Source organism: Echeneis naucrates, chromosome 20 (assembly GCF_900963305.1).
Source record: "Echeneis naucrates chromosome 20, fEcheNa1.1, whole genome shotgun sequence".
Taxonomy (NCBI): domain Eukaryota; kingdom Metazoa; phylum Chordata; class Actinopteri; order Carangiformes; family Echeneidae; genus Echeneis; species Echeneis naucrates.
This window is the reverse complement of record NC_042530.1, coordinates 12995018-13139196: the sequence shown is the minus strand read 5'-3', so window position 1 is coordinate 13139196 and position 144179 is coordinate 12995018. Positions and strand designations below refer to the sequence as shown.

Genomic DNA, 144179 nt, shown 5'->3' with positions numbered 1-144179 from the left:
CCACTCAGTTTTAATCATGTGGAGACCTGCCAGGGATCCTCCCTGATTGGCCGCAGTCAGCTAGTGACAAGGTGTAAAAGGTTTTACAAGGAGTCTGGTGGTCTGTTTGTTTTTCTTCCACCTTCTTGCACAACATTAAAAAGGCGCTCAGTGAATACTTGGTGGGCCAGAGGGTCACCAGTTCACATCCCATCACAGACAAGGAAATGAGGAGTGTGGACCAGTGGATGGAGAGGTGCCAGTCCACCTCCGGGGCACTGCAGATGTGCTCTTGAGCATCTGTGTGTGTGCATATATACATATATATATGTGTGTCAGAGTGTAAATTTAATTTCGTTGTGCACAATGACAACAAAGACCTGTCCAGGGTGACCCCGCCCTCAGCCAGAGTGAGCTGGGATTAACTCTAGCACCCCCCACAACCCGGAAACGGAAAAATGGTAGAAGATGGACGGATGGATGGACAATGGCAATAAAAGATCCTTCTTCTGATTGATAAAACTGCCCTCTTCACTCATGCTATCTAAAAATGTATTTCCTGAAGTTCAACGAAATCTAATACAATTGATTCACTTGTGTGGGTGTGGGGAATTAAGTACATGCAGTATTTAATTTATATCTCCCCTCATTGGGTGCACTTATAGATGAAATGTATAATCACTAGGCCTAAAAAAAGATGATGGTACAACCTGCAAGCTAAATCAATTAACTTCCAGTTAGTAGGTCACCAGCTGTGCTGCTTTATTCTGAAGTTCAATGAATCTCAAGCCCCCCAAGTCACTTCTGTATTTCTTTTCTACATACTACTGTATGTAACGCTGGACAGAATCAAAGAATGTAAATACAATATAGCACACAACTTTTCAGTACATTTCAAGAAATTTTCCACTTTGTGTTTTCAAAAACTAGAGGACTCACTCCCGCTAAGAAAGATTTCTGTTAGTTGTTTGTCTCCGAAGGGCGAGTCTTGTTACATTGCACAGCAACCATTAATGATGAGCTGTGGGATTGAACCTGGAATATCATCTCCATGTAGCACAAAAAAGCCTTTCTTACAAACCTTGTACTGTGCCAATTTGGTCTTTTTTTTTTTTTTTCTGTTGTTCCGTGCACCATTGTGTACACTGTAAAACAGGGTATTAAAAGTGCCTGCGATAAAGGCTGACATTCTGTCAGGAGGCTTAAATATCAGGAGTTGACTTTGGAGATTATCTGACAGAGTCATTTGCATACAGACACTTCTGACAGAATCGATGAAGCACAGAGCTTTCACTCTCCGCCTTGCTCTATCGAATGTTCCTGAAATTTTCATAAAGGAGAAGACGCTTTCGTGTGCAAGGGAAGTGGCATGCGTGACACCACGTATGTGCAATGATTACGAGCGCTGCTTCAACATCAGTTGAAGTTTCGCGATCAAAACCGGCTCACCGCCATTACTGCTGACGGTCTTTGATGAATAAAATAGTATGCAGAGATTTCGTAATTAATGGAACATCTTTCTAATAAAAACCTTTGACCCTGATCATATTCTTTCTCCTGATTTCAAACTGTTAACAGAATTCAGGCAGTTGTTTCTGAAAACTTAAAGGGTTTATATTTTACTCTTGTCTGATGTTTTCATAATTTTTTTTATATCCTTATACTAGTAAAATAGTTAAAGCTCTTGATTCTCCTACGAGCTTTTTAAGATTTATCACCTTTTTTGTTTGACCGTTTTGAGTAAATCACCGGGAAAAAGTGAAAATGCTATGTCACCTTATACGTTTTCATTGGAAACAGAGAGCAGGAGACAAACACCCTTAAACATGCTGAACATGAAGCCTCAGAATGCTAAATCGCACCGTCAGTTAAATGTTAATAAAGTAATGCTGTGCAAGGCTGTAAATGGTTTTTAATACATTTAGGTTATATGACCCCAGTTGAAAGTACCGTGCTTGTTACTGGGTAACCGTAACATGGATTGCAATGAGTTTATAAAATTGTAGCTAGTAAATGAAACAAAAGAAAGGTGACTGGGTTCAGGTGAGCCACGCTGGGTTCCTGGCAGGAGACCAGACGGGGTAGGTGAGTGTATTGTTGTGCCATTACAACCTAAAAGCTGATCTGATGGCTACTTTTGAAGTTTGCTTTAGTTGTTGAAGGCTTCTGAATAATTAAGGATGGAACAACATTATTTGGCAAGATTACAAATAAGTGGACGTAAGTGGAACAGGTGAGAGCTGGAAAGTTCACATTTTTGAGCAGATTCTTATCCACTGAAAAAGCATTCAGTCTTTCCGTGGCTGTAGCTGCAAAACAAAAGAGTTTATGGAAAAAAAAAATTCAAAAGTCTTTCAAAGTAAAAACGCTAGCAACACCAGAGAGACTATAGTCATTCACATGCATTTCAATGAATTTGTCTGTTCAAAGTTGATGTCTTTCTAAAAAACACTTCTTTCAAGTTTACAGGCATTCTGAATTTATGAATTTGTCATCTTCAAGCTCAAGCTGAGATCTGATTTATCTATTTCTTTATTTATTTCCTTGCAAAGGTTCCTCTAAAAACAAAGGAGACATACAACTTTTTTCAACAGACTGAATATTACTCTTCGTGACAAGTAAACAGATTTAGATTCAAACACTGCTTTGCTGAAATTAGTGTGCACTTCATGTGTCTGATACGAGAAGTCGCTCTTTTTATGGGAATATAAATTTGTCTGGATGTCGCCGCAAAAACCAAACAGAACAAATGAATCTCACAGTGTGTGGCGAGGGTTAGGGTCATATGTTTTCTTCAGACTACAACATATTAAATCGGTGTTAAAGTGGCAACACTACTGAAAGGGGTCACCTGATGGCAGAGGTGGGACCAGGTCACCCTCACTGAAGTGTCAAGTCACACCGTAGTGAGTAAAGTCAGGCCGATGATAATACACAATAATTTGCTTTATTTCACTTAATTGCCATTTTGAAAGAACTTAAAAAAAAAAAAAAAAAAGAATTATAAACTGTCTTCTCATTTAGGTCGTGAACGCCAAGACTCTGGGAACTTTTATTGATGCCGTTGCGTACCACTAAGGGCTACTTCCACCTGACTGTGGCTGACACACACAAGCACTCACCCACACACTGGCCCCTTTTTGAGAGACGGCCGCGAGCGCTATCATTACTCAGCTGATCAATAGCTTTGAGCTTTAGTCAGAGAGCAAAGCAGAGCAGACTAGAATCAACATCAACAACAACAAAAAAGTGTTTTTGTGATTGTGAGTCATTGCTTGTCATCATATTTTGAGTCACGAGCAAGTCTCTTGTCAATTCTCAACGTCCACATCGAGTTTCAAGTCATCAAATTCGCTTCATGGCATAACTTTAAGAGGACAGCCTTTGCCACCTCCAATACTTTTCTAAAAGCACTCCACTCTGTCTCCTGTGTTTCATTTTCATTACACTATTGAAATTCCCATCCCACCTTTTGTGTATATGTGTTTTTGTTCACCTACTGATCTCAATGAAATGCTGCTACAGAAGGGAGACTAAAATAAACCGCTGATGTGCTGAGGAACAAAGACCCTTCACAACTTCAAAACCAGGACGAGCCTCTAAATGTTCTGATGTTATTGACTCACAAATAAATATATAAACTGACATTAAATGCATTTAGACAAAGTTTATATAAAACTACCTGAATGTAAGGAGGCTATATGTCAGCTCTCTGGTATTATTCAGAATGTAAACAACAGACTGTCTGACTGCGTCCTGTTTTGCTTTTCATCTTCTGTTTTATGTGACTTATCTTTTATGTCTGTCTGTTAATTACTCGAGATTGATTAATTTGTTTATTTTTCTGCGCTTTCCCTATCTCGCAATTCTCACGAGACAGTCACCTAGTCTTCATTAAAAATAAGTTCAGAAGTTCTTTACCTGGGTAAATAAAGATAGACTAAAAATGTGGTTATGAAACTGTGCTGACATGAACACTTTTGATCATCACTGTGTGCCTAGTTATTCCAACATTTAATATATTGCATGAGATGTCAGACAGAAGCAGCTATGTTCTAACGCTTTCATTTTATAATTCTATATACTAATTATCTACTTGGAGCTTTTCAGGCTGGATATTGTTGTTTTGCTGCAATATCATAAAATGCTGAACATTTAATTATTCAAATATAATGTTTAATTAATAGCAGCATATCTAAAGTAAACCTAAAGGGAAACTGTCCCTTTATTAGTAGTAATGGGATGGTAATAGACGAGGTAGGGACTGGTATCACGTCGGAATTCTATTTACATCTAATAATTTTCAACACATTTGCAGAAAATTTAAAGAAAATGGAAGTTAATCATTCCTTTTACATTAATTAATTTTTCGGGGGGGGGGGGGGTCAAATCTCAAATAATGAAAATTAATACAATGGAAGTAATTGATGTAGTTCATCTGCTGTTTTGTTTTATGAAGAATGTAAATCGGAATACTAGCAATCTTCCTGAGTCCTATCATGAAGCAGTATGGTACGTGCTGTGGCTATATCTCCTTGCACTTCTCGCAGGGAGTAAATAAGTTGTGCGCTCAGTGTCGCCCATAAATAAAATCAAAAGCTGATCCAAGTTTTATGGGCGGTCACCACGCACCATGTTGTAGTTTATGACAACGGTACTACACAAAATTTTGCATGCTCTTGGCCAAAGTTGGCCCTCACTGCTTTCTGGTGCAAGTTGTTAGATATGTAGCTGTGCCGTTGGATCAGTGAATCATAAAAAAAATAAAATAAAAAAATACAGGTATTACTGCAAGAGGATGCCAAGGGAGTGATGAATGACTTGGTACAACCTTCATGCTTCATGCCTTCAGACAGTGATCTCCTGTGTCCCATACAAAGATGGAGGCCATCTTTCATGATTAAAGAAGGAAACAACTCGGTATGCTGGAATAGTAGTAGTCAAGAATCCTTGTCAACAGGTTTTTTTTTTTTATTTTCTTTTATTTTTTTAATATACAAATTATACATATAGAAGATACGGCTGCCTCGCAAGATCATAATGTACAATAGCGATTGTAGTTTTTATGACTTAGCAACCGCGTGAAGGTAATATTTCTTCAGAAGGCTTTCACTTTGTAAACGAACCAACCTCTATTGTGAAGAAAAAAAGCCACACAGAGGCCTCTCTAACACGTAGAGTACCCTTTAAGATAAACTTGGGAAGGTCAGGGCCTTGTGTGTCCTGTCACTGCTGGTGAGGGGTATAGGATCATTTTCTTTAAAACAAGAAAATCCTCTTTACAGCTCATGTGGGCTACGAATAATAAGAATTATCACCTCAGTATCACCTAATTCATGAAAGGCAGGACCTCACTGGCAGATGTGGCTTGATGTGACAGACATTTTACAGCTGTTGGGACAGGCAGACCGAGCAGTCGTACGATGGGGTCACTCGCAGCAGTCCTTTGTAGATGCCGTTTTAGTCTTCCGTTTTGATCTGACGGGAAATGACGCTGTGGCTGTTAGCCCTTACAGAAGGCATCAGGTGTTTCAGAACGCGGTTTCCCAAGGCAGCTGGCCCACCGAGCTTTCCTTTTGATGAGGATCCGAGACAAGAATGCCGTTTGTCTTGCACTGCAGACCAGATGACACCCAAACTGTAACTAATGCCTCTAAGCTTACTGCGCCAGGAACTCATTCTGGCAGCTGAGCCGTGCAAAATCAATGTCTGTGCAATCAGAAAGCCATGGATAAAGCTGTACTGTACAGCATCCTAAAGATTCTTTAAGTACCTCATGCTAATGGGTAATATATGTGTCCAATGTGTGGAAGACTCCTTGGCGACATTCTGATTAAGCTATAAATTGAAGAGCTGTAATCACACGTTATCCAAATTATGCATACGTGAAAATGAATTTATAAAAAGGTGGATTTGACTTTGGCATAACCTGCTTTGTATTGGTCAAATCAATTAATATCCTTACGTTTATGCTGTGTGGTAATCTAGGTATCTCCCTTTTTGTGTGCTTATTTGCCTTCTTCTATTTGTGTGTGCGTGTGTGTGTGGCGTGTGAATGGGAAAGGCATTTTAAAGCCTTTTTAAGAGAAGCACAACACAAATGTTGCCACTTTCTCATTTGTGCAGACTTGGAATCAGTGAAGCAAGCTCTAAATACAACGCTGACAAATCATAACCTTTTAGAGCCAGACAGGGAAAGAAAGATCGGGAGAGGGAGTATCTGATGAATGTAGGTTGCACTGTTTCTCTGCTTTGGTCTCCACCAAGTCCTCAGTTGAACAATTTCACCAGAAATTCCAGCGGTTTCTGAAAGCTCAGACATTTAATTCTGAGTATTCTTCTTTATTCAATATTCTAATGAGAAGAAGAATATTGCTTCACAGGCAGTATAGGGTCATTGCAGTAATGCACTGTTTCTGGAAACTGGCAAATCAGCTCCTTCATTGTTTAATACACTCTAATAACATACTGTAAACTGTCAGGCATTGAAAGTTCTAAGTGTTCTGGAAAAAAAATGTGCAAAAGCACTTACTCACGGGCCACTTTCTGATCCTTTTATGGTTAAAACAAGCAGAAAGTCCAGGCGGACAGTTTGAGACTTAGGCGTTAAAGTGTTAAATATCGGCTTCTTTAGCAGACGATACCAAACAATTCATTGCGGCTGCAGCTGTAACAGGTAGAGAGCGTCTCACTGCAACCCAAACTAGCAAGTATGCGCAGATATTTTCGTATAGCCACTAACCGCCGACTGACCCCTTTTCCTCTGCCAGTCAAATTTTCCTTTCGCTGCACAACTGCAGGGATGTTGTCTTGTGCATTTACAGAGCACACACAGCGAAGCTGTGAGAAAGTGAGCTGCCAGTTGCTGAAAGATTTGCCAATGTCTCATCTCTGGGTTGGCGCTCCTGTGAAAGCGCCGGAGCCTCCGTCACCCCCAAACGATGATTGTGTGTGTTTAATACTTATTCTGTCATTCCGGAGCGCAGGGTCGGTCTGTTTCTGCTTTCACAGCGCCATGCTGGGCAGTTGACAGGTCTGCTCGCAGTGTTTTAGCGGGAAGAAGTGAAGCAAAAATTGGCATTTTCACCCCAGTTGTCTGTTTGCTGTTTCAATAACCAAAGCTAATGAGCCAATGGGCCAACTGCACAGTCATTTGTCCCGCGCGTGCATGTTGATCGTTGCCCTTTTTTCCGGTGCAGAAAAATGCCAGATACTAGCATGTAGGAGAAAAGGTTGTCCTAACGTGCTTCACCGTAAAACACACATACACACACACACACAAGCTGTGGCGAGCTGAGGAGAACAGCTGATCTTAGTTTTCTGTAAGGTCATCATCATCATCATCATCAATGCAGACACCTCTCCAAACATTTCTATTTAATTGAATGTCAATATATACAAAAAGTACATCTTTCATATACTTATATACTTATACATAAGTGCATCAACCTTTGTGAGTAACAAAGTTGTACAGTATAAATCCAAGTTTTCACATTCATGAGACCTACCTGAAAATTTGGACAAACATATTTGCTACGCCAGATTATGACATCTGAAAAACACCATCTTTATTTTATTTTTTTTTTTCTTGTTTGTTTGGTTTTTTTAGCTGGCATGTTATGCAATGCCAGCTAAAAAAAAAAAAAAAGAAAGAAAAATGCAAGCAAACTAGACCTGCAAGGAAAAACAGGGGTTTTATCTTTTGTGCTCTGTTCACTTACATCCCATTGTGATTTTCATTTCCTCATGCTTTGCACACAAATACTGTAAATGCAAATCTAGACGCACACACCGAGACGCACACCATAAACAGTGTCTCCAGGCACTTAAGGTGTTAAGAGAATATCAGAGCATCGGAGCAGTTCGCTGCCTTTTTCTTATCTTCTCTTCAGACCTCTTGTGTCCTGATGGTTTACAAGTTCTCTCATGCCTGTCTGATCTTCTCGTGACCTTTTCAAAGTTATACATACAAAATGAGATTCTTTCCCTTCAGGAATGTACCATTCAAGAGCAATCTTATAACTTAGAAGACACTTTCCAGCACTGCAAGGATTTTCAAATGCCCATTGAGACATACTGTGCATGATTTCTTTCTTTTTCACCCCCCCCCCCCACTACCCCACCTTTTTTCTGCTTCACCGTTTTTTTTCTTAGTCGTTCTTCACTTGGACTCTACATCTAATATTGGGCCAAGATTTCAATTTGTTGTTTGACCTTTTCTCAGCTACAATCTTTGGTAGAGTGCAAATAGCGGTGTGCACCTAGGGCTTTAATTCTTGTTGCTCAAGGAGTCCATCTCAGTTCTTCAGACGAGCACATCCCATCACATATTTTGTTGCCTTGGAAATATGGCCATTATTTAAAGGTATTCGGTACTCGCTTCTACGAGATTAGGATCTTTACAAAATAATGCTTTCCTACGGCTGCCTCGCTCAGACCCGTAATCGCATTCTGACTGCTTTACATGACCAATGGCATTTTCATTGCGCAAATGCAACACGGATCATAAATAAGATTGTTAATTTTTGCCCTGCTGTTTGTGATGACAAATCACCCGCCGTGTAAACATTGTCAACAGATGGCAAAATTACTCAAGCGATGGTGAGCCTGATACTTCTGGGAGGTGTAATGGCGGGGCTGTGTCTGGCAATGGGATGCTAAGTGATGCAGGGCTCCATTCTTCTCAGCTCAGCCTTGGCAAACAGCTTCATACATCATATCGACATCCCTCCTCAGACAGATGTGTGCAGAGGAGAAGACGGAACACATGCTACTATTACCTCAGATGGGTCTCGCCAAAAACAAAGCGCGGGATGGATATTTCACAGTCTCTGAGCTTGACAGGCCTCGGCAATAACAGGGCTCCAAGGGTGTTGAGCGTGTGTGTGTGTAAAAGTGAATGAGAGGGTGTGTATGCACCCCATCTTCACCAGTTGCGCCCAGATTTATCTGTGAGGCTGTTCATGAAGCCATCGCTCGCAATTACCCATATTTTTGATGAAGTGGCACACATAACGCAGTCAAAAGCGTAACGAGGTCGTATTTATTTGTGTTTTCTGTTTAGATTCTATTGCACTGCTCTTTGACTTGTTCGTGCCTCATCCTGTTTCCCCACCAGCTCAACACTGATGTTCGCATAGTTGCAGATTATGGGTAAGACCAGCTAATGCTGCGCTGGGCTCTTCGGCTCCATTGATTCGTAGCAGCTCATAGCATAGCACGAAAAGCAAATTTGTCATCATTGCTGTATGAAGTCTGAGCATACTAAAACCATTAAGGTCACTTTGACCTTGGACAAAATGATTTTTCACATTCTGGCCAAATGGAAAATTTTAGAAAATATTGCTTAGGTCCTAAGGTCTCAAGCAAAAAATAATTAAATAAATAAACAAACAGCAAAAAATAACTCTCTTATTACCCTTCAATTAGCACTTCTTTAGATCAATAACTTCATATGGACTACACAGATGAAGCTGGCTTCAATCCGCCGGCGTTGTGATTCTAACGTCTCAGCATAAATGCTCAACAAAGTTTTCATTTGAAACAGTGTGAAGGCAGGAGGAGGAGCACAGATGCACCCGACCAACGACTGAACATTATATTAACACACGATGCAAATTCTTTAGGCAACACAGCTGGAGTCAAAGTTAGGAGGCGAGATGCAGCTTAGTTCTCCGGTTCAGGTTATTTTAAGACATAAGAAACCTCGTTTTCAAAGGGACTCTAAAGAGTCAGGGAAAAAGGTTGGGTCCTGAATAGAAGGATAATTAGGTATTCTCTGCAACAGTAATTATCCTGGTTGTTTTTGACAGCAGTAGAACTGAGTGCCTGTCTTTGCTGTTGCTTCCATCTACTTGCAGATGTGTTGCTCTTCTCATCCTGCTGAAGAGAACATTTGATTTTCTGGCTTTTCCAGTGGAGCCTTGCCACGTTTCATTATTCCAGCGTTCTGTGAAAAGTGGTAAACAGCCCCACATGAATGATGATCAAATATGTGCAAAGGAGCTGCCGAGCCTTCTCAGTCATCTGCACATCGCATCAGATTATTAGCACCCGTACGTCGGGAGAGAAAACAGCTTCAAACCCAAAGGGTAAATGAACCTTTTTGAAATGTTTTCAGACAGAACACACCGAGAGATCAGTGACAATCACAAAAGGTTTTCCCTATAATTTAGCTTATCCGTCTCTGTGATTTGACTTCACAGTTAAAGACATCCTTCATCCAGACCTTTCATCATTAACAAAAAGCAATTTGGAGACCAGCTCTCCAGAGAAGTTTAAAATTCTAATCTGAGCCCACCACATTCACCTATCAAACCTGTGACGGTAATTGTCAATTGAAGCCCTCAAGTGTGGATCTCTCAGTCTCTGTTGCAAGACACTGGAGCAAATCTAGATTTTGCTGACTGATGGGCCAGATGAGATAGAACTGGACATCACGGACACAGGCAGAACACAGGTGGAGTTCATGCAATGCAGCTGTCCAATCTTCATTATGGATGAACGTGATCTACTTTAGTGCACTACTAACCCTGCATTAACCGATCGTAATTTGAAATTTGTAATTCTAATTAAATTCTAGTCAAATACAATACAATATATGCCAACAAGCAATCACCATAGAACATTTACAAAGGATCATTTGTCCCCTTCCAAATTAAAGAAAAGATTACACATTTTGAATGTTTTAATCATTCCATAATTCAATTTCAATATTAGAATGCAGCTCCTATTTTTATCTTTTGATAGTGTAAAGTTAGACAAGCCTCTGAGATCATACTTCCTCTCCCGTATCGAGAACAAGTTTTGGATGGTTTCAGGAAGGAGTCAGTAATTGTCAAACAGACTTTTATCATTCTCTGTGTAGTTGCCTTCTGTCTATATCATTTGCTGAGGCCAACTTGAGCACTAATATAATAAAAACAAGATTTCAGGTGTTGGAGCTGCTTTGACTGATTAAATTGTTAAACATTCATCAGAATCAGAAATATCCAAAACTTTCATCAAATTACCTGCCGGATATCCTCAGTTCACCTTTGTCAGTATGACAGTGTTCCTAAGCGCCACAGCAGCGGCAAAGGCTTTTACATTTGTATGCAGTCGGTGCAAAATGAAATGCAAAGTGTTTTTACTAGTATCAGAGCAGCACAGTTGTCATTTTCCAGGCTGGTGGCTGCATTGTAGCGAACACGTGCCCATCTGAGCACCCATGGACTCGATGACCAATTGCACAAACCTTTTTTTTTTTTTTTTTTTTTTACCCACTGCTTTAAAATACTAATGCACCAACCATACTCCTGACCACCCCTCATTTACAGAGAAAAACGGGTTTGGAATTGTTTAAAAGGTGCATTATCAAGACAGTCAATGCGCAATTACTGAGGTGGCAGCGTAGTGCACACCTGCAGCCCGCATTGAAAATGTGCTTTAGCTGTGTGGATGTGTCAAATGGAACATGACAATACATAAAGGCATTCTTTGTGGCACATTGTGCATCACCCTGTGTCATGAACATGGGCGTAACTGTGGCTCTGTAGAAAAGTGCTCTGTCTTCCCTCGTGGTGGGAAATGTGCCGCAGCATTTCCCACCTGTCACCTCCATTAAATTTCTTTGAGGTTTTTTTTTTTTTTTACCCTTCTCATAATACCACACAAAAGATGTTTAACATTGTGTTGTTACTTTTTTGTAACTTTTTCCGCAGTGCATTGATTTGCTCAACCCCTCGGGGTGCACAGAGCTGCTGTGTGTAAGTGTGTATGTGTGTTTGTGCTTGTGCTGGGACAGGGCTCATGGGTCAACCACAACATATAATCAACTTGATACGAATGGAATCTAATTCTCTGCAACACAGCGCAGTTGTAAGAGAAATCAACCATGGTCCAAGCACGGCTGGCTTTTAAAGAGAAATGAGAGGTAGTACTCTGATAGTTTTATTGCATTTAACAACCAAAACACACATGAATAAAAAACAGACGAAGTAAAACCTTTTGCGATATGTATGTTCTTTTTTACATTTATATACTACTTTATATACTTACTTGCAGAAATATGTAATTGTTTGACTTCTAATTAAAGTTCAGGTGCAGGGTTCCTGAGTATTTGCTGGGAGTTGTAGTTTATCTCTAACTTGTAGTAATTGGGAAATGAAATGGCACTTGCACGCTTTCTTAATAAGTGATCGCATTTCTTTCATTGACATAACAATTTAAATGGACTTAAAATATAAACTTGTCCAAACACAACCTCTTTATAGCTTCCCCGCTCCCTTCCAAAAACTAATTTGCACACACACACACACACACACGGTTTGGAAGCTTATGGCCTAAAACAAATGGCAGATTCACTTGTAACTGCTAACTATCAAAATTAAATGCATGTGCAACATTAGCTCTCACCCACAAGTCAATGAACTGTCACCTGACAGTATTCGCCTCTTCCTTTTCCTGCAAAAGGCATTTTAGAGTTTCTGCATACTCATGTTTGTGTGTGTGACACACACACGGCGGAATGGTAAATTGTTACGCTCACTCTTCCAAGGGCCTCAATCCATCTCAAATGGAAACAAACGCAGTGATTGCAAATGAACAGCCCAGTTCTTCAGCAGTTTTTGGCCATCATTGCCTTTTCTGCCTGGAGGATATGCTGCGGTTGTTTCTGTTTGAATACCTTTTACGAACTCTAAGAGGAATTTTTTAAAATTCAGTCTCTGCGGCTCTGAGTGCTTCCTTCCTTTTTATTTCATAACCGCGGCAGAGAGCAGGACACTTCCCCAGTGGCGTGGCTGTCACCCTCCTCTGGGATCCCTGCACATATGGATGGAGGCCTTACTGAGGCTTTTCTAATATGGCCATGAGTCGCCTGCGATCCCTTTTCCTTATTTCCTCTGAGATTTCACACTTCTCCTTTTATATAACTAAATCTGTTTGGCAAGAAGAAAGAAAATCAGCTGAACTCCATTGTAGACACAACAAAGAAGTAAAAAGAACATAAAAGGCAGCAGTTATTCTTGTTGATTAGATATCATCCTGAACCCTTTCCGTCCATTGAGGACAGGAAATCAACAGTCGACCCCTGTACGCTCTAAGAACTGAAGAGAATACTAATAAGGGATTACACTGGGTGCTGCATGTGGTCTAAATTTTGCACATCATAGTAGTAGCAAAGCCACGTCCCTGCAGCCACAGCCTCAGGCGAGTGTGATGAGGAAAATGACGCCAGCTTGTTTTCAGCACTTCTCATCAGTTTAAGAATGTAGGGCAGGATGATTAAGAGGCGTATGGAACAAGGGAAAATAGCATGCTGTCTCACTCTGCTGTTGTAAACACATCTTTATTGGCCGGATTACATTCTTTTCCTCCGTGCGGGGAGCTGATCTGTTCATTGTGCTGATCAGAAGAGGCAACTTCAGTCGGAGGTGCTTGTTAAGAATCCATATCATTATCTTTCTTTGCCCCCTCATATCAAAGTATCTGAAAGTGACATCTGAAATGTCACAATGGTAACAGAAGCAAATCTTCTTTCTTTTCTTTTCTTTTTTTTTTTTCTTTCCACACCACAAAAAGAACAAAAGTGTGACTTCAAACTGTGAGGTCGTTGGCTGTGACTTGCTTTTCATTTTTTTTCACAGCTCTCATTTGGAGAGACAACATGGTGGGAAAATGTTTTTTCAATACAATCTGCAAATTGTTTAAAGAAGCGAGAAAACTTGACTGATGTTTGAAGAATTAAAATTTTTAGTACAACCTGCGTTACCTAGGTAATATTCACATTTACTTGGACGTCATTTCATTTTAAATCTGTAAGGTGCTTGTTTTTGATTCGTGTTCATGGTCTGAGTTGAAACAATTCATTTAATTATTTTTTTTTCTGACACCCCAGCCTGTTCATTGATTTAATAAAAAAGCTGTCAACTAAAAAAAAAAAAAAAGATAATAAAAAATAAATAAATAAATAAAAAAACAACTTCTAGTCACACAGACAGCCTGATTTAGGAAAATGTTACCGTAACGGAGCAATATGTTGAATCATGAGTCTAATGCAACATAACGTGTTTCAATTTCTTATCACTAACAATAGTAATGCGTCACTGGTAATACCAACTATATCGCTGCTATTCAGTGGAAAGTCACCTGTAACTGCCTCCACCCACACGGTGGGACCCAACTGTAACGTCACCCACTGCTTTAAAACCACGGGTTTATAATTTTGCCATCACCCTTTTGTTTTTTGAAAACAGCACAAACCACATTTGGACTAAAAGCTTGAGCTGCGGGCAAATGAGGAGTAAAATTGGATGTTTCATGTAATTTCCTCTAAAGAGGACCACAATAATAATAATAATAATACAAAAAAAAAAATCATGACTTCCTGAAGTGGGGTGAGAGTGGACACAAAGGGTCATAGACCTCAATATAGTTGGACTTCTTTAACAACCGATGGAGTTGCAAACCTGATTGTCACTAAATAGAATGCTGGTATAAAACTCTTAAATAATTCACATTTTCTACAAACATTTAATGTCACTATGAGTAGATTCCAAGCTTTACAATACAAGTCCTCACAAATGTAACATTTCGTAACTATTGGGTAAAAGTTGCTGCTTTGTGAACCAGTTCTTATTCTCTGCCTATGCAACCATGAACCCTGGCCTAGCTCTGTGGGCTTGTTGAAAAAATTGGGAACTTGTCCATAAAACGTAAATTACGATATTCACCAGCCAGAGGTGCGTTTCACATCTTCTTCTATTTGGACAGAACACCCAAAGGCCTGATAGGCTGTAAAGGCCGAAGTGAGAATCAGCAGTGCGGTCCTATTTATTCTCCACCAGTCCATCTTATCCTGTTTTGGACGAGTGGGATGTTAAATGTTTGCCAACAAATGAACCAAGTGTCCTGAAAAAGATGGATGGACAGCCTTGATGTGAAATAATCTATCTTCACATATATGTTTCCACATGGCACATCTCCTCATGTGTCGGACGATGCCATGTGAAGCAAATCCATCATATCAGGTAATGTAAAACATATAAAAACGTGATTTTCAAAGTAAAATATGCTTGTTTGAAATTTTAGTTTGATTGTTTATTAGACAACCTTAACCCTTTACTATTCAGAATTTGTGAACACGAAAAACGACTGCACTAAATATGCACAGAGTGGCAGATTTAAATTGTGCCATGGGACACGCCCACCGAAGTCTGGAAGTGTGGACACTGCTTCAATAAATGTGTCAGAAAGCAGTTATTTAGCAGTGAGTTAAAGTCTAGAATTTGATGATAATGGTTTTAATATCATTATCATCCCAGCTTGATTAGATACCCAAGCGAAAAACTTAAATAATTCATATTTGATTTCATTGTTATTTACTGATATATGAAGTGCTTCACTGACCTCGCTCCCATGAATCCTTTGTTTTTATCGCCTCCTCTATTCTCTGCTGATGTTCTGGCGGCCGTGAACCTTCTCTCGAATCACTACGTGAGCCAAAACCGATATGAGAAATTATCCATCTTCCATTCTGCTCCTCCAGACCGTCGCTGGGGCCGCTGCCGAGGATCCGACACTGTAGGGACATGAGGGATCGCGTTTTCAACTGAAGTGTCCGGACTCAGTTGAATAAATATGGCTCACGATCGGGGTGATGCTGTGCTAACCATGGCGGTGACATTTCTACCAGATTCCATAGCTGCAGAAATGACATTTTCACCGGTGGCGATGATGCCTCCAAACACTGCGCTGCTGTATATACCCACAGGCGGCGCCTCTGACCCTGGCAGTGACCCGCAGTGATAACATTTCTACCCATCTTTTTTTATATTACTTTCCCTGTGTTTGGACTGTGGCAGCCTTGAGTTTTTCTTCACTTAATTTAATATTAGCTCAGTTATGTCGAAGAGATTGGACCCTGAACAAGTCAATTTCTCTTTTTTGGCCAATTTGATATTTTACTTGAAATGTTGAGCGGTTACAAGTAAAGGGCTCGACATGGACATTTTCTTTTTGTGTCTCTCTTCAGGTGTAACATGTACTTATTTTTTTTTTTTTTTTTTCAACCAATCAAAAATGGATTGTGTTTTTATTTCTTAATGAATTTTAAATCGCTAATTTGAGATAATAAGACACAATGCATACAGTATTTCTCAATAAGTTAAAAATTAAAAGTGAATGAAATGGGTTAGGGTTAGGGTTAGGGCGTGTAATGGCGTGTAACCTTTTGACCCTGAGAGCTTCACTTACAAAACATTTCAAATTTTATTAACCATAACAAACTGATTAATCGGTAAAGAAAATAACCTTTAGTTAGGCCCTATAGGACGCCCTCAGTTTCCAAATCAGCTTTTGTAGACATGCTCCCTTCAACAAGGCTCCTCGGGCTGCTTGCTTTTTTTTTTTCTTTTTCTTTTTTTTTTTAAGGTGGTTACATAATATCCCTGATTTGTTTATCACCAAGCACAGTGTTCTTTTGTGAAACATACTGTGATGTTGTTACTGTTTGGTCTGCTGAGATTTAGAGACAAATGTGTGTTTCTTTCCACGATTAGACATTTATTTTCTTCTATTTAGCATTTTAGCTGAACGCACACGCACACACATATTTGTGTGGGTATGTGTTCTATGTGCCTCGATAGGTTCTGGTGAATTAGATACATTTGCTGATGTCTCTGAGGGCAAACAATTGTTTTCCAACCTCTGTAAGTTGAATCACTGTTACATTTGGACACCACTTTTCCGTTTCCAGATTTGTGATTTATGATTTTCCTCTGCTCAACATTTCTGTTGACTCGTTTATTTCACGGTGTTCATCAGATTTCCGCTGCTTTAATCCTGGTTTATGCTCAGTTGGCCTTCCAGGTGTGTGGCAGCAGTGCCTGGCCCACACCAGAGAGTAAAAGAATCAGCATGAATGAGTGGATTAAGTGGAAGCGAGTGGTTTGTTTTCTTTTCATTGCGGTCTCACCTATCATTAGAGTTTCACTTTTAGTTAATGGGCTGTTAAGTTCTCGGAGAAGTGTGATAAGAGGCAGGAATAATGAAGTTAAAATAACATTTACGCTTCCCTTAGGTTGATTGAATCTTCCCTTTAGCTGATGTTAATGGTACATACTGAGCAGTATTTAAGCTGAGGAACCAGTGCACCTGTAAATCTCTGGCAGGTAAATCATTGTCATGTCCATTTAGGTCGCCTTGTTTGAAGTCATACGACTGAATCTTCGAATCGTGCATCTACTTCAGAGGGCTTACCAGACTATGGGATATGAGGAGAGCACCTGCAGCACCTATCAAACCTTTATTGCAATCATAAAAGTACTTTTACATCCTTCTAAAAATGTTATCCACAATTGAGAATTATCGCTCAAAGATGGAAAGAGAAAAGAAATCATATGACCACTGGACCAAAAAACAAGGTGTCCTCATTGTTGTTATCGTATCATTTTGTATTTGTTTCCGATATTTCTTTCAGTCAATGTGTACGAAAATAGCGTTCCGACTTTTTGCTGTTCTGTAATGATTTTTTTTTTTTTTTTGTGATCATCAATGTAGTTTTAGATTTCATTTGTGCATGCGTCATTTTTCACATCTTTTTGAGTCCTTGAGTCTTTATACTTTGTTCTTTGTTCACCTGAGGGAAAAAAAAAAAAAAAGGATTTATGTACTGAGTTTGTGCCAAAAAAGATTTTGTGCATGAGCTGTGGGGATAGCACAGAGAGTGCTGCACAAAGACAGAAATTAATGAGTAGAAAGTTGTTAGAAATGAACTAAAACGAGCCTGGAGGTTTTTGTATTATATTACAGGCAATGGATTCTGGGTTTGAAGTCTTTGTGTGTGTGTGGGGAAAACTTTTTTTTTTTGTCTTGTTTCCATGTGGGTTTCCTCCCGAAGTCCACACACTTATGTCAGGTGTGTTGGAAAGTGCAGAGTGAAGAAGTTGCTTTGTCGATATAGGCCGTGGCAGACTGGAAACCTGACCAGGGTCGACCTGCGGGAACGTAGTGACAACTTGAAACCTTGAAAATTACTTTCCCTTTTTTTAAACAACCTCGCCAAATCCAAAGTTCATGTGCTAATTTCACGAGGCTCATGTTTCAAAGCCTCCGTAATCCACAGCATCATTATTTGTTGGTGTGGATGGAAAGAAAATGAGGGTTATTGTGTTCTATGGGAGAATTATGCCTTTCATGCTAATTGCAGCAAGTGTTAAGGATTTAAGGATTAAGCATCATATATCAAAAAGAGAATATAACACCGTGAATGCTGACCTCGTTCTCTACCTCGTGTTTCATTGCTTTTTTTTTTTTTTTGTAAGCAATTCAATCTTTTTTGTCGGAAATTTCAAAAATATTTGTAAAATTTTCGCAGGCGGTGTTTTAATTTATTTTTCCTTTTTTTCTTTATGTGTGAGGACAAACGTAACATGAATTCCACTGAGCACTTTCTCAACCTTGCCGTCCTCCTGGACGATTGTCAACTGAAGTCTGTCGACATCTCAAACTGTCACACGACATGATCTTTTCGTACAGGATGCCCTGAATGTATGTTCTTTAGATTATTGCACTTTACACTTGAATGTAGTATTGGCTGAGTTTAAAAGTTTTTCATTCATTCATCTTCAACCGCGACTCCGTTTCTGGGTAAATGTAAATGTCAACACGTGCTGTAAACTGTTGCTGACTGTAGCTTTCCAACTTGCCGTATTTCAGTTTGAAGCTTCATACACCAAGGTATTTAAATCCATCAGAATCCGTTCACTCTTCTGCAGGATGACATTTTCTCAGGTGGCACGTTGAAGGGCAGCAGGAGAGAGGCTAACACCGCATGTAATGAGTCTGTCCCAGACATAACTGCAAGGATGGCCTCAAGTAAGCAATATTTTGTGTTAATTAAAATTTTAATTAGACTCTCCCTGTAGCCAGACCTACACTTGCAGTCTCAGGTCACTCGATCTAACCTCCCTTGGACACCACAGATGCCATTAAACAGCAGAGCAAAAGCTTCCAAGCCCTCTCACGTCCATGATTTGACATGTTGGAGTTAAACAGAACAATGGAAATACGCTTCACTGTAATTATGGCCAATTTTTTTACATAAAGGGGGAAATATTATGAACTTTATTGAACTCAACTGACGTGATTTGAAAGTGAGGTGGAGCAAGGGGGTTACCCTTTTGCTTAATACCCAAAGTCTGTTTTATACTTGCTCTTTTCGCATTGTGAAACTCAGGTCTAAGGTTGCACCAGAGGCCCATTCTCTGCAATGTAGCTGACTAGAATACAACCTGTAGGTTGAGTAGTTCATCAACAGCAAGCAGCGTGCCAGGCCGAGGTTGTCCTAATTACAGCAACAAACATGAGGGCTGTCTCGAGAGTGGCGCTTTTCCCTTTGTTGCCCATAATAATGGTTGTGGCTTGATTAAATGTAGCAAAAAAAATGCTGATGGTAATGACGATTGCAACACTCTGTTGTCATGGTTACAATAATAGCAATGTTGGAAACTCGTGTTCACAACATAGACTGCTGCTTTGATATGCGATTGAAACGCTGCCCCCCTCAATATTTCTTATTGTCATGTTGTGTTTCATTGACGCATCCATCCATCCATCCCAGCCCTGTCCGCGATGTTGACTTGGCTACTACAGCCACTAGAAGTTGCCTGGTAATAAAATGTAGTCACAGCATTATGCAGCACATTACTGGTTCATCAGCAACACATTAGCATTTTCCATTTCTGTCCATTAGTAATAGTCCGTGTCTCTGCAAGACATATTACCACGCTGGCAGCGCAGGGAAATGTCAGAGTGCAGAGGTCTGCGCGCACAAAGTGGATATTCTCAGCAGCTAAGGTCCAGTTTAAGGTCCCACCATAAGCGATAACAAATTTTAACAAAACAAAAATTTCCCAAAAATTAAATCAACTAAAAATTGCTACAACCATTCTCCGGTTGCCCGAGCAGATAGTAGTGAAAATGAATCAAACATTATCTGTGAGAATCTTGCGCATTTTTATTTTTGTTGCTAAAAAAGACATATGTCTAAACTGGCACTTAATATAAAGTAGCTGATGAAGGCGAGTGTAGTTAGACTAATGACAGGGTTGTTTTTTCCTCTGGCTTGACTAAAATAAATCGGCTATAATATTGAATCAATTGTATGTAAATGTCCACATATGTGGAGAAGAAAGTTCAACCAGTGATATTTGTTCTCTTTGGCCATGTAAAAAAAAAAAACAAAAAAAAAACAAAACACTGATTTATTCTTATTGCCTTAAGCTAACCAAGAATATCTGGTTGAGTCAACACTGTAAATAATTTCTTTGCCTTTAAATTTTGGGGAAAGGCAATAAAATTTGAGAACAGATACTTTAAAACTCATTTTCAATACTCAAAAAAATGGATCCCTGCGGAGGTCTGAGTTATTGAATCTAGCTAAAGGAATATACAACAAACAGAAACTGGAGTTCGCCGTGGTTGTTAGAGAACAAAAGTGTCGTGTTCCAGGTTCATCAGAGATTGTGATTTTGGTTAAATGTAGATGAACAATATGTCCTCATTACATTTATGGAAAAATGGAATCCAGTTTCCCAAAGAAAAAGATCTAATCCAATTTTGTTGAAATGAAACACTATTTGTACAAAACAGGGTTGATGTGTGAACCCAAGCAGTAACTTTTAAGAAGGCCAACTAATGATGTATTTAGTTCTCTGAGTGATTGTACGGTCAAAAGGTGAGAGTTTAATCCATCTTCTAAAGAGCCAATTCGGCAGCATTGGTTCCTCTGACTTCAGTCAGCCTTTGCTGTCAAACATCTCAGCCATATATTACCATTTTCTGCAAAACAAAAGAAAAATTCATACACCCCCTCTTTAGCTCTGCTTTCTTTTTTTTCTTTTTTTTTTTAAACCGGGGATAAACCAGGTACATGGCTGGGCTGTGCAGGGATATATCAAATTGGGGGCTTAGGTTTTAGCTTTTACTACAGGCAGTCTACCAATGTCTGACGTCCTGGCTGCTCAGGAGGCAGGAGAGCAATTTGACTACACTGTGATAGAAAGACACATAAGGCTTCCTATAAAAGACTTAACATTCAAAGTAGACACAGGTTCCAAAAAGTGAAACTAATACCCAAGTGCCTGAAACCTGCAGTCTCTCCAACCGTCATCAGAAGGCAACTCTGTCGATTGCAAAAAGAAGCGCACTTGCATAGTAGGCTACGCAAATATGTCCCTACTTCTCACTTGATTTATTACCTCAGTAAATGTTTTTTTAATGTGTTTATGGTCTCAATTGCTAGTCACAAGTCTCATTTAGTGTAAAACAATGTTGAATTAGTTTTTTCTTTTTTTAATGATGGTCCCATTTAGAGGGAAATGGACCATCAAAGAGGGTATGCATTTGGGTGTGGCTTCAGACTTTACCAATCCAATCGGTATACAGTACAGAGCAAGTCAAATCCACCCCTGCCTCCTCCTCAACCCCACGCCGCGAGGCGATGGTTTGAATTGCAAATTCAACGCTTTAAAACTGCAGCCGAGATCCCAACGGGTAATGTCATGGTGGGTTGTCACGATTATCATGAGAAAGGGAGGGAAAGATAGAAAGCTCTTGTTTCCTGAATTCAGGTTAATAATAATTAAAGTTATTATTGGGCGAGGGCAGGGTACACCCTGGACAGGTCGACAGTCCATTGCAGGGCCAACACACACAGAGTCACCAATTAACCTACACATGATGCCTTTGGACGGTGGGAGGAAACCCGGGGAGGACATGCAAACTCTGCACACAGAGTCAGATATAACCCTAACCCATCTACAGGCAGGCACATTTGAAAATATATTTTATTGCTGGAAGCTGAAAGACTGTAAATATATAAAAAAAAAAAAAAAAATGAGCAAACAGTCAAATTACACCGCAATTATCCTATATTAGTTTCCCGTTGCATCAACCTTGTGTTTTGCTAAATTACCAACCCTGCCTCATGTCTCTGGCAATATCTGCACACTACATAAATACAGTCAGTCATAGTCAGACACATAGCTCGCACAGATACAAATACAAATACTTGATTTATTGGATGTAATGAAACTGTTACTGTCAACATTTAAACCTCTCCATTACAGTCGGGAAGATCAGTAATTTCTGCCACAGATGATGCCATAAACAGATTTTTACAAAAACACCAGCCAAACTATGAGTTAACTGCGGGAAGTGTCAGACTAAATGGCTTCATAATCCGCCCTGCAGCCGAGACAGGAACAGAAACACATTCCTGTCCTTTTCAACGATGGAGCTATTCAGTACGTCCACCAACCTGGTATGTGACGTCGATCACAATGGTAGTCAATGAGAATCACTGAAGGCAATACAAGGTCTTCCCAATGGCAGCTCTCCTATCTGAAGTCAGTGATCAAAATGTGTGAGGACGTGGAGCAAAAGGCCGCCCACGAGGTGACAGACTGAAGGAAGAAAAGAGAAGCTATTGGCTGTGCCACCTCAATTATATGTTGTGTGCAGCCTCACCCTATACCTTCAGAAGGGTGCTGGAGGTGGTGTGGGAGTTTAGTCAATCAGTCTAAATGTGCTTTGTAGATCTGGAAAAGGCTTACGGCTGTGTCCCTGGAGGTATCCTGTGGGAGGGGCATGGAGTATGGGCTGGATATCCTGCTGCTACTAGCTTTTTGCCACAGAATTTCTAGGCACAGCCAAATAGCAGAAGGGGTAATGTTTGGAAGCGTTAGGTTTCCATGTCTGCTGTTTGTTGACGATGTGTTCCTATAGTTGTTGTCTGCCAGTGACCTCCATCTTGCACCCGGATGGTTTGCAGCCAAGTATGAATTGGCTGGGATGAGAATCAGCACTTCTGAGACAAGAAGGTAAGGGTGTTCACGCTGGACCAGGGAGGGGTCACCCCCCTCACCACACCCAGGAGCAGGAGATGGATAGACAGCATTGCAGTAATGCGGACGCTATGCTGGTCCGTTGTGATGAAAAGGGTGTTGACCCACAAGGTGATGCTCTCCATTTACCGAAAGAGCGAGATCACAAATACAAATGAGCTTCCTCTGTAAGGTGACTGGCTGAGATGGGGTGAGGAGTTCAGACGGGAGGGGCTCAAAGTAGACCCGCTGCTCCTCTGCATCGAGAGGGGCCAGTTGAGTTAGTTTGGGCATCTGGTCAGGACGCTTCTCAGGGGAGGTGTTCCAAGCATGCCCATCCTAGAGGAGACCCTGGGGTAGACCCAGGACCTGGGAAAGAGATTACATCTTTTGGCTGGCTTGAGAGCACCTCGGGATTCTCCCAGAAGAGCTGGTGGGGGTGGCTGGAGGGTGAAGGTCCAAGTTAAAGGGCCGTCTGGGTTCCCCTCCTGAGACTACTGCCCCCGTGACTTGGACCCATATAACCAGTTGAAGACAAAACGATGAAACACTGTGTGTGTGTGTGTGTGTGTGTGTGTGTGTGTGTGTGGGCAGAGGTAGCGGAGCAAAGTAGGAGAAAAATGGCCCCAGCCCGCTCTGCTCTAATTAAGTATTACAAACAAATTAAGAGATGTTGAACAGCTCTCAGATGCATTACTATATCCGACTATTAAGGTAGTTTTCCCAGCAGTGGTCACTTTATAATAATGACAAAGTTCGCACGTCAACTTGAAAACAGTTTTTTGTCAGGCCCTTCCTTATTCACCCTATTCGCAGTGTCATCACTGTCTCCTTAAGTGCTTAAACATGCAGACTTGCAGTACAAAAGGAGGAATAATGGCTTCGGTTTACAGGCTGAAAATGAAACAGGCTGTGCAATGTTTTGTTCAACAATTTGTTCCTTAAAGTCAAACTGCCTCCATGTGCTCTGAATGACCGCGTGTACGGGTCCCTTCAATTTTTCTCTGAGGATTCTGGGCACAGTGTTAATGTGCACGGCAGTTCTCAGTGATTTTACCACAGCAGTGCGTAGACAGCAGGTTCATTGCACATTCATCTCCTTGCCAGAACACAGGACTGACATTCAGAGGGACCGCTCGTCATTGTTAAGGTGGCAGGATCAGCCGACTTTAGCGAATCAACGACTTTCATCACTTTACACTGTAAGCTTTTCAAATTTTGGTTTGTCACTTCACACAGATAGAATCTGCACAATCAGAGCTGCAGGTCGAACGAATCTGTAGGAATGTTCCGCATGGGGAATTTAAATTGACCAATAGCGATCAGATTTAATAATGGTGGCCTTTAAAGGCTCAAGCAGCCACGGAGCACATAATGATGGGCTCGCTGTGCCGCACATTCATTTTTCTCCAACATTCTCTGACAGATGAAACGCTGTTGTTCACCACAGACAGTTTGCAGACAGATATTAACCCAGCAATAGGTTATTAGCTATCGCAGTCATTAGCGGGTAAATTCCAAACTTGACATTTTCTATCTAAGCTCATTAGCTTTACCATCACGAATGCTTCCTTGGGGAGTTATGACTATAATTTTATGTCTTTGCTTTTAGGTAGCTTATAACTTCTCTTTACAGCTTCTGCTGAGTAAATATTGTGGATATTATAATGCAAGTCACAATTTCATTCCCATCCACAACCTTTCTTTTCGTGGCTCCACCTGCGCTGTAGAATTTTTGTGACCTCTGTAAATTGCTTGACTTTCAGGCCGAAGAATATCAGAAAAATATCTCTGATACATTAAGTGTGTGGTTTTAAATTGATATGTAGCAAGGACAGAGGCAGGCCTCGCAAACAATTTTAAAGTGACACTGTTGCTCAATAAATATTTTAACTGCAGCAAAACAACTCCACAGCTGAGAGGTCCAGAGGAAAAAAGAAACAGGACTGACCAACAAATAATTATTCTGACTGTCGATTTTAATTTTTTCTAAATTTAATTAAAATTATTGACTTGATGTGGGTCTCAAATTAAAGAACTTTTCTGTTTTTCTAATGTTTCTCCATCCTCATCGACACTCATATTTCTTCTTTTCTTTTTAACCTGTATTTTGGCTCTCAGTCGGGCAGGAAACGAAGACAGTCGGTGATAAATTACTTTTTTTTTTTTCCCCCAGGGCTGGGATTTTAGGTTTAATTTTTATTTCAGGCAATTTTGGTTTTAACTTTTCATCATAATAGAAGTTCCCCTGCATAACAATAATATAATTAGCCCCGAACTATTTTCAGATTATTTTATTTGTTGTTTTTTCTTTTTTTTGGATACATTTCATAATGATATTGCTGATAAAAACTGCTGTAGTCAAACAACATTATTTAGTCCACATAGTTCCTGTGAGCATTTTTTTTTTTTTTTCATATTGTTATCGGAACGTACATCAACAAAAGACAATAACAAATTAAAGTGCTCAAATTGGATCATTGTAGGTCAGTCGTGAAACTTCATGTGTGACAGTGATCTGAAAAGTCGCTCATGGTTTAATGAATCTTTAGATATGCCAGTTTTTTTTACATCCTGTTCTGTACTGGCCCACACAAATGCAGGAGATGTTTTTGCCAAGTTTTAACTCTTGAGAAATATATATGTGGTTCCCTGTGGCTTGCTAGATAATCCAGTTTTAATCAGGCACTGCGTCAATGAGAAAGCTGCAAAAGGACAAACGGGCAATCTTTTCATATAATGGGGAGATTTGGAACCATAGTTGTTAATGCTTTTCACTGTCAGCGAGGAGTGATATTTGACCTCCTTGCATGGGCCAGGCTTACGTCTAATTAGAACTTAAAATTGCCTTTAAAGAAAAGAACTGTAATCTTCGCTCACCAAACCCCTGTAGCCCGCTCCGCGTCTTGCCTTGAGCTTAAAGGTTTCCAGGCTACATTAACGTGAACTTCCATAACACACCCAAAGCTCCTGAAAGTGGTCGAGTTTCATGGAATAAAATCAACAATAATGATGTTGTAACCCCCCCCCCCCACACACACAAAAAAAAATAACTTGTGATAGACTGGATATTAGATGTGCGTGTTAAGCATGAATCTTTGTGTTTAATCCCAATAACCATGGTAGCTTTTCATCAGTGTGGAGCCCAACAAGTAGGTCCTATTCCACACGCTATCTTTCCAGATGCCCAGAATGGACAATCTGAACACTGGCACCTTTTTATTAAATTACATTATTTAATAATACAAATGTATTTGGAGGCATTTTTTATTTTTTTATTTTATTTGTAGTTGTTTCGTCCCGCTGCTCTTCTTTTGTGTGAAGCTAAACACACTATAAACGAAACCCACAGTCCTGATAGCAGCATCAGTTGTATACAAATGTATAAATGCAAAATGTAAAATGAGGACGTGTCCTTTTTGACTGGGACAAAGATGTAGAATATGTTCATAATTGTCACATTCAAACTCCTCTGATTGTCGTGTTTATATCTCTCCTACAGTGGATTAGGTTTCGCTGGGAAACCATTTACATTCATGTGACACCTTTTCAATAGCTTCAATGTGGCAAAACAACCTTGAATTGATTTGACAGGAGGGTTTCACTCTCAAACTCTCCTGTGAATGCAGTTTGCTCACTTCACTCAGGTCCCTATGGCAACCTGCAAGGACTGAAAGAAGAAAGAGGAGGATTTTGCTGGAGGGGTCCTCCATAGTGCGGGGCACTTAGATTTAGAAGTGTAGCATGGCTGCATGCTGGATACAAAGATGTAACAGTCTCTAGACTCTGTGGTTGACACACATACGCACACACGCACAGGCACGCACACGCACGCACACACACCCAATCATAAACAGACAAACACGCAGGAAAACAATACGTGTCTGTCCCCACTTCTATAGTTTAATGAGGCTTCATATTCTGTCAACACTCATTCAACACTCAATTCTCCCAGGCTCTCTCTTTTTAATCAACACACCCACTCACTTATAGCAATGCAGCACATTTCCATAACTGCCTTCAGACTGCCTCATCTGTCTCTCCTGGTGAGCTGAACTTGCAGCTTTGTGTTCAAACAATTTAAGGTGGCTGTTGCTGTTGTATTCAGTCGCTGACATCCATCCCCTGTCTGCCACAGTACACCTTTGGAGGATATGTCAATGTGATTTTCCTCCAAATCCTCAGGGGGTTTTGTAAATCCCACAGCACTGTGGGATGCTTAGCGTTGATGGGTCCGCATAAACACATTTCCATTCCTTTTGGCATTTTGTAGAACAAAACAATCAAGCAAGGGTTAGAAAGTCACACGGTACATTATAGTGACGGATCCCTGAAAGCCCAATAAAGACCCTTACATCAATGCCAGTTTCTATTGATTACTTTTAATGAGTCCAAATAAATAATGCAGGACGGCTCTCTCTCTCTCACACACACACACACACACACACACACACACGCACACACACAAACTGGAAAGCAAAAGAAACTTTCGTCAAGTTTAATTCCCTTTAGTTACATTGCTCCTGGAAAAAAAAAAAGAGAATGATTAGCACTCCCAGCAGCACCAGTAAAAACACGCAGATCGTCCTTCACCCTGATGAGTCACATGTGTAAGGCAGATTTTGGGAAATCATGTGGAAGTTTTGCATTAATTTTATAAGTGATGAGTAAAACCTTTTCAGTCATTGCTGAGAATAGGTCATAGATTTTGGGTTAGAGCCCATTTGCTCGGATAAAAGGATCCAGTTTATCATGGTCCCTTCATATTCTTGAGGAAAAGTGTCACATCCAGAGGGTCACAGTCGCACGAGGGGGCTTACCTATACAAGCAGGGCCTTTTCACCTGTACCACACTTCTGACTAATGGCGGCTTATCTCAACAGCCATCGGTCAGATTTCTGTGAAATGCTGTATCAGCGTCTCAACCATTTTCCTCCGACAGTCACGTCGTTTCCTGGCAGAGACAATATTTAAACAGCGTTAGTAAAGGCAGAGCTTGACTTTGCTGCTTCGTTTGTGTCTCACAATCACTTCCCAATCCCTCAGCTGTTGGCGCGCAGCCATCAGATGTACAGTAGGTCGACCATGTGTCCATCATAACCTTGACATTACATGCTCTGACGCTAATAACTATCTCAGATTTCGTGACGGCCGCCTGAATGAGCACAGCCTTTTATTTGTCAGAGTAGAATAATTTGCCGTGATATGGTTCAGTTTCTTGACATGTCTCTGCCAGAAAATTCAAATAGATTTCCATGCTTTCCCAGGTTTAAAAAAAAAAAAAAAAAAAAAAGAGTAGCCACATTGCCATTGTTCAGATTTTCAAAACAACCAAGGAACAAAGTCCATGTATTGTGACTTTGTGAGTAATGGCTGCTGTCTCCCAGAAGCCAAGACAGAAGCAATGTGACATTGTTGTACTACCACAAGCCCATGTAGGGAGGAGGTTCACAAGAGCCATTATTGTAATGGTCATTTGTAACAGCTCCTGAAGGCACCGACCAAGTTGGGGTCTCTAAATGGGCAAAGCAGGCGATTGACTACCTGGGGGGTGGGGGCAAAACCCGAGGTTGATAATTTGTTCATTGATTTGATTAATCGTAACTTTATCTGAGAACATTGGGGGGGGGGGGGGGGGGATCAATACCAGAAGTGATGTGATAATGGCCTTAAAACATTACCTAATTGAAAAAGGGGATCCCGAGGTCAAATTCTATTTCAGCAGCACTGTTGGTGCGAGACCGTCCAGCTGTAAATAATGAGCTCATTGATCGTTGGTGCAGAGCATTATAACCTCTAGCTAGGTGTCATTTCAAGGGGACCTCTTGTGGCTGTAGTGAGGAAGGGGAACGGGTGGGGAGAAGCATCAACGAAACATCTTCACTGTCTTGAAAGTTTCCACGTGAGCGGCGGCAGTTTTGCGTTGTTTTTATTGCCCTTGACTGTTTGACTTTAACGAGCAAAAGTCAATCTAATTTGGAGGATGTTCCTATTTTAGCCCAAATCCCAGCGTCTTCCTAAACCTGAGCAAGCCATGATGGCTATCAACGTAACCATGGCGATTAGAACAGACCAGACATCAATCTTTGTAACTGCTATAACTTAACTTTGGTATTCCTGCTGCTGTAATCATGCGATTTGGTGATTTGCAGCATCAGAGGTTTTAAAAATTGCCAGCAGAAAGTCCCTCTTCCCCCGGACCCTTTTATATCAGACGAATTATAACTTTGTGAATACGATGTCAAACATTGAAACAAAGTTGTATAAGCTTAACATCGCAGCTTTAAGGAGACACCCGTGTGGCTCTGGACTTTAAGGAGGATCAAGTCATGGCCATTTTTTTTTTTTTTGGCATTCTTTCGAGGGGCAGAAGCAGCATGCCTCATCTCCTGTTATTCATGTAAGCTGTCTGCCCTGAAACTTCCAATCAATTCCACTTTTCTAACCTTTAGGCTGCTGCACTCCTACAGTGCTCTTATGGTTAGATCATCCCCATTTTTTCAGACATTGAATGTGATCGTTTGCAGTGTGAGGATACAGATGAGAACATGCACATGCTGTATTATCAGTGGGGGGGGGTCACGCAGAGAATCTTGTCTCTACATTTTATGTATGTTTATTTCATGAGCATATGAAAATGTAAACTTTAGTGATCTCTTGCTGCTGTTTTCCTATTTCCTTGACAGCATGCGCACACACACAAACACACACACAAAAAAAAAAAAAACCTATCAGATCTTGGCCAGCAGCACTTCCACAACACAAAATGTTTCAAAATGTAAGATTAAGATACAATAATGTCTACATCCCCTGTTTCTTTGTGAAGCAACAAGACCCTGATCAGAATGCCGGAGGTGGCCGGCTGGTTTCCCGGCTTTGCCAACACGCATAAATAACTGTCATCACTTGCTGAAGTACCAAACACAGACCCAGGGTTGATTTTCTATTGTATCATGGGCTTTTTTTTTTTTTTTTTTTTTTTTGGTCCTGTGCCTGATTTGAATTCTGAGTTCACTGATTGAGTAAACCTGATTAGTCGATATGACACTGCCAGATACATTCAGCTCCAAAGAGGGCCCCCCCTTGCTTTTTTTTTTCTTCATCCCTCCTCATTTTCCATTCCTCTATCTTGTCTTTCAAACAGATGAATGGATGATGAGATTTGACAGGCCCATTTTTGCCAGCAGAAAGGTTGTTTCCTCTGTCTGAGGTTTACACTGATGAAGGCTGACTGCCAAAACCAAGAGAGCTGCAGCAAAAACAATTTGCACCATCACCTACAAACTGTTGCTCATTTCTCCTCCTCAACTTGAGTAGCACACGAATCATTGGTGAGGAATGTGCTGTGCTCAAGAAAACTGTCAAATCCATAATCATCTGTTTAGTAGTTACTTTTGCTTGAGAATTTGGCTTGATTTTATTTCATTTTTTCGCATTTCATATTTACTTCGTAGTTAAACACATTACCAATCATACTTCAATAATTGTGGCGTTGTGTAGAATGCCCAGCCTCTTCATAAGATCTGTGTACATCTACACATTTAATGACATTTAACCAGTCCTGGAATACAGGTGTTTTCTAAAGACACTTTTCTCCCTCTCCTCCTCCTACCATTTTAGTGTTACCGTGACATTTCATGATCAACTTCTGTGTAATTCCCTCTATTATGAATTATTAATATTTTAATTCAGTTACCATAAAGATTAATGCTTTGCACACATAATCCCATTGCAATGACATTTAAAGTTTACTTAATTTTGTCTTTGCATTGAAGTCTTTGGAGGACTATTCAGTCCGACCGCATTAATGCCAAAGCAGATGTGAACTGTGTTTTGTAATTGTAAAAACTCACATTAAAGTCCATTAGAGGCTCATTCATAAGGTTGAGCTGAGTGCCCAGTGCATACAGAAACAAGCAAACAAGTGAAAAAAAAAAAAAAACGTCTTCATTAATTTGACAATGCATGATGATGCAGTGGGAACACAACCGAACAGATAAATGCCCCGTGAGCAGGACTCACTGTGAGTGACATTTGAGTTGTGTTCAAATCCTGGGGAAGACATGGTTCACAAACGCATCCAAAAACCTTGAAGGCCGACCTCAGACTACTTGCTTCACCAGCTGTGCCCACCCGAATGCAGCTCCTGTCACCAAATAACCTTAAAAGCATGTATATTTATTTATTTAAGTGGATTATTTGAATGCCCTTGGTTTTAGCAGTCACACTGTTAGCTGATGGTTGCAGTTGAAAGCCCGAAAGTCGATGTTTGCCGCCACATTTTCATGCTGCAGTGAATCTTAGGGGATGGGCTCGGCTACGAAGGAGCCACCTGATGGAGCACTCATTGCCGAGTTTTTATTATCCGCATTTGAAGGAGTTTTCAAACTAGAACAGACTTGTTGCGTTGCTGAGATGATATTGGTCCTCAAATAAAGCTTTGAAATGATGCGGCCCCTGAACTGGAACACAACTTTACTTTTGAATGCTTTGTGACCTTTGAAGTTACGTTTTAACGGCTGCATATACATCGCTTACTCATTTCCTCCCGTGTCTCTGTGTCTCGGTATTTGCGGCGTCTTCGTCCGTTTGCTGGTTTTGTGTGCATTTGCAGTGCATTCGCTGTCAACTTGATATTGCCTTTTTCTGAATTTGCTTGCACTTTTGTCTATTTGCATTCATTTGTTGTTTAAGCTGCAGTACCTTGAGCGCTTTGGGCTGCAATGCATTCAGCCTCAATAAGTCAGCACGGTACATGCTTTTAATTTGACAGTGCACGCCGTTATGATAACATATACAGTTGGATTTAATGGAACGCTATAAACTTAAGCCTAATGTGAAAGCTCCCATTTCTTTACACAGCAGCTACAACTCAGTCAAGGCATTAAAATCAGGGTTGATGGTGAAGTTGCCAAAAATCCTGCCAATCAGCAGCAGCGGCACAATAATCCCACGCAATTACTTTAGGAAATGCTTCCTCTTGTCATCTATTACTGCATTCCCATTTGGGTTTGCTTCCCTGTCTGGTTGTGCAAATGAAAAGGCCGACTGAATTTGAGAAACATTCGCACTACAAGCAGCTGAAAAGTGATTAAACTCACACAAAAGTAACTTTTTCTCCTGAGTTTGAAACTGGGCCAGTTTTTGGCACAGTCAGCACTCTCTCCAGTTCACCCGCTGCACCACCCAGTGTGTTACCAACCAAACAGATGGAACCCCTCAGTGTTTGAATTTCATCTGTGAAAATGATTTATTTAAATATTATTCTGATATTGTCATTATAATACAAACTTGTTGCAATGTTCCAGTACAGAAGCCTCACACAATACCAAAGAAAAGAGAATTATAATTCATCAGAATTTTTGACAGCTCAACAAACAGACAGGACCGCATTGAAATGAAATACAGTAGAAGAAACAAATACATCTAGAGTGGATGAGTAGCGCGGCATATAAAACAGAACAGGAAAAATGTGATGTTGCTGAAGTAACATCCCTGGATGAAGGAACTGCTGCTCCTGCCGTCACTGTGAACTCTTCTCCTCTTTGGTAACAGAGACCTTGTTGCTCGTGAGCACTTCAGCCTCCATCAGAACCAAATCTCACAACCCAGTCCCAGTTTTTTGTTGCTTTTTCTTTCTTTCGTTCTTTTTTTTTTTTTTTTTTTTTTACTAAGCATCACTTTTCATCATTCTAATCACAATATCCAAGAAACCGAGACTTCAATTGTTCATTCATTGTTATTCAATACATTGCAAAGGCCCACGGTGAAGTGAGTCCTATAGATTAGGATGAAAGCTTTATAAAGGAGATGTTTCTAATATATATAGATATATATATATTTTTTTTTGTCAAATAAATTTTTATCCAAGTTCATTTTGAAGAGATGAAGACCCACTTTGGACTTGTTAACACTTGAATATGAGTACATGACACCATTGTTACAAGTACAGAACATCACTGGCCTCTGCCTTTTTAAACTTTTTTTTTTTTTTTTAAAGAAATGGTAACATGCTGATTATTTCATTTACAAGTTGTACAGATCTGTAACTTTATACATGAGGGCTGGACAAAGTCGACATGCCCACTCAAACTGTGCACACTTTCCAGTACAATCATCCCTCTCTCTCTCTCTCTCTCTCTCTCTCTTGAAACGTAAGCTTTACTTTTTTGTTAATTTGTTTTTTGTTTTTTTTTTCTGCAAACTAAATATTCATATTACATAACATGTCCCATTTTCACAACGCAGCAATCTATTCCCCCAATCACAGCAGAGTGGCATATACATATGAAAGTGATGCTAGATTAACTGTCCCAAGTATACACCCTGAAGCTATGTGGAACTTGAGACATTAGATAGGGTTGCCCGTGTCTCCTACCTGGGTTGGAGGCTGATGATCAGGAGACCCCCCCCCCGCCCAAAGGTGATCCAGGACGCGTGCCCCCATCAGCCTTTTTAACCTTGATGCTGAATCAGCAAGTTTCACACCACAGTTCTTTGGGAATGCAGTACAGGGGAGGGAGGGGAGGTCTGGGGGTGTTGGGGAGGATTGGGATTGTTTTTGTCTGCAAAGCCGAATAAAAGCATGAAGTGGCATGAGCATCCAGCTTTCTGAAAACTCACGGCACGGTCATTTTTGGCAATTGCATCCTTTTGAATGAATGTGAAGTTATACGGTACAACTCATGAGCAACTAGATAATCATGCTTCATGTTCTGGGCATCAACTGGGCAAGATAAAACTGAAAAAATAAATAAATAAATAAAATAAAATGAAATAAAATAAAATAAAATGAAATAAAATAGAAAAATAGGGGTGTGTGTCGGGCCCAATGTCTGCCAAAATAAAATACTGATTTCATTGCAGGAGAAACTGCTGCAGGCTGGATAATATTCACTTACAGTATAACTCTTGAAACATAAATCAACTATTCTATCATCTATCAATATTTCGTTTGAGTTTGACTTGGAGCGTTTGCATTTCTAAAAGATGGTGCATAATTTCACTTCTTAGCTCAAAAGTTAACAACAACAAAAGAATCCCATTCATTCTGAGGGGTCACGGCGTATCGTTCGAGAACTGTTGCGCTAACAACACCAGCGTTTGCGTCCGATTGTCGTTTTGCTTATAAATGCTCTGTGTGGATATATCATCTGAAAACAAAGCTAGAAATATATATTACTGTTAGAATCTAAGAGTTTGATTCTCCTAAGTATGGGTCACCTAAAACGTGATGATAAAACAGTCTACTTTCTGGGTTGCACCCTCTCTCATGTCAGCATCCAGCCACGAACACCTGCCTGTCACTGCTACAGTATGTGCGTGTGTGTGCGCGCGTTTGTGGGCTTCGGTCCAAACATAACACACACTTGCACTTCACTCACAATGCAAAATGGTTAAGTGTGTGTTCTCCCTCTGTTATATTGAGACATAACCAGGGAAGTGCAAGGGATTGAAGCATGCCACTTTCAAAATGGTGCAGGTCAATTAAAATTAATCATCCAATGGTCACATATCAGGATTTTGAATGACTCATAAATTGTCACATCCTTTTTTTTTTTAATTCCTACTGAGGATGCAATACAAAATAAAATGACAAGGGACAATTAGATTTTCTTCTTCTGCTTTTTTTTTTTGTTGTTTTTTTTTTCCACACCAAAAGGTAGCACATTAAAATAAAACTAAATTCAAACATACTGTAACACTGAACTCCATGTAAATGCTCCTCTCTTGTAAGCCTCCAGACCAAAAAGCATGCATATGCATCAATAACAAGATGTAAAATTATGCGCATTAGATCATTTGGATGCCCAATACAGCTGAAAGAAAAATGAGCAATTTCACCTCTTTTTTTTTTTTCTTTTTTTTTTTATCCCAATGGTCAATGTCAGAAGTCTAAATTAACATATATTTGACTTTCTTGAGTTTATTTGAGAGGGGGACAGAGAGCCTGTTCACAATGGAGCTCCATAGCAAATATGGTGAGTGTCAGCTATGTGTACATACAGCACATACAGTTAATTCTAGGTGTTTCAAATAAAACAGATATACATCTGGAGTCATATATATTACACAGATATAGATTCTCCTTTTTTCTTGTTCACTTTTGAGCAATGAACACATGAAGAACTGGAACATCGAAACCATAAGAAAGTCATTCTTCTCAGTGAGAATTATCCAATAAAGATACAGAGTCCGTTTGCACACCAGAGCGCTGCACGCCGGGTGGTGTTGAGCCGACGTCTGTACAAAAAGGTAATCCAACTGCTTTAAAGGTGACTGGTGTTTACAGTGGCTAATAACAATGTGCTGGGTGCAAGAGCAGTAGTGGTGGCTGGGGAATGAGGGGGCCAACTGTGCTGTCCGCATTTTGGGAGGGGGGTAGGGGAGGGAGGAAGAATAGGTGGGGGGGGATACGACAGGCAATGCTCTCCTTCACTTTGAGAGAAAACAGAAAGAAGGGGGGCGTTGGGGAGGGAGTTGGGGGGTGAGGGGTGGGGGGGGGGGAGATCTGGGAGCAAATCATATCAGTTATTCAAATTATAACAAGGCATCCCTCACCAAGCCACACGCCAGAAGGAGGACAGCCAGTCCATAGCTGCATGATATTCTTGTACCTGCAAGGAGAAGGAGCAGAAGGTTAAAAATTCATGACGAACATGGGAAATATATGTTTCTGGCCGTTCAACCGGATGACTAAGAAAATAAAGGAAAAAAATATATACATTATATAGATATTTAAAATTCAACACAGAGCAGCAACAGTCAACTGAATAGAAAAGACTGCTGAAATAAAAATACTTATTTCCACATCAGTGTCTAGCCACTGATTAAAGCTCTTCATTATTGCATTTGCTCTGCAGCAGCCAATGTGAGGATGTGGATTAAGTGATAGATCTCTAAAATATAAGACGAGTTGTAGTGATATATTTGCTGTCTTTTTCGGCCCACGAGGCACTCAAGGAAACGCCTCATTGGCAAACCACGTTTCTTGCAGCACACTTGTTATAAAATTCCTACTATGGTTGCGGTGAAAAAAATGACAATACAGGATGGAATATCTGATGTGAAAGTCAGATGAACAGAGGCATGTTTATCATTATTTTATCAAATTCCCATATGAGTCTCGCACTCTTCCGCCTTTCACATTTCACATTATGCAGTTATGCAGTTTCATTAGATGTCGACTGTGAGGCTGCAGCCGCCTGTAGTATCTGTCAGCGCTGCTTGGCTGCAGAACAGCGTGGCTGCTGATACTTCCACATACTCAGGCATCTGGATTCCTTTCTTTTCGGTGGTAAAAGCATAAAATTGAAGTTGCTCGTGAAACTAACTTCAGGTGTGCTCCTGCTGTGTTACAGATGTGCTGCGTATGAGCGTGGAGCTCGAGTCATAGCTGCAAAGGTAGTCATGCCATGATTTACACATTCATATCTACAGGTGCGTGCACCGTGCCGGGGCTGCTCCGTGGAAATCGCAGAGCTGGAATCAGAAGAAAGTGGCGCAGCATTTGCCAAAATCTGTAAATGACCTTGCGCTTGCGATGCTTAGACTTTATTCATTTTGAACTCACATATTCACACAAATGCCTGTACGTTTACGAGACGACCTGCAAAAGAGCATAAGTGTCACCAAGCAACTTAAAGTAAACAGGCACTGAACTGCTGTGGTAAAAAGTTACATGGGTAGCTACCGGCATCTCTGCCCTGACAAGCTGCTATCATCGCTGCACTCGGACTGTTTACTGAGCATCTGACACGACTAACAATTGCAAACTAGAAAACGTAGCCTCGTCAGCCTACTGTTTGATTCACCTGCGTCTTCAGGAACACTGAACCTGAAATGATGAGAGCAGAGAAACAGATGACAACCGTACAATCCCACGCAGCAGAGTTCTGTCGACTAGAAAAAGTAGCTTACTCTCCATCAGCAGTAACTGCTTCGATGGGGGGAGAAATAGAAGACCTGGGACAGGAGTGAAATGAGAGAGAAGTAAGAAGCGAAAGAAGTATGAAGCTGTAATCTTGTGAAAACAAGCCTGTACGCGGGAAACAGAAAATGAAATTTTCTCTAAATCACATGGCTTTTATTGGATTCCAGTGTCAGACCACGAGATGTGGTTCGAAGACAGAAATCGGCGATGGTAACGCCTTGTTCCTCAGGGCCTGGCTCAGGATTGTCTGTGCTCCTGAGGATTTGTGGGGCTGAAGAAAGGAATGGGTAAAAAAAAAAAAAAAAAAAGGGAGTGAGGAATGGAGCACAAACATGGAGGGCTTTGACCCCTGACCACCTCCCGCCTCCCCCCCCAACCACATCTAATTTAGCTTGAGGTAATCTACAGGAGTGGCGCAGAGGTGCAGCAATCACTCTGGGCCAAAACATCCTTCACACAGAGAATAATTAATCAGCCTCCAGCTAAGAGTCAGAGTGGAGCATCAATGGGGAGACAGCGCATAGAAATGTGCAGAAAACATGCTCTAATCCAGCATCATCGAGCTTCTTCCCATTAATCTGCTCAGCAACGGTACACCCATAGTCAAAGATGAACCGCTTTATTGTGTCGGGTTGGATGATGTGGTGTTGTCCTTTTTTTTTTTTTTTTTTCTTGGACAGAGTCACAGAAACAAAACTTCAGCCAGGTTTTCCTGCCCCCTACCGACACCCAGCTACCCCAAGCAATGTGCGAGACTCCCGAACAGTTGCCAGATAGTCTTATGCCATTTGGAACAGCGTGTTCCATTTTGCCCTGAATCAGTCAGTCATCAATCAGCATGCCCATACTGCTGTTTGTGTGTCTTTATGTGTCTGTGTGTACGTTGGACCCTAATGGTCCTCCTGCCATGTTTACTCCTTGCATAAGAGCAAAATCCGTTCAAGTTTCTGCATGAACTTGCCGTAACATCCCATTCAGGGTCCTACTCTTCATCTGCTTGGCATCTATCTATGACTATAGGTCCTTTACAGAACAAGGTCATCACACTAAAGGAACAAGAAAGCAAACATTGACTTCAATAACTGATTATACATCCTTTGGCACCAATAACCTCAAGCCAGCTCCGCCATTAGCTGCTGATCAGAGCTGCACCGTATCCACCGAGCGTTGCTTCAACTCAACTGTTTCGGGCGTAATTGTTCCCATTTGATTATATTAGTGTCTTTGAAAATATTCTTCAGTCAGAAAGCTTTTACGACTGCTGGACATATTGTGTTGCTCTCTTCAACCTGCCTTTTATCGGAAAACTTCCTGTTATTTTACTTTCTCGGCACGTGCAATCGTATCTTTTCATGTTCGTTTTAAATACTGGTTTCCTTTATCCTGCAAAGCACTTTGTCAAGCTGGTAAGCGCTATTCATTGGGATATCACAATATATTTCACTGTGTTGAAAACAATACGTTATTGCCCAGTTTTTGCACATGCACAAGTCTGATGCTCATTTCTTTGCTTACTCTGAAATATACCTTGGCAAGCGACAGGTAAAGCTTTGAGCTACATACTGTTAATATACAGTAATAATAATAAAAGAACCCTGTGGACTAACACCGCTACCCCACAGTAATATTTTATATTGTCATATTCTGGCTGGACTGTATCAAGATATTAAATTTTGTACATCGCCCAAAGCTTTACGCTGCTCCCTATGTCAGAGTGGCACGCTTTGAGAATTTTGCAGATCTAGCTCTGTGTCCCCTCCACTGAGGGCCTGTTTATTGCTGTTACTCCTGCTTCCAGACCGTGAAAGCATGTGCAGCATGTGGGCTTAAATAAGGAAAATCCATCATCAGCCACAGGCTGGAAATGCTGCCTGAATTCTTGCATTTGTGCAATCCTGCACATAAACACACCACTATTAGTCAGTCAGCGCATGTTTTGGAAAAGCATGGTTGTTAACATTTGTTCTTCGCAGTGTGAAAGCTGCAAGCATTTAGGCTATGTTGGTTTGTTCACTGACTGCATGGGTGACCGTTTTTGTAGATTGCATCAGGGAGGCATTCTAATAAACCGGAGGCAAAGATCTCCCACCACAGAGCATAGTTTAAGATTCACAGCTGATTGCACCAAATCATTTGTTTTCCAAACTGCAGAGAGGCAAATATTCTCTTTGTGTCATTTTCTATGTAAAATATCTATTTACTCCAACTATTATAATTTATTCAGCATGAGCCAAGATTCACGCTGTTGATTGACTGCTAACATGCCATGGGGTGAAATCCCAAGTCTTGTATCTGTGCAAAAGACAAGAAAAATAAATAAAGAAAAAGACAGACCTGCACAGATGGGCTGCTGAAAGACCGGCTAACATTAAATTGATGATTCATTGCTCCCTCTTGCAGTGTGTTGAAAGATTGCAATGTATGAAGAAGTAATGGTGGTCAATTTATGAATTCATTCTTAACTTAGAGGCTGGTAATATTACATATTTTAATAGTGTCATCAAATCCCACCTAACATGTACTAACGTTTACATCCGCAGCCTGATTTATCTCACTCCCCTGTGCCATCGAGTACCTCTGTTGTCCAAAGACGATTAAAAACACATCAGCGAGCCACACTGTTGCGCTAAATGACACTTTCCTTCATCATCATGAACACGCCGAAGCTCAAGCCACAACCAAACGCGGAAGAAATATCCACAGGCAGGGCTAGGGCTAGCAGGGCTTGGTCATAATTACCCATAACACAGAATGATGGGCTGCTGCAGGCTGCACAGCTGCGTCAGTCCTAACATCTTCCAGATGAACTCATAAAATCCTTTGAATCAGCCCTAAATATGGCTGTCACTTCCTCAAGAGTCTGGTGACCAAGCAACACTTGTCGTAGCGAAGAAGGGAGCTCTCTGTTCGTGCGTTATTGATTGACTGTTGTTGCGTATTCCGCTGTTTCATATGGAATTTGCAAAGTAATATTTCTGCTCGGCAGTCTGGAAAAAACAAGGACAATAAAAGAAGGTGTGTGTGTATATGATCTTATCAGGTAACAAATTTATGAGGGAGGTGGAGTCGTGAAATCTAGTAAAAAAAAAATGTATATATATATATATATTTATATCACCTTCGCTGTCAACACACCATCTTATACACATAGCTAGACACAACATCATTATTCAGGGCTGCGGTAAATTTTTTTCTGTCTTGTTATCATACATTTGTGCATCTAGAGGACTTCATCTACATGCAAACACACAGATGGCCCGCGGATTTTATGTCTGCATGCAAATTATGTAGGCGTCAGAATTTAACGCGGGTCATACAGTCTGTCATATCTTATAGAACTGTATCCGTTGCCGTACTGTTTACTCAGGGGAGAATTTAGTTCCTCATCAATGGCTTTCTTTCCCAGTTTTGTCTGCTGTAATGACACTGTACAATACGATTACAATACTACAAAAGTCTATTCAACTACTTTTTCCATTGTTTCGCTGATGTTCGAGAATCGTCCAGCGTCTGAGCCAGGGAAGGAAATCTAAATCTTTTGTCAGATTCACAATACGATAGCGAAGATTCTTTTTTCTTCTCTTTTTTTTTTTGTCTCTCAATTGCAAATCATTTCAATCCCTGACAAAACCTGATATGTTATCGATAAACCAAATCAAAAACAAAAGTCAAAGTAATAACGGAGAAATGGAGGCAAAGGGAGATAGCTGAGCTGACTGCTCATCTCTGCTGCCCCGTCAGACTCCACAGCAGCAGTCTGTTCAGATAACCTTTAATACTGTTTCCACCCATTTTGGGTTGGAAACGTTTGAGAAATGCCTACCTCTCATCCAAGGCCAAAAACATCTGTGAGTCATGATAGTTGAAAGGAGAAAAAAAAACACCTTTACAAACAAAATTTAATCTGGAGATTTCTGATTTCTTCCTCTAACCCCACACTTGTTCGTTTGTTGTTTTTTTTTATATCTTCTGGTTAGATGTAGAGAAAAATGAATACTGAACATACCAGAGGGAAATATAGCTCAAAGACAAGTTTATCGGTGATGTGATTTGTATAATTTGATTATTTTATGTTGGGTTGTGTGAACCACCACGATCCTACCATATTCCTTAGCCCATGAGGGATTGGTGACGGGTTGCAGCTCGGCATGCTGATGCGAAGGAATTCCGGGAGTAGCTGTCTGGTGGCATACGGCGGTGAAAATGGTTAAAATTAAACACCCACTTCATTGATTGGACCTATTTTTGTGGTAGCATCAGGAAATAAATGTATGGATAAGCAATGACGACGGCCCCTGCACCAAATAATCCAGGATAGCACTTAAGACCTTCCTAAACATGAACAGGCAAATTTCAGTCTGGACATATCTGAACAAACTCCCCGAAAACTGGCGGTCTGCTTCAGCCCTCCAGTCTTTTGAAGCGGGGGCCAATAAATTATTGTTTGCTAGTGCCTTCAATTAAATGAAATTTCATATCTTCTTCTGCACTGTAATTGCGCTGCGATTTTTTTTTTTCTTTTGCCATTGTAGATAATTTTTGCTCTCGATTGAATTTTAGTTTCTGTGCAGTCACTGTGCAACACAAAGAAACTTCCCTTCATTTTCTTCTCTAAATACATTCTGAGAACTGGACCCTAGTCTTTGTGGATTTTTATTTCATGATGTCACCAAGTCCCTCGAAACCTGCATTGGTTTTTGACTCAAGCACAACAATTGGTTGTTCCTAACTTGTTCTCACTTATTTGCATGCATCTGGCGTGAGACCGTTTGTTTTATCCATGGCACTGAAAATATATCTCGGTCCTCCACGTACACTGTCTAAAGCTATTACTCTCACATATGAAACACACGCATTCCTCTCGCTGCTGCGTTTGTGTGACTTTTTTTCTTCAAAACAAACCCTGCCAGTGAGCATACCAAAGGTAAAGGTTCGCTCTGTGCTCTGCTTCGATGCTATTTTTGGAAAACAACAAAGGGAGACCGTTGCTAAATTATCATTGTTTTAGTACACCACCGTGCATTTTAATTGCTGAACAGAGACAAAAGAGAAACGATTGAAAAAAAGAGAAATCTGCAGTTCAACTACAGTTAGAGGTGATCGTATGAATACCTTTATCCATATAGATATAAAAATCTCCACCTATTTCCTGTCAGAGTTGGCTCGGCAAGCTCCCTGGTTCTTAACGAGTGACATGGGTGAGAGAGGTTGAAGCCAGAGGAAAAGTGAGAGCTCTGTGGGAAAAAAAAAAAAAAGGTTCTATTGCAGAGATCATTTAAAGATGTCTGAGTTCATATGATGTGTCAGGATTACTGAATGGTGTATGATGCCCCTTTTCTAAGCCTGAATTGTGGCTTTCATCCACACTGTGCGGACAGTGGGTGCTGAAGACTGAATTATCTGCAGGTGTAAATTGTGAGTGTATTTGAGACCTTTCAGGATTTTTTTTTTAAACTGGGGAGTGAATGGACTCGCATTTTATGCTTGCTATGTTGCACTCACCCTAACACGACACTTCGTGTTTTGCCAGAATGTTTTCGGCTTGGTGAGATGGTGGTGCAGAATATCGATTCCAGGCCAGAGGGGCGGTCGGGTTCAGGGAGGCGGGGAGGTGAATCACCACAGCACCTCCATAGGGAGCGCAAACTGGCTTGGTGCCAGTTCCATCTAGTCCTGCTGATCCCTGGCTGGATGGCTGGCTAGCTGACTGTGTCTTTGACCCGCTCCCTTACTTGTCTGGTGGCTCTGTTATAAAGCTCCCTGTCTGATTTGCTTGTTGACTGATACACTCCCAGCCTGACTGTCTGTCTGCGCCATGGCTGGGTTTTTGGCTGCGTGACTAGTTAAATACAACTGGATGCCATTACTGTGCAGCATGACTGTTCAGCTGTGGGTGAGGCTCAATGCGATAACAGTCTGGGATGTGAAGCAAAAGCTCCAGAGAGACTATTCACTGCTTTTGAAAGCAATTTTAGCCAACATTACAAAAAAACATTTCCCAAGCCATATACTCATACCTGACCTGGGGAACATGCAACAGATTGTAGCTTAATGTAAAAGGTCCACCATGGAATAGTTTTGCTGGGTTTTCAGTCCGTTTCATGCGAATTTCCTTTCTAAAAAAAGTGCCTCTTTCTACTCTTACGCCATTGCAAAGGGAGATTATCTATTGTCAATATTCATTTACTAAGGACAGAAACTTAAAGATACAATAAAGCTGGTACTGCAAAAATAAGCAGAGCTTTCAAAGAGGAGAAATTCTCAAAAGGGAGCATCCATTCTATCTTCTATCGCTTTTCCGTTTCCAGGTCACGGGGGGTGCTTGAGCCAATCCCAGCTCACTCTGGGCGAGGGCGGCCACACCATAACAGGGGCAACACACAGAGACAAACAACCACTCACACTCACACTCAGACCTACAGACAATTTAGAGTCACTAATTAACCCAAACATGATGTCTTTGGACGGTGGGAGGAAACCGGAGTACCCGGCGGAAACCCACACAGGCACAGGGAGAACATACAAACTGCACAGAAAGCCCCCAGGCTGGGAACCGAATCCATGACCTTTTTATTGTGGGGCAACAGCGCTAACCACTACAACGCTGTGCTGCCCTCACAATAGGACAGAAAAGTAAAGTTTAAAAAAAAAAGTTAATCTGGAGAAGCCCCTGAACACATCCCTGGGAAACACCAACCACATGCCAGGCAAATATTGTAATACTAATAATAACTTGACTCTTACTTGAAAACACATGACCAGAAAAATAAATAGACCCCGGGCGCCTTTTGTATTCCTTAGTGTAGCATGCCAAATTGATTTTAGAGCAAAAAAAAAAAATCACTATATACCGGTTGTGCTTTTAGTTTGGAAAAGGTGCAACTGCAGCATATAGTATAGTGTAGATTCTCTGAAGGGAGGACAAACACCAGCAATCAGTATGACCCAGACCCAAGTTATGACTGCAGGTATCCTGATTATAAGTCCATATTTCCATTAGTAAGCCAATATTAGTAGAGCTGTGATCCTATTAGGTTCTGCTGTTTGAACCAATATTGATATTGTTGCTGTTGCTTGCCGGCCGCATCTGCCAGGAGATCCTGTTGTATCTCAGAACTAGACTTTTTCTTCACAGTGCATTTAGAGCCTCAAGACAGATTTACGTGCACTCACAAGGCATTAGTTTGAGAAAGGACTGGCCAATGGAAGCACCCACATGAATTTGAAGTGACACACTGATATTGTGCGTGACTGCTCAAGCAGTATGACGGCAACCTTTTAGCACAACCGCAATGAATCAGTCACTGTCTGGCTAATAATTCCTGCTGTTCCGGACCACCTAGTGGACTGATGACTCATTGGTGTTCTTTCGTGAGACGTACACAGTCAAGGCAGTTTAAAAATAGATATATATGGTGATTCATAAACACAAGGACAGTTGTTTTTTTTTTTTTTTTCTGGATGAATGCTTATGCAATCAAGAGACCATATTTGTTTTTCTTTCATGCAGGAACCAGGTTTGCCTTAGGGGTGGGGGGACGAGTCTGGCTTAGGGGACATTTTTCTTTCCTCCCGCTCCCCCTCCCACAGTCAGCTCCGGTCACCTCTGAGCTTTGAGAGAACAACACTGCCAAGAACGATGGAAGCTGCACTGTGATCTAACAGCAGCTGACACACTGGTGGGAAGTAGCTGTGAAAAACCACTCCGTCTCTGCTGCCTCTGCTGCGGCTGCTGCAGCCGCTCCACCAGTCACAGCCACATTCCCCCCATCTAGAAAGCGCCTCATTGTTTACAGATGCAGCAATGCGGAAAAGGAAAATATCTGCACTCTCCCAGGTTTAATTTCATCTCAGACCATTTACCTATTGTTCCTCATCTGCCTCAGTCTGAGCAAAGACGTAATAGAACTCTGTCGCCCTCAGCCATAACACCTCTATGCTGCTCAGAGAAGGTGGCCAAGGCTGCCTGAGCAGCTACGGAGAGGCATTTATCAGTGTCAGACACACCGCACAGAGGGCTCACTGCAACACAGTTGTCAGCATAATTTGGCTGCCTCATAATCTCCAACTCTGCAGCCCAGGGGATTATTCAACTTTTTACCTCTATTCAGCGGCAAGTAATATCTTTCTGTGTCTTGCTTCAGGGTGCAGAAGGCTATCTGAGCCCAGGCCACAGCTAACGTTGTGTTTGAACTGTCTGACCGGTTGGAAAATGACTGGCATTTACAGATGAGAAGGAGCAGTACAATTATAACATAGTTTTATGGGGAATTTTAAATATTGCCACGAGGTAATGAGAGCAAATTTACATTGAAACACCTGAGGGCAAAATGTAGCCTGCTGCACAGCTGACTGGCTGATTAGCTCTTATATGCTGAAGTCTACTAGATAATAGAAAAATGTGGACATTACCAAACCGTAAAATAGAACATGCTCTCCAAGTCCTAAATTAGACTCAGTACTCATTGTTAACTCACTTAAGATATAATATGTATTCAATGTTTCTGCAAACATCTGTTTTTGTCTGCTTAGTATGACAATCCTGCCATATTGCTTCTTAATATTCTCAGTTCTTGTCAATTATGGCTGAAATAAGGCAAGTTTCTTTTTCTATGTTTGATTCAGTTTTCATTGCTCAGTGTTGATGTGTTTGATGGCTTATTAAAGAAACATGTTTACCCTTTCTGAAAACCCACAGCTTCTATTTGTGCACTGTTCTGCGTAAAGTCGTTGCAGATAATGTCCAATCATTCCAAAACTCCATTGGGAGGTGGATTGTGTTTGTGGTTGTTTGACAGTGACAGTGAAGACACTGTTGGCTTCTTGAAAGCATGACTGCTGCGACTGCCTCGGTAACCCTGGTGACCAGAGATAGCACATAGTGTATGTTTGATCTTCACCTTGTCGCTCTAATTAGAAAAACATATTTTCATTTTCACACCCTAAATTGTGGATTTTTTGGAAACAGACAAAAATTATAGTAGCTGGCAGAATATTCTATATGAAGATTTTGTTAATAATTATATTCCATATTTGCATTGAGGCGGGAGTCTGCATTTGTTACCGTCCGATTTATTATAATTTGGACAACAGTGTCAGCTCAGACATTCAGACATCCCCTCTTGGCTGCTGCTGGTAACTATTATTAATTGCAAATGAAGATCATTTTCTTGTTATTCTGTGCACACATGCAGATGGCAGCAAGTGGCTAAAATAAAGGTTTCATTTGATTTATTTATATTTCTTTGCTTGGGTTATCAACACATGTAACCGTCTCATCAGACACAAATGTTCAAATGCTCAGAAAATGACACCCATCACCCCTGACTGAGCTATATCATGGGCCAAACACGAATATTGTGATTGCAGTGAGAACGAAATGGTACCATTGTCCTTCGTCCAATACAGTAATGTCGGAACATGTGCAGTGTAGCATCTTCTGAGTTGCCATAGTGAGTGCAAATATGCTTGGCCAGTGCCGCACTAATTAACTTGACTGTCCTCAGCTCCCTCTTCATGACTTGTGTGTTAAGTTGCCGGGACATAAAAAAAAAAGCAGAATGACTAAAAGAAAACAGCAGATATTCTTGGTGTTTCTCAGTGTCTTCAACAGCCAAACAAACATGCATTCTCCTCAGTGTCAGGCAGAAGCTGCGTCTCCCAATTTCAGGGGCTTCATTGTCAAATTCTTACCACGGTGGAATCCAGAGTCTTTTCCACAAGGTAAGTGGATACTGTTTCTCGTGGCTTACGCAAAATAAACCGTATAAAAAACATCCGACAAACAACCTTCATACGAATATCGAAAACACAAAAAGAGCGAGACACACAGTTGTGCAGTTTGATAAATCCACAGGAACAGAAGAGAGAAGCATAAATGCTCAGTTAACAGGAAAGGTAACATTACCTGAAACAGCATTTCGAATTATGAGTCCCGTGAAAATAATCCACTGTGCATGTAAACTTGTGTTTTTAGGTGTGCAATACAAACAAAACAATTTGCACGTCGTTTGGACAAATACCAAAATGTGAAGCCAAACTGGAAAGGGCAAAACTGTGCTAATTAATCAGTTTAGGTTAGCAACCACAAACAAAACAATACCGTCCCGTTGTCTCAGAAACATGACAAAGCGAGTGTGACCCACCTATCAACCAGACAGAATAACCTTTACAACTGTCTTCATGCATTTTGACTCTTTCCACCGTCAAGGGTGGGCCATCACAAGTGCCAGGATGAATCCACGAACAGGCGGCGGTGGGCCCACTGTCATGTGCACTGCTCTGCCGGTCTGCCGGTGGACTGGGAAACATTCATGGAGCTGCTACTGTCTATTCTTTCTGTCATTATCAGGCTCCTCAGCCATTTCTCCTTCACTGAAGCACAGCTGTGTTGCATCAGTCCATGCACTTGCTTTTGCTGTCTGTCTCTCGTCCGCAGCCGTCCCAGTCAATCCATTTTAAAACTAAACTACAAACAGTATGGCATCACCGGACTGATGGACTGCTCTCTTTCCTGCCCCCCCAGGTAATCTTTAAATTGACACTATCTACTAGCAGCTGCCAGATTTATCGCCTCTTCGTTTTCCACTGCCCTATTTCTCCCATCCCCCTCTACTCCTCTTCCCAATTTCCCAAATGTTATCACTGTACAAAGCCAGGGCTGTGCAGGAACACAGACAGGGAAATCAGTACTTTCGACTTTATTAATGTTTGTCCAATCTGAATCACTGGGAACACGACTGAATCGACGAAAGAGCTAAATGATCCTCTACAAGCTTGCTGCTCGCTGGCACCGTCCGAGCATATTTGCACTCACTATGGCAACTCAGAAGATATTACACTGCATATGTCTTTGAAAGGGTCCCGACATTACCGTATTGGATGAAGGACAATGGTACCATTTATAATTTTTTGCAATATGCTGAACGTAATTACAGACTTGGTATTAAAATAGACTGCCAGTTAAAATATGTGCAGGACTTCCCATACAGTCATACTCCATTAAATCTAATGAATTACAATTGTTCATGTTTCATAAAAATAACTGTAAGCCAGTGTGTGTAGCAATTTTATATTATTGTCATCTTTCAAATTATTAAAATGAATTCTGCAAGCACTAGAGAAGTCCTGCCTTAGGATTTGACAGCTGCTCATAGGGATGAACACTTCTAAAATATAGCTGGAAGCCTGACCATGTAGTTTCTCAAACATAAACAGTAAAGTCTTTTCAATTTTAAAATTCACGAGGCAGCCAGTGAAGAGACACAATGGAGTGGAATGCTTTCTCATCTCTTAGAATTTGTCGAGAGCCTTGAAGCAACATTTTGGGTACGCTGGAGGCAGGCACTTCACTTGTAGCTGATCCCTGAATAAAGACTCTGGTCCAGTTCGATGAAATTAAATACAAGCCTGTTTAGATAGCTCAAAAATATTTCATTTTGACCGCAATGCTCAGCCGAAGGAAACGGGACTGCATCCACCTCATCAAAAATCATAATAACATTTATTATTATAATTCCACTTCTTAACTTCTACACTTGTAGAGAAATTAAAGAGGCTAGCCAAACCACGGTGCTCCTTGTTGTCGTTCCAAACCAGCGTGCATACCCGTGAGCCATTGCAATGACTTGATTGTGGCTGGTACACAGGTTCCAAAACGTGAAACGGTTCAAAGAAGAAGGAAGCAAATAGGACTCAATTCACATGTCATTCAACGGCGACATGTGACTGCTAAAATGAGCAGAGTGCACCCAGGACTAGAGGACAGGTGGTTGGCCCAGTGATCTGCTGACGAAAGCTATGACCCAACAACACGTGAATCTAAATGATTTTTATTCAACATGACACACATGACCCTGTCCAGAAATCTCCTTCAGTCTACGTACTTCAGAACATTTGCCCGAGTCATAGTTAGAAGAATGGCAACTCCCATCTCGAACAGTTAGGATGACAAAACCTGTTGCTGACAGTGCAGGGTGAGCGGGGGCATATGGCTCAGGCGGTAGAGCAGTTTCCTGGCTCCCCTGGGTGACAGGAAAGGCATCAGGCTCAATGAAATATCTGGATAGTGATCTCTTGGGTGGGTTCAGGGAGGATAGATACTGAGAACTTAAAGCTCTTTACACAATTATCAGGGTGGAAAATAGCAAACCAAATGTCACACGCTTGCGTCTCTGTTTAGTTTAGTTAGCTGCCCCCAAAGTCAAAGCATATTCAACTTTGACTTTTTTTTTTTTTGCTGAACCTGAAAAACACTTGCAATCTTACAATACTCTGAGGTCACTGAACTGTGCACCTGCACCTTTAAACCTTATCACATTCTTGGCAGAAAGATATGGAAGACTGTCAGCAGCGTGAAAGGGCGATCCGCTTTGTTAAGAGGCAGATGTTAAATGATGATGCATTCCTGCCACCTTGCAAAGTAAACTCAGGCTACCACTTATAAGGCAGATGGCGAATCGATACAAAAGACTTGATTGAATACTTGTCCCTATTCCAGTTTAAGTCACATTTTTTCAGCTTGAACTCTTGGTCTGCAACACCTGCATTTCGTCTTAATAGTTCTAAGACAGCAGATGGTCTCCACAGAGGCTCTGACACTGTACAGCTCCTGCAGACATTGAAGGTCCTGCTCTCATCGGCTCGACAGGATCGATCACAGCAGTGTGAACATTTTTTGAATGTTGCAGGTTTATTGATCTCCATCAGTTTGCCTTGAAACATAGTTACCTTTTTGATGAAGGTAGGCTGTTTTCTGTTTTCTCAAGGCACCATTTTGCACTGAACTGTTGCATAACATCATCACAACATCGAATCTGCTAATTCCTTTGAATTTCATCCTACCAACCGTTTTATTTTAATAGGTGGTTCAGTAAAGCTCACAAAACACATCAGGGCGGTTTGTTGCCATTGTGATTCCACGTTTCAAATAAATTCTCTGGCTACTAGTCTTTTTTTGTGTTCCAGTGTCCTCATTATATAACCCTCCTCCCTCCAGGGCCTTACCTGAGTCGGGGTTGTGTTTAGCTGGTTTGGAGGATGTGTGAGAGGTGGAGGTGGAGGCCACCCTCTGGTCTGAACTCATGCTGTCCTGGCCCAGAGGTGAGCTGGACTTTCTCGGCTTCTTGTCCGTCAGGTGCAGTGGGGAGCTCTTCTTGGAGGCCGGCAATGGTCGCCGTGGCCTGGCTGTGGTGTTGACCTTGAGCCAGGCTTGGGCCTTGTACTCTACAATCTCTCCGTAGTTAGCTCGTGTCACCCGGCACTCGTAAAGTCCTTCGTCATTCTTGCTGACTCTGGAGATCTGAAGCTTGTGTGAGATGTCGTTGCCCTGGACTTTCACTGTCTGTTAGAGTAATTAAAAGAGAACACGGTGTCAAAACATCAGATGGCATTATATAATACAACAAGGTCCCACGCCACATTTCATACCACTTTCACAAACTGCTGCTGTGACATTTAGATACTCATATCCTATAAGTATCTCTCCTGTAGTACATTAAGCAAATTCGACCTATATGAATATGGCAATGATTGTCATTGGTAGACGAGAGGACAGATTTAGTGGCATGAGAACTCTGGACTATATTCTTCAATTGGTGATGTTGGAGCCAAAATCTTTTACTTACAGGGATTGAGCATTAAATCGAGAGCTGTCTTGGGGATATAATGTGAAAATCTATCACGCTAATTTTATATTGTGATTTTGCCAAATACTTGACAAAAGAAAGTATTTCAACAACACTGCTTTATTGTAATATTGAATTATGTCCTATTGCATCAGTGTAATGATTGAATTGAAAAGCATAATACAACCAGAAATTGAAGGTATAGCTACCTTATTGGGAATCATAAAGCAAAGCCCTCTTTACTGTCTTTTTTCATTGTAACGTTTGTGCATATGGCATTTCCGAATGAGCTCACTAACTGAACCATTAAAGCAGGAGGAAGCATTTGTAATAACTGTGAGTTGAATAGAAATGTTTAACGGTAGTAGCAGATTTTTTTTTTTCTACCCTCACTTACATTTCATGAAGGTCTTGGCAACAGCTGTTCCAAACAAAAACAGATCTCACTATTAAATAAAGTGGATAATAAGGAATGACACCCACGCGTTTGCTGGACTATACGTCATACAGCCATTGGATAAAACTGGTTTGAATAATGTTACATTGTTGCTGTAGTGTTTTCATTACAATTTAAACAACAATCTTGTGATAATCGTAAAAGGGAATTTGATTTCATTGCTTTTTCATACCGTTTTCTTGACTATCAATGCTGACAGTAACAACAACGTTGTACTCGTGTTAGCTCAAGTTAATTGCAGAGATTTGGGAACATGATCGCTGCAATTAATGTCGCAACTAGAAAAAGGCTCAACTGTTGGCTTGGAAACATCCCTCTCTGCTCTGGAAGCAGATGACTGCCTGTGTTGCACACCACTTCCACCTTCATTATGGTGTTACTACATCTACTGGTACAAAATTACCAGACAGGAGCTAAAAATACAGAGGATAACCACACCATGTAGAACTGAGAATCTATGTCTATGCAAAAACTCAATGTTAAATCACTAACTATATATGTATATATGCTCATTTGTTATACTTGGTAATTTGTACCTAAAGAGGATTTTGTATTGCAATCGTAAATAGTGTCGGGAGCTCCTCTGGGCACGGCATGCACATACGGAGTGGCAGAAAAAAATAGGCCGAGCCAGTTGCTGGCCCATGAATGTAGGAAGTGAACCACAGTGACAGTAATAATACACTGCCGCTGCTTTCCCTGATTAGCTCCTTTCTCCGGTCGAAGGTGTATTATTTAGTGAAATCAGCTGGTGTTGTGCTTGCTCAGTATGATGCGTTGCGAACTTTGATCGTGATGGCATATGGTGGAAAAGTACTCGGCTGTGGCACTATGGGCACAGATTTGGGTCAAAAAGATTTTGAGCTTATCAAGAGATGCTTCAATGTAATGCCATAGCTTGCATTTGTGAAAAAAAAAAACCAAAACTATCTGCCTTCTGAATTGATTCTGCATTATAATGGACTGTCATTGTCCGATCATTCAAGTGTGAAAGAACTGCAGAAGTCCTTTTCATATTTTCACAGAGAATCATCAACACAGATTTTTTTTTTTTTGTGTGCAAATGATTCACATTTTGCTTGTTTTTTGTACTTCTTTTAACACATTTGTCTATTTTTTTTTATTTTACATGTTGTGGATATGAACTGGAATTTTTTTTTGTTGACTTCTTTGTTGCTACTCTGAGCCCATATTACTGGGAATACACAACACGTTCTACAACTCACACTTATTTTCGTCCCCTCGTCATCGGGATCAGGCTCTGGTATCATCTCCATCTGGGAAGACAGAAAGCAAGAGAAGGAGAGTATTAGCAAACTGAGCTCATCCTGCTGAGTTCTGAGGACAATTTCTAAGATGCATTTCATGTAAGTCTTTGGCCAAACTCCATAAAACCGAATGACAACTTTGAGAAAAGAATACATCATCAATCCTCTGAAGGTTACAAATCTTTAATTCCACGCTAGATACCAGACACCAGACTGAGTGGCTGTGTCCTTAGTGCTCTACCTTTAAAAATACATTCCCAAAGATGCCACTCTTGCCACTGTTTTTGATTTATTTTTAGATTCTTTGAGTGGCTCTGCAGAGAAATTAAAGGCGGCCACCAGTCACGACGGCAAATTCAACAAGAACAACTAGTTCATACCAGGATGCTGTGAAAAACTAACAGCTTCCTGAGACAAATTATTCCTCAAAACCTCCATCATTTTCTGCACTAAAAGTAATACGACCCATAAAAACCTATGGCAAACATTAAAATGTCAGAAGACCGGGAATAGGTTTTCAGTGGAAAAAAGAAGAAGAAGAAAAAAAAAAAAACAAGCATCATAGCTCCCGGGCTCAAGAAAGGCCTGTTTTAGCCCCAGTGGCATAATTCTAGCATGGTGGTGAGCACTAAGCCTACAGCCTACATCATGGACTGGGCATCATTTTAGGAGCTATAATTTATTTATCCCACATTGGATGCCAAATGGATGCATGCCCGGAGAAATAGTGTCCTGCCTACAAAGCTGAAGAAGAGCAAGAGTGGCGCAGCAGAAGAGTCTGGAGAGAAGGAGGAGGGAGAGACAGGAAATGGAAAGCTATTGGCTCTTTAACTAAGACAAAAGAAAAGAAAAAGGAAGGGCAAGAGAGGGGTAAGATGGCTACTTATGAGCATTTGCTGGGGAGAGCGCTCCTTCAAGTACTGTAATTACCTCGCAGGAACCGAGCACTTTTCTCTGGAGGATGTTCGGCAGACAGGTGATTAATGAGCAGAATTAGGATCAGTAGCTTTCCCTGTCTGCGTGTACGCATGACTCTTACATCTCGACTGCACAGATGGACCTGGCATCCTCTATTGTATCAACGAGACGTCTTTAATGGCGAGGCAGGATTAATTGTCCTCAGTGTTTGGCATTGGACTGTTTCAAGCCATCAATTTCAACCCTGTCTTTTACAAACTTCACAGTGGTTAAAAGGGCTGGGTGTGGAGTCTATATATGTCACCTGAGGAGGTACAGCTCCTCTGGAGGACAGATGCTCTGCTCTGGTCTGCATATAGTGGCTGCCGCCCAGTCACAGTGATTGAGATGATCAAGCAAAATGTTTTAATTGCCTCTTATCCGTTTTCTTACAGAAAATCCTTTGGGGCTATTAAAATGGCTTTTCACCATTCACCAGCTGAACTCTATTACTTTCCCATTCCCAGCATTCAATAATTTGTGCATCTTCTATTATATAAAATAAAAGCTTTTAATTCTGTTGTATTTCAACACAAGCAACTGATTGTCGTCGCTCCATTAACTGTTTGGTTTTGTGAAACTGACAATAGCTAAACTTTCTACCATGGTATCAAGATTTTTTATCTCATTATTGTAAAGCAGGTCAAATGTCTGTGTTTTTAAACAGCCTCAATCCACAGAGAAATGCACACAGCCTGTATTCAGACACTGAGCCTTGAAATAAGCCGCCATGACTTCCTGTTATTTTGTGACGTCACAAAATAATGCCCTCAACCATGATCCCCAGCATGACTCAAATGGAATAAGTTCAGTATCCGTACAATCTTTTTTTTTTTATTTTTATTTTGTGGCCTTAGAGATAATTCCAATATCAAAATATCAAAATATCAAAACTACCCAATCAAAGGAGAAATTAAGGGACACAGAATTCCCCAAAGGAGATAATAAATTACATGGAATATGACTATGTCTTGTGATCATAGGAAACTGAACCTCACACTCCAGCTAAAACATGAGACATGAGAGAGACCAAATAGAAGAACGTTCTACACATCGGCAAGGCAATCACTGTACTCATCAAATAATAATGTAATTTAGGATTATCTCAGCTTGTGCTCTAGTTTTGTATTGTTAAAAAAGCCACAATGAGAGTTGAATGCAAAATGAGATTTGTGGGTGAGCTTCAGATGTCAAATGTAACTATAGACAACATCAGTGAGAACTTGAAAGGTATCCTGTCGAATCTTATCAAAGTCCTGCTAGAATAAACTCTTTAATGGTGATATGTACTGTCTAAGTGCAACTTTGTGTGTTTTCCACTCACTTTGATTTCATTGTGCTTTTAATCATTGCAAACTCCTCTGATGCCAAGCGAGGAAGAATGCATCAAACGCGCTAGCTACTGGTCCAAGCATCCCTGTGTTCTTCAAGTGATTAGCTGCAGTTGTACTTACAATGAACATATTTGATAATCCAGTTCCAGCTCTGCTACGTATAGCAAATGCAAAAATGGCCTGAAACTGACCCACTGAAATTGTAAACACTTGCTTTCCAGTCCTGCAAATGATTTAGCATGAACACCCCAAAGGCTACTGGCAAAATACCGGATTATCGTCATGCAAATGTAAACTCATATGCTGGCAGGTAAATAAACATTTGCCTGCCTTACTTTACCAGTGAGTCTACTTCATGTCCTGCATTATTTGATGTGTTTCTATTATGAAGAAAAGTATCTGTTTGTGAAGAGTCTTGTCTGTATTTGTGATGACTAATACATCCAATATTTTTCTTCAGATGAAAGATGGGGCCGGTACTCACCTAATCAAATTAAGCCCCAATGTTTTCTATTAGATTTCAGGTATAATGTGGGATATAAAATGTAAACAAATATATTTATTTTGCATTTTAGCAAATATCTCCTGAGTCTGCCTCCTACCACGTCTCTAAACCCCACTGTCCAGGCTTTCCTACAGTAACTAAGTGTATAGCGCAGGCAGTGGATATTTCAGTTATGTAATTACTGAATGAGTACTCTTAAGATGCTAAATATCCTCAATATGAGAATAATGTGTGAAAGATATCGTCCACATAGTGCAACTTATTCATCCGAAAGACCATCCCTTTCCCCCAGATGCCCCATCTTGGACAATCGTGGTCATCTTTCGTTTTTAATGGAAGTGACAGCCAAGGGATTCTGCTTATGTTCTATTCTATGTTACAATGACATTTTGAAGATAGTGCAGCATCATGACTGAATTTAAAATAAATTCAGGAGATGGTCAAAGGCTACAGACGCTGCTATATTGTTGATTAACAGTTAGGCACAGCAACGAGCGTTTAAGAGTGTTATCCTAATCAAAGAAAGTAGGGTTTCCATGCACAAAGGAAGCAGATGAATTAGGATGCCATTTACTTTTGTAACCTTTTTTAAAAGTTAGCATGAGCAAAGTCAAAGTGCATGCAACAATGATCGCACTGCGTCATTTAAACACTGGAACATCAAACCAGTCGTGCAACATCAGCGACAGCAGCATCAGGGCTAATCACACGCATCTGTATTTTAAAGCACCAAAGGCTATGACCTCATGCTCTGTGCGTGAGATCAGCGGGGGAAGGTTAAAAGGAATGAAAATATGAATCACCTCTTGTTTTTGTCACAATCTCTTCCCCCTGACCATGCCCGCTTTGAACACAGACTGAGAATACATGTGTGCCTAGGTTCCCCTCCGGAACTGTACACGCCAAGTATCGAAATATATTTTATCCAAATTTACACTTGAAGACACTAAAACTAAAATAAAAGAATAAAAGAAAGAGATAGAAAAAAGAAAAAGAGCTGCTGTTTCATGAATCCATTAGTCACCCAGCACTAGACAACTGCAATTAATTGCTGCGTAATGAATGTTCAATATGAATCAAGATTCTTGACATTTATCATATGATCTGAGAGAAATAAATCCGGCAGTCAGATGTTGCTTCATGAACTTGAAATGAACAAATAAAAAAGTTTGAAGCCATTTGTAGCTAATAATCTTTTAACTCAGTCAATCTAAATGTGTACCTGACAAATGTTGCCTGAAGTAAGTTTTGGGCCTGTGACAGCAATGTGAAAGTTTTCAATGACACCGTAGGAGGAAACCTCCATTATTTTCCCATTTATATTTCATTTCTATCGCATGAGTGCCTTCCGAGCCAAAGCCGCAGCCACTTGCAAGTATCTCAATTTCAATCGGTTGTCTCTTTATTGCAAAACCCCTCCGCCATGACACTCTGCTATTCTTCATACAAATCTCAAATTGACTTCTTGTAAAATGTGCTCCACAATTATTGTGCATAAAAAAGCTTCATTGAGTTGCGGGGACTAAATTAACGTCACATGAAGAAAAATGGTCATCATTTAAACAGAAATATAGACTGCCCGACCTGCTTTTCTGTGATTGTATTAGAGCTTTTACTGTGAAGGGATAGAAGTTTAACATAAGAGCCCAGAGCCTGGACGATAAGGGCAATAAAAATCCAAACGCTCAATAGTAACAAATATTTGAATGAATTTGTCCATCAATCATTGGATTTACAAACACTGAGAGGAGTTTAAACTCAGGTCACGTATGTTGTATGACACATTAAGCCTTGCCAACTTATATTATAATGGAGGGAAAGGTGTCAGTGTATGCTGCAGTGAAAAGCTTATCATTACCATTATATGACAACGAAGTAGGAGTATTACAATGCATATAAAAAAGTGCTTTAAATTGTCTTGGTGAAAATATATGAACTACTTCAGATGCCTCTGTGACACTGTGCAGATCAAACATTAGAATAATGCCAAATAAAATGTCACTATGCACTGTTATTTTCTAGGGTGATTTCCATGTACTTGTATTTATAATGAGCTCATTTTTATATTTATATTTTTAGTGTAAGAACAATTCCTGGGTTTTCTGTCACAGTGAGAAATTTGTCTCACAGAGGAACCCAGCTCTCACCTAGATGTCTCATTTGATATATGATTGGCAGACAAATTACCACTCAGTGAAGGCGACCTCCCCACATCTGTGAAGACTCTGGTTCCCTAACAACCACACGATGATGCAAGTCTTACAGTGAGTCATTCTGCTCCTGGCCACAAAATAGTCTGGCTGCACATAACACACACACACACACACACACACACACACACAAAGAAAGAAAGAAAAGGAAAAAAGAAACAGGCTATATTTTTTAGATGTTTTTGAGGATTTTGTTGTCTTTTGTGCTAGAAATTTTCCACCTGTTGAGCTCCTTATTGATATGTCAGCAACAAAGGGAGAAACAAACGCACTGCCCTCTCAAAGATAATTGCAGACAGAGGGTAAAAATTTAGAAGTAAATGCCGAGTGTAATGTTGTGTTTCTTCTCCATGCATACAGAAGGTCGATTACCATGTGTATGGCATAAGTTGGGTTTTGGGGAAAAATAAAGATTTCCCATTAAACCTCCTGGTTTGTGTGGATAATAAAATGATTTATAATTGACTAGCATTAAGTTGCTCCAGTTTCAGGATGTGAGTATCGTACGTGTTGACGCATTGTGACTATGCGTTTTGGCCAGACATACACCAAATCACATTATATTGTTTAAACTGTAAAAGCCAGTGGGAAGAGAAAAAAAAAAAAATAATAATAATATATATATATATATATATATATGTCAGCTTCTGACTTTAATTGCACTGAGATATGGGACATTTCTGACTCACATGATAGCTCCTAGTTGGTGAGAAGAACTGAAGACATGTCAACAAACGCTTGGCAGTTACATGAAAATAAAACTGAGCATGAGTATCTATAACACCAACACAGTGAAATCACGTATTATTCATATCTGCTTTCACTTATATTTAAATAACAATATTTATTTTTAATCAAATAATAAAATAAAGAATGTATTTTGTTTAGTGTGACTGCAAGGTTAGCTCTGGGGCTTTAGCTAACTACCTTCAAGTACTACGTTAATCATGCATTATTAGGTCATAGTTAATGTTACCTACAGTTTTCTCCATAATTAGTGTTTTTTGTTTGTGTAATTTTGGAAATAAGAGTCAAAAGAGGGACCCCAAAATATCCATATCAATTAAAGGTTAACCTCACTACTCTCTTTCACTATTTCTCTTTTTCAGAATTTTATTTATTTTTTCTGATTTAGAATTTCAATAATAGAGGATGCTGATGAGTTTGCAAACAACCTTTTTCATGTTGATGATTCGCAACCTGATATCACAAGACGCCTGGTAAAGCAGAGTACTCATGTTGCATAGAAAATGGAATGAATACCTCACAGATGTACACCTCTGCCACTCAGTAAGGATACAGCTGTCTGCCCAGTCTAATATGTATTGATTAGGGATTTAGATGATTTAGTGAATAGTATTAAGTGTATTTTTAGCATATGGATTCCTAAGATATATCCATAAATGTCTTAAAGGTCACGGTGAACTTTCCCTAATGCAGAGTCATAAGGCATGACAAATGTGTATAACAAATAAGCAGTTTGCTGATTTGTGATAGTAATGCAACAGGGATTTGTTATGTGAACGCTTTGAGGTCATTCCTATTGTTTTTATGTTCACATTAGACCTACGCACGTTGAAATGTTTTGTACTGGCTAACATATTTAGATCTATAAATAGATAGATGGTAAAAAAGAAAAAAAAACTGTGACTGCAGTACTTGAATACCTTTATACAGCCATTCTAATATCTCTTGGCTGTGTTCCTTGCACATCTGGATCCACTGTGTTATTAGGCTGCTTTTTTTTTTTTTTTTTTTAGCTGGCCAAATGTGTTTAATGTCACATAATGTCAGGAAGTCTTCAGTGCAGCGTCCCTCTGGTTTGATAACAGATGTAACGCTGGAGATGTAAAACATCGCGTCTTGGCATCAGCCTCTCATAATCAAAGAGCAAGAATTTCTTTGCAGAGCCGACATTATCGCTAGTGCTCAACGACAGAAGGAGAAAAGCATCATGAAAGGGGCCGAAATAACAGTTTGTCCTCCCACAGCAGCAGGAAATAAAGCAGCATCTGGCGTAACAATATGATGACATGGTTCGCACAAGACAAATAACCGACAACTGAATGTCCCCCCAGCTGATTTTATACCTGCACACAAACTTTGATTGAAAGCCATGATTTTGTTGCCTTTCTCTGAGTGATGATAAGGAATGTAAGACTTCACAAGGTGAAATGGAGGTAGATGACGCAACCAAAACGTCACCAATTGCTGATGTTTAACAATGTAAGCTTATCTGTAGGGATTATTTTTCTCCTTCCTGGTGTTGAAAAAATACATCTGGTGGAAATAGCGCTGAAGCTGGATTGAGAACAACAAAAGATTTTCTTTTCATCCAATTTGATGGACATAAAAGACTGTAAATAAATAGAATAATCTTCTTTATTAGACTTGTAAAGAGATGGCAACCGACAGAAGACAAGCAGGCCAACGATCTAACAATAGAAAAATTAAACACAAGGATTTACACTGACTTTTACATCATCCTGTAAAATACACAGCCTCAAGCTGAAAAACAAGAAAATGTCGTCATCTTAAAAAAAAAAAAAAAAGGATTGCATATCTGAAAGCAGAATAGATCAATAGCAAGATGTCAGACTCAATCTGCACAGCCTGCGGGTTAGTAAGTTTAGTTTTAATAGTTTCAAGTTGAAAATTATAAATTGAGACAACAAAGAGAAATCTAGAAAAAGTGCAATTTACTGTAGGAATGTGCTCTTTTAGTAAAAGTAAAAGTCTGTAGAAATGAAATATTTCACATGCAAGTGTTGGTAAGAAATTGTCAGCGGGGCGAATGTTTCATTGCTTCATTGACATATAGTGATGTTTAAATTATATTTAACTAACGGGTTCAGCCTCTTTTTAAAATGATCCTTCAGGGGTTAAAGCGAAGCAAGCAGTGCAACAAAAACATTTTTAAACATTAAATTCAACTCCCGATTCAATTCTCTGTTATGTCATTGAAGGAAGGCATCGCGAAACTGAAGTCTTTAGAGTGGCATCATCAAATGGTGACATGGAGCACTTGAGGTATTCTGACAAATGCATTCAAAAGTGACAGCACCATTGTGTAACCGAAAACACTTACTATATACTATACTATAAGTAAATTAAGTTATAAGGAAATTTTATATATGTTCCTCTATCATGTCCTTAGCAGACAGAGGAAGAGACATTTCATCGCAGCTGCACTTTAAAGGCCTATTTTTTCCACTTCTAAGAATTTAAACCAAAATGAATCTCCCCCATTTCTTCTCTTAAATCTATGAAGGCTTAGGGTTGCTACACTTGTGTTGCCATGCTGAAACTGAACTTCTGCTGACTGAAAATACCCGGGAAATATTCCATATGCAATCCTGTGAACTGTATAAAGCGGAATTTAAGACGCATTCTCCACTGCTCTCTCTGAATTCCTGCGATCCAGCCTTAGCACAACTGTCACTATAGTTTGTTTACTTACTTTGATGCTAAATTATTCATCTTGTGGAAAAAACAAAAACAAACCCCTAGGGCAGGGGTCTGCTACCCGTAGCCTTTTTATCCCTCTGCCATGGCTCCCTGTGGCTTTGATAAAATAATGTGAATAAATAATAGCTATTTAATTGAAATAAATTTGATTCTATTTAGTTATTTTTTCCCCCAATGTAATGCTTAAGATTATAGAGATTTAGGTGAGCTTGCAACATTATATATATATATATTGTGTCGATCGAAATAACCGTCACCTGTTGCTGACAGGCTGGTGACTTATTTTGAGCTCTCGAGCCCCATTAAGCTAAGGTAGGTTTTGTGGCTCCAGGGTGGTTTCGTTTGGTGGGAGCCACACCCAAATTGCTCTTTTAATGCTGAAGGTCGCCAACCCCTGCCCAAAGGGCAAAGAAACGGATGAGCAACCACTCACATGTAAGCTACCAACAAATTGACAGTGTATTGGTACTCGATGACAAGTCCCCAAGCGTGATGGATGTGTTCAGTGTTTGGATGCCATCAGGATCCATTTAAGCCTGGACAACTTAATCATGGCAGATGATGAGTTATGAATGTTGCATGCATTTCAAATCCAATATCCTCCGGCTGCGGCCCTCTTGGGCAGTGCCCCCCCATTCGCTTGGAGCGAAGTGAGGTCGTAGTGGGCGGGAAGTTAGAGAACAGGAAGCGCAGTGGTGAGCCGAGTAAAGTGTTTCCAAATTACAATGCTCACTGACTCTCACTTGAAGATGTTTTGGGTCTAAGCTTAGTTATTAACCCTAATTACATTCCAGGGCTGACAGGGGTCCCCATTCACACGCAAACACTAATCCTCTTCACACCCCATTGATTTATGACAACAGCTATGTTAATTACATGTAAAGCCCGCAATTGTGCGTGTGAAATACATGAAAGTAGTTGAAATGCGTACAACTACTCCATTACTTTATCCAGTGAAGGGGAAATGATTCTTTGACAAGCCAATGCTACGGGAATTAGAGACCAAAGGAGAGCTCTTACTGAGATGGTCTCAACGGGGGAGAAGATCCTTCCATGGACCAACAAAATGCCATAAAAGTTTCATGATGTTCCCTCTTATAGTATCAGCTCAGTTTGTGACACCCTCACACAATATGCTTTGGGCCCAATGCTCCAAGATGTGAGCTGTGTTCTAAAGTCTATCCATGACCATCCCTTTTTTTTTTTTTTTTACACTAGTCACAAAACCAGCAAACTCTTAAAACCAGCTTTATCTTTGGTGTTTATTGACACCAGCTCCGATCAGCAGCGATTTCATTTTCATTCCGTTCCATGGCCGTGACGTTTATCAGCGCAAACAAAGGTTGCGAACAGACCTATCACCTGCCCAGCACGCTGCTGTTCTAAAGCTGATATAATGCTATGGAGGCTACACCTTCTGCTGAGAGTTAGCTGCAGCCCGTGAAATAAAGTTTCAAAACACACAGTCACCCACTGAAGCATCTCACTCAGAGTCGCCGACACTTACAGACGCACCGACCCGGGAATTAGACGCAACGGATCCATTTTAACAGGCTGTGGAGCAGCTAGCAGCTCACTCTTTGAGTCTGCGTCTGAATGTGTGTGTGTGTGTTTGTGTGCTCTGTAACTTCATGCCATGATCCCTGTAGTTCTGTGTCTGTGTCCTCTCAGTAGTCACACAGGCGTGTGAAAGTGTGAAGGGAGTCACTTGTTCTTTGTTCACTCATGCGTGCTAATTTTGGTGTAAAAACAAAAGGTTATCAGTATTAGAATCCTTACAGCTTCAGCAAATTGCACTTAGTCGCCTGGGCCTGCTGGCATTCTTTTAGCTCCTTCATCATCTATTTACATTCCATCAGTACCGGCCCACTTAGGCAAAGCCCTCTCCTGTCACACGGCATGACTTCATAATGTGTCTGTAAATGAAAACAAACAAAATGCTAAATTATATTTTCCGACGAAGATCTGAGAAAGCCGCAAACATTAAGTTTAAAGCGACTTCACCTTGGGAGGGAAACAGAGAACACAGCAACACAAAAGAACTGCATATCACAAGCATCACTTATCCAGCGGTGAGCCAAACCAGATGTAAGATCTTTAACTCCACACTTTGGTTCTTTAAAATAATGTGAACAAACTTGGTCATTATGCGAATCCACCCTCTGAATCACCATATTTCTTTTTTTTTTTCCCCCCTTATAGGATTGTACTACACTGGAGCGTGGTCACTGTGCTAGTGCCTGCAGCTGTAATTACTCGTTACCGTAATTAAACAGCTGTTTTTTTGCTCTTGCCTTGTGTCCTCAGCAGAAAATTCTAATCAGTACGTGGAGATAAAAATGGCATTTTATTCCGTCTCCAGTTGCATTCTTCCACCATCCTGGTTTTTTCTGAACCTTTGGGACATGCAGAACTTTCCACTGAGAGCCTGCTTTGCTGTGAATTTGAAGCAGTCTCAAGGGAGTTGCTGGCTTCTTATCCATAAGATGCTTCATGGTGAGTTGGACAGTGGAGTTGGCACATGAGGCATAAGGTGTTACCTTCCCCGTTTCACAATGAGGAGGCAAAGAAAAGGTACTGCTTGTTCAGCAAGAAGCACATCTGTGTGAAATGCTGTTTTTTCACCATTTGTTATGTTGCAGCTTTACCTGAAAATCATTTAAATTCAATGTTTTTCCCTCATCAGGCTACACTGAGCACCCCATAATGACAGCGATAACACAGAATTTGAAGTTTTTTGCAAATTGACTAAAATAGAAAAACTGAAGTATCATGTGAACGTACGTTTTCAGACCCTTCTCTGTGGCAGGTGCTGTCCACGTCTTTGGATCGCCTTTGAGATGTTCCTGCACCTTCAGTGGAGTCTAGCTGTGTTAAGTTAAACTGATTCATAATGGCACATATCTGTCCTTAAAAGGCCTTACAGCTAACATTGCATCAAAGCAAAATGAGAGCCACAAGGTCGAAGGAACTGCCCAAGGAGCTCTGAGACAGAATTGTGGCAAGGTAAAAAAAAAATAAATAAAATAAAAATCTGATGAACTTAAAGTTCCTAAGAGCACAGTGGTCTCCATAATTCTTAAATGGGAGTAGGTTTTGGTAACTGCCGAACTGAGCAGGGGAGAAGAGCCTTGGTGAGAGAGGTAAACGAGCCCAAAGATCACTCTGGCTGAGCTCCACAGATCCTGAGTGGAGATGGGAGAAAGTTCGGGAAAGGCCACTATCACTGCAGCCCTCCACCAATCTAGGCTGGCAGACTGACCTGACGAAAGTCTCTCTTCAGTGCTATGCACATGAAAGACCACATACAGTTTGCAAAGACACCTAATGGACTCCCAGACAGTGAGAAATTAGATTATCTTGTCTGATGAGACGTGCTTGAGCTCTATGGCCTCAGTTCTAAGCTGTGTGTGTGGAGGAAACCAGGCACTGTTTTTCATTTCAGCTGCAGGGACACGAAGGCTGGCCATAATTGAAGGAAAAATTAACGGCACAAAGTACAAAAATAACCTGGATGAAAACCTCATCCAGAGTGCTCAGGGCCTCAGACCAGGCCAAAGGATCATCTTCCAACACAGTGACGCAAAGAACACAGCCACAATAACACAGAAGTGGTTTGAGAACAACTCCATGAAGGGCCAGAGCCACTTACACCCAAGTGAACATTCCAGTGAACATTGCAAACAAGACCTGAAAACGGCTGTCCACCACTGTTCCAAATCCAACTTAATACAGCGTGAGAGGATCTGCAGTGATGGAAAATTCCCAAATCTAGGTGTGAAAAACTTGTTGCATTATTTCCAGGAAGACTCGTGGCTGTATTATCTTAAAAGGATGCTCCTGCCAAGTAGAAGGTCTGAAAACTTTTGATATTCCAGTTTTTCCTCTTTAATAAATTTGGAAAATGTCGACAGTTCTGCGCTTCTGTTGTGATCGAGTGCTGAGTGTTGACCGATAAGCGGAAAACTGAATTTAAACGATTCAAGCTTAAGGCTGTAATGTCACTAAAGGTGAAAAATGTGATACTTTCCGTATCCACTATACATTCATACATACAGCATGCATGAAGATCAGTCTCACCATCTGTTCTAGTTTACTCTTGTCTACATTTAATTATATAGTATTAGTAATTATGTAAGTATTTCACATTTTTTAATAGTTGTATGAGTCCTCAGAAAATAATTATTCCAAATGGATTTCCTCCATGAGTGATATGATCATATGATTTCCAGGTTAGTGGATGTAATAAAGATTTCCCTTGATTTATTTGTGGTAAAGTGTATCTTGTGGTTTAATAACAACACATCCATTCTTCGTCTTGAAGACTCCAGGTCTAAGTCCTGGCATGAGGATGCAGTTTTTTTGCCAGATCACAACAGTATTTCTTTGGGCTGTCATGAAGTCCTTCAAAACTCTGTGCCAACATCAGTAGGCAACAGCACAGTGTGGGCTTGCTTCCTGACAAACATCAAACCAGCGACAAGTGAGATTTGTAAAAAGTGTTATTTTGGTGGATGCATACGGAGACATGACTTTTCTTCGTCTAAGACCCAGTAATTATCTGGCCTGGTAACGTAGCGTTTGGTTAGTCATATCCTTTCACAGTATTGGGTAACATCATGAACTAGCATTTTAGATATTTTTTTCCTGATGGAACTGTGAATATGTCAGATCAACTGTGCTGATTTTTTAAGTCGCACTGCTGAGGGTTTATATAAGCACTGAAAAGGGATTTGACTCACCATAAAATATTTGCGTGAGCTTTTTGCACACAATAGATACATTGGCACGAGAAATGCAAGGGGTGACAGGAAGCCAAGGAAGTGCGGAGTTAGGATGAAGTTGTTTGGATGAAAGCTGAAAGTGGGATTAATGCAGGCCAAGCAATCAGCCTCTACTGACAGGCACATTTTGCACTAGTTTGGATAAAATGTGAATTAATTAAACATTTAAATAAGCAATAACTGGAAGGTTGCCAGAGGAGGGCTAACTCTCAATAATAGTGAACTGCAGCAGACCTCTTTAAGTCAAACTCATCGAAGGAGAGTGCCAACTCGCGCAGCAGCCCCCAAACTCTGCCTGTGCAGAAAGCGAAACTGCTTTTTTGGTGAGACAACATCACATGAAAATGAGGAGCAGTCACCTACTTATGGCCGAGCCTCCACACCGACAAACTGGGCTACACAGCAGGAGGAACCTCTCCTGGCCCCACCGCGTCTCATAAAACCAATTCCCTGGTGTCAGAGCATCTAAAAGCCGGATGTGGTCCAGGTGATAGTCCAAAGTGAACTCCCACAGGTAAATGTACAGGCTGGCAGCACAAAAATCGAGGTCATTCCAGTGACTGATGAGGCCATACAAAATCTTTCTCGTCCACATAAAATGGTGCAGTTATGTTGAGCAAAGATTCTACAGAGGGCTAGTAAACAGTAAGGGCTAATATATCTTTTGTCCTACAGATATGGTCCCCAGCGTAATTCATCCACAGAGAACTACCTATCCCCTGCTATAAACAGGCCGCTTCATGCTGACAAGTCATTTCAACTGTATGTCACTACTTTTGATCAAAAGAAAGATCACATAATCAGTCAACAAGAATGATATAATTACATCTACAAAGAGCCTTGATCTCTTCCTCTATGAAGCCATTGAATACTTTGATGACCTCAAGACATAACTGGGTGCTAACTCATGACAGGCTCATAAAAGTAAGTTATAGTTGTGACACCCACTTGTGTACAAAGCCTATCTATCACAATATTTCTGGTTATGCTGATGGAGCGAATGCATCCTGAGCACCCACTTTGTCAGTGACAACAGAGGACAAAGTATCTTCTTTGGGCACAGGCAGACAACTCATAAGTGATAACCGCCGCAGATTTCAGGGCAAATCTGCTCACCGTCTGTCTAGATATTTTACTGTGGGCCAAAAATGCCATCCTGCTGACAGTATCAGTAGAGAAAATCTCAGGGGTGTCCCTATTCATACCTATACAAATGATCATAGCAATCCATGTAGCATGTGTTGAGATGTTTTACTATGAAGCAAAATGATGTGCCGACTGAACAGTAAAATCCACAGAGCCATTCTGCTTAAATACTTAAATATTAGAATATGAAACTGTGATTGATTTTACAGAGCTAACTGGAGTGAAGTTTAGGGAAGATTGGTATATATATGTATATATGTATAATTTTTCAACATTGACTGTTTTTTTTTTTTAAAGGAATCTACAAAATAAATGCACAGCAGTTCCTTTGATTTATTGATCCATGTATCCAGTCCAGCTTTGTCCTGAGATACACCTGTCTGCATTGAAACACAGATGCGATACTGTTTATACGTTGTGAGAACAGAAGGATTTTTGAGCTGTTATGTCCTGTTGTTGCTCAGTTAAGTCTTCCTCTTTCATTATGGTGGAAAACAAATCAATTGTCTTTTAAAATTATGTTTATGTTTTATCAATTTGGCTCAAATAAAAGAAAATTGAATAAAATCAAATATACAGTGAGTGACTTTGACTTAAGTGCTCTTTCCTTCCTCTTTCCTAACCCTGCATTGAAACCAAACATTCAGAATTGGGAGTCTACCTTTTGTGGGCATGTGGAAATGAAAACAAGGAAAAGATCGTGATGAAGAGGCATGGGAATTAGCATGCACTTTCCATGAGCGGCTTCTAAATAATGTGGCTGTTTAATTTTTGTCCTGGCTGGCAAATCCATTTCCAGGGAGACAAAAAGTTGAAAAGGCATGGCTGGAAATAAAGGGGCAGAGGTTGAGGCAGCCTCAGAAGAATACTGAATGAAATGAGAGACACTGAGAGAAATGTCAATTGAAGTCGACGGCTAGAAGAATGACAAAGTGCTTACTACTCGCAATGGGAATGCCTGATGAGGGTTGAAAGGTGACATTTGAGAACGGCGAATTGTGACAGCTCTAGTCGAGTTTTTAGAGCTCAACTACTCTATTCTGTATGTTGGCAGCTTCAACTGACAACTGTTCAAAAAAAAAAAAAAAAAAAAAGCAAAGATGTCACATCAGCCAGTCCAACATTATCTGGACTGTGGATCCCTCATTGTGCTTTAGGAAACACCTTTAGAGATTTTAGATTTGTCTCTCTCTGTGCACAGGCTTTACCACCAGCGATAACACAGAACAGCATTTAAGTTCTACAAATGGGGGAAACTGAGTCAAGTGTGGCCACCGAGTCAATACAAAACCTTTTTCTCATTCTGCTTGACTTTGTGGTTTAGCAAGTCACTCCTACATCGATGTTTAGATGTTTAGTTTAGTGTTGCAGTGCCTTATAAAATCAAATTGAACTCTGATGTCTCTCTGAGGAAACCAATCGTATCAACTCTTTACTTTTCCTTTCTTCACCAGAAACATTACAATGCATCAGCAAAACTCAGATGCAAACATTTTTAAATTTCAAACCCACTTACTAACAGCTCACAAAAACTCACAAAAGACTGATTTTGTGACAGGAGTGCACAGTCATAACATAACAGAAGCCTGTAGTGATGGTGCGGGCCTTTAAAAAGAGCCATAGAGGTGGTACAGTAAAGGGTACAGCACACGAAGAAGGTCTTTGAAATAACTATATCTCAATTGTAAATGCAGCCTAACAAGGCAGTCAAGTTGAATCAAGCTGAATGATAATTAGCACTGTGTGTCAGCAAAGTGAAAGTGCAGAGGAAGGCTGGCAGCTACCGTCATCATGCACAGAAAACACTTTTTCTAAGCCACATGTACAAAAGTAGGAGTTGTCTAGGTAGCATTTTGTCCTGTATTGATAGGACATGTTGGTTGTTTTTCCCCACGGATGCTTGGACGACACATTCGAAATGGAAGAAGAGTAGGTTGCCCCGATTCCACCGAAATACTCACTATATTATGTATGTGCATCCTGATTCCACTGGTTTACAATACTCCAGAGGAGATTGTGTGTGTGTCTCAATTCAGCACTGTGGGTTTAATGTTTACTGAAGGAAATCCACATTACAACTGCCTAGGATTGCCAGAAACACGGAGGGACGTGTGCAGAAAGTCTACTCAAGTTTATGCAAAAGGCCGTATGACTTTGTTCAAGGGCGACAATCACAGGCAATCAGCCTGTTTAAAAAAAAAAAAGACCATCTGTTTCGTGAAAGCCAGTAATGTCTTCAAACCACACAGTGTGAGACAAACAGTAGATCAGGTTATGGATGACTGTTCATGTTTGTGATAGACACTTTAAGATCAGAAGGTCAGATGTAAATTGGTCCTGGCAATGGCTTCGTCATCATCTAACTAGTTTCATCAACAACATGGCATTCTGTGATCTTTAACAACTTCAAAGCCGACATTTTTGAACAAAACGATGCACAGAATCTATAATAACACACGAGCAGAAGAAGTAAGGTAAAGAATTATTCAGTGAACCAGTACCTGGATCTCAGGATTTTAATCCAACGGCCAAACTGAATAAAAGCTGAACCTGAGCTTCCTTAAGCAGCTTGCAAAGGATACTGCATTGATGATAATGGCAAGTTAGACTAAACATTAAAATATCTTAAATGTGCTCCAGTTTGCCGTGTCCGAGAGAAACAACAGAGTTCGCTTTTCGATGCACAGCACACTGACACTTCAGTGTGAATTAATACTCTTGTCAGTCAAGAACAAAAACAAAACCGCTGTGTGATGATACAACATTTCACAGAGTGGAGAAATGGGTGGACTGATGGGACGTTAAAATGTGTGATACACACAAGAGAGTAGTACCAGCATGCTGCCTCTTTTGATTATCAGCAATCTGTCACTAACCCCACTTAAATCATTCTTCCTGCCCTGCAGATGAATGTACCCAAGTTTATTTTTGCTTTTTTTTTTTTTTTATCCAAAACCACGACCTTCCTTCAAATAAGCTAATTTTATGCCTAATATTAAATCTGAGAAAATAGCTCCATCTCACTTCGAACTCTCCTTTCTTATGTCATAGAGCAACACTTTTTCTCTTTCATCTTTAAAAACGTAAGATGCATGACTGGATTGTTTGAATGCTTCTGTCGTGTTGCAATGTCAAGCTCTTCCAGTTGCTATCTTTTGTGTCTTGTGTCTTTCAATTGAAACCTTTGGGCTAAATTATGGAGATCCGTCCATCTTCTATCGCCTTTCCACTTCCAGGTTGCAGGGGTCCTGGAGCCAATCCCAGCTCACTCTGGGTGAGAGAAGGAGACATCCTGGACAGGGTCAACACAGGGTCAACACACGGAGACAAACAACCACTCACACCTTCAAACAATGTAACAATTCACCCAAACATGATGTCTTTGGACGGTGGGAGGAAACCCATGCAGCCATGGGGAGAACATGCAAACTCCACACAGCCCGGGAACTGAGCCCGCAACCTTCTTATTGTTGGGGCGACAGCGCTAACCACTACGTCACCCTGCTGCCCTAATTATGGAAATCTGAACAAAAAACATCAGCTCTGTGAATTAGCTACTCAGTGTTGAAATAGGAAAGCCTGCAAAACATTGTATTGTTTGGAAAGCAATAAATAGCAGGGAAAAGGCTTGAATTATTATTAAGATAAAGAGAGACTGCATTGGTGGGGAGAGCAGTTACACAGAAAAGTGGTTAGCACAACTAGAAAATTAGAATCCAAGTGATTATTACCAATTTCTATGCTAATACGTTCCATATTTTGCGCATTTCTAGTGTTTTATTAGTTTGGTCAGTCAGAACCTTTGCTTCCTGACAAATGGCAAGCCCATCCACAGCTAATAAACAGTAGCCTACAACCATAGCTTGGTAAATTTCAACAGTCAACGCAATTGCTCACGTTCAGCTAGTGTTGAAAGAAGTCAAGAAGACATTTGGACTAAACTGCTCCAGCTGTCCTGCAGCCACAGTCAAACAACATTGATAAAAGGCTTTAATAATATGAGGAGTATAGTAGATTTTAGATAAAGATTCAGAATTATTAAATCCTGCAAAATGGGATTGGGGTGGTTTATTTTTAGTCCTTATGTTTCATTATAGGCGCAGGGGTCTGTGGATTGAGCACTTTTATTATCATCACATTATTTCTGATTTATGACAAAATATTTTATACAACGTAGCGCCTTTAACTTTTGCAAAACCTTGATAAAAGAAATGCTGTTCTTTTGTCTTCAAATCTAATATTGTATCATCTGATACTATTGAATGGCATAACAGCAATACCACAAGTCCACAACTCCCCTTCAGAGCCGCTGTTCATAAGGTAGCGTCCCTCCAACGTCCTGAAACATTACAGACAGCTACATTTCTGACTTCATACGCTGTTTACCAACCAGTTGGATACGTGGGGCTTCTTAGTAGACAAATTCCAAAGAGAGGAAATGGAGGCAGAGAAACTATAATTTGCAACAAAAAAAAAAAAAAAAGAAAAATGGAAATACCTTCCTCTGAGGAAACAGCATACATTGTGTTTTTCTGTTCTGCTTATAAAATGTGTTCTTTCAATATTCCCTGCTCTCTACGGAGGCTTCTTGGCAGTAGTCATTTCAAGCGACATGGGTTTGTGTGGACTAAACCTGCCCTGTGGTTTATTGTGTCCCATATCTCAAATGCAGAGAGTTACAGCTCACTGATGGGCATTTATATTTACAGGCCAGTGGCCAGTGTTTAGGCTGCTTCTCATGGACTCAGACATGTTTAGCTATGTTAATCTTTTCCAAAAGGGGATTCAGATAGCGTAACAAAGCGTGGATGCTTTATCCACTGAAATATGGACAGTTCTAAATTAAATTTTGTGTTGTTTCTCAATATATCGCTTCCTGTCCTGTATAATTGTTTTTCTCTACTTAATTCACAAACAGTATTTAATGTTTTGAGGGTTTTGCAGAGGTTGAATCCAGTCATAGTCCATCTTTGGTACCTGGGTTCTGATACATGTTTGGTCCATTTACACATGCCTACCTCGAGTACTATTTTCTACGGGTCAGTTTTGATTTGGATCAAGGACTATTCATCTAATTTCTTCAATTCCTCCAAGACAAATACGAAAAGTCTCAGGGCTTTAAAAAGACCCATGTCCACTGTGCTTCAATTTTTTTGTGCGTTAACATTTCATGCATCGTGTTATAAAACTGTTATAAACCCCCCACCCCCCACCCAGCATTGTAGCGGTATAATTTGCGTGGTTTGGAAGCTGTTTAGAAGTTGTTATAAATGTGTCTCCATCCACACTCTATTATTCCTTCCAATGCCTTATGCATTGTAATCAATGCCAGGCTGATTGAAGTGGTGTCACCTTAACAGCGCTGCTGTTTTTGTTCTTTCGTTTGAAACACGTTTGATTTTGGTCTCTAAATTTGGTTTGTATTACTTATAAAGGCAGGTTTCTCGTATTTGCCTTGCAGTGGTAGCCCCTTGGTGAATTTCTATGTGCATCCGGTTCCTTTGAAAAAGCGATCAAAGTTGTGCAAATTATGTGAATGCACATTTGATCCTCTCCTTACTAGAAGTAAGTATGAAAACCATGTAACTAATTCACCTCCACCAGTTACTCTACATGTTGGAGCAGCCAACAGTGTAGCTGTGGCATCTTCAAAGTCTTGAAACTCATCAATGAGCAGGAATGAGCTATGGGTGTAAAATAGGTGTATATAGTTAGCATATTTCTAGTCTCAAGTTTTATTTATTTACCGTATTTTGCAGTTCATAAGGTGCACCAAGTTATAAGGTGAATGATAAAACATAAAAAAGCGAAGCACAGTAGGTGCTGGTAATACAAAAAGTGGCGGAGGTATGTTCACCGATTGGTTTATCGTTGCCAGCGACAGCAAACACCTGAAGTTACTGTGACGTTGGAACAACGTTGTCTCCCAACATCTGATTAGAATTGGATTATGATATGGATTTGGAAATTGGGTTCACGTTAAAAACCTAACGTTGGCTTGACGTCTAATTATGGTAAGGTAACATTGACTGAATGTTAGATGATGGTTGGTTGCCAGCACTGCATAATTAGTTATCTAACATTGTCTGACGTTGCAACCCATATCAAACCAAGGACCAATGTTAACACAACGTCCCTGTGTCAGCTGGGAATGCTCCGACAATCCATTAAGCGGAATCCATTAAGTCGCACTAAAACATTTTGACAGATTTTTGAGCGCAGTGTACCACATAAAATTGGTTCAAGGTAAGTAAGCACAACAAGAATTCATACATAAAGTGTGCCGGATTAGAAGGCGCACTGCCGATTTTCGAGAAAATTTAAGGATTTCAAGTGTGCTATTTATTATTAACACAGTTGATGTGTGATCTAATCCAAAAATCCAAAACTCTCAGGTCATTGTGAGAACAAAATTGGCAGCGTTCGAGGTTGGGGTGGATGGAAAAGGGTAGCATGTTTAATTCCCATATAGAAGTAGATGTTTATGCTGTTATTGTTGCTATATTGCGATATCACGCTGATAGCCATGCTGTTGTTATTGTAGCCACAACAAATGGTGAGGAAGCAACCAAATTCACCAACTTCTCCCCAAGCTTTTTCTTCCTAAACCTAACCACGACTGTTATTATAACCACAAAGTTATGCACACTGCTCACGGTGCAGGTTCAGCACCAAGGTTCAGCACAATTGTCACCGTGTGGGTGCTATTTCTTTTCCATTCCTGCATTCCTGCTGCACCAGAACTCAGACAATAAAACTCCAGACAAACCCCGACCCACAGCCCGGATTCTGAAGTAAATGTCAACGCTGGGAGTTATTGCACTGTTGATGGAGTGGACTTGAGATGGTAATAAGAACTGTGTATGGCCGACACAAAGTTACTAAATTAAAACTTCGGTAACAGAAACAAAAGACAAAACACAATTTGGCTTGGTTACTGATTTGGCACATTTAGTTAAACAAATGCTTAAAAAAAAGCCCTGAGTGATGATGTGAAAACTGTAGAACCTAAACAGAAAAATCACTTTGTTGTGACGTGAATATAACTATGACTGAAAAAAAAAACAAAAAAAAAACACAGCACGCCTTTTAGTATTTTCAGAAATCAACATTTCAAAATGTGCAGCATGAGGAGGTAAAAATGATAGCTACAGACAGTATTATTAAAATGCTCCACAGTGCAGCATTGCTTTAGGAATTAAATTGTCAGTGTTATCATCTTTATCAGGGATAAGGCTGCAGAGAGTCGTGTATGCAAACAGAGCAATTCTCTCGCTTCTTGCAATGATAAGTCGAGGTCGCAGAAAAGTTTTATCACTCAGAAGTTTGATGAGCTGCATCGCAACGTTTTACCAGGGCCTGTAAAGCCACCAACTTTTGTTTAGAACAGGTTTTTAATCAGTGAAAACGTGAAGTGACAGATAAGAGAAAACAACTGTCTCTCAGATTGGTGTTTGTTGGTCAGCTGGTGAATTCTGAAGGAAACAGATTTCTGTCTGCTCTCTTGCTCACTGTGTTTGTGTGTGTGTGTGTGTGTGTGTGTGTGATCTGGAGTAGTCTGTCAAGAAATCAACTGCACATTAGGACCTCACTGCAGTAGCAACCCAACACATTTAAAAGATGGGGGACCAGTACTATGTTGTTAAAAACTTCTTGCAACCTTTGATGCATTTTGTCACATCCATGTTGAATAATTGTTATAATTCCATGATAGCTATTACTTATGCAAAGTATAATAACTGTCATTATATTATCATAGTTTATGGAAATGAATGGGCTCATCAGTATAATATTAGGGGCTGCATTTTTGTCACTTTGACATCGGGGGGTATTAATAGATGCTATATTCAATTATAGGTTTAATTAGGATTCAAAACAAAGTTAATTTTAGCACAAGATTGACACAAGTCAACAGGAGGAGTCATATTGATATTGTGGCAAGTTTGGATTTATGGAGATAAAGATTTTGTTTGAAAGGGCATGTTAAAAAAAAAAAAAAAAAAAAAGGCTTCTTTTGTTTTAGCGTTTGAAATTGAACAATAACCCCAGAAGCGTTTCAAATCACTGTTATTTAACAATTGCTCCGCGGGTTGGAGTGAGACCTTTTTAACTTTTTCCTCCTGTGAACCACAGCCAGGGAAGGTATGTGTGCTGCCTTACTGAGAGGGTGTGCTCCAGAGGTGCTTTGATTCCATAAGCAACAGGCCTCTTTAAACAGATTAAAAAAAAAAAAAAAAAAAAAGTTTGCTGGAGAGAGAAAGAGAGCATAAAAGAGGGAGAGAGAGAAAGAGCGTGTCTCCGCAGAATACTTTGCCATGAATCCATTTCAGCTTTGAAGTTCACATCCCTGACTTCAGAAGGTAATAAAATAATTATCACAAAATTTTCCAAAGTTAAAAGGCAGAAACGATGGATGGATGGGGAGAAATTGCACTTAGAAGTCGCATTTGCTTAAAAAATTGTGAAACTGCTAATTCTTGCAAGAGCTATATTCCTCATGCAAGAATTAATTAATTAACCCCCTGTATAAGGCATATCAGGCATATATTACATCATTAAAGCCTTATTTGTAAAACATTTTCATAAATCAGAGCAAGCACTCATATACTGCGGGTATTAAAGCTTTCACTCAGTTCGGCTATCACGGGGGATGAGCCTCTCCTGTCCAGACCCACAAATCCTGTGGCCATCATCCTAACAGATAGCTGCTCTATCTGTAAAGTTTAATGGCATGTTGCTTGTGGATAATGGATGGCGTTTCAATCTGAGGAGCAACCTTAGACAACTTCTTCAAGTCTCTCATTGGCGGGCATTAGTGTTTTAATCAATTTTATGATGTAAACGATCACATCAGCCCGGGGAGATGAGGAGTGTTGGGGGGTGGGTGGGGGGGGGTCCTCAGGGTGGGGTGGCTGATGAATGGGCATAAATTGAGAAAAAATGAACAGTATTGCCTGTTTTTGCAGTTATGACCGGGGAGGTTTGACTTTAATGATGTGCTGTTGGAAGTGCTGATTAATTGCAGTGATGCGCTGGAGTGGGCTGAGTGCTTTTCTTTGAAATAATAATGAAGAAAAAAAAAACAAAAAAGACAACGCTTCCAGTAAATCTGCTGGCAACACATCTCAAAACTGAACTGATGTGAGTTTCTGCAGTCCCTGAATGTGACTGTGGTTCCTTTGTCTTTTTTTTTTTTTTTTTTTTTTGTCGTGGGAGAAAATGTTCCTTTTGACAACACTTTTATTCAGTCATTCATCTTCTACCACTTTTCTGTTTCCGGGCCGCGGGGGTTGTTGTAGCCAATCCCAGTTTACACTGGGTGAGGGCGGGGTCAGCCTGGACAGGTCACCAGTCCATCACAGGGCCAACACACAAAGACACACAGAGACCAACAACCACTCACACTCACACTCAGACATACAGTCACCAGTTAACCCAAACATGATGTCTGTGGACGGTGGGAAGAAACTGGAGTATCCGGAGGAATACTCACACAGGCACAGGGAGAACATGCAAACCCCACACAGAAAGGCCCTAAGGCCTGGGAATCAAACCCATGACCTTGTTGTGCTAACCACTATGTTGCCAAAATGCCATCAAAATCTAATTCATGATTTATAATGTCGCCACTACCAAAGCACTAAAATCTCTTAAATTCAAATGTAATTAGCATAATGGCTTAAACTTAGCAAGCATATTCAGGCTCCCTCATGGATGAACCCTTTCCATTCACTTCATCCTCAGGCCAAAGCAATAAGAATAATGTGTGATGATCCTTTGGTCGTTTTGTGGGACTATTACCTAGAATCCATATGGACAACTTCCAGATCCTGCCAAACCAACCAATTTTGTTTCCAAAACCTCCCACATCCTTCACCAAAAAAAAAAAAAAAAAATACAGACTAGGTATAACAGGTATAATACTCGCACTTTGATGAAGGTGTTGAACAAGTTAATTTGTGACGGAAAAGTTGAATTGCTCGTCGTCCTGCTTTTACAGAATCCTTGGAAATGGTGCGGCATTGTTGTCAGCAGTCATCAGATGCCCTTATCTCAACAAAACTGAAACTCAATCTCCCAACTGTCCGTCAACAAGGAAACAATCCCTTTAACCTAACGTTTACTTCAGCGGAATAAAAACCTTTGCTGCACTTTTGTATCCTCCAGCACTTCTCGCTTATTGATGTTATAACATATTGAGTTATTTATTTATTTATTTATTTATTTATTTTGTATAAAAAAAAAAAAAAGTGGATATTTTTTATTTGGCTTTTTTTTTCCTCACATGTTATACGATGAGCTGAAAATAGAGCATTTGATGCTGCTCGTTCTTGTAAACAAAATGATGCCGTCTACTGTCGCTTCATCAGCGTTTCTTGAAGATTTGTAATTGATCTTTGCAGCTTTTAATGTTGTATACTGGTATCCTGAGAATGGTGAAATCCAACTGTCCGTTTTGGATTTGCATACACACATTATTATGCAGCCATCAGCATGATTTCTACTGCTGTCTGTTACTGCTGTGAAGAGTAAAAATGAAACAGGTAAGAAATAATGAGGTAAATATGGAAGTGGAAAAAAAAAGCAGCACAGGTGGAAAAGGCTGTGGAACTAATTATGGATGCGTTCTTTCTGATCTATTAAAGCTAATAGACAAATATAATAATTTTGCCAGATTACTGCATATAATGAACAATAATTTTACTTGTGTCCTTTGACGACATTTTTTTGGAGATTTACATGAATAAAGAATATCAGTAGGGCCCTGCATTATAACCTTGTCTTCGTTTTTTTCTTCTGACAATCTTTAGATTCAACATTAATAAAGATAATAATCAGCAGGTTATTTGATAGTATCGGTATTTAACTGCACTTCACACTTCTGCACCTTCGGCCTGAGGGCCGACGTGTGAACAGTAAGGGCTGGGGTTAGGGGTTAGGGTTAGGGTCCCGTTTAGCAGTCCTCACTACTCTGTGGGAGTCTGAGCTTCATGGCAGTAGTACTGTCGTATCACACGCTGATGCAGCTAGTCAGCATGCTCTCGACAATGCAGCTGTAGAAGTTGCTGAGGATCTTAGGCGCTACTTTGGTCTTTTTGCAATCTTAGGCAAAGTGACCAGTGGTCACTTTGGGTTTAATGTCACTGCATTACCAATATAAACCCCACCGCGCTCATGGTGATTGATACTTACACCATCAAGCAGATGTCAGCAATTCGCTTTGATCGACAGTTTGAAATTACTTTCTTTACTCACCCAAAGTGCTTTCTGTCTGCTTCCAACCTAAGGACAGTGAATCAGTAATTGCCACTGCATCCCCACTGCATCCACACACACACACACACACACACACACACACACACACAAGGACTTTGAAGACCAGAATATAGTTTGAAGGAAGAAAATGAAAAAAATAAATAAAATAAATAAATCTGACTGCCATTGACCTGGGACTGATATTGCTCTGTCAACATAAAGTCTGCAGTATGTGTGTATCTAATTATTATAATTCAGCCACGACTCATTCGCCGCAACAACAGTTTTGCATAAACAAGGACTGGAGAACATGATTGTATTATCGCTCTGGCTTGAATTATTCCTTCAATTTCCTAAAATAATGGCATGTAGTTTTGTCTAATATCCAGTCACACTCCCTACAGTAATAACGCCTTGGCAGCATACATGTCAGTGCTATGGCATCTCATCTGGGGTTATGTAAGTGCAGCCCACAGATAATTCTTAAATAAAGCATCGCTAGGAGTGCAATTCCAGGCCCTGAATGCAAAAGTGGTGCTGCTTCATCATCTGAAGCACACAGTGGAAAATTGCCTAAATGTTAATCCAGCTGTTGTATAAGATTGTGACAACTCCTATCCCCCCCCTACACCAGCAGCAGTCCACTCTGTTTTCCTTGACAGCTACTCTGTTTGCCATGGTAACATTATTTTTCCAGACAAAGAGGTAAAGATGGGGAAAAAAAAAAAAAAAATTGGTGTTGAAAGTAATTCAAATGAAAACCCACAGGATCAGACAAGATTTAAGTGGCCATTCAAATTAGGTCTGAGGAGTTAGAGTGGAATGAATGTGGAGTCTTAGGTGATGAAGCTGTGTCACAGGATGAGACAGGCTTTAAATGGGCTCATGCCTGCCTGCCAGAATAGAGAATCAAACATAATGAAAAAAGCTATACAAAAAAAAACCCAACAACTCAGATGTGTGACAGGCTTTGTTTGAGGTGACCCTGACCTGCTGGAATCCAGCATTGTGTCAGGTTACACTCAAGGTCAGTTATGTGGTATTTTGATGTTAAAATCAAATCGAATAACTGCGTAATTTGTAAAACGAAGGCCAGTAATTCTAACCCACCATGAAATAACACCCAACCCTGCAGCGCTTCGCAACGTTTAACCATTTGTTACTTGATGTTTGGGGTTTTCGACCTGTAAAAACCGTGTGCCAGCTCTTGCACGCACTGTTTCATAACCAGTGGGGTACACCAAAATGTACTTCAGAAACTGAAAAAGTTACAACTACATTTACACTCATTACATATTAAAATTCTGCATCGGGCTGCCAAATGGCTGACAGATTGGATAACTAATCGACACAGGCACATACTACTCTCCACTTGATAATGTGTCTGGAAAATTACAGTACTGACTTGAGACCAGCTGCACAATCGATATCCAGAGTCTCAAGGTAGCAATGTACCAACAATATGCCTGACCACACCTCATAAATAAGCACAAATACTGGTGTAGAAAATGACAACTATGCAGCTCTGTCACAAGAACACTTGTGTTCCACATTGCCCATATAAATAAAAGACTAAGGGCCCTATCTTTGCCAAATAGGTCATTTTATATTTGAAAAGAGGAAACCAAGTAATACTTCAGACTCCCTCAAGTTTCCTCATGTTATTGGTTATTGGAGATGACGACCCAGCTGGATGTGCTTCACTATCTGTTCTTATTTCTTTGTGGTATGGGCCAAAAGCAGAATACTGCTTAATAAAATTGTAAATTGAACCTTTTCTTTCTTTTTACTATTTATTGAGAACTTTCTGAAACACTCCAGGAGTTTTTGGGTGTCAGTCATATTTAGTTGAGGTTTCCCCAGAACTCTCTCCTTAGGTCTGTGTGGAGAGAATATTAGTCCCATTCACATACTTGCACTGTCATTCATACTTACATGAATGTGATGGGATAACTGTTTCAGCCCAGGACTGGATGATCCAGCCTTCACCCTCACCCTCAATCAGGTTTAAGCTCTCACTGCTTAGTTTAACATAAAGCAGTATATGAGCAAATCTGCTAAATATACTAAATCCAGTCAGTTCAACAGCACAAACACTGTACATACTCAAAACCTGGTTAGATTTGGTATGTATTGCAAAACTGGGACACGGTTCTGTTTTGCAAAAAAAAAACGCCCCAGTTAGCTCTTTGTGTTGCCTGCCTCCTCCCTTTAACAGGCACTGTCACAGTAAGCAATGTTCAACAACTAACATGATGCTCCATTTAGAAAGCTACATTTACCTTAGTAAAGGTCTGTCAACAATTAACTGCAAACACAAAGCAACCTCGAGTTCTACAATATACACTGCTGAATGATGATGCTGTATGAAAAAGCAATATTAAATCTAATGATGTTGCTGTACTTTTGGATTTAAAAGAAACAAAAATATACTTAAGGATCTTATTCCTTATTCCTTATTTCCTTATTTTAAAAACGTTTTTTTTCCAAGTCCGAGTTATTTGTTGCCCCCTCTGACCGCTGTCATAGCATATGTTATTCGAGTTAAAAGGTACCAGCTGCAAAACATTAACCACACAGCCAAACCCAAATAAAGCCACTGTGCAGAACGATCCAAGCTAATTAACTGATTAATAAGAACCTCTTTAGAACGAGACGGTCACAGAGCCCATCCTTTGGATCCAAGAAAACAACTGTAATGGGTGGTTAAATCCACATTATTTCCATCATTTTTATTTCTGAGAAAGACGAAAATGAGACACAGACAGTGGGGTCATTGTTGATTGCTGATTTACAATAAATAAGAGGAGAAGCAGGACAAAGAACAAGAAAAAAAATCGAGTGATTATTATAAGGAATCCCATCTAGAGGGCACCACGGCGGCGTAGTGGTTAGCGCTGTTGCCCCACAACAAGAAGGTCAGGGATTTGGCCCCAGGCCAGGAACCAAACCTGCAACCTTCTTACTGTGGGGCGACAGCGCTAACCACTACGCTGCCGGGCTGCCCTTCAGGGAAGTATTTCATCAGATGGACACAAAGACACTGGTGGTGGTCAATAGTGTTCATGTAACTCTTAGCATGTGTTGTATATTTAAGTGGGAAATTGCTTTTTACTTTTCATGCTTGACCCCAGGACTGTTTCTCTGTCATATTTGAGCTTTTTATAAAGAACAACATGAATTGCAAAGTGGTATTACAACAGATGTGAGTGTCCTGCCACACAAGTACACTGTGAATTCATCCAGTTTAGGTAAAATAAACTGAGGTATTGGCATGGCTCAACACGGAGTAGGAACAGAACATATAATATCCTCACAGGAATTATGGGTAATAAAATCCATCAACACTTTTAAAACAACAGCTGCAATCTCCTGCTGTCATTTGGAGGCGCTAAAGTGAGACATGGCTATGGCACAGCATTAAAAATAAACAGCCTGACATTTTGGGAGATACACATTGATTGCCCATCATACCCAGAGTCAGATGAGTCGATCAATATCATTTTCATCTTAGTGCAAACACTACACAGGCTTAAGGAGGAGCTGTTAGTACGGCTGCATCAATGGGGAAAATGCCTGCCAATTACACCTGAGCTGCCCCCCTTTTCATCACGCTTCTTATCAATATATAGAACATGTAGCTCCTGTTTGACATTAGCATTATTAAGATGAAAGCTAAAGCTTCTGAATTTTTTTTTTTTTTCCTTTTCTTTTTACCATACTGTAATAAACTGTACTGACGGGTTTGCATAACTGAGCAGATTAAGAAAATAGATAAAAAAGAAGTATAAATGAAAATACAAAACAATTACTAAGCACTTATAAAGTGAGCAACAGCCGTTTGGTATGCAGGAGATGCGTCGAGGGCAGATAGTTTATGCAGTAGCTGTGTCTGGGTTGAGTGGATTTAAGTACATGGGTTTACACAGGTTTGTAGTCCTGAACAGTCTCAGCTATGGTAAAGGCCTGAGGGGAAAACATGTCAGTCTGGTGCTACCTGTTCTGCTCAAAACAGAACTTTGTAACACCGCGCTGAAGTGAGTTTGTAACAGTATTTAAGGTCACAATACTTTAATCTTGAGTCGCTGAGAAGGAAGAAAGGGGAAGCTTACAGTAGTGTCCAACTTATTTTGGGGAAAGCAGTCCCAAACCTAAGGAACCCCCCACACACAAAAAAAAAAAAAAAATCCAACCCACAGGCAGGCTATCAGTAGATGTTCCCCAAACACCTCACATGCACGCAAGGGATAGACACTAGCTGCAGTAATCATTATCAGGGGCCCCACTTTGCCAACAGCAGTGACTGTGTAGTATCTTTATGGGAGGTGAGTCAAACGTGCCAAAATGAGAGTGCGAAGGGTCCCTTTTCCCATTTGAGGGAGTGCGGGGGGGGTTAAGAATTTGTCTGGTTTGCCCCTCCTCATGATGGACCTCTTGTCAGGGGTTGGGTTTTATGAAAGATGTTCAATCCAATGTAATTTGCTTGAATTGAATTAGAATCCAGGCAGAAATCTCATCAGAAATTCATCATCAAAATTACATTCTAAAAGAAATAAAAGTACAGAAACAAAACATTTTGCAACATCAGTTGATTTGCTGAAAGAGCTGCAACTACCGTTAGACATGACTGGATTTCGCACAAACTTGTTTCCTTCATTCCCTGGGTTAAGTAAACAGTCCTCAGATCTAACGGGAAGTATGCTATGCTCACTCAACACCAAAATTTCATTCAAAGCTATGACAACCATATATTTTCACCCAATCCTTTGAGAATTGTTGTATAGACAACAGATGAGGGCAGAAATGCCGGAAATCATTAGTTGGGCTCGATAAAATTTTCATGCGGGAAGGAAACAGAGCGCTTCTCTATCTGAGTTATGCCCCTAAAACAATCGCCATAATTGTTTGGAGGCGGCCCCAATCGATGAAAAGATTATTGGCACTGAGAACACATGAGTACATATCAGTGCGTGATCAGTGTCATAACTGTTCTAGGGCAACAATACATTACATTTAATATCCTCAGACTGCTATCCAGCCAGCAGAGGCCTAAAGCAATTAAAGGCAGAATCAATGCCCTGAGTCAAAACACTGTGACAGCTCTATTATCCCTAGATATAGGAGGCCTAGTGAAGTTCCATTTCTCTGCTTCTCTCTCTCTCTTCCTGTTGTCTGGTGCGCACACACACACTCACACACATGCACATTCTCTCTCTCATCTGTCTTTAACTATCTGCAGCGGAGTACACACACACCACCAGACTATCACACACAACCTTTCTCGTTTTCGGTCATTTTCCTTTTTATTCTTTTTCCTCCCACCACAACGTCCTTACCATCTTTCAATCTGAAATAATCCCTCCTGCTATTTTATTACTTTTTTCCTTCATTACCTGCCTCTGCCGCCTTTCTGACTCCTTGCCTGTCAGCATCAGTCTTTTGTTGTTGAAATCCACCCCATCAATGTCAGCTTGTACATCATCACTGACAGTGCTTTTATCTAATCCCACTCTTTAATGTGCTCGGGCTCTTCTGATTCTCAACGTACCTCGGGCGAAAATGATTTTTTGCCTACATTTGTTCATTTTGACACATAATACTTTGCTTCATTGACCAATGTAGCCACTGTAGGCACAAAACGATCTCAAATAAATCATTCAGACTTACATTCCCCACACTCTTTTGAAGGCTAACACTGACACGACGTGCCAAATAACCAAGTAGCTACTATTGACAGTGAGAGTGAGCTCATGTCCTTGCTAACTTATCTGCGATTTTAGTTTTAGTTTTAGTTACAATGAAGGAGAGGGTATCCTTGAATTAAAACTTTCATTCTTTTTAGTCTAATTCCGGACTCAGAGTGAACTATCATTACTATTTGTCCATTAAGAATCACATGGGGGTTGTGCTGGAGCAAAGCCCAGCTGACATCGAACAAGGGCGGGGTAAACCCTGGACAGGTTGCCAGTCCATCGCAGGGACAACATACAGAGACAAACAACCAATCACACTCACATCTACAGGCAGTTTAAGATTCACCAATCAACCTAATGTGCACGTCTTTGGACTTGGGGAGGAAGCCGTTCAAACACCACACAGAAAGGCCCCAGGCACACTTTCTCACTGTAACACAAAAGTGCTAATAACTGTACCACCATTCAGCCTACTAAAGTTTCAGCATTTCTAAGATCACAGATAACATGGCTGTGCAGAAGGAGAATAATTTCAGTAAGTGATTGCGGGAAGCTTAGCTTTATGCCAATTTCAATAATATTGCGTTCCCCAGTTAAATCAAATCAAATTTATTTATATAGTACCAAATCATAACAAAGTTACATAAAAGCACTTTACACATACAGCAGGTCTAGACCAAACTCTTCGTGGAGTTGTTAAAGTGACCCAATTCAACGATACTACCCAGCACAATAACTTCAGTTTTGTCTGAGTTCAGAAGCAAGAAGTTGTACATCATCCAGGCCTTTATGTCTGCAAGAAATGCCTGAAGTCTGATGAACTGATTAGTTTCATTTGGCTTCATTGACAAATATAACTGAGTATCATCTGCATAACAGTGAAAATCGATGCAGTGCTTCTGGATAATATTCCCTCAGGGAAGCACAGATATGATATATATATATATATATAGGATTGGCCCAAGCGTGAGGAAGAGTCACTGTTAACATGAACAAAGTGATATCTATCTGATCAGTATGATTTAAACCAGCTTTGTGCGGCTCCTTTTATCCCAATTTCATGTTTCAGACTTTGTGATAGAATGTTACAGCAGCACTAAGATCTAACAGTGTGGAGGCCAATCCGTTGTCTGAATCCATTAGAATGTGGTCGGTAACTTCTACCAGTGCTGTTTCTGTGCTATGACGTACTCTAAAACCTGACTGAAACTCTTCAAACAAGCCATTCCTCTGCAGATGTTCACAGAATTGGCTTACAACTGCTTTTCAAGAATTTGGGAAATGAAAGGGAGGATAGATATGGGTCCATAATTAGCCAAAACATCCTCATCAAGATTAGGTCTTTTGAGGAGAGGTTTAATAACAGCAATCTGGAAAGGCTGGGGTACATAACCAAGAGATAAATTCACAGTAATCAGATCCAGAATATACGTGTTAATTAGTGGAAAAACATCATTAAATAGCCTGGTAGGTATCGGGTCTAAAAGACAAGTTGATGGTTTAGATGAAGAGACTATAGAAACTACCTCGGAGAGATTTAGAGGTGAAAAAGTTTCCAAACACAAAGCAGGTCTTGCATTTACCAATTCTTATTGTGATTATAATTTTAAAATAATGTTCAGTTGAAGTTGTCCTCCCATAGTGTCCCACCAGGAAATCCTCTGCATACAACTGATGCAAGCAGGCACACACACACACACACACACACACACACACACACTCTGACTGGCTGACTATGCAGAGATTAAACAGAGCTGAGCAGATGGAGAGATAGACAGAGCATAGCGTTACGTTCAGTTTCTTGGCTCCTGCTCCTAATAGGCATGTGAAGGGACAGTCAACAATGGACGATGACTGGAAGCCATCACTCAGGATGTCTGGGAAAAAGCGAGAGAGAGAAACCATCAAAACACTCTCATTCTCTTGTTTGCACAACGGTCACTTTCTCTCTCTCTCTCGTTCACAGGGATGAAAAGCCCCAACGCATCTTGTTGGGATCCTATAGGCCCTTGGCACAGGGCCATGACAGGATGATCGGACGATTTATAATCATCAGCACTTGTGGTTGGTGAAATTGAAATTCAACTTTGAACATTAATCTTAAGGACCGTCACAGACTCAAAGTATAATGTAAACTATGACCATTGCCACCACCTGCAAAGTTTCCCCGTGCTCCTTAGCTGAACAGAAATCTGGTGACTGTGAAAGCCACAGCATTCGGGTCAGGATGGACAGGATGGCATTTGTTATTTTTTCCTTCCCCGTGTTTTCTGATTTTGTGTTGACTTTGTGCATAGATCTCTGTGATCTGAACTGCCAGACACAAAGCTGCATTAGCCCCTAACTCTGCTGATGATTCAACACAGTGGCTGGCAACAGAGCATTCACTGTACCAAAGCGACAGCGGCAAAAAAGGTTCGTGCTCAGCCATTGTTTATCCTTAGATGGCCCCACTTCAACCAAACGCCTTGCTGAAATGGTTAAATATGTAATGATTTAGTATTTAATCCTTCGCTTTTATAATTTTAGTTACATCTAATTTATGAGCTATCTTAAAGTTAATGTTGTAAGGAATTCCCTACAAATCCCTATGCGAGTTATTTAGTATACATTCATTAAAATCAAAAGAAAATCCACCCTTGCGTCACCCTTTGAGAAAAGATATACATAAATGCGTGACTCTTGTTGAAAAACTAGCGCTTTGCAATCTGTATTCGGTTAAAAATCTCCCTCTAACAGACTAAGACACTTTCGTCCTGCTCATCTGGGTTGCTTTGTCTAAACAGTCCATCGACAGTGTGGTTGGGAGTGAGCCTGATGCCAGCCGACGGAGAGGGCTGACTGATGAGGGTGCTGCCCGAGGAAGTCACACTCCGTGCAGGTGTCCTGACATGTTTTTTTTGTCACCTCACTGTCATTGGGGTTGCTGTAATGAGGTGTAGCAGGTCCTGCAGCTTCACCACACATGCCAGCAGTGCTACTACACAATCACCTGTAATGAAGTTGGCCCCCTTTATTTTATCCTGAGTGTAAATTAAAGTCAATGCTGCGACCTCTTTGGCATTTTTAACAATATGATTGACATTAAGTATTGTCGCTAAAGGCAAGGCAGAGCAGAATGCCGCACTTGTATTGAGTGCTTGCCACTATGGTTTCTTCATTTGTCTTATTCCCTCTGCTGTTATAAATATCAAAAAAGAGAAATTGCACTATTTGTTTTCTACTGGAAATCTCCAACTAATTTACAATAAATGCTCAGCTCAACTTTTAATTTGGAATGAAAAGATGGAGTTGTTAAAGAGGTATTCATTCAAACTAGGTTTTCCTCCTTCGTTCCTGGAAAAAGCCAGATTTAAATATCGCAGGCTTCCTATGCTGCCATAAAACATCAGGCATTCATGCCCCCACTTTGCTACTGTGCTGCAGTCTCCTTATATATATATATATATATATAAAGATGTTCAAATTCTGATTTTTATTTATTCTCACTTCTTAGTCTATTAAAATGCTCCTCAAAGCCCACAAGGACTTTATTCAGTGGCATTGCATCTGGTAGCGTTAGTTTAGAAATCCAGTCTGTTGTAAAAAGTTTTTAATGGTAATGACCTTTAAAGCACTCTGATACTCTCTGTCGCGAAATATTTAAAATATTTGCAAAATATTTGGCTCTTTATTTTGCAGTGTTTTTGGCCAACGACTATAACTGTAATTATTGCCTCTTATTACCTTTGGTACAGCACAGCAAAATGAAATTATTTTATTGCAGTACACTAATAACTTTTGAATGATTTACAAACTGGGAAAACTCACAACTCAAGCACTTAAGGAAATTCAGTTTTGGTCACTTATTTGGTTGGCAACACTTGCATTATTATCCAATTTTAACATGAAAAGGAACAACCAGCTTAAAGACGTTTAAAGCTTACATGTCAGTAAATGTTACACGTAAAATGGAAACACAACAGGAAGGGGCCAACAGTGATTAAAATACAATTACAGGTAGTTGTTTTTGTTTTGTTTTTTTTTTACGTGAAATAAGATCAATACAAGCATTTATTTTGAAATGTTAAAAAGCTTTTGAAAGAAAACAAGCCATCAAATTAATTTGGCTATATCACATATTTTATAGCAAAATTAAGGTTGTTATTACAATGAGAGGCTTTTCATATCCTATCATGAGATTCAAATATTCTGCACTCAGACTTTATTATATAGTGACCAGCAAATGGAAATTTATTAATTGTTTTGAAGATGAAAATATTTTGTCTTTGTTTGTTTGTTTTTCTTTGTCATCCTGGATTTCCTTCCGGTTTCTGAACTTATACAGCTTAAATATTGATGTATATACATTTTCCTCACAATACTGATTCTAAATTGTCCCTGTGGACACCAGTCATGTCTGTTCAGAACATATTATCTCTACAGGATAATCTATTTATATTCTGTCACATCTCTACAGTGCGCGCTGTGTTGAAGAAGCCGGATGGTCAATAGTGGCTGACAGCTCATTTTTCTGCTTCGACTCCCCAGTGCTTTAATTCAGCCCTGTTACTGCTAATGATTGGCAAAGACTCCATCTTGTCACTACAATTTTATTATTCCCTTTTGTTTTTTTGGAATCTTCTAAAGGTCCCATTCAGCCACTTGAACTTGTATAAGTAGGAACAATAGAGCACAATTTCTTCAAATTTTGCTGCTTTCTATCAATTTGACTCGACTATTGTTGAATATTGTCTGGCTCAGCTCTGCCTTTTCCAGACAAGGCCAAGATAATTCCTTGTGACTTTTGTTTGTGCTGGGCAAAGATTTCAAATATTTAGAAACCCCTTCCAGCACATTTCCTGCCAAGACCTAGACTGTGCCTCCATTCACTGTGGTTCAGAAGCCACCACCACTCGATTTAAAGACACATCATTTTAGGCCTTTACTCAAAATGTATGGATGGCGTGGAAAATGGTTTCAAGTAATTCTTTCTGCTAAATAAGGAACAATAGAGTCTATATTTAAAATCTGGCACCTGGCATGTAATTATCTATATCTCAGTGAAGATAGGTGAGTAAAAGGACCCCAAGCCATTAGAGAAATTAATCATGATAGCCAATAAAAGTCCACTACATTAGATATAAGCTCCTTGGGGAAAGCATTATGGGCCATGAGTCCTGTAAGCTGAAACAAATCATCCTCAGCTCATCCTCTGGCAATAGCCTGCGACCATTATGATCTAAGGTGAAACAAAAGCAGTGCTATCTTTCTTACATACTGGCTGGCACGGTCGTCCTGCCCTCCAACTCAAACTTGGAGTTTTACAACCTCAGAACCAAACTAGCTTTTATGCACGAGTCATTCATCAAGTAATTGTCAGTTAATGTGGAATACACACTTTTAGTTTAGCGTTATGCAAATGAAAAAAGATTCAAAAGGATCACAGGGTCTGGTGTTGTTAACTTTAGTGTGGTGGGATGCGGCGAAAAATGAAGAAAAACACAAAATTTGTTGTCTGTTCTTGTAGAATATAAAATTTCAAGGTTGAAGTTATTGTGAAATAGAAGAGAATGCGACAGGAAAAAAAAACAAAAAAAACAAACAAACACAGGTCACTTAAAGAAACCACAGCTGACCGTGCTCACCAAACTGGCAAATGAAAAGCATCTGCTCCATCTTATGCATTCAGTCGTCATTTATTTCAGGCACTATGAAGGAACGCTATATGAAGCAGATACGTAACTTAATATGTTCCTGTGAGCTGGATTAAAGCAAATCTGCTGCTCTGAATGCAGAATGGCAAAATATGAACAAAAGCGCGTCTAAATTTCATTTAGTTCCTTGTGCAGAATTTTTATTCACTGTTTCCAAAATATATCACCGAGGGCAAATATACAGTCAAAGCTTTTCAATCTTTTGTAGATGTGTTAAGGTGTTTACTTTTATTATACGATTGTTATATACCTTCCCCCCTCCTCGCTGGCACATTGCTGTGTTTCCTGATCTGTCAGCACCACCACCACTGCTGATCAGTGGAAAGAGTGCAAGACTGTCAGAAGGAGTGTGTGCTGCATGCTCATGAGTACGCACACACATCTCCCTTGTACGTGTGTGACGTACACACAGTTAGAAGGGATCCGCTCATGAAATCCCCACCCCAAGCACGAGGAGGGGTCAAAAGTTCCACAGCAAACTTCTCAAGAAAACTATCTGCAACACTAATGAGACATTGCAACATTAATTTATATGTTTATATTAATGTTTCCTACATCACAGTGAGAGCCACTGTCATTTGTCTATTTTTTATTCAATTAAAAAAATCAATCAGTAAGCTCTGGAAACTTGTTTGAGCTACGCCATTTATTACAGGAACTTCACATTTGCATCATTTCTTGAAGCGTTACATTGTCATTGCAGCATAAACGTCATTTAATTAAAACACCTGGACTGAATTACCATGCTATGATAATAACTTTGACATAAAGTGATCTGGACTTCATGGTAAAGACTGTGATGGATTACACACCAGAGGAAGTACCAGGAGTCAATTAATTGATCTTCACAACATTAAGATGCTAAATCAATGTAATGATTATTTTTTGCTCTGAAAATCTTAGGTAAAAGCATTATCTTTAGCAGGCATCTTGGGTTCTTACATGCAATATGAAATACAGAACATAACTAAAAATAAAAAAAGAAGGAACGGCAGATATAACAGGCGAGCTCACAGTGAAACTGAGTTTTTAATCAGCTTTAGCATCTGCTGGAAATATGCATTAGAAAGCAGACTCTCCACACTCACCATGACTGGACTGAAAACTGCCAGATCGTTGGAAGGACAAACAAAATGCCCCAGCCGGTCTAAAGGCTGTTCTGCAGTGAGGTTTATTGCTTTTAAACAAATTGTCAAAAGATGAAAATGAGACAAATGAAAGTGCGAGATGATTATGAAGCTTTATTTAGGTTCTGGGGTTTGTGTGTGTGTGTGTGTGTGTGTTGTTTTTTTTTTTAAGACTATAGCACTTTGATTCATGAGGTGTTCATCCAAGTCAAACATATTCAACCATCTTTCACGATGACACATCTAAAAAAGCATTGAATAAATTGATTAGCCCCGTTGTTGTGTAAGAAGTACAAATTGTCTTTTCTAGCAATTAGCAAGAGTGGGCGTTAGTGTATTGATTTCACAAAAGACCAAGCAAAAATGGTCAGGGCTGCAATTGATTTTCACATATCTGATGCTAGATGAAATGATGAGAAGTAAAGGAAGCACTGATTAACCAAGGTAATTGGTTAATCAGGGGATTTATGGGGCAAAAAAAAAATTTATTTGTATATTTTAAGGAAAATATACATATACACCTCTCTCTGTTCGTCTATCTCTGAGCTACACTTAACCACAACAAATCTTTCTTGCAAAAACATTTTGACGATGGAAAAAGAAATGTTACATAATTATTTCAGAGAGCCGAAGTCTTCACATTGTGTTTGCTGACACCGCTGGTCTAATTGGCAGTTTGCAGAGATCTCTTTGTTGGCAACTCTTTGTTGTAACCTGCTGAATGTAATCCTCATGTTCGTTCATTCATTCATCTTCAACCGCTTATCAGTTTCCAATCTCAGCTCACTCTGGTTGAGGGTGGGGGTACACCCTGGACAGGTCACCAGTCCATCACAGGGCCAACACACAGAGACAGACAGAGACCAACAACCACTCACACTCAGACCTACAGACAATTTAGTCACCAGTTAACCCAAACATGTTGCTTTTGGACGGTGGAAGGAATCAGTGTTCAGCCAGTGTTGAAATAAATCAAGAAGACATTTGGACTAAACTGCTCCAGCTGTCCTGCAGCCACAGTCAAACAACATTGATAAAAGGCTTTAATAATATGAGGAGTATAGTAGACTGGTGGGAGGAAACCAGAATACCTGGGGGAAACCCACCCAGGCACGGGAGAACATGCAAACTCCACACAGAAAGGACCCAGGTCGGGAATCGAACCCATGACCTTCTTGTTGTGGGGCATCAGCGCATTAGTAACTCCTCCTGTTTTAAAGAATAAAAATCAATAATGACAGTGAGGCTAAAACCAAGAGAAGTGAGTCTCAGTCTCCACCCTGGGCATTACCTATAGGCTTAATCCACCAGACACATCTGCCCATGTTTGCAATTAGTGGTAGAAAATCTAAATTAATATTGATCTATTCCAACTAAATCAGCTTTGACTCGCAGTGCGTCATATTATTTTAAATCAATACTGTTTTTCTTGGATTATGTATCTTGAATGGTACTGAACCACCCAAGTGGGAGAAATACTTCCCCCCCTACGTACTGACAATCACATGCAAATGCTTCCAGACTCACAGTTGTGATCAAGGTGACTTGTAGACATAAACAAAAATGCATCCGTCCCTCACATCCTACAGCAGCGAGTGACAGAGAAAAGGAAGGGGTGGTGCCGCTTGGCGATGTCTGCAACAATGGAGTCTTCCAACAGAGCTGACATCAAAGGCATCATCTGCAGGCATTCGAAGAAGCCTCTGATCCAATTTGAGAAGTACTTCTCCCAGTCTGACAGCTGCTGTTGTGACACCAAATGGGTTCAGTTTCCTTTTAGTGACAGTGTAACAGAGGGGTCAAGAGGAACAGTGACAGCAAAGGATCTGCCGATTGAATTATCTTGCAGCTGCTGTTGGAAAAAGGCTGATACGAGATCAGCCGCCACCCAGCTCCTTGTCTGCGGCGCCAATTGGCTCTGAAGGAGGTTACCATGGCTGACATCAAAAAAAGCGATGAATTGACATCTCTCTGTTTACGGACGCATATATGCGAGCGTGGATTCTGTACCCTTGCGCTCAACAGGCCACGCTTCACTGAAAATGAAAACGAGTCTGTGTCCAATCAAAGAAGAGTAGTGTTTCAGGTGTGTGTTCATCTTGCCACTCCAGCGTCTAGCGGGATTAAAAATACATTATAAAGAAGTGTATGTGGAGGCTGCGAACCCCAGTGATTAACCACCACCCAGTGTAAAACCGAAGCACTGCTAGTTTGAATAAATACACACATCACACGCAGCAGTCCCCATTCTCAAGGTAATCCTCACTGCCATATCAGCAATAAAAGATATAAAATAAAGCTTGCGCATTCAAATGAACACAAAGAAAAGCAGCCAGTGTGTATAAGCTGATTTCCACAGTGTTAAAGTCACAGCAAACCTTAACACCTCCATCATTACGCATATATTATAATCTGCCAATACTATCAAACAGCTAAGATAAACCATCTCGCTAATCCATGCTTAATTTCCTGTCCCGCTGTGATGTATGTAAGCCCTTTTTCTGCCATCACTGGTCATTATCTGCTGCTGATTAAAGCACCAAAAGGAATATGGTGGATTATTTGGAAGCTGCTGGTAAATATGTAATATACGTGATTGCATTTCATGGAGTTTTCGTGAATAAATATACACATATACTGGATTTAATGGAATCACTGCATGTCGCTTCCAAGTGGGGTCAGTCGTTTTATTTGTATTCTAAGCTTGCGGCAGTTCCCAGTTGTTAAATGCTTTCGTGGTCTTGTGTAGTAATGTTTAATGCTGATTATTATTATTTTCATTTTAACAATGGACGAAGACGTTTTGCACCATGTAAAAGTGTTCACGTGGTGCTTTTTTATACAATAAAATAAATGAAAGTAAATAAAAAGGAATAAAAGTTATCGGTGAATACTGTGACTTTGTCTTTCTGCCTTGGAACTGCAATGAATCAATGTCTCATAAACATGGCCTGAAGCAGCCAAGGATTCATACATTATATTGCCTAAGGAGCCAATCCCATCAATTTTCTTGGATGGTCAGTACATACAGCGAAAGTTTGCATTGGCACTGCCACCGTGTCCGCCACCGCCAGTTACAAGTTAACAAACGCACAGAGCAATAAAAGCTGCTAACTGATCTGAGATATTTGCCTGCTGCCTATTTGAGTCACAACAGACTTTTTGCCCAGTCTGGGTCCGTCTGTGGCTCAATCACACGGCAGAATCAGGATTAGGCTTTGTCTGAAGCTGCAAACGCTGCGCCACTCACCACAATGCATGAACTCAGAAAACAAACAAACAATAGATAAATAGGCTTACTGACTAAACCTCCTTTTAGCATTTTGAATGTTTTTTACCTCAGTGGTTCAATTCACACAACTTGACTGTTTTACCTCTAAGCTCTGGAAACCCACTGGTATGTCTTAGACATAGACTTAGTCTATAGACTTCATTACGGAGCTAAGCACAACTCCAAATAGTTTTTTAATGTTGTTCTGCATGCCCTGGATGTGTAACAAGGAACATTGTTGCATAAGTAGCTTTCAAGAAGTAGGATATTATCTGTTAGTGGTTACTTAGCTGCAAGCTGTGTCGGGCCTAGCTTAAACCAATCTTGTTTCTCCTTATATGAAATTGTGAAATGATTCAAGTTTAGCCACTGTTAGCTCTCCATGTATTATCGGTAAGAACCGCAAACAGCTTGCTTCGATTAAACATTAGGTCCCTGCTTTGTGGGTCTCCTGTGATCATGTGATACATTCTGGCCAACTCGCAGAGCTGTGTAAACACACATAGCACGGTAAATGAGAATTTGCTGTGCGTGTTTGGATGAATCTCTTCCAGATATTTCCCCAGAGGTATCCTGCATCCTTATTGCATCATACCTCCCATATGTTTTTTCCATCTGTCCATCCATTCTTCCCTGACTCCATCGTTTCACTCTCCCACAACACATGAATGGACCCGGCGCGGCTGAAGCTGCCCTGGATCCAACAATAGAGCCATTTAGAGTTCCAATTCAGGGTTTTCCTGGCTTTTTAGAAATGAGAATTCAGACGAGGGAAGGTTTTCACAGCCTACAGAATACACCATTATTATTTATTAGCCTTTTACTGATTTTAATGTTTAATGTGCTTTTCTTAATGAGTTTTACTTATTTGCTCTTTATTGAAAACACTGAAAACCCCAGTCATGTGGCCTTGATACGAAAGAAAAAAGGAAGCGCTGTTGCATCACCTTAAAAGCCACAGTTTAAAACAGTGAAAGGAAAAAAAAAAAAATTCTTCTTTTTGACCTTCAAATATCAAAACATATTATGATTGTACTGCAAAACAGACCAATGAGACCTTCCACTGCTTTGATTTTTAAAGTAGAGAAAAGTAGACATGCGGCAGAATGAGATTTTGTCTACATGGAGAGAAGCGTAGCTGTGGATTTTTTTATTTTTTTTTTCATTACAGTATAATAAACTGACAGAGCTCTGTCTGTCATTCTTTCTGACACCAGAACAGTCAATCATGGTCCATAATACTCACTCTCCTGCCATCATGAGCGAATGAATGCCCTCTAACTACACAACCTTGACACAGTCTTTCTCCCATGTTGGCTTTATCCATTAGCCATCAGTAAGTGAGAAAATAGCTTTTAACATGATTATACTGCATCTTACACCGTTAGCATCATGGCACTCTGATCATATATTATTGTACACAAATTGCAATACTTAACCCAACTCTGAGTTTATAACAGTAACAGGGATTGTCTCTGCCCAAAGTCCAATATACTATCTTCCTCGGAGTCACTGAGCTGCATAATTGGCCGAAAAGGATTAAAAACACATCAGTGAGCCACACTGTTGCACTGTGTGACATCATCCATTGCGATAAACGCACATGCTGTAATTTAATATGACTAAAGCCCATATGCACTGTTCTGATGCGAGAAATACCAACAAGAGCACGGAATATAGATTAATCCGCTGCTGAAAACAGTCCCCGCTAATATGCCATTTTCCTCCTAAACTTCACAGAGGTCAGACAGATCAACAGACATTTATGTTGACGAAACATTTGTAAATGGTTTTGCTACTTTTGTTTCCCCTTCTAGTTAGAGATATTTAGCTAAATTAGCTAAATTAACACACTAGCACACTAGCAAATACGTCTGCCCACTCGCAGTGGCTAAAGGATGGATTTACCAACCAGCTCGAAACATTAAATTAGGGTTATATATGTTTTTTTTTTTTTCTTCACAAAATATTATGCTCCTCATCCTTCAGTACCACATGTCCTTAGATTGACAGATGTATCCTTTTACTCTACAACAATGGGTTACTATTTTGCAGATTCTTTATCATATTTTGCTTGTCAAACACTTTTAATTTAATGTAACAAAATCATTTAAGTATTTTACATCTCCTCTCTCGGGTTTCTTTCTGATGGGTCAGTAGTGGTTGTGAGCTTGTTTTTGCTGAGGGTTGAATAAAAGAAAGTATATTAGAGAGCCAAATCCATCAGGGTTGGGACAGTGCTGTAACTTTTTTTTTGTTGTGGCATCATACACCAACAGCACCCTGATGTCTCATTTTAAAGCACATTGTCTGGATGCAGTCTCAGTGGACTGAGCACTTCGGTTCTTTGACAGCGTCAGTATAGAAAACTGGACCTTGCTATAATGAAAACGACATGGACATCTCATTTTCCGCAGCATGGGGCTTTTAAACTGACTGGCTGGTCCAGAATTGCCATCTATATTTTGAGCCATGTGAGTATGAACATTCAAGTCATTTTTTTTTTTTTTTTTTTTTGGGGAACAGAGAGCAATGATGAAAATGTGACACCAGGACACTAAAACACATGGCTGTTGCAGTAACACAGCTGCTTTCTGTGATTTTGAAAAGAAACCTTCTTTCCTTGACTGATGACTGTGGTGGAACCGGACTGAGCAGTGCACGCTCCACTAGTTGAAAATGAAAGCAGGAGGTTGTCTCATGCATGCTCACACAAAAATCAGCAGACCCCTGTGAAGAACTCGTGTTCACCACGAACCCTTTGGAAGCCATTACAATCATTACACATGAGTGTGTGTGTGCGCATGGCAGGGCAATGATGAGAGCAGTTACCAGGATTGCGCCTGGTGCATCGTATTGACTCCCAGTGCAGTTATCTCAGTGAGCGTTACAGGAGGGCTGCAGTCAGACAGTGATGGAGGGGCAGAGAGGAAGACAGTAAGGTCACTCATAGAGCACGGCAGCCAATGGATTTTATGCTTCCTCCCTGTTAGAGCCACTGGATTTATAAACTCTCTGGTTAAGAGAGGTAAAGCTTGCTGTGGCTTGAGTGCAGTCTGGTCAAAGTGGACCACTGGATGTTTTAATGATGGTTTGAATTCTGACCACAGATCTCACTTTTTTTTTTTTTTTTTTTTTTTGGGGGGGGGGGGGTTATGTTGAATTCACCTCACTTTTACGGACACATCAAACCACCTATTAACATATCTCTTGTCAGGCGAATGCATGTTTGACTCCAGCTGCAGACTAGCCATTCATACACTCCGGGCAGTGTTTTAGGAATGACACGCAATATGAATTTTTAAACAGCACACATCTGTGTCTGAGTTTCCACCATCGTCTCTTAATCTTTGTGCCTTTGCTTCAAAATTCATACCGGCAAGATATAGCCTTTCTGATAGAGAGACTTTTTCTTTTATTTGTTCACTGACTGAAAGCTTTATATTTGATTATAACATTTTTATTATTTGTATATTTATTCTGAAGCAGGGATATCCATACACAAGTGCAAATTCACTGAGCGCTGGCTGAAAGGATCAGAACAGTTACCTCCACAGATGAAACTCAGCTTCTTTTTCCCCACTTATATCCAGACATAATCCCACACCAAATAGAATTACCAGTGGACAGGGTTGTAAAGATTTACTCAATAAATTGATCTTATGGCAAACAACAGTGGGCGGATTAGCTGGATAAAAAAGAGAGATCAAACCCAGAGAAGGATCGAATCCACCTCTTCAGAGTAAGAGGGATTTAGGGTTTAAAACCAAAGGTGGAATTCACTAATGCTTTTCCCTAATTGAAAAACATTGAAATGAGGCTTTTTGTCCATCATAATGTGACATACCTTGCAGGTCTTGCCATTCCCCAGAGGGCTGTGTTCACTTCTGTCTATGCTCTCTGGGTTCTATGATAGAGGTCAAAGCAGCACAGCAGAAACTCACAGCCTCAGGATATACTTATTTACGTCTGGTGTATTTGTTATTCCCACCACAGAAGTGCACAATGTTTGCCCGTCTGACTCTTACGCATGATATTACAAGAGAAACAACAGATTTGGTTTGTATGAGGTGTTAAGGTGATTTGTTGTTCCAGATCTGGAACTCCAGCCTTGGATGATTTCAGATTTTGGTTCAAAATTTACAAAATGCAGCTTCAATACAAGAATAAAAACAAAAATATAGATTATGACTTATTGATGGAACTAAGGAATGAATAAGAAAATACAGTTGTGTCAATACTGCCTAGTCAGACATACTTTCAAATGCATAATAATATTGCAAAAGCCACTAATTTAGCCTTTTCAGATCACAATAATTAAAGTTTATAAACCTTCAAGCCTCTCTAAGCTCTCTCACTCCAATAAACCTGTGTTACAATAACCTTATAATTTCTCAGTGGTTTGGGTCCAGCTCTTTTTTCAATCTTTTAAAGTGTTATGTGCTTGTTGAAAGCAACAAAATGTGGGAAAATAACATTACTAGACCGATGAGGAAATGTTTCCCATTGTTAATGGGCTGAGAAGGGAAATAGTTCTCTTCATTTGGTGGATCTGTCACCCACAGGCTCTCTGCCGTGCCAAACATGGTGTTTCCTTTTGGGGAGTGACAAGATCGGAGCACTGGACAGTGTAGTCGAGGTAACAAAGTGAACTAGAAAATGTGTTGCGGTCAACTACCATTTGACCTTTCTTTTTATATTTTTGGTGTCTTTTTGCTTTTATGTGACTGCAGTAGGGGGGCAGCCGCCTCTGGCCCGGAATCAAACTGCATGCACTCCTGTTTGACTTTACATTACATTACATTACAGTACAGTTATCCGGGAGTATTAAAATGTCGAAGAAGTTTTGGAGTGAAGGAGTTTTCAGTTTACTGCTGCAATTCAATGCAATATAGAGATTTAACTTTTAAATGCATCCATGGGAAAAGTGACAGTTCATTGTTTTGTGTTTGGGGTCAGGGTTAGCATGTGTCGTATAGTATTTTGTAAAAGCACTTTTGAAGACCAGATGGTTTTTCACATTTAGGTTCTATGGCTACTGACCATACCCATTTTTTTCGTAGTGTTGGTATTAACTAAATCAGAAATCAGAAAATTATGTTGGTATTAAATTATGATATCAAACACATGAGTAAAGGCTTCACTGGTATGGACTCAAAGTACTTCAAGTCAATGTTAAACAAAGCTTGTGGTCTTACATGGACAGGGTATATTTCCTTGTCCTTGTCTGGGCAGAAGTTTGTGTGGTCGAAATGTAACTGCACAGAGAGCTATGAACATGTACATCTGTCACCGCTGTCAAAAACCTGCGTTTTATTCGCCCGCCATCTACCCCGACCTCCTGCAAATGCAGTTCAAGCTTGCAGCACTTTGTAGGCAGTGATTGCATTTTCTTCAAAGCATATTTGACAAATCAAATTAGCTGTATACAAATGCAATTTCCAGAGAACAGAGCTGGGGTAGCAGGTACACTCTGACATGGTCATGTTACTTATCAAAGGACTATACAAGGAAACCAGAGTGTTACCAAAAACACACTAAGAACATCCAGATCAAGCAGTCTTTACCAGTTCTGCTGCAACAGGACAAAGAATATTGGATAAGCACAGCACATTGTACCCATTACTGTAGTCCTCCTCCAGCTCATTACTGTCGATGTGCACAGTTGACTTGAAATAGGTACCTTGGATTTGAAATTAAAAAGCCTTCACTGTAACACAGTCTATGCCTTCATAAGAGCTTCATAACTCAAAAACTAATTCTTATATGCAGAAAATAACGGTGCAGGCTTGAGGCAATAACAGAAATCTAGCTCCAATATCATAAATTAGAATGTTATTGCATAACGTGTGCATATACATATAAACAACTGAATGTAGCAATATTGCGCTAATATCACATTTGGCGATATTTGATCAAATATCGTGGTGCACAAAGTCCTAGTCTGTGCAACATCCAAAAATATCAGTCGATATTACATAACATGTTGTCATGGCACATGCTGCTGCTTCAGTTGGTAGTTCGTAGTAAAAACTGCATCCCAAATGCAGAATAGATTCATGACCCAGCAGTTTCACAACAATCTGCTCATGTTCTACAACAGCAAATGTTCAGCTCGCACTTGTGCCCCACCATCACTCCTCCCCTCCTCCCTGTGCATCTCTACTCTTTGACTTGAATCAACAACATCACGAGCGTAGCAAAGCCCGTCAGCAGCGTGACTCCTCTTTGTCACAGAGGTGTGAATATTTTGTTTCTGTCTGCCTGCGTTTGTGCATAATTATGAACTGGCAGCGTTTCATTTATAATCTGAGAGGAGAATCATTTACCACTTGTTGTGAAAGCTGTAGCCAAACAGCAGCTTTCACTATTGGCATGTTTTTTTGTGTTGCTTTGTTCTTTTTTCTTATCTGCACTGCCTAAAGTGTTTTCTTCTAGAAGACAAACGCTACAAAACAAACCTTATGGACACAACATTTTCTTTTTTTTTTTATATATCAAGCAAGAAAAGAAGTCTCCTGCACATGTAGGACACAATACAGTTTAGTGAACTGAAAGGATCACATTAAAAGGACCAGCTGTTAGACATCACTGAATACAAAGCCATTTCTTGGATGTTTTTTTCCCCTTACATCTTCTGTAGAAACCAATTGGCTTGAGGCTGAGAATCTTTTCATGTGATGAAGCATAACAGGCACGAAAGATGTGATAGATAGTTATAACGACGCAATCTCGGGTGTATACAGCATGACTATGGGTTAAGATCTGGCCAAGGTATCGGATAAATGTCATCATCTGAAGAGGCATTCATTTCCATTCCTGCATTCTTATTCTAACAACCTTCTTGCTATTGTTTTCCAATACGTATTTCCCAGAACATCTTTTAAAGCAGTGATGTTGAAAATGAACCAGCTGGGCTTGTTTTTGAAAGGATGATCAATGTACATTGCCCTAGGAAATAAATACATTCAGTGAGTAACTAATTCAGTACAGGGATACACATATATTCGCGAATGCATGTGTGTACGGCCATATGTTCATCATACAGTTTGCTATCCTCTTTAAGTTTTTTTTTTTTTTTATGTGTAACATGAGCAATGAGCAAAAAAAGTAGGACAATAAAGAGAGAGACTTCTAATGAAGGGGAATTAAAAGGTTTGAATTTAGATAAGATTACTTTCTCACTATGAAGGAGTGAAACTGATGGAGATATAGAATAATAAGGTCTTCAGTTCATTCATTCAGCTTTAGACTTTCATTTGCATGGGAATTAACCCAAGATCAAGAAATGTAGCTGCAATCTTAGCATGGTCACCAAAAATAGCAGATTGTAATTTGAAGATCGCAGTGTGGAATGGAAATGGCTAACACATGAATACTAATACTTTGGAATAATAAGGACTCCTGAAACAGCATTTTAAATCCTGACTGAATTAAACAGCGTGAAGCCGAAACTAATACCTCATGGGTACATGACTCCACCATCCAGTCAAGCTCCAGTTTACATCCATGTCTACCCAAACTCACATCTTACAAGTAGTGACTCATGCATATTTACATGTGGGTTCATTTAGGGAAAGTTAAATTGCAGACTAAAATGCCTTGTGTTGGTTTACATGCTCTGCCAATAAAACGGATTCTGATGATAAAGGTTTTAACGTACATGTTGCTGTAAATAAGCCATCAAATCTTCACACACATGTTTAACCCTGATGAGCTATCTAATCACTACAGCTTCAATTTGGGCACCAAAACGACAAGTGACACGCACTCACTATCCACCCAACTATGAAATCACAGTCTCCCCATCCCCAGTTACACTGCTGAAGAATGTTGAAAGTGTGTTTTGTTTGGTTGTTTTTATTGCACAAGATTATCAAATTAAATCAAATCAAATCTATTTGTATAGGATCAAATCATAACCGAGTTACATCAATGCACTTCACATAGAGCATGTCTGGACCAAACTCTTTATAGGGATATTAAACTGACCCAACATATCCCTGCATGAAGAAGCACTTGGCAACAATGCTTTTTCTTTTTTTTAAATGATCTCAGAGGGAAGCTGAACTTTGCGTATATAAAAGTCCATTATCTCATCATGCTATCCTTTGAGGCATTTTCTTAAAACTAATTTCACAATTTATGAGTGAACTTTTGAACGTTACGGCACAAAACAAAACAACAACCAAAAAAAAAAAAAAAAACGTGTTTTGTGAGGTCACATGGCCTTTGACCACAAGATTCTCATTAGTTAAATCAATCAATGTCAAAGGTTGTGCTCAGTTGGCAGACATTGCTCTGAGGCGTCACTCAGTTGTGACATTCACAAACTGCAGGACGAATGGATGACGTAGCTCATTGACTTTCTTGCATCAGTCTATGCGTTTATATTTGATCTTAATGCTATCGTTTTTGTATTGCTATCTGATCTGATATCTATGTTTCTATGAAGTACTGTGTGAATACTTGTAAATTGTATCACTGAACAGGAGCAGGGTCCTTCAATTTCCATAAATTCATCTTAGTCATTGTGCTTTTCTGTAATAGATGTACTTTTCTTTCTCTGTTGTATATCTTTATGAGATGTGGATAACAGTGGATATAGATTTTAATGTCACAGAGACTGCACTTATATTTTTATGTTCAGGTGATTTCTCTTTCTTTTTCAAAAAAATGTATTTCAATAAGGAGGATTTTAATTAAAATATTATATTAGAGTTAGAAGTTGAGGACTGATCTTTGGCCATTAAGAACTGAAGGGTTGAAGTAACCATCCACCCATCTATCCAACTCTATCCACACTTTCCTTCCTCTGCACTATTTCAATCTCAAACCAATGCCTGTTTTCTTGCTGTTGCTCTCTTCATGTCACCAATTTAAGACATCCAACAACTGTTACTTCTCATGCATGCAGCTTATATTTGCATAGGTACTTGCATTCGAAGACATCATCTAAGACATTTCCTCTAAATTTCCAGGAGGGTTCCCAAGTAGCATCTCTTAAACTGCCTTGACTCTGTTCCCATTCAAACTGCAGCGCTGCAGGACAAACACACACATGCAACGCACGCACACACACACAAACACACAGAGCAGCTTTCATTTCAAACAGCCTTCCGTGATAAGAAATGCGGGCAACAATGTGATGTCTGCATCAATTGGCCACTTCAGCCAAACATCCAAGAGTCACGTGGGATCAAATCCACATCAAAGCCTGGCTGATGCCACTATGAGAGCTGAACAACAATGGAACAATAATTAAAGCCACATGGATATCCGACAGCCACACACATGCGCACGCACATGCTCTCACATCTCTTTGTCACACAAATAGAAATACCGCCGTTTGATGCCTGTCACGACAAACCAACCAACCCTTCCAAATCTTGACATGCAGCTACCTGCCACACAATGTGTGAGCAAGTCTTTTCCACCCATTTGAATGCTGTAAACACATTTAGTCACTTTCATCCACTCAGCAGTTGATCGTTATTTGGTGCAAGCGAAGCTGTCACAAACAGCAATAGCACAGCATTAATACACAACAACAGCACCAACAATAACGACCAAAAAAAAAAAAAAAAGCAGCAAAGTGCCTCCAACGCACTGTTTAATGAGGCAATATACATGAATATGCTTAGGCTGTATTGATTCAGACACTTTTTTTTTATCCCTTCATGAACAGTCAGGCTCATTTACTTCATTCATCTTGTAATTAATACCCAGAACCTGTTTTCCCCCCCTTTATCACAGCAGTTTTTGATTAATGTTCCTCTTTCTTTCTTTCTCCCCCACCCCACTGCTCACTGCTTGAGTTTGTGGAGAGAATAATTTAACTGCTCTAAAAGAGAAAGAAGGGACATCCAATCCAAAAGAAAAAAAAAAAAATCCATAAAATCAATGATAGCTAAATTGATGAAAATTAAGTCATTTCTACTCAAAAATGGAGGGGACGCTCTGTCTCTGTATAAAACAGTTTGGTTTCCACTGCAGGAGCATTTTAAGGTATGAGGACTTAAACCAGCTGACTGCACATTAGGTTTCACCTTAAGATTTTTATAAGTTATAAAATGCTTGTCCTTGCAAGACAGCAGGAAACCAGAAAAGTTCTAGCTGGAGATACATCTTCGGGGCACAAGGAATGACACTGATGGCAGAGAGGTGCTTGTGCGTAATGACGCGGGAACATGCTCGATGCCCTTATTCCCTTCATGAGTGGGTGTGCTTTAAAACATAACACGCCAAGCTCTTGATACGAAAAAAAAAAAAAAAAACAGAAAAATCCCTTGTACCTCCTCAGCATCGACTTCTTCCTCGCTGTCGGTGGGTTCCGGTGCTTTCACGAACCACCATTGGATCTCCAGATACACGGACGCGGTTCCGCTTTGGAAAGCACACGCCATTTCAATGTTTTGTCCCTCTTTAACCGTCATGTTGGAAGGCAGATCCGTGAAGCGACCTGCGGAGGAGAGAATTTGGGGGGGGGGGGAGGACAGTTTGTGTTACTCCACAGTCTTGACCGTGACTCGTGAGCCAAGCGTTTGATTAAGATGCGATCTTGTTTTAATTGAAGGAGATGGAGAACCCCCCTCTACCAACACCGTCATCCTCCTTACTCCCACCCCTAAACCCCCACCCATGTCACAGATGCAGCCGCGTCTTCATCAGGAATTTAAATGACGCACAATCGCACCACAGCCTCGTGATTCAGGCACATAATTGGTGTATTTTTTTTTATTTTATTATTATTTTAAGGATGGAAGGGGTATTCTATTCCGTCTATTCCTCATTGCGTTTTGTATCATTGACTGGCCGCTTGAACTTGTCTGTAACTGCCATCAAGCGCAAGGAAAGTGAAAATAAAATTGGTTTTTGAAGGAGGCAAAAGCGACAAATTCGCCTGGAGGAGAGTGGGGGCGACGAAAGGTGGGGTGAGAATGAAGTGGGGGGGAGGGGGGGGTTTGAGAAGCAGCGAGGACGCTGGTGCACGCAAACTTTCATATGAAAAGCATCGTTTAGGTGCTGTGTGAGAAACTACATCCGTCCCTTGAGGCGGTTTCGATGCTGTTTTCTTTTCTTTTCTTTTCTTTCTCTTTTGTTTTGTATTATGGTGCGTTCAGGGGATGGATGATGGAGCTTTGAGAACTGGCAGTCCCAAAGTACCGTGAGACGAAGCGGAGCAAACGAGGCACCGGACTGTCTCTTTCAGGACCATGGACAGCCGCATGCAGCAGCGTCCGCGGTGCTGAAATCACCTGCAGCTCCGTCACTTCTCATACAAAGACTCTATTCAAAAAGCCTCACTTATTCCCCACGCACGGACACACGTGAGAGAAATCGTGAAGGGGGGAATAAAATAAACAAATAAATAAATAAGGCTGTTGTTCTTCTCCACCTGACGCCAAATGACTCGATTTCAAACAATCACCAGTTGCTTTTTTATTTCCGTCATCATCAGTAAGAAAAAAAAAACATAGACGGATAAATAAATAAATAAAAGCCAACCTTGAATTTATTTTGTTGCGCTTATCAAAAATCCGTTTGAGGTAAAACACTTCCCTCAAAAACACCCTCCTTCGCTTTTTCCAGAAAAGGCTGCGCACTTTTAACACTTTCTCCGACCGAACAGCTTCCACCATGCAGGGCAGCGATCCCGGCACGATGCCACTAAGACATACTGGTGAAGAAGAGGAGGAGAAAGAAAGAAGAAGAAGAAGAAGAAATGCACGCAATTCTTACCTTCAAGGGAGAATCCCAATTGCACACAAAAACCGGCTAAGAAAACAAATCCAACAGTATCATGAGAGGTCCACATCATTCCAGCGTAAGAGGGTGAGCTTTCTTTACATGAGCCGAAGGGAGGAAAAGGACGAAGTCTTTCCCCCAGAAAGAAAAATAGATTTATATATATAAATGTACAGAGAGCCTCACACACCAGCAAATTCAAACAGTTGCTGTGCGAGTGTGTTTAAACGGAGATTGCCGAAGGTGGAACATGCTGCAAAACCACAGCTTGTCGTTGCAGAAGTTGTGGGTTTTGGGTTTTTCCCCCCTTCTTCCTCTTTTTTTTTTCCTCCTCCTCTCTGTCTCTGCAGGAGAGACTGTCGACTGCTTGGCTCGCACTGGAGTCTGTGAAATAGCCGGGCTGCGGTCTCCGTCTGCGCTACCGGAGAGACGTCAGTCTACTGGATCACTGTGGCATCCACACACACACTCCACACCTCTGCAAATCTAGTCCTCCTCACCCGGCCCCTCACTGTCACCTTGACCGCTCGATTTAGAAAAAAATAAAACTAAAACCTAAAAACAAACAAACCAAAAAAAATAAAAAATGTTTTGCGCACCTCTGTGAAGATTTTTTTTTTTTTTGTCTTTTGAGAGCGATTTTTTTTCCCCAAATTGACGTGCAGTCAGCGGGTTGCATTTGCGTTTTGCGACAGATTTTCTTGTGGATGCAAAATGAAAATAATAGTAATAATAAATTTAGAAAAAAATTAAAATCACGATTGCAAACTTGCCCCTATCAAAGCAAAAGTCCAATTTAGTGTGGGTGTGTCGAACTCTTGAATGCTTCTGCATCCAGGAGACCAGGCGGAGGGGTTATAAAACAATATTTTGGCAATAGTTGGGGGTGGGGACGATGGTGGAAGGAGGGGGTGGGGTGGACCAGCGAGTGCAGGGCAAAGCACGGCATGTCCAGAGTCATTAGGTCTGAAGAGATCCTGCTGGAATATTATTAGTCTCCCGGGCAGCCTCGGAACGCTCTGCTCTTTATTGCAATGGGCACAAATAGTGCCACCAATATTGCTCCTAATTGATTCAGAGACCAATCAGTTGTCACCCATCTGGGACCAGCACTTTTGTCCTCCATCAACACCAGAGACTGCGGGCAAAGGTTATTAAAGAGACCGTTCCAGGGTTCATCCAGATCATGCATGCTACTGGCTGTTATTCAGCTCAGCAGATTCACCACTCACCATTCAAAGTTATGTTAATTGATCGAGGTTCCATTCTTTTACATCCGGGACCCCTAAACTGACACAGAGCTCTATATAGTTTTCCCTTTTAGATTCAGGACAAAATGTCCATACATGTCATTGTGTCTAATTTATGGACATAATAATAGTAAAGAGAAATGATCACCTTCAAAAATCCCAACAGACCATGGACCCCCCCCCCCTTTGAGTAGCACTCCTCTAAAGATCATGTACACTTTCTTTCAAATCTTGAGTTCTGTTATTTATTTTGCAATACAACAAAATATTCATGATTAAAAACAGATGCTAAATGTTTTTGAAAGTTACTTTGGGTTGAAACAGTGATCTGCTTTATTTCAACTGTGTGGGCGTGTTTTTAATCAAGCTTGATTGACACTAGCCTCAGTTGAAACACACAAACAGGAGCAACAACATAAAACTAGCAGAACTGGAGAAGTCTCATGTGAAAACAAAAGCAAAGCCTTCCTTTTTTTTTTTTTTTGAAGAAAAACTATGTTCATGCAGGACCACATGTCTTGTTGTGAACTGGGAAAAAAAAAGTAAGGTTTTTGCAGGCGCGTTCGTGCTCAACTTATCATCTTGTATAAGAGATGATACAGAAATTCTCAGCAGCTTCATATCACCCTTTGTATGTTAAAGTCAACGTTATCAATAGTTGAACTGGAATAGAATGATTTTATGCAACTACATCGGGCTCAGCCTTATTGTGTTTGATGGTTTCCTATTAGGAGAGTAAATGTGGTGAGAAACGAAACTGATGCGCCTTGTGTTTTGTTGCTAAAAGGAAATAGCAGATCAATACAAAACCCTGTCGACGAGTTCAACCTGAAAAATGATGAACACAGAGCAATACATACTTTTCTCATAAATGTATTAATGCTAAAGTTTCTCTGCTGTTGCAGGATGTGACCGCACTGAGAGCACTTTTTTTTTTTTTTTTAAATGCTTTAAAATAAAGGTTTTTCTTCTAAACAGATTTATTAAACTGAAATGTATGCAGCTGGGATTTGCCAGAACTGTCCATGTTGGAGAGATGTCACCTCCGCAGCACTGTTTCAAGATCGAGTAAATGTGACTTTCTAACTACGCTTTGCGCCTGTTCGTTTTCAAAACACACTGCTGGTGTGCAACATGTCATCAGCTAAAACTATAGCTTCCTCCCATCTGTTCTGCAGCAGACCTGGATACACGTTTCCTCCTGTTTGGAGCGGGTCTAGGGAGTTAGGTGTCACCAGATGATCTACAGAGAATATTGTTTTAAAAATATCCACATTCACATTTGTTGCACAGCAAATGTATGTGGGGGAAAGTGGCGTGCATCTATTATGGATATCATCAGTAACGCTTGTCAACTGAAGGCAATTTATTATACTTAAGGTGCATGGAAAAACACGTTTTATGTTAACCTTTGGAAGCAACAGTTCCTTGTTTATTTTCATTATTATAATTCCTCTGGTCTCAAATTGTGACTACTGTAAATCAATTAACAAAAACGCATAGATTTCTCCTTCTTGAGATTTTAAATATCTTAACAAGTAGTTAGATGACATGCCAGATCTGATGACTACATGAACTGAACATGAGTGCGCTTTAGATGATATCACTACAGTAAAGGACATGTTTATGGTCAATTCTATACCCTTTTTTTCCCCCTTCAACATTTGCCATAACACTTGAGATGGTCTATCAAAACATCTTGTGTACATCAATAGTAAGGGATAAATTAATTATTGGGCTCAAGATTAAAAACGAAGACAGTCGGTTTTAGAGTGATCAGGCTCAATATCCCCAGGATTTAATTGCTGTCAATATCGTGAGTAATTCCACATCCCCCCTATGATTCATTTCCTGTCAAACTAACATTATTCCTTTATCACCACCCATAATCAGCCCTTTATGCATTCCAATAAGTAGTTCCCTATCGCCACCTGTGATCGGTTCTTTATTCCCTCCCATAAGGTAGTTCCCCCTCTCCTCCCATGATTAAATCTCTCATACCACCCATGCTTACGTACTTACTTCCTTCCTACCTTCCATGATCCCTACTTTATTCCCACCCATGATTAGTTCCCTGTCACCTAAAACAATTAGTTCCCTTTCACCACAAATGATTGTCCTCACACCACCCCCTCCAGCTCAGATGGTTCGAACCTTGAGTAAGTGGCGTCTTTGTGAAGTTGTGGGGTCGGCCGGATGCCAACACTGTCCTCAGAATAAGGGAAAAACAGGCTGCTATTGAAGGGCCCTGCTGCTCATTACGTGAAAGCCAGCTAAGATGAAAAGATTAAGCTTGAGGTTCAGGTGATGAGATGGAGAAAACTTTAAAGAGCCACCTCAGAGTCAGATAACTTTATAACAGTAATTTAAACTACAAAATCACTTGAGTTTTCTTTTTCTCCAGAGGGAAAAAAAAAAAAAAAAAAAAAAATAGCGTGTGCTGAGAAATCAGAACGTCGCAGACCCCATTCCAAAGAGTGATTGTTTTCTTAATAATTGGAAAGACAAATTTCTCAGCCAATTTAGATTTGTCAATTATTTCCTTCTGGTACCCGTTTATCGTACATTCCAAACTTTTTCAGCTTAATTAATTTTAAACTGAAAAAATCTTGCATAAAGACAGTAAACAGATAAAACCTGCATCATGTGTTGTTATTCATTTGTTTGGTTGTGATGAAGCTGTATTCAGTCTGAATGTTCTGCATCAATTTATGAAATGACTTCTAGAACAACTTACTCAAAAGCATTTTTAAAGCAACCTGACATTTTGTTTGCTCTAAATCTACCCAAGGAAACAATATTGATATCTCAGTGCTGATACATCTTGTACTTGTTTCATTAAAAGTGTGGATTAATCGCAAAAGTCATTGTGCCACACATGATCTGGTTTGTGTTTGATTGCTTCAGTCTTTGTGTTTCTCTTCACATCATTCATCTGTTTGAAACTCAGGAAGGGAAACTGCTGCAGCAGCTGTTTGTTCAAATGCCTAAGTATGACATATGTTTATGGTGTTAAAAAGACCTTGAGCTGTGTGAAGTTGCAAGACATTATATTAGAGCCACAAAACCCAAGCCTGGCCTACCCACCAAATGGCCGAAAGGGACAAAAAGAGTAACTGTGGGTATCTGCTGTCCTTGTTTTCTCACACAATGATCTGCTAGAGGTGATGAAAGCCACATTGGTCCTCAAAAATATCGCATCTGGTCTATTTCAGGCTCTGTAGACCATCTTGGCTAGAGATCAAATACAGTAGAGTGTGGAAATCTCATGAAGCCACCAACTACATAGGAATCCAAGTCTAATTTAATTTAACGCACTGCAAACTAATTGCAACGCAGCAAACCTGGAAATATCAGGACCCCAGAGATCTTAAACTGACTTGATGGGACAGTGAAAGATGAGGGAGGGAACACAGTCTTGGTTAAAATCAGTGCTCTGCGTGAGTTAGGGTTTAGGTTAAGATTGCAGGGAGGATTTGGTGTAATCGTTAGAGCATTAAATCACCTACCTATAAGTCTGTCATAGTGGATATGTAAAAAATCCTGTGAAAACGACATTTTGCATTGAATCTTTCCACTTCAATTTGATCCCTCTCCTGTAGATTTGTGGGTTTGTGATAAGACTTCCTGCTGTGCTCCCATCAACTGCCACTAGAGGGTTTCAGGAACAGCTGCTGCTCTTCTTGAAGGAAAGTCAATTGACATTTGGTGATTTAATTTGGAGGAGGAGCTGCACCTACTACTGAGGGCGCAAAGATATTTTTTTAGTTTACATTCCACAGCCAGGACCTTTCCAAGTATCACTTATATTTAACTGTATATGTTAGACAGTATATCTAGCTCTAATAAAGATTCAGTGGATTTAAATTTGTCTTGCATTATTTATTTATTTTTTCCCCATCTGTAGAGGGTTTTATTCTAGTTGACCTTCACAGAGTTAAAACTAATTTGCAGAAAATATGACCATGTAAATTAGGGCGTTGAATAAATTAAGTGTTTAATTGCTAAGACTTGCAGAAAGAAGAGGTGATTTGGTCAAGTGACCTGAGTATTTCCGAGTATTTATAAATCATGTTTATAGGTAGTATTTGTCCCGGTATGTTCCAGCTGCTGCAGACGCTTTAAAGGTAAAAGAAATGGAAATAAATAAATAAAAACTTCAAACCAAGCAGTGTCACCTCCTCTGCAGCAGACCGCGGCCTCAGCGCAGCTCCACTGTCAAGAAATACCATCTGCCCTGTCACTACAATGGCCATTAGGCAGTGAAACTACAGTTTAGCTGGTTCCCTGCCAGCATCCATTTTGTCAGCCTGAGCACACTCCACGAGCCTCACTAAGTGCAACAGAGTGCATCAAAAAATAATTAAACACTTTTTCCAGGGTGATGATGCAAGCAGTAATTAATTGCCTCTGCTTTCAGTAATGTTCATTAATGTGACTGCCACAATAATAATGCTTTATACCAAACTGTCTCATCTCTTGTTATCTGGTGTCCCAAGGTTTCATGGTCATAATATCTGCTTGTGGAGACCTAGCATATCAATAAGACCTCACAGGTCCGCGAGCAACATTTACTAAACTGGTGTACAAAAGGGAAATATTTCCATGTAATTAAAATTTTAAATAAAAAGTATTTTATTTCAGTTTACTTGGACTGCTTATTTTGTGCTTCACTGCTTTAACTTTTCTGTTTGGTTTTTTTTTTTTATTATCATTTTTCAAGGTGGATAGTTCTCATTTTTTCTTATCATCATCAACCTCCCAGCAAAGTGCTGCATCCTTCTAGAAGAAGCTTTGGTGTCTGAGCGCTGTTAGAACCAACTAGTTACTTTTATCTTTGATGGAGGCAGAATATCATTACTGAGATGAATCTCTGTGTGTACTACACAATGAAAGCCAAAGAACTTTTAAAAAGTTGGTCATTATTACTTAATTGGGGGAGCAGGTCACTTATAAGGGAATTTATGTACAACCATACACTCTAAAACACGGGTGTCAAACTCAGGGCCTCAGGCCAAATCTGGTACTCGTAATTATATTGGCCCGCGAGATCATACCAAATATGTATTTGAGCTGGCCCGCCAGTATATAGCGCATTCACTGCAAATACTACAAACCCCAGATCCCCCGATAAGCGCCCCCTCCACAATCGTTAACATCCTTTCTACCAGGCACCTCGGACGAACTTATCTCACCCGCCGTGTTGCCTAGTGCACAGTTTGCTGAAAAACTCAGCGTACTCAGCGCCAAGTTTACCTGGCGATTTGCCGACTTTGAAGCCCAGAAACGCAGATTTGGACTGCTCAGTAATCCGTTTGCAGTTGATGTGGAAAGCGCAACAGCAAACCTCCAAATGGAGCTGACTGAACTCCAGTGTAGTGACACTGGAAAGTGAAAGTATGAGTCTGTGGGTGCTGCACAGTTTCCAAGTCTCCTCCGACACACTGCCCCAACTCCGTGCCCAAGCTGCCCAAATGCTCTCTATGTTCGGCAGCACATCACTGATGAACATTTTCACCCAGTGCTGAGGATTTCCATAGCTCAGAGCCTAACCTAGACATTGATGCACTTGTATCTAAGATGAGATGTCAGGTATCGGGCTCGAACCAATGTGCATCAGAGCAAATCAGAGCAAACTGAGCTTGAATGTTGTCTTTATGCACTTTTTCTACTCCAAAGCATGGACTGTTAATAGTTGAATTTTCATTGAAGTTTTCATTGTTTCATTGTTTTTATTATGTTTTGTTGTTGGCCTGTTAAAAGAAATTAAATAGGAACTTGAAAGGCTACAAATGGAGAGAGATAAGAAACCGATAAGATGGATATGTGTTTTATTTCAAATTTAATCTCTCATGTGTTAATAATATTAAGCTTTGGTTGTTCCAGATTCAATGTTTATGCAAAACTAAAGTTGTTTCCATGTAAAAAGGTTCAAGATTATGTATCTGGAGAGAACGAAAAAGATGCACAGTTACAGTCCATTTTTCAATAAATATTGAGTTTGGCCTGTGACTTTGTCTCAGTTTTTAATTTTGGCCAACTGTGAATTTGAGTTTGACAACCCCGTCTAGAGGAAGACATGGCTTGTGGTTCTACTGGATGTGACCAACTAGTTTCTGAGGAGATGTCTTCCTGCGTGGTTCCAAGGGCCAGAAAACAGTAACTTTCCAACGGAGAGACATATTACAGTGCAATCTACATGTATTTCTCTTCATTGCAGATAGTTGGGTCTCAAGTAGACTTGTTGGCTCCATCATTTCCTATGAAAGCACCTGATAACCACAGAGGAAGCCATGATTCTTGGACCAAATGTGATAAAAATTGATGCCTCTCTGTAAAGTGAAAAGACGAGTACTACATATTTTCCATGTCAAAGTGTGTCTCCAAGCTTTGGGGAATACTACATACTAAAAAAAAAAAAAAAGTGTAAAGCTTTTTGTTGCTACAGAGGGAGCTGTGTGATGTCTGATGAATTGCTGTGTGGTCTGAAGGCTACGAGTCTGAAAATAAAAAATAAAAAAAACATACATACATATAAAATACTTGAGGTATGGAGTTAGAAAGAACTGAACTGAGCAGAAATTGGCATCCCAAACCAAACTACTGACAAACTATGGCCCACGTTGAGTTTAGTTTCCTCTGCTGTTGGTGAAAATGGAAAAGTTCCTCCTTAATCAATCAGTGAAGTAGTAACAGTTCTACAGCCACATGAGTTTAGGGTTTCAATATCAAGACTTGCTTTAGGGCTGTGGTTTAATATATCCCAACACTGTTGAGGATCCTTACTTTGACACATTTTCAACATCAAAAGTTTAACAGGCTTTTACTTTGGCAAAGCCTTGATGTGGTTAAAAAAAATGCTGGCATTATACAGCACTTAATACATTTTCAGACCCAGCTTTAAGCCTAGAGGGCACAAGTCTGTTGATACTCAAGGTAGACTTTCAATTAACTATTCTTTCAACAAGAGCTTAAAACTACTGTCACTCTGCTGGAGCTTATCGCTGTTGTTCTCACAGCTGTGGGTCGCCGGTGATGACAAATCTTAACTTAGCTGGCTAGTCAATACCAGTCTCTTGTGCAAACACTTAAGATCGTAAGATTTACTTTGACCGTGTCGACGCTTGCACACATAATGGGACAACTACAGTTCAATAGCTGTAAACCAGACACCCTTTTTTTTCACTTGGTGGCAGCAGAGAAAGCTCAGTTTTTTTGGGGTGTTTTTTTTGTTTTGTTTTTATTCATTATCCGTCTATTTATTTGTTTTTCCTTGTATATGTTAGAGCAAACAGGCAAATGGAAATATTCATTTGGAATCTTGTTTGGATTCACCTGCGGAATGGAAGTCCATTAATCTCTCTCCTTTTTGCTCTGTGTCGGTCTCCACCAAATCCAGAGAAAATAAGCCAGTCACTTGTAACAGCTGCAGGGGAAAACAGGGAGGGAAAGTATTTTTAAACTTAAACAAAAACAATAAAATGAATGGATATAAAGACATTAAAGTTTCATATTAAAAGTTCATAAAGATATTCTTACCAGTCATATCATACATCAAGGGCACTGCTTTATACTATTGTCCCTCAAAGGGACAGATTAAACGTTACTGACACTCTCCCTAATGGTTGGTGTAGTGCCAGAAACACTTGGCCAACTTTACATAATGAATGCATGAACACATGTTTTCTGTCCAGTCTTTTCCTTCCCCAGCATGTTCAGCTGGAATTTATGTTACAGCTCAGCTCACTTAAGCAAACAGTATGATCGCAAAGCAGGGCAGCCTTCACAACAAGAAGGCTTGCATTTACAACATTTCTCTAAGGTCTGTGCAGCTTCAAAGCAGTCACATATAAATGATAATGTGGGTCATCATCATTAATGAAGGGAACAGGGCATGTGTGCTCTGGTCAATGCATTTAGGTCTAAATGGCCTGGAGAACATTGCATGAAAAATTCAAGGGACTTCCTTAGATGTGCTTTGTAATCCTGAACCAGCATGTCCTACTCAGTTTAATATTTGATTTGTATCAATGATCTTCCACAGAGTTGCTTAAAGTAGCATTTGCTATTTACTACATTTTTCCTGGCTCTGAGCAAAGATCATTCAAGGTTGGGTCTTTTGTAGCTTTCACTTTAATTCCCACAGTTAATAATATTGTGTTCGAGACCTTAATTGCCGAGATCTATCACTAAAAGGAAGCTGTCAGACAGTAAGACAGGTTATAAATAAGCCCCCAGGCACAGTGCATTGAACTGATCTATGTAAACATCTTGTCTCTATTTCAACATCATATCCTTTCTGCAGTTGTAATGTACCTTACGAACCATTATATTGTTTGTCCGTATACCCACCTAACCTTTGGGGCTTCAGGGAATAGCCTGTTTTATGTTAAAAGAAGTAATTTGTTCAGGTCATAGTATGTTTGGTATTGTGGAAAAACTAACCATGTGGTTAAAGTTACTGAATCATAAAACCAGAAAAGAGTCAATGTCAATTATCAGTATCAAACAGTAAATACGTGTAAAAGTCTAATTTTGTGGCCTCAAACACACACACCCTTCCTTCAACCTTACTCCTTCACTCCTGTTAAAACTGTGGCTGCTGGATGGAGCAGAGTATTTTCACAGGGGTGGCACAGGAGGTACTCAAAAGTCCAACAAAGGAAAACTATTTATTTTAGGTTGTACTGTTAAAAACACTGTTTTGGCATTCATCTTGTTTTTGTTGGCTACATTACCTCATTGGCCTTGTAAAAGGTGTATAACTTTTCCCTTTCCAGTGTAAATATTTGGTCTCTTTACTATTTAGCTGATGAACTATTTATTGTGTTTTTTGTTTTTATTTATCTTTTTATTTAAACTTGTTTTCTCCTATTTTAGCGAGTCTAGGAGCGATCGGGAACATTTCACAGTGTTACCCTGTCACTGTGTATAGGACAAATAAAGCAATTTTGAATATTATGATGATTAGCATGTAGCAAGAAAAAAATGACCTCGTAACCGCGACTGACAGTATTTGAGCAATAGCAAAACCACCATGCATTTTATGTCTTACATTTTTGCTTTTGTTCACAATTTCACTGAGCTTTTTATTTAGATCTTTTTTTTTTGTTTACCTTACGTTAGCATGGAAGGACGCTATCTTTTTTGTCTTAATTGTCTTAAGTTTATAAGGGGGACTTTGCTAATTATGTCTGTTAAATGTTGTGTAACATTCGTTTCACGTTCACTTAGAGCAAAGAAAATTCAAAAGCACTCAGAGATACAGCGATATTTCCACACACTTACCTCAACTCCGGGGAAAATTGCTGCAAGTTTGTTCCAAGAGTCACGAGTGGTGAAGTCGTAGCATTTAGTTAAACTTCCTGCAGTTATTTCAAAATAAAAACATTGGTCCTTTTCCTTTCCCTTCAACGTGTTATTTTATTTTGCATTTCTTGCAGCCGCTTTGCACAGCTGACACAGTGCGCTGTCAGTTCAAATGATTGACAGCGCTTAGAGCCAGTGATGACTGGGAAAGGGCATGGGGGGCGGGCACATAAGAGGGCCAATCAGATTATAGAAGGAGGGAGGGGCTGCCAACCTGTGCCGCCTCAGAAGCTCCGCCCATGCTGCTGGATGCTGCACCAAAATAAAATGCCTAAAATACTGGATTGGAAATTGTGCACAAGTACCCCTATTTCTGTCACAAGTTTCATCACTGAACCTTGTATTACTGCATCAAGGCAGAACACCAGTGTACCCTCCATCATTGTAAAATAGTAGTATATTTCTTAACTACTGTTGAAGAGTTGATTTAGAAAATAATGAGAGTTAGCAAATAATCTGCTATCAAAATTGGAAATCCGTGACAGCTAAAACAAACAAGCAAAACAGAAAACACCAACCAAACAAAAAGTGATGTGTAAAGCAGGCAAGGCTTTCATTTTGAAAGAGAAAATGAGAGTAAGAGAGTACAAGTGTGAGGACAACTAGTTTGGTAATTGTTATTTATTTCTACATATATGTCATTTAGTTTTTTTCAAAAACTATTGTATTGGTATTCAGAATCAGCAGATGCATGTATCAGCATTGGGAATTGTTGTTATAATTGTTTTCCTTTTGTTTTGTTTTGTTTTTTTACAATTTCAACTCTAAACAATCACTATTTCCTGTGTGCTCTGGGATAAGTAGTACATCTCAGGCATCTTCATTCTCTGGCAAAAAAAATGTCATCACCAAGAATTTCTAGCTACGCTGTTGTGTCTTCTGGTGTATTGCCTGCTCTCACCCTGTCAGACATTACTGAAACAATTACCACACATCTCATCAAAGACTATGGGGGAACATGTTGATTATATAAGCAATAACGACAGAGGACTCAGCCTGTATTAGTGCCATCTTTCCATTCAAAACTGTTCTTACTTCCTGTGGTTTCTGCAGGAATTCCTCTCATATTATATTTCTCTTATCTCCACCCTCTGTCTAAAGTGTATCAGTGTGAGTTTTAGCAGTCTGTGTTGGTATTAAGGGATCCAGGAAAATGAGATAAGTCACTGCAGCTGGTATATGACTCACTGTAGATGGTCATAATAATTTTGAAGTTATGATGATGATGATGATGACGTCTTTTTTTCACATTTGCCAGTGAGATCTGTGGGACACTCAAGTAAAGAAATGGTTAATCATGCATTGACTGTCTGTTTGTGTCTCTTAAAATAAGCCTTGAGTAGTCTGCACAGGGTTGCTGTCAAGTGCCGTTGAGCTAAATTTAACTTGCTCTAAATAGCTTTAGGATGCGAGCTGGTGTCTTAGTATCAATTTAAACAGAAATCTACTTGCTTTTATATAGGCTTGTAAATAGACTGTGGAACTTAGTCATGAATCATAAAAGTCTTTCTTAAGTAATATAAAAGGACAGGTCCAAGCTCAATCACTTTCTGTACAGGTTACAACTGGTCAGTCACTGTGAAAACAAATAAATAAATAAATAAATCAGAGAAAATCTTCTGGCGCTCCTTTGACTGCAGGTCAGTCCATTCTGTGCAGAATGAATACAGACTCAACATCAACATGTCTGCCTGATGTCACTATGGGCCAATTGCATTTGTGTCTCCTTCTCCTACTTCATAGTATTTTCAATGTGACTACCATGTGGTGTTAAAACAAGGTTAGCAAAGGTCACTTGATGAAACTGAGTCGATAGTAATGCAGATAATCACACAAATTGAGTGTGTGTGTTTGAGTTATTTTTATTCAGTTTTCAAATCTTCTTTTCTGTGGCCTTGTTTAACCTGTAGCAACTGGCTCGCTAAATTTCTTTGCATAGCCCTAGATAAATGTTTAAGAAAGAAAGAGAAGTTGATTTAATAATGCAACTTCTGTGTGTGGAACCAGTAACTACATCTGTATATAATTGCGTAAAGCACAAATCTGTATTTTGTCTGCATGGAAGAGCATAACTAAGCAGTTAGTGAGTAAAGTTAACTTTTGCACAAGGAAAATTGTTTTACGGCAGAATAAGAATAAATCTTTAAATCAGTTTTGTCAAAGCTCAGACTATTGATAAATACATTGTATTTATTGTGCACATATACACACCACATGAACAGTAACATTTATTTTGCATTGTGAGAATCAAACCCATCCATTTGTTAGTTTCAAACACCGTGTATGTGGACTCACAGCCCCAGCAATATATTTTTCATGATCGTTCATTTTTTCACAATATTCTCAGTATTTTTATTTTGAGTCAAATTCCGTGCTCATTCCACACTGCACAGTCGGAGCACATGTCCAATAGCTCTCTTTGAGCATGCTGACATACCATTTGACATTGCGAATATCATTTACATCCTCGGCATGATTGTAGCTGGCAAGCTAACATCAGCTAGTTGATGTAAGCTGGCTGACATTTGAGTTGGCTAAAGATATCTCCGATCCGATCACATAATTTTCAGCCGATTTTCTTTTATTTGTTTTAATGTTAAATATGTTGCATATGGCTCATCTGTTAGATATGAATAAATACAGTTAAAGTAATTTGTTGGCCAAGTGTCTTTTTATTGATTTCTAAAATGGGAATGGAAAGTAAAGTCAAGTAAAATGTGAAAAATATAGTTTAGTTTAGTTATAGTTTAAATGAATTAACTGGTGTCAACATTAATTCATTTTAATTTAGTTAATATGTAGTAAAATAATTACATTAGGTTGATTCAAGTTCCATATATGAGTTTGGTTCAATAACTGAAATGTTAAGAAAATCATTGGGATCAAGGCAAAGAATTAAGGTTAGGTCAAGTGCAGTATTATTGTTTGCATCAACATGCAATAATCAGGTTGTAGCAAGTGACTCAATTTAGATTCTGTGAAGTTAGAAATTTTAGATGTGATATCCAGACATCTTCTTTTTTTGGAGCAAGGTTATACTTTTTTTTAGTGTAGACAAAGTGACGTGTGTGTTGAGATCTCTTCTCTGCCTCCTGGCTTGAGCTGCCATTCATGTACAATGACGGAAGCATCAGCATTCGTTGACCCCAAAATGAGTTTTTCATTATCTAAATCAAAAGCCAAAGTGAAAGAGGTCCTGCCTTGTGTCACACAGCGCAAAACTTGCACACAACACCAACGCAAAGCCTGAGTTCACAGTGGGACCTGGGCTTTGCTGTCACATGGATGTACACCTCTTACCGACAGAGCTGCTTTGTCTGAATGCGGCGGTGGCAGACGGCGATCGATCACAACTTTTTCTCACACTCCTGAAACTAACGCAAATGAGATATTTGTGTTGAGCCAGTACACTGTGACAAGCTGTTCCCCCACATTTTTTAATCTTATCATCAATGACCGAAGCAAACACTATCATGAGGGAAACCTGCGAGCTTTTTCTCGGGCTGTAATGCACAGCCAGTCGCACATCAATGAAAATATCATCATCTCATCAAACATTTATGCTATCAGCTCGGCGGCAAATCCATTTGAATCCACCAAGCCCCAGGTATAATTACAACCCATGATGATAAATAATCTCTTCAAGTTACTGGGACACATTCAGGCATTATGTTACTCCCAGCAAATGCATGTGACAAAGTAATTAATAGCAGCGTGAAAATTATGACACATATTTTTACTTAATGCTAATTACCTGCCTCACCATGGTGGATTTCAGCAAGCTGACTCATTTCTTTTGTCATTTTGATGCTCTAAACCGGGAGGCCCGAGCTCCATATGCGCTTAATGAAATAATAGGGCACAATGTGTGGCAAGAGACAAGACAAATGAAATTAAATGTATTTCTGAGTCAACAAGGGAGATTAACTCTTTAAGACAGATAAGAGACCGGGAGACAAATCCACATAAACTTGAATGACAGAGTGAGGTTCTGTGAAAATTCTCATATGATCATTAGTGACTTTCATGCCAAGACATTATTTTCCTTTAGACAGCATGCGTGTTTGCTCTCACACAACAGAGCTTGTCAACACTCTTCAACAGTGCATACTGTAGGGCTTTCACAGATAGTGGCGCTCATAACCAGCCCGTAAACGCTGCAATTAGAACAAGGCACCTCTTAAAAAGGCTTTCTATTTTACCCCAATGGCTTTATTAATGATTAATAAATCATTTACTAAAGCTTCAAAGTCCTGTCAGAAGTCATAAATGCAAAAAACTTATTCATGGCCAAATTATGACAGAATTCTCTGGCTGGTAATAATCATTAACAAGGGGTCATGAAGTCTGCAGTTCTGCATGGTAGTACAGTTCATCATTCAATAACAGTCTCAAATGATGATTTGCCATGGCGAAAACAAATAAAGACCACAATTAGTGAAGCTTGTTGGTATTTGACAAGCTGCAGTCAGTAAGAGCAATGGTAAAATATAAAAATATATGTCTTCATGTGGTTGTGTATTAAATTTTTAGGGGTTGCACAGACGAGATGACTAATCAACCTTACTGCTCCACAATGATTTTTGGAGCTTGATTTTGACTAGTTGCCGCTCATGTAGTTTTGGCACTAATAGCATGGATGTCCCAGACAAAGCAGCAGGTGAGGAGCTTGGTCTGTCAGAGCCGCAAACTGGCAGCAGTACATTAACTGTGTGGAAACATTTCCCTAAGTATGAGACCCGTAGTGCTGTCACTTCCAAAGTAGCTAAGCCTGTCCACAAATATGACAGAAGTAGAAGTGCTGTGCACATCCATCTGAGAAGGAACCTGCTAGCACCGGCTCACAAATGGCTTAAATCCTCATGTCATGTCCGTCAATTAGCAGTTTTACCAAACGCCCTGCTGCAGCCAAGAGAAGACGGCTTGTTATTCGCTGTTCTGCATAAATGATGTGTATGCACTGTGCATTGTTAGCCAGTACAGATTGTTGCAAAGCATTCTCTTTTCCTCGTGATTTCATGAATGAGACTTAAAAGATATGGATGACCTCATCAGCGACTAGTCGACCTGACTTTCATTATTAGTGTAAACTTGCATATATATATATATATATATATATATATATGTGTACTTATTAGGGGTTATATGACTTCAGATTTTATATATTAATATATATATAAAATGAACTTGTCAGGGAAGTCTGATGTGTTTTGTTAAAACACCGCAGGCTTCATCTCTTGTCAAACTGTGTCATTCACCCTGAAAGTAAACGGTGAAATGCAATGAAGCGAGTAACAAAAATGGAAAGCCAGTACGGTGTTCAAAACGTTGCTCAAAACTCCTCCTACAATCACCGGATGTATAAATGTATTCATGTAAATACAAGTTAAATAAAAAAAAAAGTAAATGTTTTTTCTGCATTTGCGCTCTTTAATCAAGTGTTATTGTTTGGTATGGTTTCAGCTCTGCAGTGTGTGTGCTGTAGGTTTTATAGGGAGGGGTAATTTGTATTTTCTGATGCGTGACATATTAACAACAACAAAAAAATAAATAAATTCCTTGGAAAAGCTGATCACTGATAGTAGACAGTGATGGCCACATCATGATAAATGTTTTCCCTACTCATTACCATCCCCCCAACCCCCTTTTTCTTAGTTTTTTTTTTTTTTTTTTTTTGGTTGCTTTTAATTTGGTCTGTGAGCATAAATGTGAGAATATACACAACCCGGAGATTTGTCCATGCCCCAGTAAAGTGCTCCTTCATTGTGACTCAGCTCTAATGTTTCCTTTCTCAAAGCCAACAGACTAATAGGAGAAGAGAACCAAATTCTGGTGATAGACAGACAAACACGAGGCCGGACCTCTGTGAGTCCAGAGGGTGACAGCCAGTCCTCCTGCATCATTAACCTAGTTTGTTGTGAGGACCTGCTGCCATTGTGAGGTTGCGTTTTTGGCGTGCTGTGTTATCAGTAGTGATGGGGAGACTGATTGCAGCTACACAAGAGGGGGAGGAAATTTCCACAGCCCATCTATCACCGCTTCAGATAAACAGATGGAAGACTGTCGGCAGTACAGGCTGAGCACTCTGCCTCCCCTGCTGTCCATTTAAGCTGAGGATTCAGTGGATCAGACAAAAAGTAAAAGAAGCACTCCAGGCGAGATTCTCTTTAATGTGAAATGGGCCTTAATCATTCTTTACAAAAGACAGTCCCATCAGTACTAATCCAGATGTCACAGGGGTCAGATTTTTCTTCATTTTCACCAAATTAAATGGCATCATAACTGTCATAACTGCCAGGAACTGCTTCAAACGGGGAATTGTGTTTGAGGACTGCAAGAACCAGGAAACAGATCATCAACCTTAAAAGAAAAAAAAAAAACAAAAACCTTTTAGCAATGGTACAACCCTTTTGTAAAAGTCCATTATCAATGTCTTTAATGCAACAATACAATTTAAGGCCTCTAATGTGATATCAATGAAGCTAAGCATTGTTCGATAACAGCCCATCGCTGCTTACTTAGCCAATATCACAATCTCTTAATTTAGCATTGAATTTGAAGTGCACATTGGTTAATTATGACTATTTCACCTTATCTGATAAGAGCAGTCTGTCAGGAAAATCTGTGTTTCCCTTTTTACTATGCTAATGCCCAGTTCAGGAAATATAGTGTCCTCGATGTAGTTAGGTGAAAAGTAAGAGGAACGTCAGGGAAATGTGTACACATGTAGCAAACGTGACCGGCAGAAGCAGAAGCAGAAGCAGAAGAGCAGTTTGCGTTAACATTAACCTTTCTCTACAAGTGATAGTCCACAGAATTAGAGTAAGTCGTACTCATCAGAAGACATGCAGCTCGTTTCGTGAAATCAGGTAAGAGGAAGCGTTCCAAATCAGTAGAAAAATTTCCTTCACTTCCTGATTGTCAGCTTTGACTGGCACAAATCACAAATTACTGTGAGTGCTACTGATCCTGTTGTTTTTGCTACCGTCATTCTTCTGCAGTATGTTGTGTAACATACCAATTACAGAGCAAACTGTTTTGCTCCTGTTTATACCATCCATGTTCATCCATCCAGTGACTTGTCGTGGGTGTGGACATAGCCCTCAGAGTTCAAATGTATAAAACTGACTTAGATAAACTTTATATATATATATATATGTATATATATATATATAGCACCAGCCCCTGATTCAACACCAGAGATGCTGCGATCGCACGGCACATGTTCTAAACCACTTGACCACCAATGCTCTGAAGAATTCAAACGCTGAGGAAGAGACACCGCTTTAAAACAATACAGTTTCATAAGTTAAGGTACCAATCACCTTTTCCTGTCAACTCACCACCTTCGCTTTTCCTTGATGATGCTAAGATCGATTCTGGGTGCTTTCACACCTGAGCCACATGACGCATTTGGTTCAGTTCATCATGACTGGTGTGAAAAGTGACAGTGTCAGGCAACAGCCTAAACCTCAGGTGTTCGGTCACATCTCAGCACGGCAGCCGTACTCCGGTGCAACAAAAGACATCCATGGGGATTTATATATAGGGTGTACAGTGCATTCTCCCAACACGTTGAATGTCCCCATGTAAACAGCCGTGTGCATCACCACTTGGGTATGAGTGTTTGTAGTGTAATGCTCTGTGAGACCTAAGATATATATCATAGTGCTTTAACTGAACTATTATCCTCGTTGTAAATATACTTACGAAGAATATCAAATTGCATTTGTATTATAATTGTAAAATTGATTTTTTAATTTAGAGAAAATGTATTTGATATAAAAACCTGTTTAAACTTTAATGCACACTGTCTGAAGAAAACATTTTTAGGAGTTAAGCTATTCATGTGTGAAATGAGGCTTGAAAAAGGTTCACCCAGGAAGACTGTCTCCTTGCACAGGCTTTCTTACTCTGATGCTCCAATCTCTCGGGCTAGGGAAATATTGGATGTGTGATGTGTGCTGCAGAACAGCTTGCTTTTCCTTATGGTGTGCATGTTCAAAAGTAAGCATGGATATATCAGATGTGTCCGGTGTCTCATGCAATGGAATAAAAAGCCACGCTTATTCCACACACAACTCCAAAATGTACCGCGACAAAATTACTGACACCCTTTCACAATTGTAAGCTTGAATTTCAAACATGCGATGGACTTGGAATTGGTTATTAAACTCACGTCTGGCAGGAATCAAGAGCTGGCGATATAGAAATTACACAAAAATTCTCTAAATCTTTGTGTTTTGTGTCTGCGTGTACCAGACTGAGCATGGAGAAGAGGAAAAAAAAAAAAAAAAGCAGCTGTCTGAGGATTTGAGAACAAGAAGTGTTGAAAAGCTTAGACAAGCTCAAGGCTACAAGTCTATACCCAGAGATGTTGATGTTCACATGCCCATTGTGCACAATTTTATCAAAGTGTTTACAGCCCATGGCCCTGTATTAAAGGATGGGTCAATAGTAGTTAAAGAACCTCAGTCAATTTCGAAACAAATTCCAGCAGATGTGCAGACACGTGGCACACCAGTTGCCATGTGAATGAAATCAAACAGAATAGGAGGAGACCCCACTGCTGACAAACAGACATAAAAAAGCAACACAGGAGTTTGCCAAGACTTACCTGAAGAAGCCAAAATCATTCTGGGGGAACATTTCATGAACGGGTGAGCCAAAAATAGTACTTTTCGGTTAAGCACATCATGGTAATGTTTAAATGAAAAACGTATGAGACCTTCGAAGAATAGAAAACTGTTCCTACAGTTGGAGGTTCACAGATGCTTTGTAGTTGCTTTGCTATTCTTGCACGGAATGCCCTGACTGTCTGAATGAAATCTTATGACTATCAAAGAATTTTGGGTGTCAGACAGCTGGTTCTTCCAGCAGAACAATAACCAAAAACATTCTTCAAAAGGAACTCAGAAATGATGAAAGACAAAGGACCTGAGTGTCCTGAAGTGACCGGCAGTGAGTCCAGGTCTGAGTCCTTTAGAACACTTCAATTGGAAGAAGGCACCCTTCAAATCTTAAAGACCTGGATCACTTTGCCAGAGAAGAGTGGTCCAAAATTCCAGGAAATATTTGTGAGAAATAAATTTATCACAGGAAAGGGATTCACATCAATTACTATAATTAAAGGATTTGCTACCAAATATTAAGTTGACGCTGCCAATTTTGTTAATCCATTTTTGGAGTTTTATCTGGAATAGATCAAATTTTTTCAAGTTTTTTTTTTTTTTCAGTCTGTTTTTGTGTTGTTTTGTTTTGTTTGTTTGTTTGTTTGTTTTGTTTCCTGTTTCTCTCTTGGCTTTTGTGTTATCTATGCAGTAAAGGCAAAGAACACTTACAATTGCAATTATTTTCTGGGAGAATCGTGTCACATAATTTACCCCATAGTTTGTGGTAAATTATGTGACACAAATGAAAGGCGTCAATATACACATCTATATATTTCTAGCAAGTTTCTGCCAGTGAACCAAAACGCAGTAGTATACAATAGATAATAGGGCCTTTGATACATAAAGTAGATCAATTACTTCAGACAGCAGGAACATGTGATGTAACTTTGAAAAATGAACTCATTATTTTCGTCCAAGAATGGAAGGGGAACCGAGAAGCAGTATTCTCTGCTTGAGACTGATCATCACATACCTACGCACAGTGACATGGACCAGGCTCTGTATGTGGAGCTGATTGTCACAGTGGCCATGCTAAGTATGCCCTGCAAGACTGCGGATTGGGACTTTGCTTTCTGACTGAATGCTGGCAAAGCTAAGGGGGAGGACAGGCTGGCAGGATGGCACGATAATAAGCACACAGAGTGCAGTGTTGACTTTGAAACAACCGGCCCCGCATCGCCAACATCCAAAGCTGACGATTGCCTATGCATGTGTGCGTGTTTTCTCCGTGTGGGCATGCCGAGATGATTCATGGCGCCAGCCGCTGACTCACCTTACAACAACAGGGAACGATAACATTGCAGTTCAGATAATAACAACGTACCCACCTGTGTTGAGGAATCCTATTCTGGCATCTGGCATCATTACTCTAAGTATCTGTATCCTACACAATATAGCCCTATACTCCCCGAAAAGTTCTTCATTGTATTAGCACATGATGTTTTATGTTTTACTATCCTCAGACTTCCATTTAGACATTGAATACAAGGGGAGAAGAATAGTTGACTTTTGCTGTGAAAGGGTTAACTAAAGCACTTAGCATTCAGGAAAGCTCAGCCTGAACCAGCGAGTCAATCACAATGTGAGGACATCAATAAGCCATCTTCAGCAGCATCGGGTTAGGCTGCTGAATTGATCATTGTTATCCTGATGGCCATGTGCCATTGGCACTAAAAGGCTGATCTGTGGAATGGGCCTGATGTGTCTCTGCCTCACACTGTGGCACTTCTGTCTATGGCGTAAATCCTATTCCCGATTCCTCTTGAATCTTCCTACAGTAATTGTCCACTTGTCTTCCAGCCTCTAACTAGGTCGATCCCAGGTCTAATCTCCCAGCTGTGATAATATCATCTCAAAGCTGCGTGCCATGCTTCCCCCAATGACCTGCAGCACCGAAACACAGGCTAAAACACATAGAGTATTAATGGCCCACTTCATGCATTCATGAGGCATCAAAGACTCCTTATCTGCCAGAGTAGAACGGTCTGGCACAAATAAACATGGCCAGTTAGGATAGTTACCTTTTATAACATCAGTGTTGACTTCATATGTGAGCTGTTTGGTAACCCTGTAAAATTGCACCCTTGAGACAAGTTCAACATTTGAAAGCAATTAAAACAAAAAATGTAAAATCGTTGTGAGCAGTGACTCAGAAAAGAAAAAAAGAAAAAAAGAAGATATTGATTCTATAGCATAAATGAATAATGATTGAAAAAAACACTTGAAATATTTGAAAATAATGACACATTTACTGTTGAAACGAATCATTTCTAGAGAAACACACAGTGTGGTAGCTACAATGAAGTCATTTTTTATTCTGCAGCTTAAGCAGTTTAAGTGCAGTTTTAGTATAAAGTTTTGTCTCATGTTGGTCTCAGGTGAGGCCATTAGACATAATTTACCTTCTGCGGACAAAAAAATCATTAGCAGCAAATAATGTGTTTCTGTAGGAAACTATGTTTGTATACATTTTTGGAAATAGTATTTCATTACTAATTTAAATGAGAGAGAATTTGTGTGACAGCATTAAAGTCCAGCTCTCTGGTGTTACGTTTTGACAAAGTTATGAATAATTGCTTGTGCTTTTAACCGACCGACCACCACCTTTTGCTGGCAAGTGTATGTGGCAGTCAGCTGGTCCAGGTTGTGCACTCCTCCTTTGTTTTTATCATAGTCCAGGATTATCATGAGCTTTGGCACGTCCTGGTGACACAGCCTTCAAGATTTGTCATTGCAATGATGACTTTCTTCGTGACACACACATCAAAACATTTCTTGATGTCGCAGCAAACCTTGTTATCCCAGGGGTTGTTTTGATGAGATTTGCCACGAAAGTCAGGAGGTACTGAGCTCCAGCAGACGTTGCCACTTTTGGATTTGAAGCCTCAGCGCCGGTGACCATCAGACTCATCAGATGTGTCTGTGTGTTTCGGTTGATGCTGTACATCGTCTTCCTCCTCAGAAACCTGCTCATCCCTGTCACTGTGTCGCTCTGCGTCCTTAGCCTCAGTTTCAGAAATTATGTAAGAAGTCCTGAGAATGTCAAAGCCTTGATGCAATTAACACATTTATGTGGTACTTGTACATATTTAAAACCAAATGCGGGCCAGATCCAAAGCTGAAAGAAGAAGGTTGAACTGTAAAATAACACTTATTGAAGCTAACAGAAGTTGAAGACATGACCTAAACATAAAACCCAGCAGAGTCTGGTAGTGCCGGAATAAAAGCAGCAGGTGGAAGAAACAACTGGATCATTCTAAAGGACAAAGTGGGAAGGGCAGACACATTTTAAGACCAGCTTCTGAGGATTGTTTGAGTAACACAAGTGGAAAATTTCAAGGTGGTGCCAAAAATTGGAAAAAAAGAAAAAGAAGGATTTTGACAGTGAAAGTGACAGATAAGAGTGAAGCAGCTTCACTAGAGCAGAGAAAACAGACTAATCGGTTCACTTGCAAAGCTACATACATTCAAAAACATAAAACATAAGGGGACTGTTTCATGTACTGAACGCGCTTAGTTAATAAAGTTAATAAGTTAGCTTTTGTGTCTAACGTTTTCTGACTGTTTCCAAATAGAAACAAAACTGCTGCAGAGGGGCATTGTGGGAGGACAGAGCGCTTCAAATCATCGCCCACGTTTGTCCTTAACCGATTTTCGATGACACTGACAAAGCTGCTGATGAGCTTTTGAAAACACCTGTGTTCTGCACAACATTAAAAACGACCCCCCCCCCACCCCTCCACTTATCACCACCCTCCCTTGTGTTTTGTCATGAATTTTTCTTTGACTTATCCTACACACGTAACTTTTGAATTCCACCAATCTCGGTTTCATTCATTCCTTTTATTACTTTTAATTCAAGGTGCAATACAAAGTTTTATGTTTGCAGATTAAATTTAAATGGTATTACTAACTTTAAATAAAAATGATTTTTGCTTTGAATAGTTTGATGAGCAGATGGGAATGAAAGTTTGCGTTTTCTATCCAGTGGCACTCCCTGTTTTCATCTCGATCGTACGTCTGATAATTCTCTGCCCTTATTTTTCTAGTCCTGAATCAAGCTGCGCATGTCTTTGGGCGCTCAAATATCAGCATCTAATTTCACCAGAACAATTATGTCATATTTTAATTGGTCCAAAATAATTCCTTTCCACTTTTATGCTGCTTTAACATTTGCAGATCCATGCTCATTAAACCCTGCAATGCTTCATTACTGCAAGGTGAGACCTTGAACAATTAACAGCTTTAGCCTGTGCTGAGGTACGACCGTAAGGCATCCCCCCCTTCCCCCTCACTTAATGCAATCATAAAATGTGTCAAAAAATCTGTTTTGCGCTTTATTAGCTTTTGAAGAGGGATTTTTGAGTACATCCAATTATGTTAGGCCGCGCCACCAAACGTCATTGAGTGCTTTGCAGTCTGAAGAACACAGCTTCATATAAATGCCTCAACAAGTCCTATCATGATGATGTGCTGATGAATAGCACAAGTAATAAATTATGAGGACACCGGAGAGTTTGTGTGTGTGTGTCTGTGTGCGATTCTCTGTGTTTCACTCTGCTGAGCCCTAATGAGAAGTAAATGAACATTTGTAATGTGGCATGAAGGAGTGGATACTTTGTAAAATGCAGGTACGCTTCCAAAAGTAATAACGTAACTGCACGAGTTTCACAGACAAGGTAAATAGTGTAGTGTAGTGTAGTTTTCCATTTTTTAATCTTTAAAAAGGAGCATGCCTTTACTTTACCTGAATTATTATTTATATATATATATATTTTTTTTTGCCACGTGTTACAAATGAGTGTGGGAACAATCGGTTTTCATTTCAGACCGAGAGGAAAATAAAGCACAAATTTGACAGATTTATGGGTTTCGACGTTCACCGCATTCTGTTAAATGAAATATTTCGGCAGTGCAAAGAAAACCTCAGCACTGTGTAAATTTGCGTAGCATTTTAAAATGTCTATGAATTTGCCCTCATTGAGCACTGTGTGCAAATCATTAGATTTACTCTTAAAAATATATTTAACTTTTCTGAAATCTTTTTTTTTTTTTTTTTTACACGAGGAAAAACAAAAGGATTATTGAGCTTTAAAAATTCTTTTTGGTCCTCAGGCAGTTTTCTAAACTATACCTGGTCAATGAGGCCCATTACCATTTTTCATGCTCCCATATTCCTTTCATCAAGGATGTGTCGGGTATTAGCTGTGGTTCTTCATCCAGATCGAATTTCTTTTTCTTTTTTTTTTTTACAAATTGGTTTGCTATATTTTTGTGTTTGCAAAGCCCCCAGCCGTAATTAAAAAGCATTAAAAGGCTTTTCATCTTGCAGCCTTTTAAAGACTGCACAAATGCCTCATCTTTACATGAGTGCACCCAATTGTCTTGTGGATAATGTTTTCTTTGGATCAATATCAGTAGCAGTTGGATGTGTTTCAGCTACGTCCAATTGCAGATGTTAATGATTCACATGGTTCTACAGTAAAGCTTGTGAGTTTACTCCAAGCTTATTATGACTTTGAATGTTCACATACACTAAGTAGTGAGTCAGCAAAGACAGAGCTAATGATCAAGATATATGGGAAGAATCAGTTCCACAGTTTAACGCGAGGGGTCTGAAAAATGAAGCCAACAGTCGAGCCAAAAACTGCAGTTCTTTAAATGGCCACTTAAAGAAGTGGCCATTGCTACTTTGAGTGACAGGTGGGTGCCTTCCAACTGTAACACGTAAGCTAATTGAACTGACTGAAAATGACCTTGTGGCCATTTTCATGCCACTGTCAGAAAAGCAACGTGCTCGTGGTATACTTCAACATTTCTCCCTCTTTGAGGGATCCATATGTGATGTTATTTTATTCTTATTCTTTTCGCCGACTGACAGAAGAGGAGGAGTCAAATGTTTTCATCATTTTGTAATTTGCAGATATTGTTCATGCTTGGATTACCTGGAAACAAGACAGCCAGCTGCTGTGCTAACAATGCGAGCAGAAGCGGACTCTTGCCACAATTATTACACTGGCATGTGTGCAAATCTTTGGTCCACACACATCACACACCTTTGCCCATTTCTGGATTAGCTGGGAGTTTGCCAGAGTCAGCTTCTGCCAAGCTGGCTACATCGGAGCAGCCCGCTCTCCCGAGAGCTACGAGTGATGTCACAGGGGCTATGTCCATCTTTATTTTCAGTCAACGCGTGATTCTTTCATGCGCTGTCATATCTGACTTTTTTCCAAGAAACTAAAGAAAATGAAAACGGAACGCCACGTCTTCAGAAACCAGAACTGTGTTGATGTTTCTGCATCACCGCTGCTCTCTCTGGCCTGATTGGCCCCTAGCCGACCACCCCTACTCACTTCCTCTCCTCCTCCCCCTGATCTCTCCCAACTCTCCTACTGCTGGACACTTTACAGTCAACCATAAACAATAAGCAGAGAGCCTGTCACTGTGCCCACCAATGCAGCACCAGTTGTCTCTGAGGGTCATCTAATTAATGCAGGGGATTATTGCTGGGTCCCTGGGCCGCTGCTGGGGCCCCGCTGTCTCTGAATAGGGTTATTTTGGGAGGTAATGAACAGGGTGAGCAATGAGTTTTGGGCTGACTTGGCAAGGGGCTGCCTCAAATGTCAAAGCAACAATGTAATCATCACTTTATCTGAGGCGCTGGGGATGCACTCAATTTGTTTTTGTGTAACTCATGGTGTAGGAACTGCATCTGTGAAGCCGTGAATAGCTTCATCTGGAGCGGTGAGAGAGGAGAGGTTACTGGTAGAAATGGTCACCATGATGGGCCCACATTGGGTGCTCACCGGTAGTTCTAGGATTTTTTATTTCTTTTTCTTTCTTTTCATCCTGAAATTCAAACATAAAACTACATTTAATTTTTTTTTTTCCTCACTACGAGCTTTCACTTTTATTGCATTATCTTCATGTTAGTCTTCATGTTGTGCTGCCTTCGAGTGTGTTGCCGTTACTAAATATTCAGATTAAACATCTGAGACACAGCTCTTGACCACCGCTGCCATGCAGATCAAGGTTCAGTCCCAGTGGGTGATGCTTCCGAACCATTGTCAGCCCATCAAACACAAATGGCGGTGTTTGCAAATGGGAAGCCAGTGAGGGATCATGTTTTTGTTGTTGCTCTAGTGATTCCTGCCGGTTGGTCAGGGACCTTTGTACATGCATTACACTCTCTTTGATACTCCTTGTGAGTAGGGGAAATGAAGCAGATGGTGAGTCATTGTGTAGTGGATAGAGCACATCCTTTTTTGCAGTCTTTAAAACAGCAGTGAGGACTGCAGTGCTTCTTTCCCTGAACGAAACAATGGCACACTTTTCTGATGCCCTAATTGGTCGGGGGCACATGTGAGTTTTGTTCTTTTCTTTTTTTTTAAATACGCAACACAGGGATCTGATGCTATGAATGTTAGCAGGGAATATAAATGACTACAAAGATACAGGCAAGATTCCTGATTTTATTTTATTTTTTTTTATTTTTTATTTTTGGAGAGAGTTCAGCAAGGCAGCAAAATGAGGCCAGAGAGAAAATAGCAGGCTTTTGGTTTTCACCATTGTGCGGCTGTCACACAATGTCACATTTACCTGAAAATGACAAAATGTGGAACGTGTTAATTTCGAGCCACTCTGAAATGACGCAGCGTTATGATACTGCTGTTTTTAAAAAAAAAAAAAAACCTAGTGGGCTGAACTGTGACTTCGTTGTGCACTTCTTTGTTCTGACATCTTTTCATCTCTTTTTCCTTTTCATCTCGAATTTTTACAGCCTTTTTTTAAGCACTTCACTTTGTAGTTTTTAGAATTTGCGCTATGAGTAAACATTGTTATTATTGTTGGCATCATTTAATTGTCAATGAAGCAGATGAGTACGACTAATCATGCATCATACTTATACTTTACCGGACGTGACTGAATTGAAAGGCATCATTAATCCTTGAAGAATTCTGAAATTTTGGGCTCTGCTGAATAATTTCCTCCAAGACACAACTGTGCAACCAGATGCAGAAACAATCGCAGTAAAAGTCTGCTCTAAATGTTCATCATTAACGCGTGGTATGTCACCATATGTGCCTTGTAAACAAATATTTAATTACATCACAACGGCATAAAGCAGTGTCATGAAACAGCATGAATCTGCTGTTAATCGGGTGGATCAGAGGCCATATGGCTACGATGGCATGAGATGCGTGTTTCAACGCGTCTGAGTCTTCTGCTTTTATTGTGAATGACGGTTGGCAGCAGCCATGTGACTCCTCAGAGCTAGGTGGGTTGTGGTTGAGGGCACTGCCCAAGGCGCTCTAAGGTCTCTGCTTAGACTGCAGTGCACAAAATCAGTGTCACACAGAGAAAAACACAGAACTGCTTGAAGAGGCGTAGATTTGCCCCACTGAGCGCAGTTAGCTTTAACTACCTCCTCGTACAGAATAATCAGTTTGGTCCGCCGCTATTACATTATTTCTTTTGTTATGAATAATGAGGTTTTAGTAAGGGGGGAAAAAAAAAAAAAAAACTTGCATTACTAAAAGAGATGTTCCAAGCGTCTGTTATCACTCATGCATTAATTTTGATTAATGACTAAGCAGCCATTCAGCAGGAAGATGTAATCGCTTCATTGTGGCCTAGTTGTGCACTGAGGTCAGACTATCTCAGAGGACCTTTAGGAGTCAGGAGTCAGAGCTGCCTCGACCCAGAAATGGATAAGCAGTACAAGATGAATGAATGAATGAATAACATTTTCTGTGTTAAATCCCTGTTTTCGAAAGCAAACACATCCACTTTGCAACATTTCCCACTGCACATTTAAAAGCCATTTCCGGCAATGCCACTTTCTGTTGCTTGTTCTCCTTTTGTCCCTGTAACTCGTATAGAAGAAGGCCGAGTCCTGGCAGGAGAAATCTAAGGGCATCACAACCCTTGATCTCACTCTTATTGTATTGTATTTTAGTGCATCAGGAAATGAAACATCTCAATGATGCAGCATTGGACTCTTCATTCGAGAGCGTACAGGAAAATGTGCAGATGATTGTCATCATTGTCGCTGGAGAACCGTTGCATTACAGAGTAGCGTGTGCGCCTTCGTGTCAGGAAAAAAACCCACAGCCTGTTTGCCTGCTAGGGGGGGAGTGGGTCACAGGAAACAGAGATTGCCAGATTGGCAATGGATCTCTTAGAGTTGAGATGAGATGACACATTATGTAAATGTCATCGTCCCATTTCACTCGCTAGCGTGCCACACAGGACAGACATGAATAACCTTCACGTCAACAACATCTGCCGGTGCTCCAGGATGGACGGCTGACAAGATGGAGTGACACATTCAAGATTTCATATTCACCTGAGAGAAATGGGTTTCCTTCTCGTCATCACTAGGCCTCGATTGTATTTTGTGTGTTTGTCATTTGCCAGGAACTGACTTCCATTGTTAGTTAAAGTCCCCAGATTTTAACAGAGCTCTCACACTCGAGAGCCGTGACATGGTGGCTGTGCTTTATTTTAAATCATACAAATAAAATTGTTTTAAACAATCCAAACAGCTGATTGTTTTTCGAAGCTTCCAGCTATGTGATGGTTAAAACAAACAAATCCAACTGTTGTCGGAATGAAAGAAATATCCGGTCATCCTGAAAACTCAGCATTAGCGGATGAAATTTCTCCCTCCCATCGAGACAAAAGGAGAGCAAGGCTTTAATGATTTTTCAAATATCAAATTTATGGTGTTTGTTGGATTCTTAAAAAGTGTGTGAACCTCCTGTTACTCCTTACTCTAATGATGTTGGGCTGTGTCAGAGCAAACTCATCAACAAGACCACCTGCCTCATGAGTGTTCAGGTGACAGGATGCGCAGATATACGGCGGTGCCCTGCACACGCACAGCCTGCATGCTGATTTGTTCCCGTAACAATCTTCTGTCTCCAACCTGCTGCAGATCTTAAGCAGAGATGATAAATCAGAATCATTTGCTCATTTACTCGCCACTGCTGCCTCTTCACAGTTTTCATGTGCAAGTTAATTTTAATCTAATTGATCAAATGTTCTGGTAATTTCTGACAGCGTTGAAATAACTCCTCTCTAAAATGCACACACACACACACACATGCAAAAAATAAAATAATTAATAATAATACTAACAACACCAATCCTCTGCATGACAACGCGTGATGACATCAGTCAGTGTTGGTCTATCTTTAGCCCTGGCCTGTGCAGCTTCACCTGAGACGTCATCGTTGTATAAATCAAATCAGTAATGTTGTTCCAGGACAAATTATTGTATTTTACACTCATGTGTGCCTCAGTGTGGATGCATCCATATTTCTCAGTCTCGATTCTTTCATCATGTAATTCCCATTGTCCGAAAAGACAGTCACAATTTTACTTATTTGTAGCTTTCTGAAAAGTGAGACCAAAAGCCTTTGTGGTTGTTACATCTAACACACTGAAAACACCCTGCAGCTGCATTCTAGGCTCTTACGTACCATATAGTGAGATTGAAATAAATGTTAAGAAAGATGTTGGAGAAGGAAAAGGTTGCAAAAAAAAAAAGCCACCAAAAATACATTTAATCGTCACCAGGATTATTACATTATAGAAGGCAAATCAAACTCTGTTTTGAATGCCGCAACTGTTTAAGAATGCCTGCGGGTTCCTCTTGATGCAAATCTGTTCTGCAGTCCAAAGGAAGTCAAAGGAAGCGGTATACTAACAGCTATCAGGAGTGACAATGCATATATGCTAGATAGCTCCAACATTTCCCAGACAGTGTTGCTTCTGTCAACAAGACTCCATTTGCACCTGCTGTTGAAAATCCACCAGCATCTAGATAACTTATATCTCGTGTTAATAATACAAAGTGCGAGCAGTTGCTCCTGGCACAGCACAGAATCTACCAGAGTCAGTGAAGTCTACAATATAATCTGCATTCATTTTTATGAGTTTAACTCTGATGTGCTGCTGGCTGAACATCAGAGTGTGTGTGGGACAGTACTTACAATCAGCTTCAATTTACAGAATGAGATCACGGCTTTTCGTGCTGTCTCTTTTATGAACTGATCGAACGGCTATGACGATAATCAGCCAGTTCGATTAGAAAGATTTTTTAACCACAAGGTCCCGGAAACATCTGACTCGCATACTGATACGACAATAATTTGCATTTTAAAACACCTTGATGTTTATATTACTACATGGATGTAACTGAATGTCCCTAAAGTCATCACATGGCTTCATTTTAATAAATATGTTGGTACTGTTGATATAAATTTGACGGTGTTCATCGGTAAACCAATCCATAATTTAACTTTGTGCTGCTCCTTGGTGCTGATAGTCATTATGTCAGAGTGGATGAATGGGAACCCCTTTAACATCGTTCAATATGTTCTTCCTAAACCTAAACAAGTAGCTTTTGTGCCTAAATTTGACCATAATTAGAGTAATCATTAGGACAGAAGAAGGAACACTGCTGTCTGCTCATCTTAATTATCGCAACCAAGGCAAAAAGTTTTTGGTACAGCTGCCAATGTAGGAGTGCAGATTCAGGAGGCGCTTCAGATCAAATCAGAAAATAGGAACTCGTGCAGTTATTCACGTTGGAGGACTGATTTTACTGCTGAAAACCTGCACACAGCTCTGGCTTTGGATGTACCGGAAAGCAAACCTCTTGATCTCCAGGTCAATCTTTATTCCTACCCTCACCTATGGTCATGAGAACTGGGTCATGACTGAAAGAACGAGATCGCAGGTACAAGCGACCAAAATGAGCTTCCTCAAGGGTAGCTGCCTTGTCCCTTAGAAATTGGGTGAGGAGCTCGGTCATCGATGAGGAGCTCAGACTAGAGCAGCTGCAGCAGACCGAGGACCAGGTGGAAAGGTTACATCTCCACTCTGGCCTGGGAACGCCTCGGGATCCCCCAGTCAGAGCTGGTCGATGTGGCCGGGGGAAATGAAAGTCTGGGGCTCCCTGCTGACGTTGCTAACCACGCAACACGACCCGGGATAAGCGGATGAAGATGGATGGATGGACTGATTTTATATTAAGAAAGATTTTCCCACATAACCTGAAAACAGCAACTTAGACCCAACCACACAGTGAATGCATATTAAACTCACAGAAAGAGCGCGGTTTTCCACATCGTACACTCACTTGTTCCGAGTCAGAGATATTATCTGTGGCAAATGGAGAAACCGCTGCAGGTGAAGTGCAATGTCGGTAGAACATGCCACGACATTTGGAAGGTATACATCTTTACTGCTGATTAATATTAAATTGAGGGACTATAGACTGAACAGTCACCTTTGCGGATAGATATATTAAGAGAAACGTTGTCACTGTGGGTCCATCAGCATCAGAATAAACGCCACTGCAAGACATGTCAGTTTGAGTGTAAAAACACAGTTGGTGTTGGTGCAGATTTAGTCACAGGTAGAGATTATCTCCATGGGATGAAATGTCACAGTGACAGGTGGAAACATGTCGACTGTGGCTAAAAATGTCACCTCTCCAGGAAGAGACTTGCTCTTTGTGGGATGAAGTGTTGTTTTCACTGGTGAACGCATCATCACCACAGGGGAGGCAAGGCACCTCGTGGGGAGAAGCTTAATCTGACTGCTCCAGATCTTCAGCAGAGTCAACAGCCAGGAATTATCCGGATGTGCCCATTACCTCGCTCACTCCGCTGCTGAACATCTGTTTCTGGCCACACGTGAAGCCATTATTTTTTAAAACAACTTGGATTTTAGAGGAGGGATGGATTGGGAACTAGAGATGAGTGGCTGTTTGTTTTCCTGGAATGACAATGCCATCAGATTTCATTGTCTGCATCTTTAGCTACCTTATGGGGAAACCCATGTCACGTATAAAAGGCGTATATTCAAATGATTTTACATCATAATATTTCCCTCAGTCCCAGAAAGTATTTACATTTATTTTTTGTGCTTATAGAATATCCTTTCTGGAGGTTTCCACATTGTTGTCCTTCTCCACCTGTCCAATAGACGTCCTCACAGTTTCTTATCTTTTTCCATATCCCCCTCCTCACTAAATAATATTCTCAAACTCTGAGAAACAAGTCTGTTTATCTTCCTTTTCCGAGATGTCCCGTGTTTGTCTCACTGTTCCAGCTATTTCCGCTGCCTTTAATCTGCTCCTCTTGAGTAGACCCGTGTTCTAATTATCGTCGGATGTTATTCTGCCCTTTCCATCTCATGATCCACTTGGAAAGTTCTGTGGTCCACATCTGACCCTGCAACAATGGGGAGGCCGATCAAGCATTCAGGTCTGTGCTGAAAGCAGGTGACGGTTAGTGTTTATTCTCTGAGTAGGAGGAGACCACTGGTCACATCGCCATCTGTCTCTTTCCTTTCAGTTCGTCCGGTTGCTAGCAAGCTATTTCACTTTCATCCCCCAGCTGACATGGATGTAATTAGACTGCGAATAAGTATGCAATGTGGTCCAAAGTATTTAATACAAGAACACTAAAACAATAAAAGCGCAAGTCATATGTTTCATCACACTGTTAAAATGTGTTTTCACATTGTTTAAGTAATTTTGTGTGTATTTGTTTGTGGCCCACAAGCAGGAAACATTGCTGCCGTGAATTCCCTTTAAAACAAAGTTCGACTGCGTGTGAATTGAAAAGGTGTTACGGCGCCTCACAGAGCAGGCTGCTGGACTTGGTGAGTCAACCACATGTAGCTGGAATGAATTGATTGCATTCCAGGATTTTGCTTTCTTGTTTCTTGTTGTCTCTGTGACTGCGTCTTTAGTCAAGCCGGTCCTCCTCACCCGTGTTGTGGCCGTGTCCTGAGGATCTGTCCCACAACTCTGGCTATCGCCACTGTGATTTCGGCATTAGAAGTGAATGGAGCTGAAGCTCGGCCGCTGCTCTTCCCAATGCTTGATGCTCAAATGAAAGCTTTGATGTAACATTTAAAACAGGTATGATCCCCCGTTGTCGAGCTTCATCTCTACCACACAAGCCTTGAAATGGCAGCAGCCTCTGAGAGCGCTTCACTGTCAGTGTGGCTTCAACCGGGGGTGTCAGCCTGCCAACTGTGTGTGAGTTAGGTCTATAGACATCAGGGAGGCAAACATCTGTCAAACATCTGCAACCAGACATTGCTTATGATTCAAGAATCCCACGGTGGTTTGTACCAAAGTGTCCCAAACACTGCTCTGCTTCACAGCCATGTCACGCCACTACAAGTGCTTCTTTATTCTCCTATCATATGTAAAACAGTATTTCCCCCCCAAACCACCCTTCTGCAATATCATCCACGCTGCGGGAGACCTAATTTTCCTTGATGTGGTGCCTCACTTGCTAGTATAACACAAAGGTAACCATGAGCTATGTTTGTCCTCACAATGGGGTTCCATCTCATTTGCATAATTCCTGCAAAAATGTGCCAAAAAAAAAGGTGACAAGAAAGGTCATAGAAAAATAGGGAGTGTTGGGTGGTACACATAACACATTTGGATGAGCAGATTTTGTTCTACAAATGCAAGTCTTGAGTCTCATTTGTCAGAGGATAAAATCTGACAGCAATTTCACAGGTGCATTTCTCAGCAAGGACGTGATCAACGCTGGTCACCCGACAACTAGTCCATTACTGTGAAGCGGGGGGATCTTTTCACCTGGCTTGAAGGAATTTAGACTGCAGTCAGACATACTAATGCTGTCACGCTCATGGAAACTATATTGAAAGTGTTCGTCAACATTTCCAAGACGAATAATAAGGCTAAGTCCTTGTCAGGTTGGGTTGGCGCGGCAACAACAGGAGAATAAGGAAGTGTTTTTCTCAGGGAGGATCATGGCTCTGTCAGATGCATTACCAAGAGTCGCAGTAGGTTAGCTGAGTCTAAGGGCGTATTCTAATTGCAAGGTGACTCGTGCCTCTCCCTGCGAGGCCATACTACAGGCACCATTGCCCATTATCTCCAGAGTCGTCGTTGTTGTGGCGGACATGTCCAGAGCAACCAAGTCAACAATCCAGGGTACTCTGAAATAGAGAGTGTTGAAATTGGTCAAATAAAATCACGACTGTTTCATGGAAAAGTCTTCAGCGCAGTCAGGTGCCCCATTGATGCACTTTTTCATGTATCACATATTGGTGTATCAACCCCATATGAACACATTTAGTCAACAGTTTATTCCAAGCATGTTTCAAATTTTTCGGCAAAATGCACATTTAGCATAAAAAAGTGAAATGAAAGTAAATAAAGAAAAAGTACATTAACACTATCAAGTGAATAAAGGAGCCACACTAATTATCTTGAGGCAAACATCTCCATCTTTTGCAGTTTATGAATATCAACTGGTAATTACCAGGCTAGCTCTATTACGTCCCCTGATGCAATGTTGCTATGTAATACTGGATGCCATATCAGGATAGCTGCCAGCTGTTCTGCTGGCTGATGTCTCTTCCCTGGGTTGTTGCTCCGGCAAAAGAGCTGGAGCGTCCATATAAGACACTTTGATCCGTGGTTGTGCCTTCTCTAAACCTCACATCGAGGCTCTTGCTCAGTCGCAGTGCTCTTTTTGTGTGTCACAGAACTGTGCTGGACAGGTGGCAGAACTTTGTCTCTGCTCTGAGAGACATTCCAGCGGGAGAAGTGGCAAAAATGAGCTGGTGAGCCCAGCCGTTGCATTAATACAGATTGGAGCTGGATCAGAATTTTGCTGTTTTCCAGCTCTTCAGTAACATTTAATGACTAGTTAAATAATGGATGACTCTCCAGCGGGACTGCATGGATCCAGTAGACTCACACGCGTTGATCAGTGTGTAATACTGAATGCACCAGATTAGACATGGCTGAGCAGGGGAGGAGAGGGCTGAAATGGCCTTATCTTACACATGCTGTCGCCACCATATTGTTACAGGACAAGATGCGGTTTGCAAAAATCTTCAAGATTTGACCAATACAGCAAACAATAATAAATGTAAAGCACACATACCAGCTTTGGCATGCGCTGATGCCATTGCTCTCTGCTTGACGTGACCTGACAGCGTAACGTGAAGGGAGTGCGAGATCTCTGGGCTTTGTATACTGATCTCATACAGCCTGAACTTCACAGGAACCAGGAGGCCTCTGACTTCTGTGCCCCCGATCTAGAGGCCAATGCCAAGTGGATGTCAACACTGCTCACGCATCAGAGCAGAAACGGTTGCAGACCGCTCTGGGCAAAGAGATAGGAGTGGAAACTCGCGCTCACCGCTGCTCTCCACTAAAGCGTACTAAAGATGTTGCAATTATCCGAGGAGGAAAGATGTTGTGTGTGAGGATTTCGTCCTCTCCTCTTTGATTCCTCATGTGACTCACTTGGGGTCACAATTAAGAACTTATAGGAGGCCTCCAGCAAAAAGCAGCCAATACGCAACATCTGATGTTTACTGAACTTTCCAGACAGCCTTCACGGATCCCTTTGGACATCAAGACCGCCCTGTAGCACAAGAAGCCTGATGCTCAGTATCATCAAAATTTAATGAGTTTAAGGTGGACTTGATGTTAGAGTTTAGTCATGTCAGCCTGCATCAGCATCTTCCTAGCGATTGGAAAAATCCTGCCGGAAGTTGTCATTTTTTATTTCAGTCCAACACGGGTCAGTGTATCATCTGATTCCAAGATTTTCAAACATGTTTTATCTCCTCTGCTGCCAAAGACTGAAATACACAGAGACAAGCCTTGAGATTTATTAGTTAGCCAAATTCAAAGTCACACTGATTGACCAAAGGGGAGATCCAGGTCGGGGGTGTGGGAGTGTGGGGGGGATGCATCATTGCTGATTGCTGCTGTGTTTGAAGAAAAGCTTCAGGCATTTATTGGTTTTTCTACAGTGGCATCTTTGAAAAATAAATAAATGCGGGCCAGCCACAGATCAGACAAATCACTTTTGTTATGATACCGGGGCAAGGTGAAGCAAAAACGAAAACTTTAGTGGCTCAAATGCTGAATATAATCTATAATCTTTAATGAGAGTTGGAGATTGCAAAATAAACACATGGGATGTGATCTTTCAACAGACTGAGTAGGTTTTCATTAAGAAAGAAAAGCAAGAAGGGACTTGATTTTCATAATTTACAGCACAGTAAGTTTTCTCATCCCACACTTCTATGTTTGTGATATTCGTGTTGTTTTTTGTTTGTTTGTTTGTTTGTTTGTTTGTTTGTTTTGTTGTTTCTTTGTTTTTTTGGTTTCTTCCTTATGTGTGTAGACTTACATTTATCACAGAGCAGAGTTTTGCTGCCCCGCCGAGCAGGCAGTTTGTTTGTGGATGTGGTCAGCAATGTTGATGGGAAACCTGGTTTTAGAAAATCTTCTGAAAACTTGTCCTATCCGTCTAATTTAGGAGTTTGGGTGAGAAGAGAAAATAAGATTAACAAAGAATGCATTGTGTGTATTTAATATCCTCAATACTGTGCTGACAAATGGTTTAGTACAGAGAGAGCAGAATTATCTCATCTGTACAACCCCTAATGAACCAAATTACACAGTCAATAGGAAAGGGAAATACCACAAAATACAGTTTTTATCCAGTAAAATTGGGTGAATAATAATCATCAGTACTGATAGTGATGGCTTAATAGTTGACATCAGCTAGTGTTTAATCAGGCAGCTTCCAATTATCAAGGTGGGTACATGATGAACAGACATCTCTTTTTAATGCTTTTACGATTCTCTGTCACTAGATATTGATGTTTTTAGGACGTTAAATCAGCGAGGGGATGTCATGAGGATTGTTTTTCTCCACGATGGGAACAGCCAGAGCTGAGGACATTATGCTTCTGAGTTGTCCATCCATCCCACGAATGCCATATCTCAGCAACATCACGATGAAAACATTGTTGTGTCGAACACTCATTAGGAGTGCCTAGAAATGGGAAAAAATCCTCAGACCATACAAATTCAGATTGTGACATCATTGTGTTCTGCATTACACAAAATATACGAACAGATAAACACAAACGACAGGGACACACGGAGCAATGGTGAGTGGAGACAATTCAAAGGCAGACATGGCAGTGTTCATCATCTTCATTATCAAAAATATATAATATGCAATTTTTATTTGACATATTTCAATAAACTGTTGAGTTTAAAGTCCCATTTAAGGGAGAAATTGGAAATACTGGCACATAAAAAAAAAAAAAAACTCATGTAATACTTTCTGTAACTAGACTGGAACTTTATTACTGACTAAGTTACTTTTTGGGAGCCAACGTAACCCAACGTTGCCCATCAGTGAATATTTTTACTAACTGCAAGTGTAAGCAGAGCCACTCTTCTGACAGAAAAAAAGAAAGTAATTGCACAAATACGGCTTTGAAAGCTCCCAAACTCTTTGTGAAGAAAGGCCATTGAAGACAGAAAGACATACTGCAATCAATATAATTCCTTGTGTTAAATTCATTTTCTCATTTTTCTTTACAAAATCACACTTTTATTCCAAGTGTTCTGATGGTGGTCTGTACAATCGCACAACAAACACCTTTTGATGTAAAAGGCTGCGCTCTCTCTTCATTAGGACTCACGCAGAGGGAAGTGCTGCGTAATTAACAGCAACTAAGAATAGGACGGAGGGGGAAAGACACGTTTATTCTCCGGCTGTGTATTGAACGCAGAACTGGCTTTAATCAGCACTGTCTTCTGGAAAAGAGCAGCAGAAGATATGTGGATCAGACTTGGTGAAGGGTAAAGTGAGCCAAAGGACCTTATGAAGTTAGCACATGGAATAAAACCTGACCCTTTTGAGCTCTGTGTCGAAAATCCTCCATCTTGTGTCATAAAAAAATGCTCTGAGTGACTGAGTGAGTGAGTGACACTCAGTCCTTCTACAGTTTGAACATGTTTTTACCGAATCAACCGGTTAAAACCCTTTTCCAGTGAAAACACACTGATTCAGTGACCCTCACTGTGGCCTGATTTCTCTCTCTCTCTCCCATCACACATTTTCCTGTCAGGTTAAAGACAGCGGCGCATAAATCTACATGTGAGGCAGGGAAGCGAGATGCGCGCGAGATCCATGTGGAGATGCGTCCAAATGCCAGGGGAGCGCTGACAAGCTCAGATCCGCTCACTTTTAATCAAATAAGCTGCATCGCAGGCTAACACCAGGTCTGAATGGGGCCAGAGTGAGACATCACAGATCGTAGATAGAGTTGCCCTTTGGCTGTTGTTCTTTCAGATAAGAGCCAAACAGTTTGTGTAATAGGGGTATTGACACCATGTTTCACTCTCCACTCTCTCCCGCTGAGTGGATCTTTTTTCTCTGCTTCCTCTCTTGATAACAATGTGCATAGAAAATACAGTTTGTCTGCCATGACGGAGCTGTAAGGCCGAGGCTCGCACGCATACACCGTCCCGCCGACCCGGTCATTCGGATGATACCTGTGACCGTTTTGCTTCCTCGCCCGGCTGTAAAACATCATTTCCTGTCGAAGGAGAACTTCTGGTGTTCCTTCACCCTTACAAAGAAGTCTCAAACAGTGGCTTCACCATCCAGCTAAACTTGATTTTAAAGGGAGGATAAGGGGAGTAGAGTTAAAGGTCGGATCACT

At 40.3% G+C, this 144179-nt stretch overlaps 1 protein-coding gene across 1 annotated transcript; it reads right to left on the bottom strand.

The window, feature by feature from the left end:
- Positions 1–35362: 35362 nt before the first annotated feature.
- Positions 35363–105398, bottom strand: vstm2a (V-set and transmembrane domain containing 2A). The gene is made up of 5 exons (XM_029529512.1): positions 105320–105398; positions 103873–104039; positions 52089–52139; positions 49786–50122; positions 35363–35464 (listed from the first exon to the last, which is right to left on the bottom strand). Exons 1-5 carry the CDS (start codon positions 105396–105398, stop codon positions 35388–35390), a joined length of 711 nt encoding a protein of 236 aa, XP_029385372.1. The 3' UTR covers positions 35363–35387.
- Positions 105399–144179: the final 38781 nt, after the last annotated feature.

Bases quoted from the DNA above. Each gene is read 5' to 3' on its own strand.
- vstm2a (XM_029529512.1), bottom strand. From the start codon at position 105,398: ATGATGTGGACCTCTCATGATACTGTTGGATTTGTTTTCTTAGCCGGT. The intron at 52,140-103,872 runs GTACAAGGGATT...CTGTCTTCCCAG, and splicing joins AAGAAGTCGATGCTGAGGAG to ATGGAGATGATACCAGAGCC. The intron at 35,465-49,785 runs GTAAGGCCCTGG...TTCTCCTTGCAG, and splicing joins TAAACACAACCCCGACTCAG to GTACAAGAATATCATGCAGC.